The sequence below is a fragment of the Nomascus leucogenys genome, chromosome 25 (genome assembly GCF_006542625.1).
Source record: "Nomascus leucogenys isolate Asia chromosome 25, Asia_NLE_v1, whole genome shotgun sequence".
Lineage (NCBI taxonomy): Eukaryota > Metazoa > Chordata > Mammalia > Primates > Hylobatidae > Nomascus > Nomascus leucogenys.
In genome coordinates this window covers 24,120,011-24,264,189 of record NC_044405.1, presented here as the reverse complement: position 1 = coordinate 24,264,189, position 144,179 = coordinate 24,120,011, and the positions used below count along the sequence as shown (strand labels likewise).

General features: G+C 45.7%; 1 long non-coding RNA gene across 1 annotated transcript; it reads left to right on the top strand.

Moving 5' to 3' along the window:
* Positions 1-81,890: 81,890 nt before the first annotated feature.
* Positions 81,891-143,317, top strand: LOC115833167. The gene is made up of 4 exons (XR_004028616.1): positions 81,891-82,506; positions 96,505-96,560; positions 118,653-118,717; positions 140,246-143,317. It is a non-coding gene; the product is annotated as an uncharacterized LOC115833167 (long non-coding RNA).
* The last annotated feature ends 862 nt before the right edge of the window (positions 143,318-144,179 follow it).

Below are 144,179 nucleotides of genomic sequence, written 5' to 3'. Positions count from 1 at the left end.
TTCTCTTCTCAAGCAGTTCCAAATGAGCATTTAGGGCTTTATCTCCCATATGCATGATTGACTGGGAAGTAGGATGGTGGCCCTGGGTGGGATCTTGGCTCACCTGCTCACCAGCTGGGTGACTGGGTCTCACTGCCACCCAACACTCACCCAGCCCCCTCCTGGGGCATTGGGGGGATTAGGGGTGGAGGCATGGGTAAGAGAGTGAGCATGCAGGTGCCTGGAGAAGCAGTTTCTGAAGGCATGCGGTTTGTCCTTGCCATCTCTTTGATTTTACAGTTGGCAAGAATTTCCAAGGCATCTCATCAACAACTTCTGATAAATGAGGAAGTGGAAGCTGAATTGTAGTTCCACAGCATCGCGAGCCAGAAGCGGGGTGGGAATCCAAGTCTTCCGGATTCCCAGCTCCGTGATTCGTGCCTGTCACAAATTTGGGACCAAAAGCCACCTGTCTGTGGGATTAACAACAGTCGAGGCTATGATTGACATCGTGCCCTACCGAGTGCACAGGTCTGGCCAGCTGGGCGGCTGGACCTGGCTCTCTTGCCTTGGATCCGTTCAGCCCGTTTTGTGGATGGATCAGGTGAAGTGTGGCTCCTGGGGCTTCTGGCTGCTTTCCAGCGTGCGGTTGCCGAGCATGTGAATGAGGCTTTCCTGAACCGCAGCTTCCACAGCGCGTGCCGGAGAAACCCTCACATGGAACTTAAGGGCGCCAGAGGCAGAGCTGGAGGCCTGGTATTGGTGGATCCTGGGGATGCGTGTTGGGGGCTGGGTGGGTGCTGGGAGAGAGGAAAGAACTGGACCCACCTGGAAGACCAGCCAGGTGTGGGTCAGAAGCTATAAGCGTGAGAGGGCTCGAGGAATTCTCATAGTGCTTTCTGGAGCAGGGGAAAAGAGGGCTGGCCAGGAGGCCCCCACGTTTGTCTCCACCATCCTGCAGTCTTCATTTTCCCTCCAAATGGGAGGGTTCCCCGCAGCTGGCCAGCCCGTCGTGGCACAGACTGTGTTTCTCTTCTTTGAGCGCCACACGAAAGACACTCAGTAGATGCCGACAGGCAAGTTGGAAGGTACAAGGGAGTCCCGGGATTGTTTTTTTGGAGGCGTTTTAAAGGGTAGATGGCTTCCATTCTGCTCTGTGCCTGTCCCCAGCTCAGCCCTCCACAGGGGGACCCAGGCCCGTCCCCTTTCCTCCTCCCTTCCTCCCCGCAGCTTGTGTTCAGGGCTCCCTCCCAGAGCGCCTCACCCCCTCTCCCCCTTTGCACCCAGGCCCAGCTCCAACAGCGCTTCTCTCCTGGAGAGGTCTGTCAACGGGGTGGCCCACCACCTTGCTCCCCATGTCACCAGCCCTGCCCACCCACCCAGCCTTCCTCAGCCCCAGTCTGCCTGGATTTCCTTGCAGAGCCAAAAGCTAGAACAAGTCGAGGCTGCTGCTGTTGCCCAACACACGCTGTTGTCCCCAGCTCCACCCCAGAACAGCCCAAATTCCCCAGATTGCTGTGAAGAGAGTCAGCCTGTGCTCAGAGGCATTGAGCAATGTGGAGCCTCCCAGCGTCCCTGCCCCTGCACCCGGCAACAGCCAAGCGGCCTGAGCATCCGGGGTCAGATCGGAAGGTGTTTAAGGGAGGATGGCTCCTTCCTTTTGGGGTGTAGTGGGAAAATGTTGTTGGTGGGCAAAGGTCCCTCCACATTGCCCATCCTTGGGGGGAGTGGGTTTCAGTTTGGGCTCATGATATCTGGTTGCTGCTTTGTTTAGGGTGTGGGAGTCAAAGGCTGGAGGGTGGCGTTTTCAGGATGGTGCGAACCTTTCACCTCTGAGTTGAAGGGAAGAGGGAAGCAGCTGCCCTCGCAGCAGGAAACAGAGTCCGGCCTGGAGCTGACACCTCCAGCTGGCCAGGGAGGATGTCACCAGGCAGTTGCTATGTCTTTGATGTTGGGGCTGCCTTTTCTCCTCTCCCTGACCACCAGACAGCTGGGTGGGCTGAGAAGGAGGCGCCCGGCACACACGTCCGTTTCCTGGAAAGGCGTGGCCACAAAGGTCACTCCATGGACTCTGAGCAGGGGCCATGGGGCCTCCTGAGCCCTTCTGGATGGAGACCTGGGATTTGGCCCCACATTGCATCCTCAGGCTTTGCTGGATATTCCCAGCCCCTCTGAGTGAATTCCAGGGAGGTGTCCCCTGAAGCAGGAGTCCCGCCCCCATGACATGCTTGTCAATTCACCACAAACCCAAGTCCAGGTGATCCAGGAGAAGAGGGCTGCCGAGCGAATGTCCTGCATGCATTTAAAGAGTTAATAAGGGAGGGCCAAGGAGCCTGATTTAAAACAGAATAGGAAAGTCTTTTAAAATATCTTTTTTTAAAAAAATTAAAATACCTTTAAAAATCTTTAAAACATGTATCTTTTTTTCTTATTATAAAAGATTAAATGTTTATTGTAGAAAATCTGGAAATGACAAAAAAGTATAGAAAACATGAAAACTCATCTTGAATCACCCAAGAAACTGTGAACCCGTGTTAACCTTATGATCTACCCTTGATACACACAAACACACACCAGCATGCGTATTTTCACACTCGACCGAGACCGTCCTACAAATACAACACTTACCTTTCTTAATTTCTCTTAAAATTCCATAACAAGCATTTTCCCATGTCTTCAAAACATGAATTTTTACAACTACCTAGCATTCTTTGGAATGACTAAGCAATTTATTTAACAAACTCCTTATAGGTTATGTGTAGCACTGAAACCAATTAAAATGTACAAGTGTGCCTTATGGAATAGAAAAAGAAACCTGCCACCCTGAGCCTCCGTTTTCCGCATCTCGAAAGTGGGAGAACTCTGCCTTAGCTCAGGTGGCTGGTGTGCTCTTTAATTAAGGTTTAGGAAAGTCCTTGCAATTCGTGGGTGAAGGATTGCTACCTCACTCAAAGGTTTTGCGTACTCACCCTTAATTATTATGATGTGCTCATTATGGGCAATTAGCACACTGCAGGACAACAGAGAGGAATTTATTTTGGAGTTGATCTGTGTTGTTGTCCTGGGTGAGCCAGGGTGCTGGAGGTTCAGGAGGCCTGTGATTGGCTCCTGACTGGAGAGACAAAAATCAGCCAGCAGCATCCAGGCCTCAATGGGCTGAGATAATCGCTGATGCCAGGCTGATCCTGAGGGTGGGAAGGAGAAATGCCACCTGGCAGGGCAGGGAGCGTGGGTCTTTCATGGGTGCCAAGTGCCAGCTCTCCATTTTCCTTTGCCTTCCTGATTTTAATCTTCTGGAGTACATATACAATTCGTCAGGATTTCTATCTTCATATTGGTTCATTGAGCGTTTGCACAGATTGTCTTAATGGCCCATGAGCTATGGTGTTTGTCTTTGGACTCTCCAGAAGTTTTCACATGTGACTTTTTTTTTTCTTTGAGATGGGATTTCACTCTATGACCCAGGCAAGAGTGCAGTGGTGTGATCACAGCTCACTGCAGCCTCGACCTCCTGTGGTCAAGCAGTCCTCCTGTCTCAGCCTCCTGAGTAGCTGGAACCACAGGAGCACACCGCCATGCTTGGCTAATTGTTGTATTTTTCTGTAGAGACGGGGTCTTGCCGTGTTGCCCAGGCTGGTCTCAAACTCCTAAACTCAAGCGATCCACCCACCTGGGCTTCCCAAAGTGCTGGGATTACAGGTGTGAGTTGCCCCACCCAACAGTGATTAATTTGGGCTCTCAACACCCTAAAATGGGAGAAGGAGGTAGCATAGAGTGTGTATGACTGATTGTATTTACATTTGTTGCAATTTGAAGAAATGTAGTTAAAAGTCCATCTGCAGAGAGATTATGACCATCGCTTCTGTCTGATCAAGGTCTGTTTTCCTGATCGGCGAGTACAGTTATGTAAAAGGTAAAGGGGTAGACTGTTTGCAGTAGGCACTGTCCTGGAATGTGCAGGCCACGTGGTCACCTTGCATGTGAGAGCAAGGTCTGCAGCTACAGTCCTTGAGGGAAATTCTCAATGCTCTACCACACTTTCTGGAATGTTCAGTGTCTTGCAAATAGCCTAACAGCAATTTCAGAAGCACCCAGAGATGCTTAGGAGCAGTAATGATGATTTGACAGGCTTTATTCCTAACACTCTTTTTCATTTTCACTTTATTTCTTCATTTATTTGAGATGGAGTCTTGCTCTGTTGCCTCAGTTGGAGTGCAGTGGTACGATCTCGGCTCACTGCAACCTCCACCTCCCAGATTCAAGTGATTCTCCTGCCTCAACCTCCTGAGTAGCTGGAATTACAGGCACCCACCACCACGCCCAGCTGATTTTTTGTATTTTTAGTAGAGATGGGTTTCGCCATGTTGCCCAGACTGATCTCGAACTCCTGGGCTCAAGTGAGCCACCTATCTCCGTCTCCCAAAGTGCTGGGATTACAGGCATGAGCCACCGCGCCTGGCCCCTAACACTCTTGATTGTGGAGGTACAGGGTAGTGGGGGAAGAATTGTTTAGTGCATTCTTGAGTCAACCCCTAGTTCTCAGCTAGTCTGGGGAAAGATTTACATCCAGGAAGCTGAGGGTTCAGATTATTGACTGGTCCAGATGTAGGCTGCAGAAGATAGCTGGGGAGGCATCCCCCATAGACAATTTCCATGGGATCCAGGAATGGCTCGTTCCAAGGCTAGGATGACCCACTGAGTAATTGTCAGACTTTGGAAAAAAATGAATTGGGATGGTTTCAAACCCTCCAGGAAAAAAGGGAGGGGAGGATGGAGGGCATTCCACATCATCCCACATCCTCCTTCTCGATCGAGATAAAATATTTGAACTTTTGACCCCATTGCACAGTTTTAACTGGTCCAAGTGCTTCTGCAGATTTTGAGCTGAATGATACAAGCACAGCGCTACTCAGATTTGAAATACTGAGATCTTTTCTATTTCTCACCTCTAGGCTTTGTGAATACATGCAGGCATGCCTTCATTTTACTAAAACATCTCAGATTGAGATGTTGAATGCACCACAGTTATTATTATTTTTTATCTCTGGAGACGGTGGGCTAACAGAAAACTCAAATCTGACAGGAGTTTCTCGTCTTATTTTCTAGGTCAGATGCCTCAGCATGCATTCCCAGGACTTTATAAGATGATCCACTGAAGGATTTCAGCAAGAAAATTCTGGAGTGTCAACTGATAACGTTTTTTAGTCTCAGCTTGCTCACCGTTTGAGTAGTGTCACATGTACATGTGTATTATTAGAAGTGAACGTATGAAGTTTTTGTTACTGAGAGAGTGGCCCTAGAGCAGGTGCCAGCGAACTGCAGCCCACAGCCCAAATCTAGCCTGCCGCCTCTTCATGTGGCTCACGAGCTAGTCATAGTATTATATTTTAATAGTGTGGGAAAACATCAAAAGAAGAACAATATTTTGTGGAACATGAAAATTATATGTTTACATTTTAGCATCCATAAACGTGGTTTCATTAGAACACACTTCTATGGTTTGAATGTCCTCTCCAAAACTCATGTTGAAACTTAGTCCCCAACATCGCTATATTGAGAGATAGGGCCTTTAAGAAGTGATTGGGGCATGGGAACTCTGCCCTCATGAATGGATTAATCTATTCATGGATTAATGGATTAATGTGTTAACGGATTGGTGGGTTATCATGGCAAGGAAACTGGTGGCTTTGTAAGAAGAGGAAGGGAGACTTGAGTCCTCTCACCACAGGACACAGGACTCTGCAGAGAGTCCCGGCTGGCAAGAGGATCTTCACCAGATGTGGCCTCTTGACCTGAGACTTCTCAGCCTCCATAACTGTAAGAAATAAATTCCTTTTCTTTATAAATGACCTAGTTTTAGGCATTCTGTTTTAAGTGACAGAAAATGAACTAAGACAATGCTTATGCCCATTCACTACATATTATCCACGGCTGTTGCCTGCATTTTGATGGCAGAGTTGAGCAGTTGCAACAAAGACCAAATGGGCCAGTAAAAGCTGAAAATATTTACTATGTGGCTCTTACAGAAAATACTTGCCAACCCCTACCCTGATCACTGGCTTCATTTCCTGGGACAATGTTTTTGTACTTATCCAATTGTGGGTAGCATTTTTTTTTTTTTTTTTTTTTTTTTTTTTTGAGATGGAGTCTAGCTCAGTCACCCAGGCTGGAGTGCAGTGGCACGATCTTGGCTCACTGCAACCTCCGCCTCCCAGGTTGAAGCAATTCTCTGCTCAGCCTCCCAAGTAGCTGGAATTACAGGCACTCACCACCATGCCCTGCTAATTTTTGTATTTTTAGTAGAGACGGTGTTTCACCATCTTGGCCAGGCTGGTCTTGAACTCCTGACCTTGTGATCCACCCACCTTGACCTCCCAAAGTGCTGGGGTTACAGGCGTGAGCCACTGTGCCTTAATAAACTTTCTCAAATAACTTACATATATATTGAATGAGTAATCCCCCTCAATAATTTTACCTGGGATTAGGGAAGAGGCATTAGAAGAAGGCCAGGGAAAACATCTTGAAGCCAGCAGACTGTGAAAAGTCAAGAAGCTGAACAAAGAGTTGATTTGGTGGGCTATGAATGAGCTTGAGGGCAGGCCATGTGTGTCCTCCTTTAATCTGCTACTGTCTTTGTATGGATGTTGATACTGTAGTCAGCCAGTGGTTACAGAGTAACCTCAGCCTCATGTTAGTGTCATGCTGCCTTGTACTAACTGAGCACTTCCTTCCCCAGGAGCCCGCAGCTCTACGCTCAAATTTATTTCTCCCCTTAACATTCCCAGGAGAGGGGCTTTCATTGGATACAATCTCTTGTGATCAATTCACTTTTTAGGTACATGAAATTTTAAAAAGAGACAAACCCTCATCAGAAGTGGGAGAACTTTTCAGCAAAGCCCAGGTGGCTGTTCACAGGTATTTGCTTGTTTTTTTTTTTGTTGTTGTTTGTTTGTTTGTTTTTTTTTTTGAGACGGAGTCTCGCTCTGTTGCCCAGGCTGGAGTGCAATGGTGCGATCTTGGCTCACTGCAACCTCTGCCTCCCGGGTTCAAGTGATTCTCCTGCCTCAGCCTCCTGAGTAGCTGGGATTGTAGGAGCAGGCCACCACACCTGGCTAATTTTTGTATTTTTAGTAGAGACGGGGTTTCACCATGTTGGTCAGGCTAGTCTTGAACTTCTGACCTCGTGATCTGCCTGCCTCCGCCTCACAAAATGCTGGGATTACAGGCATGAGCCACCATACCCAGCCTATTTGCTGTTTGAATGTAGGTGAATGAGTGGGTCCAGCCCCATTTATTGATTCCAAAGTTGAACCTTATTTGTCTGACTCTTATTTGATCAGCTATTCTGCTATTTTACGTAGGAAGATTTAGATTCCAGGAACCCTGGTTATCTCAAAGTTTTGATGAGCACAACAGTCTTCTGCCATCAGGTAAGTGTTCATCTTACTTAACAAGATTTTTTTTTTTTTTTTTTTGGTGGATGTCCAAAATAGAAGTTCTTGAGAACCCAGGTGAGAGGGTGCGTGTGGGTTTAGGCAACTGGTCAGCCCCCCAAAATAAGATCCAGTAAAGGCATGACAGACAGAGGCTCTGGTGCAGGAAGTAGCTTATTCCAAATGTTAGGAGGAAACAAAATAAGTGGCTGGATTGTGAATCTGTGTAATTTATCAGTGGATACTACAGTTGGATGATAAGTAGAAAACCTCAGAGAGCTGAATGAGAAAAGAAATGGTTCTGATGAGGAAGGCCTAACTCAGAGAAGATGGAAGATTTTATTCTGGGAGGAAGAATAGACTTAGTAACATGCAATGGACTTTACCAGCTCAGAAACCCTCTGGAGTTCTGAGTCAACTGCTTATTAATACAGTGTTATGCAATGACTTAAGGATGCACAACGTAAACTTTCCAGAAAAGCAAAAACCACAAAAGTGGGCAGAACCTTAATTTCTCCTTTGTTTGCTGATTAGTGGAGGCTCATGTGATTTCTTTTAAGGCTGGTACAGCCCCTCCACTGGCGTCCAAGAAACGGAAATCTCCCAATGTTAGTAATCCCGTCAGAAGTTTCGGTTTTCTTGGAAAACATGCCTGGTGGCCTACTTGGGGCCTCCAGGCCACACACCTCCATTCTATGAAGCTGTCTCTCTCAGGATGCATGGGTGACAATGTATTCAGATGGATGCTTTGAATCCAGGGCCCCAACCCCCAGCTGCGGAGACACAACGCCAGTACTGTGATTGCCTGAAAAAGATAATTGGCTCATACTTCTCTCAATATTAAAAGTTTAAAAAATATGTGAAATGAAAATGCTAGAGAAATGAATTCAAAAAGTCCAAATCCAAAATAATCTAATCTGTTATTATTTTCATTTTTGAATATTAATTTAAAACACTGACAATCATGGTGCTCACGTGATTTTTGCACATAGACCGCCTCACAATGAATGAAATAAACGGCTCCTTCTTTCACCAGGGGCACAAAGTCACGACCTGGCTTGTCCCTGGGATTTCCCTGCTGTGTGTTCCCTCCTTGTCTTCATGAGAGAGGTTCAGGCAGAGAATCCTGCCTGGATTCCCACGTCTGTACAGCGCCAGGCACCTGACAGTGGAGGGCTGTGATATGATTTGGCTGTGTCCCCACCCAAATCTTGTCTTGAATTGTACTCCCATAATTCTCATGTGTTGTGAGAGGGACCCAGTGGGAGATAATTGAATCATGGGTGCAATTTCCCCCTTACTGTTCTAGTGGTAGTGAATAAGTCTCATGCCATCTGATGGCTTTATAAGGGGGAAACCAGGCCGGGCGCGGTGGCACACGCCTGTAATCCCAGTACTTTGGGAGGCCAAGGCGGGCAGGTCACGAGGTCAGGAGATGGAGACCATCCTGGCTAACATGGTGAAACCCTGTCTTTACTAAAAAAAGAAAATACACACACAAAAAAATTAGCCGGGTGTGGTGGCGAGCACCTGTAGTCCCAGCTACTCGGGTGGCTGAGGCAGGAGAATGGCGTGAACCCAGGAGGCAGAGTTTGCAGTGAACCGAGATTGCGCCAATGCACTCCAGCCTGGGCGATAGTGCGAGACTCCGTCTCAAAAAACAAAAAACAAAAAAAAAGGCGTAGTTCCCATTCTCTCTCTTGCCTGCCGCCAAGTAAGATGTGACTTTTGCCTTCTGCTATGATTGTGAGGCCTCCCCAGCCACGTGGAACATTAAACCTCTTTTCTTTATAAATTACCCAGTCTTGGGTATGTCTTTATCAGCAGCATGAAAATGGACTAATACAGGCTGCACCCTGGTCCTGCCTTCTGCTGTGTTTCCCTGAGGCACCAGAGCCTCCTATGAAACGTGTCTCCCTTTAGAGCCTCTCTTTAGTGTCTGCCTCACCTTCTCACTCCATTTATCCCACGTTTCACTGCCACTTCTATGATGAGCCGTGGCTTTGGAAGGGTCCCGTAAATGGTCTGCTGATGGCTTGGCCTTCTGAGCCTCCCTCACTCCCTGTGCACTGGGGGAGGCCCCTTCTCCTGCAGACAGGCTCTCAGGCCACAGGGAATGGGTGTGGAATGGCAGGTGTGGCCGGAAGCATGGGGATATATGAGGAGTGTGTGCATGTGGAGTGTGTGAATGTGTGTGAGCATGTAAGTGTACGTGTGTGTGTGTGCATGTGTGTGTCCATGTGTGTGTGAATGTGAGAGTTTGCGAGTGTGCATGTGGGGTGTGGAAATGTGTGTGAGCGTTTGAGATTGTGGATGTGTGTGTGCATGTGATGTGCGTGTGAATGTGAGAATTTGAGAGTGTGCATGTGTGTGTGTGCATGTGGTGTGTGTGAATGTGTGAGCGTTTGAGAGTGTGCATGTGGTGTGTGTGAATGTGTGAACATTTGAGTGTGCATGTGTGTGTGCATGTGGTACATGAATGAGAATGTGTATGTGTATATTGGGAAAGTGAGTGTGATTGTGTATGTGTGAGTGTATGTGAGCATATGTGAGTGAGAGTATATGTGCAGGTGTTCGTGTGTGTGTGTGTATGCATGTGAGTGCATATGTGTATGTTGGTGAGCATCAGCCTGAGAGTATGGACGCCAGAGTGAGAGTGTGTATGAGTGAGTGTGCAGGCGTGTGAGCATGAGTGTGAGAGTGTGTGTGAGCATGAGTGTGAGTGTGTGAGTGTGTGTGAGCGTGTGTGAGCATGAGTGTGAGTGTGAGCGTGAGTGTGTGAGCATGAGTGTGTGTGTGTGTGACGGGTGAGGTTGCAGCAGGTGTCTTACTCATCTAACTTTGTCAGTGGAACAGGCGCTCCCCTCCCATCTTGAAGTGCCCTGTGTGGGCGAGCTCAGGGCTTCTGAGGACAAGAGCGTGGCAGAGGGCACCACTTATGGCATGAGTGAAGTCTGCTGGTGGCTGCTGTAAGCTGTGTGTCACGTTGCCTTACAGGCACATTCTATAAAGGAAATTGGTTTGCTTTTCCTTAAATGAGACTAGGGAAGCTAGGGGTAGGGTGACAGGTAGCTGGAGAGGAGGATTTTCTCACTCGCTCCTCGAATTGTACTGTTGGGTGAATGGGCAGGTGCATGAGGGGTCAGTGGTAGGTGTGCTGGGTGTAGAGCCCCACTGCACAGGGTCCCTCTGACCCACCTGGGCCAGTCCCACCCCAGCCCCTTCCCAGGTGCTTTTACCTCTAGCACCTTCCGATCTGCTCAAACTTCCAGCAGTGGGGTCTTTGGGGGTCCTCAGGGCTCTGTCCTGGATGTGCCTTGAACTCCAGCCTGTTTCCTCTAGGGCCTCCATGGCCTCCTGGGGCCCCAGTAACCTCCGTATGCCTGTACTGCCCTGGCTGTACCCCTGCTCGTTCTTCTTGTCTGAGCTCCACACCTGTGTGTGTGTCTGCACATCCTGCACCCACCTCCCCACACTGCTTCTCAGAACCTCCATAACTCCCTGCTATGAATAATTCTATGTGGCAACTTGACTGGGCCATGGGGTGCCCAGATATTTGGCCTAACATGATTCTGGGCATTTCTGTGAGGCTGTTTTTGAACGAGTTTATCATTTAAGGTGATGAGTGCACAAAGTAGACTGTCCTCCCCAAGGTGGGGGGGCCTCATGAGATCAGCTGAGGGTCCCGAGCTGAGTAGAACGCAGCTGGCCCTCCTCCAGGTAAGAGAGAACTACTCCTGCCTGCCGGCCTTTGAGCTAGCTCATGGGCTTTTTCCTGCCTTTGCACTAGGACTGAAACACCAGCTCTTCCTGGGTCTTGAGCCTGCAGCTTTTGGACTGGAACCTACACTCTGGGCTCTCCTGGTTCTCAGGCCTTTGGACTCAGATGGGAACTGTACCCTCAGCTCTCCTGGGTGTCCAGCTTGCTGACCACAGATCTTGGAACTTCTCTGCCTCCTTAATCACGCAAGCCAATTCGTTGTAATACATCTCTATCTATCTGTGTCTCCTAGGTTAAGTTTCCTGGAGAATCTTGAAGGATACACCTCCTCCCTCTCCCACAGCACAGAGTTGTTCTGTGCACTTGGATCAGCCCCCACAACTTCCCCCTGGGACAGGGCATCCATCACCATCTCCTACCTGGACAGCAGCAAACACTGCCCCCGTGACTTCCTGGTGCCATCCTTGGCTCCTTTACGTCCATTCTCCAGCGGCTGCCAGAGTGAGCTTGAAGAACGTGTGACATGCCCTTCAGAATGTTCTACTTCCTGTTCCAGAAGGACAGCCCCTCATGCCTTCCCGCGGCCCACACGCCACCCCTTCCTCAGCGCCCCAGCCTGGCATCCTCTTCCTGCATTCAGCCTTCTTTTCCGAGGTAGCGCTGATACCAGTTGTCACTAAATAACAACATGTGTTAACTGTTCAGCTTCTCTCTAGTAAAATAGATCATAAGCCTCATGAGCTCCCAGAGCCTCTGTCTTCTTCAATACCCCGCAGCACCCACCCCAGGGCAGGGCCACAAAGAGTTGTGGAGTGACCAAGGGGTGGATGAACGTGGACTGCAAAGGCTGAGGGTGTGTTGACCAGGAGCACGGGGGGCAGGAACTTGTGCAACAGTAGCGGCACAGGCGAAGTGGCCGGGCTCCTGGGACACCGGCTAGGGAAGCCTGGCTAGGGGAGCTGCAGGGAGGCCTGGGGATGGCAGGAGAGAGGGTGTGTGTAGTCGTGGCCTGGGAGGCCAGCAGGCCAGAGCTAGGAGGGCTTTGCACATCTCTCCGGAGCTTGTGTCCATCCTGGAATCCATGGGGAGCAAGGATTGAGACTGGGAGCGGGGTCTGGCTGTTGGAGGTAAAGCTACTGGTGCCACTGAGCCTTAAGACCCAGGATAGTGGCCCTGGCTGTAAGGTCAGGGAGCCAGTGGAGACCAGTGCCTGGTCCAGGTTGGGTTTTCTCAATTGTCCCCCCAGGAAGAGGCTGCATTGGGAATGAGGGCACAGAAGCCGGCTAGGATGGCTTCTGATTCCGGTTGGGCCCCTCAGGAGCCCTGACAGCCAGCCTCTAGGTCTGGCTAGTTCAAAAGAATATTCTTATTTTATGGGCTTGGGGCAAGCTTTCCTTATCTTGGAGGTCAGCAGTGGGGATGCACTATTTTATTTATATAATCAAAATGTTTTCACAGCAACAAGAATGACTTTAATCCTGCCAGTATGTTGGCATTGTTTGTGCAAAGGTACATCTGTTTGTCGGCATTTTAGGTGATCCAACTTCCTCTCTAAATCCCTGCCTCACACCCCAAAACACATTGCAAGCTCCATGGAGCAAGTCTCTTTTCCTTACTGGAGGCGCTGGCCTGACAGGGCTGGGGTGGAACACACAGCGAGTGCCTTGGGCCAGCGTCAGCCTTGGCCCTGGGGGCTGTATTTCCAACTGACTGGTCTTGGCTGGCCAGGAGGGGAGTGAACCAGATCGTGGGTGCTGGAGGCTGTGAAGAGGAAGCCGTGTTCAGAGAGGTTCAGCTCGTTGCCCACTCAAGCAGCCCTGAACAAACACCCTTTTCTGACCTGCAGCTGCTAGTAAGAAAGTGCAGGGAGGACAGAACAAAAGCTGAGGTCAGACTGTTTCTTCCCCCACACCTCTGCAGTCTCTTCCCTTTTGGGGAATGTGAGCCCTGCCCACTCACCGCCCACTTACCTAAGTCCCACTGCCACCCCATTGCCCGCACAAAAGCAGGTGAGAAGCCCCTCCCGACAAAGAGCCTTTCCCCAGGCCCTGCTGAGGTGACCCCCACACCTTCACCTCCCAGGACACAGACTGCTTGGATCAGGGGTTCCCGGTATTGGAATAAGGGTCCTTTGTAGCGTCAACACTTCTTAAAGACTCATGGGATAGGTTGGTATTTGTTGGTTGAGAAAATAACTATTGTCAAATAGGTGTTATAAATAAATTATTGACCCTTTTAAGGCAATTGGGGTTTTGCTAGCCTTAATAGCACCTACATATTTATTGCAAAACAGTCAATCAGATTTGTTCAGATTTCAGACAATGCTTGTTGGACACCTGAGTTCCTAGACACCTCGTTGTCATTCTGTACTTTCTCACCCCGGTCTGTGGCTCCCCCAGGATGGGGATTACTGAAGTTACTGAATGATGCATTATATTCCTGAATTCAGCGTATGCCTTGTCTTCCCAGGGAATATACAAGGCCTCTTGGAGGGCTGGGATGATGGCTGGTGGCCCCACACCTTGTGTGGAAGTGGGCACGAGGCAGGCATGTTGCTACCAGTGACCCCACAGCAGGGCCAGAGGGGTTTTATCCCAGAGGCTGTTTTGGGAAAAACAAATCTCCAGTGAAAGCTACACTGTAATCACATGAGAAGAAACTGTCATTCAAGAGGCCAAGGTGGTGGCACAATAAGGCCATTTATTCAAAGGTATATTTTGTTAGGGAAACATAGTCAAGGCTGTGGAAATGGTTATGGCTCAAACACCGGTTCCAGACACAGGGAGAGGGGTGGACGCCAATCATGTTTGAGCATCGCAGAGGAAACAGTGGAAACTCACCCTTCGTAAAAGCAGAAGACACACAGACGGGACAGGGCCGGGGGCCAAGAGCACCTGAAAACAAGCAACAGGGTGGCGGAGGAAGAAAAAGAAAAAAAAGAGACAGGTTTCCACCGGCACAGTTTGGCTTCTCTGCCTCACAGAAACCAGAAACAGGCTCAAACAGCTTACAGCAGAAATCCTCTCTGAGGTGACAAGGCGGGAAAAGTCATGACTTCCTTAGAAAAAACTGATTTATTAGCGCTGGAGTTATTCCTGTTAAATATGCTCCTTCAAAGAAGATAATTATGTGGCTCATTATTAATTAGAATTCAAAAATTCTTTGTTCACATTAGGTCAGGGCTCTAGTTCTTGCATTTTGGGAACCGTGAAAGCTTTTGAAGCGGAGCCAAGTACTTGTGGACGCGGGACCTAAGCCCTGTCCTCTCCATCTGCCACCCAGGGCCTGTGGCTTTTCTAAGTGAAAAGTACAGTATGGTAGACTTCAGGGTTGTCCTGGTTCTGCTGCGGCCAGCTGGGGGATCCTGTACCATTGCCCTGTAAGACCCCTGGACCTTAGTATGTTCATCTGTGAAATGGAGGAGTGGACTTCATTGCCTCTGAAGTCCCTAGAGGTTTAGATGTCTATCCTGTTCTAGAAAGCATCCCAGATAATTTTTCTTTCCTACAGGGTCAACATCTTATGAGTATGGAGACCAGGCAACGTGAGCTCCAGCTGTAACTCTGTCCCAATCAGCTGTGTGACCTTGGGCAAGATGCTTAACTTCTCTGGGCCTCAGTTTTCTCATCTGTGACATGAAGTTAATGGAGTGTTTTTTGTTATTGGTTTTTTTTTTTTTTTAAGCTTGTTATTTTAAATCCCATCGGTTGTTGGGAGGATTAAATGAATTTGCGCAGTGGCTGGTGTCTGGTACCTGCTCAGCGAATGATGCAAACCTTGTGAATAGTAGTTACTCCATCATACAGCAACTCCAGGAGTTGTGTTGAAATCTCTCTTGGGATCCGAGGCATCATATAATAGGTCAAAGGGACGCATTCCAAAGGGAAATAGGTGGCAGGTGAAAATATGTGCAGAAACGCCCTAGGTTCAATTAAAAATATGTGGTAAGAGATGCTAGAATTCCAGGTTCTAGCATAACTATTTGAATATTCATTAGATTGCAACAGCGGTTCTCAGGTTTAGGTTGTGTTGGAATTCCCTGGAGGGCGTGTTAAAACGCGGATTTCAGAGTTCTGATTCAGAATATCTGGGTGAGGCCCAGGAGTCTGCATTTCTAACAAGCTCTCAGGTGATGCTGATGCTGCTGGCCCCAAGAGCACACCTTGAGGACCACTGGATTATCGATTCTATTCTAACGCCGCTTTTTTTCTCTCTTCCAAATTTGAGTAATACTTAGATCCCATTTAAAGGGGGAAAAACAATGGGTTTTTCTCTCATTTGTAAAACACTGTGTTAGTCTTATTCTACAAAACTGTCTTTCAATTGTGAATTTATGAAAGTAGACTAATTTTTAAATTTTATATTGTCAACTGAATGGAAATATAAAATGGAAACATTTTTCTAGAAAATTCACACCCGTGGAGTACAACCTGTCTAAGAAACATTATGCTAAAACAGAAACATTTCTGTTCTCTCTATACCTGCAAGGGTAATGAGGAAGTAAATGCAGGAAGGGAATTGTGAGTGGCCAGATTTGGATTTTGAGTCCTTTTCTGCCTGGGATCCCCCTCTGTGAGGGGCCATGGGCTGTGCACAGCTCTCTGGCCCCTTTTCCTTAGCTGGAAGGAGCTCTGCAGGGTGGGCTCCAGTGTGAGGCTCTGAATCTTCGCCATCAGCTGCTGGGAAATACAGGACCTTCTGCCGGCAGGGTCAGGCTGTCAGGGTTCTTGGCTGAGGGAAGAGGAAGCTGGAAGCTGGGTGGGACAGGGTGGGAGGTGCCAGGGCTTTGGCGTGAGTTTTCCTGTTATTCTATTCTGTTGGCTAGCTCCTAAATTTAGTTTAGGTTAAAAAAAGAAATGTTTCAAGTACAAAGCGAGTTGAGCAGTCTCCTGGGGCAGCTAGCTGTGCCATGGAGATGCACACAGCTTGAACTGACTCAATATTCTTTTTTTTTCATCAGGTGTCATCTCGCTGGAGGGCAGAAGGATTCCCTGGAACCTGGGGGCCAGCAGGACAGAGGAAACAGAAAGTACATGACTGATGATGTCTTTCGACCACAGAAAGGGCTGGAAGAAGCAGGGGACCCACTGTTTGAATAAACCCAGTGGAAAAACAGAAGCCCCATTTCATACTTGACTCAGCTCTTCAAGTTTAAGTCTTGAATCTCCTCAACTGCATGGAACAGTGTTTCTCCCAAGTCATCTGACACCCACTCTGTTCTCTGGATCATTCCTTCCTAGAGAACCTTGCTCTTGGAGGGCTGTGATCTGCTGTCACCCACTTGCCTTTATGACCCACTGAGTGCATCTCAACAGTCATTTGGGGCGTTCTGATCTGACCAGGAAGGGATGGGTGGCTTGTGGAACTTGCAAGCACTCTCACTGTGGTGGTCCCCATCAGTGGTCACGGGGTTGCCACAGTGAGCTACGTTTCTACCCTCATCTCTCTATATGTTACCATGGAATCTCTGACTGAGGACCCATGGGCTCACCCAATGTGATAAAGTCCTGAAGCCCAGCCGCGACGTCTGACCCCAGCTGCAGGACTTTCCAATAGACAGGTGCATAGGACTTGAGAAGAAATCGACTTAGAAACCCGAAGTTGGAAAACTGGTTGCCTGACATTCTGTGCAAGACTGAATCTCTGAGCAACGAGGGCTGTGTAACTTTGGGGACATATCTTTTCCAGCCTATGGAGACCCCAGGAAACTTTGCAGTTGTTCCCCAAGTGTGGACAGAGTCAAACTTGATGTCCTTTCAACCCCCCATCCCATTCCCTAATCCATATCCTTTGGAAATTTTAGAGTGCCAGGCCTCATATAAATACACCAAAAACAATGTAAGTCATTTATGTTCTACTAAGCCAAGAGTTCTTTAGCAGTGGAAGAAGATGGGATCTTGCACGAATGGAAGGGTCTTGGCTATTTGTGTCGGTGTCAACAGAAGGACTAGATGCTTGCGCTAAAAGAAAAAGCTGAGGGATGGGGGCAGGAAGCGGAAGGTAACAGGTAGACTCCTGCTTGTTTGCAGGAGAGGCCTGGCAGAGGAGGTGGGTACAGGACATTGCTAAGTGGATTGAATAATGTCCCCCCCAAATTCAGGTCTAACCAGAACCTCAGAATGTGACTTTCTTTAGAAGCACATTCTAAATTGGGAATAAAATCTGCAACACATGTTGCTGTTTGGGAAATTCCTACAGCCAACGGCCAAGCTCCTGGCATTTAATGCTGGTGTCTCCAAAGATTGGTTCTCATCTCTTGAGGGCTTGTTTTTCATAAGGGCACACTCGTGCCCCCAGAGCTTGCAGGTTGATGTCACACGCAGCCCTGAATCACACTGTGGCACCGAATCACACTGTGGTACCACATGTTTCCCTGACGTAAAGCTAGGAAAGGAATGACGTGACCATCCCAAATGTTCCAGTCACCCTGACCTTTAACCCTGGATTCTAAGAAGGCTCCAGATGTTTTTTGTGGTTAGAGCCCCCAGAAAATGACTCCTTCCTCTATGAGACATTATCTGATGACAAGAAGATTCTGAGCAATGTGGGGGAGTGAGAATATTTTCATAATATCTGCCATTAGAATGGCTTAGAAATGGAAGACCCAGGTTCAGAAATTAGGATCCCATGCACGCTGCACTCTTGTGAGGAGGTGCAGAAGTTACCTCTTCCCTTGGTAATCCTCTTTCTTAGAACTCGGGTATTTATCAACCACCTAACTGGCTGCTTGAAGGATGGACACCTTTTTCTGTATTGGTTTGCAAAGAAAGGAAGTTGCAAAAGGTCACAAAGCAACTCCATATCCTTTGGAAATTTTAGAGTGCCAGGCTTCATGTAGATAAACCGAAAATAATTTAAGTCTTTTATGTTGTACTAAGTCAAGAGTTCTTTAGCAGTGGAAGAAGATGGGGTCTTACGTGAGTGGAAGGGTCTTGGTTATTTGCATTGGTATCAAGGGAAGGACTAGATGCTTGCACTAAAAGAAAAAGCTGAGGGATGGGGACAGGAAGCGGGGAGCAAATCTGAGACTGAATAAATGTAAATAAAAGAGCTAAGATTATTGAGCAGGTGCTAGGAGCTTGGTCAGATTTTATTCCCAAGAAATCTTAGTTATTCTGCCTCCTACTAGACAGGGAATGTGTTGCTTACCTTTGCATCCACACCTGGCTCACACCAACCATGCAACCAATAATTGTTCAGCAGATGAAGGTTGTCAAAGGCTTGGACGACCCTTCAGTAGCTCTTTAAGGGAAACCACCCACCCATTTCATCTTACCTGCTCGGCTTTCAGTATTTATCATGTCAGTGACTATCCCAGACCCGAGGTTGATTTTGGTCACCTGGCGGGGTCACTAGAGCCTTGATGTCATCACACACCTGGCCCAGCTGGTTGGGACTGGGGCTTCGATGCTGTATCTGTGACCAGGCTTGTTAGGCTCAGCAGAGAGCTCGCATCCTGGCCACTGGCTGGGGTCAGGGTTTCCCAGCAGGGCATCTCCTTCCTGGGAACACCCTCTTCTCCCTGCCTTTGGTCTCCTCTCCTGTGTCTGGCACCCAGAACCTCCCTGGGCCTTCTCTATCCCTCCAACCACCTGCCTGGACTTAGCTGGCTTCCAGATTCAGCAAGGAGAGGGGTGAGGGGCTGGAGGGCAGGGCCCGGCCTGGGGTCTTCTGATGCCCCATGCTGTGACTTGGCCCTTATAGCTGCTGCTCTGCCTCCGGGCCGGATCAGTGGGAGGTGGAGGCCCTGGAAGGAGGCGCAGCGGCTCTAGGGTTCTACTGGCAGCAGCATGAGTCTAGCTCATCATTATCAAAGGAAATAATTACAGGCCTGACACGCAGTTCCTTGTGGCCTGATTTGGGCCATGACGTCTCCCAGAAAGCCTCTTCTGAGGTGAGAGATTTTGATAAGCCCCAGGGCAACAGGTTTCCTCTTTGCACCTCATTACCATTTTTCCTGGCTTAGAAATGAATGTCAGCCCCTGTTCAATGTACATTCTGTGTCATTTAAGAATTACTAATATATGCGTGGAATTACACTAATATGTTCACACTGTGATGGTTCCTTCTGGGTTCCATAAGGGATACAAAGGTGATTTGAGCCTGCGTCTTGTCTTCAAGAACTCTGGCATAGCAGGGATATAAGTGCACACACGTGTGTATGCAGACACACACACGCACACGCTGTATTAGTTCTGCTGCTGCTCTAACAACTTATCACAAACACAGTGGCTTAAAACAATGCAAACTTAATATCTCACATTCCTGGTGGCCAGCCGTCTGACCCAGGTCTCCTGGGTCTAACGTGAAGGTGGCGGCACTGCTCTCCTTTCTGGAGATGTGTTCTCCTGTGCTTCCCGGCTTCTTCCTGCCCCTGGGCTGGTGGCCCCTTCCTCTGTCTCTGACCCTTCCATGCCCACACCTCTCCGTGCCCACATCGGGGAAAGGATCCCCACTTTAAGGGCTCACGTGATTAGATTGGGCTCACCTGGATAGTCCAGAAGAATTTTCCCATCTCAACCTTGATCACATCTGCAAAGTCCCTTTTGCCATGGAAAGTAACATATTCATGGGTTCCAGGGATTAGGAGATGGCCCTATTTTGTCATATTTTGCTGGAGGCAGGGAGGATATTATTCTGCTTACCATAAGCATATGTGCACACAAATAGTAACAATACGTGTAAATTTATGTTTATATATGTGTAAACAATTACTAGAATACAACATAGATGAGTGATTTATTGGAGCTCCTGCCTGGGGATGTATTCCAGATCTGGGCTGGAGAGGTGGGGCAGTGTGTGTAGGGGGTGAGTTTGCAAAAGCATACACTCAATAACAATGAAGTATGGCATATATCTCTATATCATACTTTCATATCTATCAATCATCTACCTATTTTTATTTTATTTTATGTATTTTTTTTTTTTTTTTTTTTAGTGGCAGGGTTTCAATCTGCAGTGGTACCATCTCTGCAACCTTGAACTCCTGGGCTCAAGCGATCCCCCAGCTACAGCTTCCAGAGTAGCCAGGACTATAAGCACACACCACCACACCCAGCTAATTCTTAATTTTTAAAGGTTTTTGGTAGAGACAGGAATCTATCTGTGTTTTCAATGTTTTACTCATAAGAAGTCATAGTTGAGAAACAGTTATTGCTCTGTGGGCACTAGGGAAGAAAGAGGTATTTTTAATGCTTGGGAGTTGGAAAGTCTTAGAGAGGAGGGTCCTTGGAGGATGTGAAGCTGGGCATCCAAGGATGGGAGGGCTTTGCAGATGGGAGGTCAGGCTGGGTAGGAAAACACATCACAGGCAGGTACGAGGATCCCTGAGTCTGTCAGTCAGGTTGCAGGTGGGGGCTTTATAAGGAGCAGGTAACTGGCAAGTCACGGAGGTCAGGGCCCCTGCCAAAGGTGTAGGCCCTGGGCAGCTTTCAGAGATGCAGAGCAGAGCAGGACAGGGAAATACCCAGGACTGTCTGAGGAGCAGAGCGCAGCAGCAGCAGAGATGGGGTGGCTGGTGGGTGTGGGGAGGACTCAGCCCTGCTGTGGCCATGAAGGTGGGGATGGAGGAGGGTGGGCACCAAGGCTGGTCCTGAGGCAGTAGAGGGTGGGTGGGTCCCTTCCAGAAATGTCCAGCACGGGGCATCCTTATTCAATCCCAGATCAGTAGGCTCAGCGCTACCCTGGACTCATTGGAAATGCAGATTTTCAGGCCCTGCCCCGCCCTCCTGAATCAGAAATGCTGGGGAGGTGCCCCGACATCTGTGTTCTCACAGGCCCCAGGGGATTTTGTGGCGCTAAAGTTGTGGAGCCACCGTCCTATTGCGTTTTCCTCCCTCCCAGTCACTCCTCTCCTGAGCTTGTCCTCCCCAGTGATGGTCAAGGCTGGGTCTCCATGCGCCTCACACTCAGCTGTCTTCCCATTGTGACAGGCCATGGTGAGTCTCTACGGCTTCTGAGAAGTCACCCAGATGACTCAAAGTTAAATCACCTGCTTTGCAGCAGAGCCAGGGGGCGGTGGGGGCATCACTCCTTGACAACAGGAAGGGCTGTTAAACAAAGGCTGGTGGCCAGGAGGTCCCCTCCTTCCCAAGAGTTCGAGGAAATAACTTCCTTGCAGTGTGAGGGATTCAGGGAGAGGAAACAGGACTCCTTTCTAGCGTGTGATGTCAACACAGGAGTGACAATGGACTTCCCACCTCCAATGTCCCTAAAAGCAGGTGCTCATCCACTGCGACCCTGTCTCAGGGTGGGGAAATGGACAGGTGGCTTCATGCAGCCCTTCACCCTTCCACGCATCTTGTCAGCTCCATTCCTGTCTGGAATATTCCAGGAGGACCTTATAAGATCGAGAATGAGGGTCTTCTTGTAAATGTAAACCTCACTCAGGCTGCAGCAGAAACCTATGGGGAGGCCAAATAAACTGGGGGCTCTGTGGATTGCACGTCCCCCTGCTTGTCCAAGTGAGGAGCAGTTCACTCCTGGGCTGTGCAGCCCGGTGCGGAGGGTGAGCTGGGCCAGGAATGAACAATGATGGGGCTAGAGTAGGGAAACAAAGCTGAGTGTCTGTAGAAAGTGTATCACCTGTGAGGTCTTTCCCTTTATTTTCTAATTTGCAAAGATACTTCTGATTTTCCTGCTGTCAGCCATCGATATCTTTCTCAGATGTTCTTTTTCCAGCTTGACAGACCCAAGGGCATTTGAGGCAAAGATTGAACCTAGGAACAGAGACGAAGGTATGGTGCCTGATCTGCCTGGGCCTGAGCAGACGGACCTCAGCACAGTGGTGGAGACTGGCTTGTGGGCAGAGACAGCAGAAGGTGGATAAGGATGAGTGTCTCTGGGTTGGATGCTGGCTCCACCACTTAGCTGCGTGTCATCCCTGGTGAGAGATTGGACAGGAGGGAATGAGGCTGTCCCTGTCTCCAGGACCCATCCCCACCTGAAACCACTGTCCCCTGTGGCTCTAACACAGGCAGCCTCCCTGGCCTGTCCCTGCTCTGATGGGAAGACTTGGTGCAAAAAGGGGTGAACTTAAAAAAAATCATGGTAAAATACCTAACATAAAATTTGCCATTTAGCCCTTTTTGAGTGTACAATTCAGTGGCACTAAAGACATTCATACTATTGCATAACTACCACCATTATCCATCTCCAGAACTTTTTTTTGTCTTGCAGAACTGAAACTCTGTACCCACGACACACCAACCCCCTCCCTCCTCCTCTGATCTCCTGGTAACCACGGTTCCATCTTCCGTCTCTGTGATTTGATTATTCTCAGTAACTCATGTAAATGGAATTATACAGTATTTGTCCTTTTGTGTCTGGCTTATTTCATTTAGCATAATATCCTCAAGGTTCATCTATGTTGCAGCATGAGTCAGAAGTTCATTTCTTTTTAAGGCTGAATAATATTTCATTACATGTATGTATCACATTTTATTCATCTATCGATGGACATTTAGGCTGTTTCTACTTTTTGGCTATTGTGAATAATGAACATTGTTGTGCAAATATCTGTTCAAGTCTTTGCTTTCAATTTTCTAATGTAGATATCCAGAAGTGGAATTGCTGTATGATGTAGTAATTCCCTGTTTAATTTTTCAAGGAATTACCATGCCACAGACACTGTACCACTTTATATTCCTACCAGCAATGCACGAGTGTTCTGATGTTTCCAAATCCTTGACAACGCTTCTTCTTTTCTTTCTTTCTTTTAAAAAAATATTTGGTATCCTATCCTGTACATAGGAATGGGCAAATATTTCATGACAAAGACACCAAAAGCAATCGCAACAAAAGCAAAAGTTGACAGATGGGATCTAATTAAACCTAAGAGCCTCTGCACAGCAAAAGAAACTATCAACAGTGTAAGCAGACAACCTACAGAATGAGAGAAAATATTTGCAAACTATGCATCTGACAAAGGTCTAATATCCAGCACCTATAAGGAATTGAAACAAATTTACAGAAGAAAAACAACCCCATTAAAAATTGGGGAAAGGACATGAACGGACACTTCTCAAGAGAAGACATACATGCGGCCAACAAGCATATGAAAAAAAGCTGAACATCACTGATCACTAGAGAAATGCAGATCAAAACCACGATGAGATCCCATTTCACACCAGTCAGAATGGCTATGATTAAAAAGTAAAAAAATTTGATAACAGATGCCGGCACGGTTGCAGAGAAAAGGGAACTCCTATGCTCTGTTGGTGAGAGTGTAAATTAGTTCAACCATTGTAAAAAGCAATACGGCCATTCCTCAAAGAGCTAAAAACAGAACTACCATTCGACCCAGCAATCCCATTACTGGGTATATACCCAGAGGAATATAAATCATTCTACCATAAAGACACGTGCACATGAATGTTCACTGCAGCACTGTTCACAATAGCAAACACATGGAATCAACCTAAATGCCCATTAATGACAGATTGGATAAAGAAAATGTGGTACATATACACCATGCAATACTATGCAGCTATATAAAAGAATGAGATCATGTCTTTTGTGGGAACATGGATGGAGCTATAGGCTATTATTCTTAGCAAACTAACACAGGAACAGAAAACCAAATACCACATGTTCTCACTTATAAGTGGGAAGTAAATGATATGAACTCATGAACACAGAAGGAAACGACAGGCTCTGGGGTCTACTTGAGGGTGGCGGGTGGCAGGAAGGAGGAGCAGAAGACGGAGGAGCAGAAGAGGAAGGAGGAGCAAAAGAGATAACTATCGAGTACTGGGCTTCGTATCTGGGTGATGAAATAATCTGTACAACAAACCCCCATGACACATCGGTTTATTTATGTAACAAACCTCCACAGGTACCCCCGAACCTAAAATAAAAGTTTTTTTTTTTTTTTAAAGAAAGGAATGGGAAAAAAGAAACCCACTAGCTATCCTGATGGTTGAAAAGCGGTAGTAAATGGTGGTTTTGCTTTGCATTTCCCTAATGGTTAGTGATGTTGCAGGTCTTTTCAGGTCCTTACGGGCCATCTGTATGCCTTTTTTGGAGAGACATCTATTCAAGTCCTTTGTCCATTTTTGAGGCTGGCCTCTGATTTTAGTTCCAGATGCAAGACTGGCTAGTTGAGCCAAAAGATCCCAGTTTCCTTTAATTTTTTTTTTCTTTTTAACTTTCACTTTGAGATGAAGTCACTTGTTCCTGTAACTGGCTGGACAATGTTATGCTTAGACAAAGATGTTTCTGCAGTGTGAGTGAATGGCAGGCCACTATAGTTCTGTCTCTGTGGGGATGGGGGCATTCAGCTATTGCGTTTTGTTGCCTCCCAGGTGTACCCACAGAGACTATGATTTGCTTTAGCCAATGCCTCCCCCTTGCAACTGGAGCAAAAGGAAGATTTCATAGGCTTGGAAAGTAAGTGGTTGAAACTGCTGAAGTGTACAGCTGTGGTTATTAAGACAGAACGGCCAAGGCAGAGGGAGGTGGCTGGATGTTTGCTGTAGGCCTAAGTCTTGGCTTTGAGAACAATATGGAAGAAAGTCTTCAACCTCTTTGTTCTCGCTCCTGGCCAGTAGGCACGTATTCATGCTGTTTGTTGTCAGGAAGATTTTGGGAACATTCTGTGGTTGTTTAAATGGGTTGAAGCATATTTTAAAACTGGACATTATGGTGTGGGATACTGATCATGAGGGAGGCTTGTGTGGGGTGGCGGGGACAGAGAGTACATGGCAACTTTCTATGCTTTTTGCTCGGTGTTGCTGTGAACCTAAAACTGCTTTAAAAATAAAATCTATTAAAAAAGAAAGGGCTTTAATACCAAAATAACAAAAATATAAAGATTGTATCATAAATTAAGGAGTAATATAAAACATCTTTGGAGAGGTGTGGCTTTCATAAATAAGGCCTTATTGTCAAAGCTAGATTAATATTTATTGTTATTTAATATTTATTACTCAGCCTTGCATTCTGGGAGTTAGATATCTGTATACTATATACAGTAATGGAATAAAACCCCATGTCACAGGTCATTCATTTGTCTGTGTATGTGTCCATATAGGCATGCACACACAAACACACATGCACACACATTCATGGGTGTCCTGCACGCAGGACTGGGGAGTCATGAGGGCTTCAAGGCAACAGGTGCTTTTTGAATTGGACTGTGGCATGGATAAGGTTGTTGTGTGTTTTCTGACTATGAAATCTGCCCCTACTTCTCCTTAACTAAGTTTATTTTGCTTTGATGAGCATCCTGCCTTCCACTGCCCCAACCACTGGGGTCGCTTGGGCCCCACATCTTCCTGCATCCATGGCCTCTCTTCAAGTTCTTAACCTCTGCAACTCTTATCATAAGATCATGCCCCACTTCTTGAAATGATCTGGGCTTCTGGGACACCGTTTTTTCTTGATTTCCCATTTCTTTCTCTGATTCTTCCTGCCTGATCCCCCTCTATTGGTCGGATGGCCCACTAAGATGTGGCGATTTAAGAGTAGAATTTAGTAAAGGTACTATTACAAAGCTGGGGGCAGGGTTTAGGTTGTCGCAACACCCCAGGTCTAGAAACAGTGGGGAGACCTTACCAGTGCTCTGTCTGAAGGGCCAAGGGGAGGCAGCAGTTATCATCAGCAGCACCTGGGGAGAGAGCTGGATGGAGCAGGTGCATCTCCTAACAGGTGCTATTGCCTCAGGGTAGAGGGATGCCGCCTACCTGAAGCGAGCAAGCAGGGAGGGGCCAGGAACAAACACCCTCCTCCCTCCTCACCATGTCTTCATGTGCTCCCGCTTCATGGGGCCAGGAGGCAGGGAGTCATAAATGCATTTTGTAGGTCGGTGTCCTGGGGCAAAGGGCAGAGAGGAAAAGCAGGAAGGGTGGGTCTGTGGGTCCACACAGAGGGTGTCCGGCTTGCACCACATCTGTTATGGGCTGAATCGTGCCCCCCAAAATCCATAGGCTGAAGCCTCAAACCTCAGCACCTCCGAATGTGACTGAATTTGGAGATAGGGTCTTTCCAGATGTAATTAAGATAAAAGAAGGTCATGGGGTGGGCCCTAATCCAGTCCGACTGGTGTCCTCATAAGAAGAGATTAGGACACACACACAGGGAAGACCGTTTGAAGACCTGGCGAGGAAAAGAGGCCACCTACAAGCCAAGGAGAGGGGCCTCAGGAGAAAGCAACCTTGCCGGCACCTTGATCTCAGACTCGCAGCCTCCAGAAGTGTGAAAAACTAAATGTGTATTATTTAAGCCGCCCAGTCTGCAGACTTTGTGATGGCAGCCCTAGTGGATGAATTCGCTGCTTAAGTTTGCAGGCACCCCCTACGCTTTCTTCCCTCACCTTGCTTCATTCTTCTGCTGCATGTATTACTGCTGGCTGTGCCCAACGCTTCATTCCTGTCTTTCGTCTGTCTCCCGAGGCTGTTCCCTTCCAGTCAGCCTCCTGCGGGTGGGCTGTCTCATCCTTCCTGCCACAGGCCCGGTGACTAGAACAGCACCTCACACACAAAAGGTGCTTGGCCATGGCAAGCATTTGTTGAACGAAAGGAAGTTTTCCAAATCTCTTCTTTCTAATGTTTTTCTCTGGTTTCTTCTCCTCTGCACACCTCTTAACTCCAAGGCCTCATCTCAGCTACACGTGGGGATATTTTCCACTCCCTGCTTGGACCCAGAGTCCGGCTGAGGTCATGTGGTGAGGTCAGATATTCTGAAAGTTAATGCACCCCCACTTTTGAGTGCCCCTTCTGGGTAGGCCATTCCAGGAGGGGCTTATAGGAAGTGCAAGGGAGATGGGCTTGAGCTGAGTTGGACGCACAGTGAGGGATGTGTGTGTGAGAGACAGAGAGAGCGAGAGGGGAGACAGAGAGACACACAGACAGAGACAGAGAGAGACAGAGAGACAGAGACATAGGGGAACACAGGCAGAGAGAGACAGAGCTACAGAGAGAGACAGAGGCACACAAAGAGGGACAGAGACCAACAGAGCATTGAGACAGGACCGCAGAGACAGAGCTAGAGACAGAGAGAGCATGCATGGTGCACATGTATATAAAGCCTGTGGGGCGTCTTTGCTTTTCATGGTGTGATCCAGTCCTATCAATTACTAGGATATTGGCATTTGTGATCATTGCGTCGTCTGGAATTTTTTTCTGGAAAAAAGAGGAAACACAGCCATCTGCCCAGAGCCATCCAGAATGTGTCCCAGAGGCCTGTCTGTGTGGACGCACACTCAGAAGCCTGGGGGCCTTTCCCTGTCTAAATGTAGCTCCCCCGCCGCGTCCCACCCCTGCACAGGAGCGAGGCCTGTGTCAACTTCAGCAGAGCGAGCATGAGGACAGGCCAGGGGCGGGGAACTGGACGAAGGGAGTGGGAGGCCTTTTCTTGGGAACGGGTGGACCATTGCCCTGCATGGGGACAGGGACGGCACTGGTGGGGGAAGGAAATCTTGAGCTGGTTTCAGCCTTGACCCTCAGCAGCGGCCCCGGGAGCTCTCATTCTCCGGATGCCAGGACCCTGGGTTCCTTGGACGAGGTGAGCATGAGCATGTGGGGTAAGAGTTCACGTTCGTGCATGTGTGTGTCTGTATGAAAGAGAGAGAATACGAGAGCATGCCTGTCCTGACACACAGAGTTGGTGAAATAAAATCAAAGACCCAGTGAAGAAGCTCTTGAAAAGGTAAGAGATCTGCCCAGAGCCAAGGCTTGTCGCCGATCCCGGGATTAGCTGACTTCTGGGCATTTGGAGCCTGCAGCCGTCTGGACATGATCTGGGGACAAGTGGAGGCCAAGAACTGAATATCAGAGAGAGTCTCAGAGAGAAGGAATGTGGACTATGGCAGGTTGCCAGGGATCACTCGTGCACACGGATGTTTTGTTTCATTTTTTAGAAACTTTGGGAAGGGAAATAAGGGGAAGAAAATGTAGAATATATTGCATTTCAGAACTTAGGATGCCGATAACAAATTGCACAACTACTGAAGCTTATTATGGGGGTTCGTTAACATGTGAACTTAAATGCACCAATCCTATCCCTTGCCTCCATTCATTTATTCATTTAACTGTTTAATAAATATTTGTTGAATGTCTATGATTGATTAATTAATTCAGCCAATCACAGATATTATCACCCTCTTGCTGTATACATAACATGGTGCTAGAGTTGATATAATGTCTAACATGTTTGAGGAATAATTTCATTCTGGAAATTATTCTTTCCACCTCTTCGGCATCCTAGGAGAACTCCAAATAAACCTTAGCATCTTATTTCAATATTTTTACATCACTTGCTTAAAATTTCTTAAAACCAAACCAGGTTTATTTGTGTCAAAGTACACGCAAAATATATGTGCACGAGAGATGCCATCTGCAAATATAGAAGTCTGTAAACCAAGTCCCTGCCCATGACGGGGCGACACAGGGTGGAAAGTGTGTGCAGGCTTGCATTCTTATAAATACGGATGAAATGCACATTCAAGAATGGTTTGGAAATGATTATTTCCTCCATTTGTTGGCCAAATGTACCAAATCCTTATCTTGGCCTCTTCCTTCTTTTGTTTGGAAAGCCCCACATTGTCCTTGTCAACTTCCTCACTCATGCCGGTCTCTGGAATGAATTGTCCCACCTCTCCCTGGGCTATGCACTGCAACCAGGGACATCTTAGCAATGTGATGTGTTTTCTCCTCTCCAGAGTCAAATAGATGTTTTATATCCAGTGGGCCAGATTGTGCAGGAGCTTGTCTTCACCCCCACAGGCCACAGGCTGGAGCCTTCCTGGAGCAGAGGCTACACTGGCTGTCTTTTGACAAAGGTGCCTGGGTCCTGGCACTTCTTTTGTTTGGAGCTCAGGGGGCTGTGTGTCTGGCTGCTGACATAGCACAATGTTCCCATCTTGGCCCTCTCCTTTCAGGGGAGCAAGTTCCCCTGATGACGGAAGGAAAGAGGCCCCAGAGAGGAGAGGGCAGGGACGCATGATACAGCAGATCATATGAGGTTTCCAAGCCAGAAGGAGGCTTTCGGGTGCTACAGAAGTCTCTGCTGGGCTCAGTGCTGCAGAAGCCTCACTGAGGAGTTGATGGAGAATCTTGGAAGGCCAATCTTCTCATCCATGGACATCCTTAGGGACAGAATACCATGGGTGGGGGTTATGGGATTTGAAGACTCCTGGCCATTGGGGGCCAGAGGGCTTGCGACCTGCAGAGAACCCCTAGGGTCGTTCCCTTCTCAGTAGATCCCAAAGCCCTGAATTGCTCATAGGGTCCTTGGTGGCCTAGCCCTTACCAACCTCTCCAGCCCCCTCTGAAGCCCTCCCCACCTCCTCCTGCTTTTTTCCACAATCCTCCTGAACTCCAGCCACCGCAGCTGCTGCGGCTCACCTCTGGGCCAGCACACACACTGTGCACTCTGCCAAGACACCTTTCCTCCTCCGCTCAGGAGCATCCGGAGCCCCCGGCAGGCTTCAGTGCCCGTGCTCCTGCTCCTCCCAGCACCAGGTGTCATGACCAGTGGACAGCTGTTAAATATTAGAACCCTGCTCATCGAGGGCCAGGTGCTGAGTGAGGAGGAGAAAGATAGGGATAAGGAAAGGCAGAAACGTGCCCCAGAACAAGGGTCTCCTGGGGCTGGGCTCTGGGAGCCAGGAAGTCAGCACACGGTGTGGAAAGTGCTCCGATAACGTGGGACTCCAGGGTTCTTTGAGAGCCTGGAGGAGTAGTGCAGGGTACCTGGCTCAGAGGAGGGTGGCTGCAGCCAGAGAAGGCTGCCTGGAGGAGAGGATCCCAAAGCCCTGAACGGCTCATTACAGTGAGTGTTCTTCTTATTGCCTCAGGCTGCCCACTTGGCCTCTGGATGAATGGAGCTGTGGTTGTGAGGTGGTATCCAGGAGCCAGCGGTGGGTTTGGTGCATCCAGGACCCCAGGGATGGGGCATGTTGCCTAAGGCACCCAGGCCGGTGGGAGCCCCGTGGCCTCTGGCACTCTGATTGTCTTTGTATTGGTTTGTTGGGACTGTCACGGAAAAGGACCACAGACTGGAGGTTTAAACAGCAAGAGTTTATTTTTCACAGTTCTGGAAGCTCAACGTCACAAGTTCAAGGTCAAGGCACCTGTGGGTTTGCTTTCTCCTGAGTCCCCTCAGCTTGCAGAGGCCCCTCCTGTATGCATCCTGGGGTCTCTGTCTTTCTATAAGGACACCAGTCAGATTGGATTAAGGCCCACCAAACGGCCTCATCTTAACTTAATCACCTCTTTAAAGGCCCTGCTTCCAAATACAGTCACCCCTAACTGGGAGTTAGGCTTCAACATATTAATTTTGTGGGGGCACAATATTGCCCATGACCGTAGGTGAGCCACACGGTATTTGCATAATTTGTGTAAATTTTACCAACCTCTACAGAGTATGTAAACTACACCTGAAGCATTTTAAAATGTGAATATGCCTGATGTTGCTTTTCTTTGCTGGTTCTTGAGTTCTCCCTGGTCACCCACTGGGTTTCCTAATCCCAGCTTCCCCCAACAGGCGCATCCCAGCACAGAAGGGCAGCACAGAGGCAGCCTGAGAAGATTCTGTCGCTGCCAGGTCACCAGGACCTCTGGACCACAGCTGGGTCGCGCTGTTTTCCAGTTTGGGAAGCTAGAACTTTGGGGAACATCCTGTGAATTGGTGTAATTTTGATTTTCCTAGAGGATTTTTGAGGTCAGCGTGACAGCTGTCACTGTAAGTGTGGGTGTGCTTTCCCACAAGAAGCATCCTGAGTCTGTGGGAAGGTGGGGACTTCCCAGTTTGGGGGCCTGAGGGTCCCTTCCAGGGAGCTGCAGTGACCGAGCCACCTGGGTCTTGTCCTCATTAAGGAAAGCATGCTGCAGGTGATGGTGGACAAGCGGCACTTTGTTGCTGCCTTCCTCTCAAGGGACTCAGGGCTCTTCAAAGGCGGCTCCCTTTGATTGCCCCACCCCAACGTTAGGGGACTGTCCCTAGCTTTTCATTCTGTGGTTTTGCTTCCCAGGCAGTGACTGTTCTGAGGAACCTATTCGTCCACAGCTCCACTTTCGCCTCTAAAAGGAGCTGGAATGGCTCCTTACTGCCCTCCCGCCAGGCCCTCGACTGAATCCAATACAGAGACCTTTATAGGCACTAATTATAACCAAGGACTCCATGCTGTGTTTTATAGGCAAGTCTTCCCTGCTCTGTTTAACGTCCTAGCAGAAACCTCATAACAAATTAACATTTATATGGGCCCGTTAATCTTCAAAGCGTTTCACTGACTTGAGTCAATTCCAGTGACCCTCTTGGGCAGTAATAAGACTTTTAGGATGCCTATCCTTTTCCCTTCTCCTTCTACTTCTTTGTAGATAAAGAAAAAACAAACCCAGAGAAACGTGTCATGCTCTGTGCGAGCTCCTGCATCAGAGTTGCGGGTGGGTTTGGCAGGGCGGTGTTCCAGGCGTCTGGTTTCATGCTCTGACCAACACATGCCTCCCCTCAGAGCTGCTGTAGAAGGACTTAAAGCCACGTTTCATTCCCAAAGCCTTTGACTAACTCTGAACAAACTGCTTTTCATTAGGCACACACACATGCCTGCACACGCACGTGCATACATGCATGCACACACCTCTCTCAAACTGGATAAGAGGTTTTTGTGTGAGGGGTGGGGAATAGAGGGAGCTGGAATTCTCTGCAGAGCCCATGTCAGCTGAGCAGGGTGTGTACCGGCCGCTGGGTTCACCGTGTGTTGACCAGGGGCCAGCCCCCTTCCCGCTTTAGTCCAGCTCAGGTGTCAGTTGACGGCTTGTGTGTGCGGGGCCAGGCTGAGTTATAGAGCCTTATACTTCATTTCCAAACCTGCAATTCCACCCACGTTTTTGTCAGTTAATTACATAGAGAGCCCCTGTATTCGCAGGGAAATATGTGAGCTGAGTTCTTTCTTTGTGGGTGTGGATGAGGCAGCTCTTGCTCCTGCGAGGACGTGTCCAGCTCCTTGAGGAGTACGGTGGCAGGGAAGGGGACAGCACTGTCGTGGAGTCAGATCTGAATCATGTCCACGGAGTGGTTTACTTTGGGAACTACCTGCTACACATTTTAAATTCCACGTTGGTCCCCATTCGCTACTCTTTAGAACTAAAATAAAATCTGAAGTCCCCCAGTGACCTGAACAGACCCCCTCTTGGCCAAGGGGACCCCAGAGAAACCTGAAAGCTGAGCTCCCAGCCATGATGGGACGGGCTATCGGACACGCTTCATCACAGTCCCTCCCTTTTGTAGTTTAGACCACGATGATCGGTTGTCATGCTAAAATAGAGACCACGAGACCAACAGCACAGACTCTTCATGGCAATAAGACACCAAATTATAAGCAGCACCTCAGGCCACTCCAGGCAAGGGTTGAGCTGCACACTCTACACTTAGAGAACGGACTCTGCTCTCACACCACAGCGTCTTCTTTTTCTCCAGCAGCTAAACACGCACCGGCCCCGAGATGAGCAAGATTCAAACGACTGCAGCTCATCCACCTGCAGACACTGGCTGACTCCGTTCCACAGCTGTGACCATAGCCTTGATTGGACAAGAGGCTGATTTCAGGCTCCTGGTAAGAGACCACCAACCATAGACCTGGTTGAGGCTGATTGTAGAAGCTGCACACTTGTACGCCTTCGAGTCCCTGCCTCACCTTTTGACGTGTAGGGACTCATTGTAATGCCTTTAAATGTGAAGCCTCCACCCCAAAGTGAACATGGGACACATGTAATGTGCATGTTCAGTGGGCACGGCTCAGGACTCTCTGTGAATATTCATAGCTCCTCCCGGAACCTGAATATGTATGTTTGGCCAACTCAGTTCAGCATGAGGCTCCTGCCGCAACGCCCCCTCCTTCCAGGTGCCTGCCAGCTGTTTCTGCCAGAGGCTGCGTCTCCCAGCCTGTCAGAATGGCCACTCTGCAGGCTGTAATCCTTTAGAAGAAATAAAGATCCCCTTTCCAGATGTATAGATCTTGTGATTTTTTCTGTGCACATCCTTGTATCTTATAATGCCCTGTCTCCATGGGGGTTACATAGAAAGCCCTCAGCCTCTAGGGCAGATGGAGCCAGGACTGACGGGGGGGTGGAGAAGGATCAGGAGACTCACTTCAAGGACTTTCTGGTGCCGGCAGTGTAGCCTTGCCAGATGAAATACAGGACACCCAGCAACATGAACTTTCGTAATTTTTATAGTGTAAGTGTGTTCCAAATATTGCATGGGACATGCTTATCCTGAAGAATTATTCATTGTTTATCTGAAATTCAAATTTAACTAGGTGTCCTGTATTTTTATTTGCTAAATCTGGTGACCCTTCACTGGGGAGACGCTTTTAAACAGCCTCAACTTAGAAATTCTTCTCTTCCTGCCAAAAGCGCTAGGGTCTATATATGGGTGCATGGAAACACGAAATTATTGTCGCAGGACTGAAGAGTATGAAAGACTTCTAGTAACCACCAGCTGTGGCAGCGGCCTGTGCGTGGGGTACCCTGGCAGGGAGGGAGCTGCCTTAATTTTCAACCTCAGACAGAAATGCGCATCTGTTAGACACAGCAGAAAGCAGACCTACATGTATGGTTAATGAGGACTACATATTTGACTGACTGCTGTGGGTTCAATTGTGTCCCTGCGAGAGATACATTGAAGTCCTAACCCCTGCTGCTTCGGCATTTGGCTGTATTTGGAAATAGGGTCACTGCTGATGCAGTTAGCTGAGATGAAATCATGCTGGTGTCTGGTGGGCCCTTATTCCAATATGACTCGTGATGTCACAAGAAGAGGAGGACAGACACAGAGACACACTCCAGAGGGAGAAGGCCCTATGACAGCCACGGACTGCTGGAAGCAGCGGAATCTAAAGGCAAGGCAGACAACAGATTCTCCCTCCCAGTCCTTGGAGAGAACCAACTCTGCCGACAGCTTGATTTCAGAATTCTGGTTTCCAGAACGGTGAGAGAATAAATTCCTGTTGTTTTAAGCCTCCCGTTAGTGGTGCTTTGTTATGGCAGCCCCAGGGGCTAATGCAGTCACCGTCACTTGATTGCAGACAAAACGACTGAGGGTTCTCTGCAATGAATTTCAAGTACTGAATTGAAAGAGGCTTCAGAGCCTGAAGAAAGAGGCGATGCCAGCACTCTCTGGAGTGGGATCCACAGAAGCAGAGAAAGCCCAGGGGATGAGCAAACCCAGAATCCAACCCCCGTGGATCGGGCCAGACCCAGGACGGTGCTATCTTGCACACCCGTCACAGGCTTGGGGACATAGAACTGCACTGTCAGATACTCCTGACTTCACGTATGTGTGTTTGAGTGTGTGTAGATCAAGCCATATCATTTACTTGCCGCACTCTGAGTGATGCTGTGTAGATAAAGCTATATTATCTATTTGCTACACTCTGAATAATGCCTTCGTCAGTGATGATCATAATCAAGTGAGCTTTGGATTGTCATTATGAAGTCTCAAATTAAAACAATTGCTTGAGAGACTGTCAGCAAGGCAACTAGATTGGGGATTGCAGCTGCTGATGCCAGTCTAGTATTTAGGTAAGAGGATGCCTCCACTCTCTTAGAACATGTGGCTTGCACAACCGTTCTTTCAGTGCAGGAAGGGCTGGAGTTGTCCCCTCCCTAATCCCAACCCCATCAGTCGTTGTATGGTCCAAAATGCAAAGTAATTTTAATGTGATCCGAGACGCATATAAAAACATTTCAAAAACAGATATGTTATGCATTGCTTAGAATGATGCACCATCCAGTTCATGGACAAGCGAGAACGAACTCTATCATTGACTTCATCCACAAATAATAGAGGTGATGAGCTTGAGGTCAAAGTTCCCAAGTCAGACAGCATGGGTTTATTCATCACCTGCTATGTGCAAATCCTAGATGTCACCAGGCTCTGCTCACTTGGTGTCTTGGCCACTCTGGGTGATATTTACACAAGGCTTGGCTTTGAGGTGGGTTGCAAGCAAGAGATATCAGTTGTTGGACTTTTGCTTATAGCTTGGGGTTGGGCATCCTCTATCCCTCGATACCTCCTTGCACCCATCAGCCATTGTCTTTGAAGGAAACTTTTTCCTTGAGGCTGGTTCCTTGTCTTCACGTTCTAACCTCATGGTTTTCGATCCTTGTCTCTATGGTTGTGATCCTCCCTGTCCTTGGCTCTAGCGCTCTTTTCTTTTTTTCCTATTTCTTTCCTCTACCTGCGCACATCACCTCTTTGAAGAGCTCACCTCCCCCAGGAAGCCTCCCTGGAATCACCCTTTTGCCTTCCATTCTCCTTGTTTATACAGTCCATCTGAGTATATCCGAATTGGATTATCGTGGTGTGCTGCTTTGCAATGTGTATCCGATTTCACCAAAACCCTCTACTGTCTCTAGTCCTGGGTACTCAATTTCATGTGAAGTTCAGTGATGTGCTCCTCCCTCCTCCTGTTGCACGCATGAGCAGGTACTCAACACTTTCTGGCCCAGCTACACGTGACATGAGGCCACTCACGCTCTTTTTAATTAACCCTTATGACAATCACGTGCGTTATGGAGAAAATTAACGGAGGAAAAATTACAGTCACCCGAAACAGTTGCACTGCTTATCATCCGGTTTTTGAGCCTATTTCCCCCTGTAATTAGATTACATGTGACGCAGCACCAGCTAATTGTCTGTGCCACCCACCGGGGAACTCCAGCTCTATCTGTGAACACCCAGGCCTTCCAGCCGCAGGACAGATGTTGGGTGAGGCTTGCCTCCCACGCAAACATCTGCTCTGTTGTTCCGAGTCAGTCACGAGAGCCAGCTGGCTTAGACAAGCAGGGGATGAATTCCTGGGTGAGATGCTTGATCCTGCCAAGTTTCTGAGCACCAGGCTTGGGCCTCTCGAACAGTTCCATGCATCTTCCGTGATCGGCCAGTGCCTCTGCGTCTGCATTTAGAAACCAGAGTTCACTTCTGGTGGCCTCAAGCCAAAATGAGTCTACGAACCAGAAGTCTCTTGACATTGACACTGATAAACTTTGATATGGAAGCATTTTTATTTTTGGCAACCATTGATTTTTTTTGTCTCTCAGACACATGCGTGGATGATGTGAGAACTGGTAACTGGAAACTGAGAGACTGCCACGTGTGTTTCGGGCTCCCAGCTCTATCCATAACTGTCTTTGGGGGCTTCCTAGGCAACCTAGGTTTTGACCCTGCTGCCTCCTGGTCCAAGAACTCTGCCCTGTGGCCTGACAGGAGGCCTGGCCCAGCCAGGGACCGTGGGGGCAGTCTGCGGTGGCGGTTGATTTTTTTTAAGCACGTAATAATTTGCAGATGTTGGCAGTTACCAGCAAAGCCAGAGCAAAGCTGCAAATGCCAAACCACAAAAATATATCATTTTAACCGTCTGATTCCTGGAAATGAGACAGCGTCATAGTAAAACAATTCACAAATACGAATATGCCTGCTGCCTTTGGGCAGCCTACTGCTGCCAATTTGGTGGAGATTATCGGCCATTTATCAATTGTGTTGCTCTACAGAGAAGAAGAGAAATCTCTTTGCTTCTGTTTGTGCCACAGGAAGATCACCTGTCTTCCTCAAGTGACAGTGCATCTTTAAAAAAATTCCAATTGCACAGAGCTTGTCTGAAAAGTGATACAACAGCATTCGTGTAGGTTTCTAGTGTCCATGCCAGTGGCTCTTACCCTGTTCTGTGTCATGAACCCCTGTGGCAGCCTGGGGAAGCCTACGGACTCTTTCTCAGAATTCAGACTGCAAATGCATGAAATAAAGTACATGGGCTTCCCAAGGAAACCAGTATGTTGAAATACAGCTAACAAAATGTAACAAAATGTAACAATCCCCACCCCGCCCCCGCAACTGTGATATGATAGTGCACGTGCTTTTTTATTAATAGTTTAAGACAAGATTGAGTTGTCTGCCTTATAACTACCATAATTGCAAAGTAGAGGGAAGGATGAAAGTCATTGACGATACCGGCAACAGCTGCAATGCAGTATGAAAATATCCGTGATTTCGACAATCACAGGTGTGTCCCCCACAGTGTGCTTCATTGCCTGTGCTCCTAATGGAAGAAAAGGCCAACATGTAGTTAGAAGTCAGGGAAAATAAAAATGGAATTTCTTTCCTATCTAAGTTCACACATCTCCTGACTCCTCACCCAGGTTAAGACCCCGTGTTCTGTGCTACAGTGCCCTGGACAACCTCGTGTGCAGAGTCCAGCCTGGTCCTGGCAGCTTGGGTGGCGCTGTAGCTGTGGCCATTTCTAGGTCCTGTTTTACCTTCCCTCAACTCTGCTCACTGACCCAGGTCCTCATGATGAGGCTAAGGAATGTAACCCCTCTCAAACACTTTTACACTGTTGGTGGGAGTATAAATTAGTTCAGCCATTGTGGAAGACAGTGTGGAGATTCCTCAAAGACCTAAAGACAGAAATGCCATTCAACCGAGCAATCCCATTACTGGGTATATCCTCAAAGGAATAAAAATCATTCTATGATAAAGACGCATGTAAGTGAATGTTCATTGCAGCACCATTCACAATAGCAAAGACAGAATCAACCTAAGTGCCCATCAATGGTAGACTGGATAAAGAAGATGTGGTGCATACACACCATGGAATACTACGCAGCCATAAAAAAGAAGGAGATCATGTCTTTTGCAGGGACATGGATGGAGCTGGAGGCCATTATCCTTCGCACGCTAGCACAGAAACAAAACCAAATACCACATGTTCTCACTTATAAGTGGGAGCTAAATAATGAGAACGCATGGACACATGGAAGGGAACAACACACATGGGGCCTTTTGGAGGGTGGGAGGAAAAAGAGGATCAGGAAAAACAACTAATGGGTTTTAGGCTTAATACCTGGGTGATGAAATCATCTGTACAACAAAGCCCCACGACACAAGTTTGCCTATATAACAAAACTGCAGTTGTACTTTTGAACTTAAAATAAAAGCACCCAGTCATTGGGTGGAGGGCCCACCCTCAATCCAGGGTGATTTCAACTCAAGACCTTTAAACTGATCACATTCTGCAAAAACCCTATTTCAAAACAAGGTCACATTCACAGGTACTAGGGGTTAGGACTTAAACGTATCCTTTTTGAGGACACAAGCCAGCCTGCTACAACGCCTCAGTTAGGAAGAGCCTGAAGGAGTGTAGAAACCAGGGGGATGGAGAAGCTGAAGCTGGCCTAATCTAGACCCCAAAGCTTGGGTTCCATCAGAACAACACAGCCTTGCTTTCCTGAGAGTCTACACTGTGCCCGACGCTGAGCGTGGGGCTCCGGCTAAGTCATCTCAGTGAATTCCCACAACCACACGTGGACAGCACAGGGCTGTTGTGTTTGAATCCAGACAGCCTCCTGCCCAGTGCTCCCGTGAGCTGCCTATCAATGTCCTTCCCGCCCCCTCCAGGAAGCTAGCCACAAAGCACATGTGGCTATTTAGATTTAAAATTATTAAAGTTGCCGGGCAAGGTGGCTCACGCCTGCAATCCTAGCACTTTGGGAGGCCAAGGCAGGTGGATTGCCTGAGCTCAGGAGTTCGAGACCAGCCTGGGCAACATGGCGAAACCCGATCTCTATTAAAAATACAAAAAATTAGCCTGGCGTGGTGGCTTGCGCGGTGATACGCGCCTGTAGTCCCAGCTACTCGGGAGGCTGAGGCACCAGAATCGCTTGAACCCGGGAGGTGGAGGTTTCAGTAAGCCAAGATCGTGCCACTGTACTCCAGCCTGGGGGACAGAGCAAGACTCTGTCTCGAAAATACAATAAAATAAAATAAAGTTAAATAAAATTTAAAATCCAATTCCTCCATTGCCATTGTCGTGAGTGGCTACCATTCGCACAGCACGGACAGGGCGCATCACGAACATCAGCACAGGAAGCTCCACTGGATGGCGCTGCTCTAGACCAATGTTCACGTGTGTTGTATAATTACACCTGCATTAACTGCAGAACAGCTCACCAGAATCCTCAGTTAACTCAACATTTTTTTTTTTTTTGGACAAATAATTTTGTGGAGAAAGAAGCAAAGGAGAGGCAGACAAGTGGACCAAGGAATTTAGAAAATGCAGCCGCATTCCAATGAACGCCAGGGAGCAGCCGACTGTGGCACCATCTCGGGGTCTTGTGGGATTGCCATAGAAATGTGACCCCCAGGCACACACCTGTAATCCCAGCTACTCAGGAGGCTGAGGCAGGAGAATCGCTTGAACCCAGGAGGGGGGCTTGCAGTGAGCTGAGATCGCACCGCTGCACTCCAGCCTGGCAACAGAGCGAGACCCTGTCTCAAAAGAAAAAAAAAAAAAGAAATGTGATCCCCAGGTACAGACTCCCACATTCAAACAAGCAAGATAAAATTATATAGACTCGGCCGGGTGCGGTGGCTCACGCTTGTAATCCCAGTGCTTTGGGAGGCCGAGGCGGGCGGATCACGAGGTCAGGAGATCGAGACCACGGTGAAACCCCGTCTCTAATAAAAAAAAATACAAAAAATTAGCCGGGCGTGGTGGCCGGCGCCTGTAGTCCCAGCTACTCGGAGATGCTGAGGCAGGAGAATGGCGTGAACCCGGGAGGCGGAGCTTGCAGTGAGCAGAGACTGCGCCACTGCACTCCAGCCTGGGTGACAGAGCAAGACTCCCTCTCAAAAAAAAAAAAAAAAAATTATATAGACTCTACTGCCCTTGCTAAGGCAAGAAGATAGACCGTGATTTTCTCCACTAATGTGCAGAGACTGCAATGGCTTCCTTGAACCAGATGGGAAAATGAGCTTATACTCCTCATTTTTGAGCATTTCACTTGATTGGGTTTTAACTGTGTTCAGAGATTGGGGGAAGGGCAATTGCTGGCCACCGAACCACAATTCCTTCATTTCCTCATGGTTGGGGGATTTCTTGAACATTGATCTGTGTTTTATAATGATGCTAGTGAAAAAAAGTTCCAAAGGGAGGTGACTCTTTCATGTTCCAACCATGACAGCCTGAGCAGGGCTTGTTAGGGAGTGGGTGCTGGGGGAAATTGGCTGGGCACACTTGGTTCCTCAACAGGGAGCTGCTGGAAGAACGGGGCATGGAGAGGGGCTGCAGAAGACACCAGTGAGCTAAGGGATTCACTGTGGCTGGCATGCATTGAAAGGAGAGATGGAGTTGGCTCTGTCCCAGGGTTGCTTAGCACTTTTGACGGGGGCTGGGGCTTGGCGGGTACACAGGGTGACTTCCATAACCTGTGCCCTTTTAGGCGAGGCAGGTTCAAGCTGTAGGCAAGTCTTGGAGGCCATAGTAATCACCTTTGTGCATACCTTGGTCCAGACAAGAATCACCCACTCTGTGTTCTTGCTGACAGCTGGGGAAACTGAGGAAGCCTGTGATCAAGGTCCAGAACGCACCCACGGGAAAGCGTGGGAGTCACAGGACGACAGTGCGCTGAAGTCCATCCCTGGGCTGCTGTCCTCAGGGGCTCTGGAGCCACAAGGCAGCCGGGGGCCTGCGGGGCCATTCTAGGTACTTTCCCCCTGCCCTTTGTGCCTTGGGTCCCCGGTTGGCTTTCTCAGAGAGAAGTTGCTGTTTTAGACTTTATATTGTGGTATAAGCCAAACTGCAGTGGCAGGTGGACTTTTCTTAAGGGAGGGCTCGGTGGATGCTCCCATCTCTCCTGTGAAGGGCTTGGGACCCTGGGGTGTGGGGACATCCTTCTCCACCTGTCATCCTGACTCATTCATGAAAGAGTGGCTTCGATGCCTCTCTGTCGAGTTGTACGGTTTTCCTGAAAACATGGGGACATGCCCGGGTCACTCAGCATGCCTGGTTCCTCTAACCTGGCATGAAAGAGACCATTGCAGGCGAGTGCATGTGTGCGGGAGGTGGGAAGGTGCTCTCAGATTCCTTCTGAAAACACCCCCACACTCCAAGAAGTCCTGGAAAGTCTTTAGGAAGAAGAGGCAGCAGTGAACCAAGTTGAGATTTGCCAAAATGCCAATAAATCCCCCGCAGAGTGGCACCATAGGGAGGGGAGAGAGGCAAGAACCTTGAACTTATACAACCGCCCCTTGCACCCACCCAGATCAGCCGGCTCTCTGAGGTCACCTGGTCACATCCACAAACAGAGCCTGGGGTGGGGTGGGGAAATGCTTTCTTCAGCCTCCTGAGGGCTCAGTGCTGGCAGCCCTGTCTCCCGACCCAATGGGGCATCTTCCATCACCCAGGTGCCCAGACACATGGACAATGGGCAGAGGCACCCCTCCCAGCCCTTGGACAAGGCCTGAGTACCCTTTCCCATCCGCATCCTGTGCTCAATATGGTTCCCTGCACCAAGTTGCATCCATGTCCCATAGGCTGACCCTGGGATGTGCTTGTCTAATCCAGCAGGAAAAGCCCACAGGTCACCTTGCCTATGCATTTTCAGCCTACGTCTGCTGAAGCCCACCGGGAAACAGAGAAAAAAAATTGGTATTTGCTTCTAGATTCTCCTTTAATTGTTTTTCTATTCTTCCTGCATGGCTTCAGTAACTTAGGGATCTGCAAATGTTCATTGGGGATGCTGGGGTGATGAGGTGGGAGGAACCGGCGCTCTTGTAATCTAGGAAGTCTTCTTGCAGGAGGTGAAACGTTTTTCTTTATAATGGCTAATTGCCAAGGGTAAGGAGACATGCCACAATTAGCTGAAGGAATGTGGTGTGAGGGAACACAGGAGAGAATAATGAGCTGATTGCAAAGGTTGGCGAGCGGATTATCTGAAGCCCACTGGGGGCTGCTCCCAGGGGTGGGTAGATGGTGCCTCCGGAATGGCCCCAGTGGAGGCCAGTCTTCTGGTTATGAAATGCAGTTTTGAGAAGATAATTATACCATAGTGCTGCTTACATTTATTTCAAGAACTTGTAAACCTGCTCACTCACTGACTGTGTGGTCAGGGTCACTGCAGACATAAATAACAGGTCTTTTTTATTTTGCAAGAAACTTTGTTATTAGTCACATATATGGTCTTGCCTACTTCTCTTCCTGGTTTACTTTGGTTTTGCTGCCTCTGCACTTGTTGGTAGCTGGGATGGTTTCACCACTGAAAGAGGTCAAAGGGTGGTCCTGGGAGAGGTGGCTGTGTCCTGTGGGCACCACATCCCCCAGAGGGAGCTGTCACAGGTGATAGGTATGCTGCTTGAAGAAGTCGGTGCTAGCTCACAAGTGTTAGTATTCACTCGATTCATCTGAGGAACTTTCAGACATGCAGATTCCCTGTGAATCAAAGTCACAATGAGATACTATCTCACATCAGGCAGCATGGCTAAAATGACAGATGCTGGCGAGGCTGGGGAGAAAGGGGAAGGCTTATACACTGTTGGTGGCAGTGTAAATTAGTTCAGCCACTGAGGAAAGCAGCTTGGAGATTACTCAAAGAACTTGACATGAATACTAGGCTTAATACCTGGGTGATGAAATCATCTGTACAACAAACCCCCATGACACAAGTTTACCTGTGTAGCAAACCTGCTCATGTACCCCTGAACTTAAAAGTTAAATAAAAAACGAAACAAAAACCATGTTTTCCAATATATTTAAAATTTTTTAAAAAGAGAAGACAGTATAATTGGATTGCTTGTAACACCAAAGATAAATGCTTGAGGGGATGGATACCCCATTTTTCATGATGTGATTATTGTGCATTGTGTGCTGGTACCAAAATATCTCATGTACCCCATAAATATATACACCTACTGTATACCCACAAAAATTAAAAATTAAAAAAAAATTTAAAAAGAACGTAAGACAGAGTTACCATTTGACCTAGCAATCCCAGGACTGGGTATATACCCAAAATAAAATTATTCTACCAAAAAGACACACACCCACATATTCATCACAGCACTATTCACAATAGCAAAGGCAGGGACTAAACCTAGGTGCCTATCCATGGTGGACTGGATAAAGAAAATGTGGTACATGCACATCATGGAATACGACACAGCAATCAAAAAGAACAAAATCATGTCCTTTGCAGCAACATGGATGTAGCTGGAGGCCATTATCCTAAGGGAATGAAATGCAGGAACAGAAAACCAAATACCTCATGTTCTCACTTATAAGTGGGAGCAACTGGGGACTCCAAAGGGAGAGAGGGAGGGAGGGGGACAAGGGTTGAAAAACAAACTGTTGGATGCTATGCCCACGATCTGGGTGACAGGATAATTCCTATCCTAAATCTCAGTGTCATGCAATATATCTATGTAACAAACCTGAACATGTACCCGCTGAATCTAAAATAAAAGTTGAAATTATTTTTTTAAATGCAGATTTTTGGCCCTGTCCCAGGGAATCTGGTTTGGTAGGCCTAGGAACCTGCATTCTAATGAGCACCTCCAAGTGAACTCCAGGTTGGGGAACCCTGCTGAGGGTCAGGAAAGCAAGCTTCCTCCATATGAAACTGTCCCAGAGGGCATGGTAGCTCTCCTGTGCTTTTTTTTTTAAATTAATCTCATTAATATAGATGTAAATTATTCTAAATAAAATATAAAAATAAACTCAACCCAAATGTCCATCAATGATAAACTGGATTAAGAAAATGTGGCACATATACACCACGGAATACTATGCAGCCATAAAAAAGGATGAGTTCATGTCCTTTGTAGGGACATGGATGAAGCTGGAAACCATCATTCTGAGCAAACTATCACAAGGACAGAAAACCAAACACCGCATGTTCTCCTGTGCTTTTGATACAAAGTGCCAATATTTCAATTTTTCTCAAAATACGGCCTGTCCTGATAAATGTTCTACCTAGAGAATGTTCTTTTAAGGGCTAAGGGAAATGCAAAAGCCTAAATACAAAGCAAGTGCCCCTGCCACTCATAACTGCCACATCCCCACAGAAACATTCACTTTCATTAGCTGGAGAGGAGTTTCTCTTACTTCATTCCTTGAACCACTGTTCATGGAGCACTTCCAGTTACCAGACACAGGTGACAAAAAAAAGGTAAATGAGACTGGACCCCATGCCTGCCTCCTGGAGCCTACATTCCATGGAATGGGATTGTTATCTTCAAACGCTGATTGCTTTGCTTTCTTTTTCTGCACTTCTTACCTGTCTCTTCAACTGAGGCATCCATTTTCTTGCAGAAAAAGGAACACTCAACATTTAATTTGACTCACAGTTCATGGTCTTGCATGCAGGGCTTCGGATGGCAAGGCAATGCGTTCAGTGCCTAAGCAAAGCGCCTAGCTCTCAGGAACTGTGAAATATTAAACCCATATGGAATGAGTCTTAAAGTTATGAAGGCTATCTTTGTGGCCCTTGAAACCAACTCCACTTTTTTAAACCAATCCAGACCTGACTCTGGTGCTGTCCATCAGAAAGATCACATGACTAGGATGTCACCTTTAATTTACATCACGGTGGCTTCACCCCTCTTCATTGCCTCCATAGAACCTTCTAGCATACAGGCACCCTCCAGTCTAACTTGGATAACTCTCAGGATAAACACCTCTGTTGTTCGCAGAGTCAGAACTGTGGTGGTTTCTTAATTGTAGAGCCAAAGCCGTGGCCTTGGTTCAGGTCGGCCACATCCTGTGGAATGAAACACCCTGCACGGATGAGGAAGGGGCCCATCCCAGCTCCCTGGCAGCCCCAATCTGCTGGGGAGGCAGCATGGGGTGGGTAGGGCTGACGACATGCTTCCCCTCCCCCAAGTGTGGGAGCAGCACCAACCGGTCTGATGAAGTCTCATGGCCACCCTAACTCAGACCCACCACAACCCATCTCTGAGCTCTTCTTTGCGCTGGTTCCTTTACCCGGAGAGCCCTTCCAGCCATCTCTACCTGCACGAATCCCATGCATTCATCAAAGTCTAGCTGAGACACTTCCATAACACTTTCCCTATCATGCCCTTGAACCCCTACTGCACCATTGGCATGCGTATGTTGTTTTCAGGTTGGGGTTGCCATGGCAATTCTCCTACTTTACTCTTGGGAGGGGATTTCACTGGACTCTTTTGTTACCCAAGAGCATCCGTGTCTGACCCTGAGCTGGGGAAAATGCCCAATAAAAGGACTTATCTGTGCCCCTGCAGTTGCGTTAGACTCAGCCCCACAAGATGCTGTCTTAGACTGCAGGGCTGGGAGTAGAGTGTGGGGAGTCTATGGTCTACTGTGCTGGCTTAAACTGGGCTGCTGACACGGTGATACGGTGAGAGAAGCAAAAATTACCCTTCACATTGTGAACTGCCCACATTACCAAGGATAGAGACAACACGACAATGTTCCTAAAAGCTTCCATTTTCCAAATGCTCCCAGTGCACAAGGCAGTTGATAAAAACTATTTAATTTGAGTCTCACATTAGCCCTGCACTGCTCATTCAATCATTACCAGCATTTCACAGTTAAGAAAACCGAGGTTTGGGAAGGTCACATGTCTTGCCTGAGGTCTCACTGCTCATTAGGGTCAAGGCCAGAGTCTCAACCCATGTCCTGCTTCCCAAACCCGCGCCTGACCCTAAACTCCCTAAAACTACATTGTAAAAAAAAGCAATCATATAGTTTATGTAAAAAAAAATGTATCAAATGGGTTTCTTTCATTATCTCATGTGAAAGAAGAGGGAGATTTTAGAAATTACTTTACATAATTGTAATAGTAATGAAGCCTTGTTCAAATCCCTGCTTCCCATCTGCCTGCTCATTGGAATTGCCTGGAGAGCTGGTTCAAACCAGACTCTGATTCCGCAGATCTGGAATAACCCCTGCTTCCAAGTGATTTCCATGGGCTGCCAGATTTGGGGACCCCAGTTCAGGTTGTCATTTGGCCCAGAGAGCCAACCTAACCAAGCTGAGGCTTTATTCTTTTTAGGAGACCACTAGCTGCGGGCTGCATGACTGTCGGGACTTGAGACCCTTCTTATCTCCCCCAAGACTCAGTGGGGTGGGGCTGCTGTTCCAGAGCTGACTCCAACATGCCGGCCTTTTGGAAATTTGCCTGGAGGCTGAACTGAAGGTAGGTCCCTCTTCCCTCCCCCCATCATTTATTTCTTTAACTTAAAAACACTTTTTTTGGGCGATCTCATATGTTACAATCTATTAAATATTTCTTTCCTCTCTTCTTCCCTGGGTGGAGTAAATGTATGTGGGAAAGAGAATTCTAGAGCAGGAGTAAGGAACCCCAGATTTGCTAAGACATCTGGATCTACAGCAGGCCCGAGGTGCCCTCGCTGTACCCAGGACTAAAGATCCCTGGATGTGCATTTGAATTAAGGAAACTTATCTTTGCACGGTTCTCGTGGTTTACGTGGCCTCAGAAAAGCAGATTTTGAACACTCCATTTCTTCTTGTGTAAATGGCACAGCATACCCACCCTGCCCAACTCACTGGGTTACTTGGCACAAGAGAACCATAAAAATGCTTTGAAAAATATGAGGCCTAATGCAGTAGAGGATGGGATTGGGAGCCACAGGGCTGAATGGGACTGGCATGGGCTTGGGGCACAGGTGGGGTGACTTGGCCCTCTGGTTTCCCTGGGACAGTCATTACTCATACTAGTGACCATTCAACTCTCAAAACTGTAAAGGATGTGGCTAACTTACTTCTAAGCCCCAATCCTTGGAATCTTGGTCCAATCTCTCTACATCTTAGTTTCCTACTCTGAAATATGCAGGTCATATCCATGCATTTAGAGACAGATCGTGAATGTCAAAAGAAATTCTAATTGAGAGCTCTTTATAAACTGGAAATAAAAATCACACAGTGGGTGTCATTGTTATCATGAAGCCTAGGTGGTGTGGAACCAGGAAGCAGTATTTTGTGTGCCCTCTGGAATCCGGTTCTTTACCAAGGGCTGTCCCTTCCCTCTTTTGAACTCCTCCTTCCTCTGGCCCAAGAGACCACTTGCTCTCTTTCCCTGAGCCCCAGTTAGCTTTTCTGAAAAACAGAAGAATTGGAGTCTGAATTTCCAAGATGCCTCCCAGTGGTAACATTCTATGGTTTCATAATTCTAAAGAATGTTTGGCCTGCTGGTATTGGTTGGTTGTTTTCTTAAGAACAAAGAAAGCCAGACAACCTAAACATGAAATACAACCCCAGCAATGAATTACACGGGCTTTGAAAAAGGCATTAAGCAAGAATGATTATGTCTAATATTGGGCCTTCTGGCCTTGCCAGGACCTGGGACCTGGCATCAGATGTCTGAACTTGATATACACCTGCAGGTACAGTTACGGCTGTTAATCTGCCAAGCACTGTTGTTCAAGTTGTTTGAAAGCATTCAATAAATTTCTTTTAGAAGCCATGTGTTATATGATTCTTTGTTTTCCCAAACAATATTACCGATGTTTCATTTTAACTTACTTCAGCTCCTTGGCCTTGTGCAGAGGGTTTTTTGTTTGGATTTGCTTTGCTTTTGTAGAGTTTCCATGCAATCTCTGGTGATGTCTCCCAGCAGCTACATTGATGTTGTATTATGTATTTGGGGGAACATCTTGGGTTTCTTCCTCGCATTGAATAATGCGATTATTGAAGGGACGTCTAGCTAGAAGATTTACAGATGGGATATGAGGGTGCAGCCTTCTCAGAACTGTGGCTCTAGGAAAGAAATAATAGAAATGAGAAAGAGAGAGAGAGAGAGAGACAGAGAGAGAGAGGAAGATTGACTCTTTAGCTCTTTAATCCCAGGTTAATCAATTTTGGGCAGCAGAGCCAGTCCAGTCTTGCACCCAGGTGAGAGTGGGCTGATTATCCAGGCAGGTGGTCCCACTCCTGGCCATTCCTGAGCCCAGTCTCTGTCCTCCAGAGAGGACCAGTCACCCTGGGTTCCCGGAAGACCCACACAGGAGGCTGGCCAGGAATCCAGTGGTCAGATTGTCTTTGTTTTCCATCTGCATGGCTGCCTAGCTCATGGCTGACTGATTGTGGCTGCAAATCCCTACAAGTTCTCCCCATTTGGGGTAGATTAAGTCGTTATTGAGTCTCCTTAGCAAAATACAATGGAACAGACAGACCTGCCAGGGCCTCCTTTCTCCATACGGCTTCTGCCTCGATTGGTATTTCTTTGACGCTCTATCCCATGGCCAGTGTTGACTCCTATATCACAAATGGAGCCCACACATCGGGTCCTCTCTGAATGTTACATGAGTTCATTCATGCATCTGTTCGCAGATGTCAACTGTGGTAACTCGGCCTCTTAAGTTGTAGGCTGCATCAAACCCACTCTGCTGGTCATGAGAAGTCCAATTCCTCTGAATTCCTGCTTCAGCTGAGTTGATTCTGTTTAGGGACCATCTCATCACCCACACACATGCACAATCCCCATTTCTTTCTGTGTCTACTGAGATACGGAGTTCCAGGTCCCTCCATTATAAATACATTCACACAAAGCATTGTGTGTGTGTGCAGATTTGGCCAATGGCTTGGGGAGCTGGAGCATTTATGCTGCAGCAACACCAGCAACTTTGGGAAACGTATTTCTGTGCTTAAAAGCAACCTTCATCGGCCATTTGCTAGGTTCCAGCCTCCTATCTCCCTTCATGGTTTTCAGCTCTCTGCCCCCTTGTCTCTCCTGCCTCTCTACTTTGCTCTTCTCCTTTTCTCAAATTCTGTTTTTGTTTGTTTGGTTTCATTTTTTGAGAGGGGGTCTCACTCTGTTGCCCAGGCTGGAGTGCAGTGGTGTGATCATGGCTCACTGCAGCCCTGAACTCCTGGGGCTCACGTGATCCTCCCACCTCATCCTCCCAAGTAGCGGGGACCACAGGTGCATACCACTGAGCCCAGCTAATTTTTGTATTTTTTGTATAAATGGGGTTTTGTCATATTGCCCAGCCTGATCTTGAACTTCTGGGCTCAAGTGACCCTCCCATCTAGGCCTTTCAACATGCTGGGATGACAGGCATGAGCCACTGTGCTGGGCCCCTTTCTCAAATTCTTAAGATAATTCCTAATGCCACAATTCAGTGATTTCTTTTACACTGATCCATGTCCTCATATTCTTAATTTCCACCCCAAGCAGCTGTATTGAGATATTTTGCTAAACAGCAACAGGTGCGTCTCTAAAAGGTATTCTAATGTCAAGATAATACATTTTTAGAAATGCATACAAGATGGGTTGGCGGTACGATGGGAATTTAAAGTCATAGATATTTATCTTGCTAATACTTGTGAAGCATCCACTCTTAGGGGTGGGAAGATGACCAGGCCCATGCTCTGTGCTCAAGGTGCCTTCCGTCTCGTAAGAGAGACAGTACTCAATGACGAGACTGCTGTGTATCCTATGTGCCAAGATGGGGATGGAGCGGCGGCATCCAAAGTTTTAGTCCGGGTGTCAGGGAAAGCTCTGTTAGAGGAAAGAGCCTTTCACTAGACCTAACAGAGCTTGCAAACATAGAAACGGAGAGTAGGGAAGGGACAGGGCCCCCAGGTGGAGTTCACGGTCATCAGAGCCTCGGAGGCAATGCCATAGACAGATATGAGAAGGTAGCGGATTCTGGGAATGGAAAGAATAGAGACATTTGCGGTTTCTGGTCTGGCATGTGAAGAGCTTGGACGTCATCACTCCTATCCACACAGTAAGAAAAGAGCCTGACAAACCCCAAAGCAGCAATTCTTAGATCTGTCAGGGAGTTGAGGTCACAGGGCAAACCACTGACCCCACAATTGGAGAGGCAGACAGGCAAATGCAGAGTATCACAACTTACAGGAGCAAAAGCCTCTGTGGGAAGCAGTAGCGGGTCCATTTACCCAGCGCAACATACCTGGTTTTGAATAAAAAATTACAAGGGTTACTAAGAGACCAAAAAAAAAAAGGAGTTAGAAGAGACAGAGCAAGCATCAGAATCTGACTCAGATGTGGCAGAGAGGTTGGAGTGATCAGATGGGGAGTTTCAAATAACCATCATTACCTGGCTAAGGGTTCTGATGGACAAAGTAAAAGGGGTGGGAAGCCCTGCAGACAAGGCTGGGCATACAATGCAGGCTGGCGCCCTGCGGAGGGACGTGAGTGCAGGTGCGTGGAAACACACCTGTTCCTGCCTCACACCTCTCTAGGGAGGCCGTGCTCCCCATTCCCAGCAGGACAACCTCCTCTTCTCTGTCCTCACACACTGTTGGAGACTGGCTGGGTCTGGGCCCTTCTAAGCCACTGATCTTTCTCTGGGTTCCTCTCCCAGCAGCCCCAACACTCAGGTTAACAAGGACAACACCACCAACAACGTGGCAAGGGCCTACGGGGCTCACCTTTGTGTAAGGGCAGGATTTTGCTGGAGTCCAGCTTCCTAGAGTTGAGGGCAGGAAAGGGGGCTTGGTGATCACAGCATGACAAAAGCAATGACTTTTTATTGTTTTAGCAGACAGATGTGAGAACACATCATCCTTCCTTCTTCCTTCTTCCTTCCTTCCTTCAATCACTTAGCATTTACCGACAGGCTATGCTGATGTAAGCTGCTCACTCTCTTAGCAGCCGTAATGAGAACTGCCCATCAATAAAGGCAATATTAGGAAGATGGTGGCTGGGCCCATAAGGGGGTATAGATGGGTGCTGTGGAGAGATTAGAGGGCTCAGTGGGAAGAGAGGGCAGGTGGGCCTTGGGTAGGGCCATCGAGGGTAGGCCTTGCAGGAAGGCTGGTTCTCTCTTCTTGGAGGGGATGTTGGTTTTGCCTTCCCAAACCTCTTGCCCTCCTTTCTGATGTCAGACCTTGCCACCCCTGACCATGGGGGTAGGTGGCATAAGCCAGTTGGCCATTGTTAGTGATGTGGATTCAGGCACAGCGATACCACCAGACACAAGGCAAAGCAATCAGCTGCGACACTTGCGATTTCTCCTCTCAGATTCTCTCTGATTCAACCTTCTGCTCTGACATTACAACACAGGATTCAATAGACCCCTAATCTTTGAAGTGGGAGCTTTTCAAATCCAGCCCACAAACACTTCTGCATGCCACTACCCTGCATAAGGCAGTGGGCTAGGTCCCTATGCATGAGGTTTTGGTCATCCACAAAAAAGTGAAGGGGTGCTTGACATCGCTATCATCTCCGTTAGACATAAGAGTTCAGTTTCCAGTAGAAGAAAGTTAGAGTCACAACAAACATGCCCTTGCGAAGGTGTAAGCCCAGACCCTGACACACAGAATGTCCTCAAATGGTGAAGAATGTCAGCACTTCGACGTGGACCCACAGTGTGGGCATCACAGGGTGGGGCTGGGTGGGGGCCTCAGGTAGAGAGACTGCATGGTGAGCCCAGGAAGCAGCTTTGGGTTCGGTGCGCACACGAGCCCATGTAGCAGGTGCAGGAGGCTTCGCTCCATTTATAAGTAAGGACGCTCCTTTGGCAGGACAGAATCTTTGAGATTTAGCACGGTTTCATTTCTGTTTGCAAACAGGCCTGGGCTGATCTGGATTTTGCTTTACCTGATCCAGGAAAAGACGGTGGCAAAACTGTTGAGAGGAATGAATCAGAAATTAGCAGAATAGTTGACACAAAAATCCAAGATCAAAGCTCTGATGCTATCACCCTCTGGATGATCCTCCAAGAGAGAGGCATGGAGGACGTTACTATGCATGATTTAAGAGATACATGGCTCTGAAATTGACATGGCCTCTTTTGTTCAAACAGAGCGAACTTCTCAGAGTCCTCGTCCATCACCAGCCCTAAGTGGGAAATTCCAAGCCTGGACACAGGATCTGTTTGTTGAACGCTGTGTTCAGGCTTTGTCTTCCCATCCCTGTCTGCATGAATGGAGGTCAAGCCTGATCCCGTATGAAGCCCGCTCTGTGAAGACATCCAGGACAGCCTTACCTGGTCTCCCAGGAAGTGACAGGAGTTTAGAATGGAGGAGAAGTTGCTAGTGTGCTTCCTTTTTGGTTTTGAAAAAGGCGTGTGGCCTGTGTATTGGTCCAGAGCCTGGCCCAGGGCTGCCCAGGGTTGCCGCTGTGGCTGTCTGACCTATAGGCCGTGGGACTTTCCTAAACCTCAGTGCAATCATCAACCAAAGGGATAGTAACTGTGGCCCTGGCCTATGTCATTGGGTTTTTACTGGAATAAAATAATGCTGGGCTTACTATTTTGTTAGATGGTTGGGGATATTTTTGTCAATAGCTCATCTTGTTTTCTCACTAGAGTGACGTCACGCTTGCGAATGGCCTTGGAGGTGGTATTCTCTATAAACCACACAAGAGCTGTAGGACTGAGCCAGTTGTATTTGCACTGTGTTCGCTCCTGGCTGCCTCCGGGGGTGGCTGTGTCTGGCTTCTGCGAGGCCTGCCCTCCTCTCCACCCAGCCTGAGGTCTGAGGCTGTTAAACCACAACAATTAGAGGGCTAGTTTTATGGGGAGGCTCAGATTGTTCACTCACTTCGCCTGGGTAATTATAGCGAAGTGGAAGCTGGCGGTTGACTCTCGTAAGAGTTTGGATTTCCAGAATCAACTGTGGGACTTTCTCCCTGCAGATGTGGACCTTCCTGGAGCCCAGAGGTCCCCCAGACAACCTAGTGCCTCTCGAATGTTCTCTGCTCTGTACCTGACACCACCTCCATGTGGCTTCACAATAGTGGGCTTAAGGATGTCATGATCTGTCCAGGATTCGGAAGATATTTTGATAATCACAAAACACGAACTAGGGTGCCTACAGCTACAGTCCTCAAAGTGGCCACATCCAAGCTAAAATGCTTTCAGGGATAATGAGAACCACCTCTCCTGATTCTCAGTCTTGCTGTCTCAGGGCAGGGGAGACATTGCCATCACGATTCATATGAGAAGATGTCTCAGGTGCCTTCATCCCTTCTCCCAGGGCAATGGTTTTCTACAGAGGCCTTGATGAGGTAACAGGATATCCTGGTTATTTAATAAATTTCATGGAACTTCCCACCACACATTCAAAAGCAAACCAAAGCCACTAAAACACGAGAAATGATTGTATGCCGTAGGAAAGGTGGCTGTCATGAAGTCCCAGAGAGGCGATTTCTACCAAGAAAGTAGGAAGAGCATTGGGTTTCTTATTATCAGGGGGATGAACCCCACCTTACCCCTGCCCTGTCCCTGACACTTGGCCTGTGAATGAGGTGCGGTCATGGGTGGGCTGAGTTGTAGGAAGGCAGAGAGCTGGGCAGCAGTGTAGGTTCTGAAATTTCCCAGAAGGAGAGACTCGGGGATGCAATCTGGTTGGAAGAAATGATTAAGTTTACGTATCATGTTGGCAAATTCTTACTTAGCTTTGATAAAAGAAAATTTTCAGCTGAATTAAATTTAAAGCAGTTTAATTGAGCAATGAACGATTCGCAAATCGGGCAGCCCCCAGAGTCACAGCAGAGACGACCATGCAGCCACATGGTGGAAGAGGATTTATAGACAAAGAAAGGGAAATGATGTACAGAAATTGGAAGTGAGGTACAGGACGGCTGGATTGGTTGCAGTATGGCGTTTGCCTTATTTGAACACAGCTTAAAGACTCAGCAGCATATGAGTGGTTGAACTACGGCTGCTGGGCTTGGCCAAGACTCAGCTATTGTTACAGGGGCATACTCCTAAGTTAGGTTTTCAATCTTGTCTACCTATTAAGCTAGGTGGCAGTTCATCCACAAGGACTCAAATATAGAAGTATGGAGTCCTGGCTGGGCATAGTGGCTCACGCCTGTAATCCTAGCACTTTGGGAGGCCAAGGCGGGTAGATCACCTGAGGTCAGGAGTTCGAGACCAGCTTGGCCAACTTGTGAAACCCTGTCTCTACTACAAATACAAAAATTAGCTGGGCGTGGTGGTGTGTGCCTGTAATCCCAGCTACCCGGGAGGCTGAGGCAGTAGAATCACTGGAACCTGGGAGGTGGGGGCTGCAGTGAGCCGAGATTGTGCCATTGGATTCCAGTCTGGGCAACAGAGCAAGCCTCCATCTAAAAAAAAAAAAAGAAGTATGGAGTCCTTCTCAGACCACATTTAGTTCACTTTAACAGCTGTTTTGTTTCAGATTAAATAAATCAGTAAGATGCTTTAATCCACATTTTCATAAGATTCAGAATATCAACTCTTTATCAAACAATGTTATTTTCATCATCTCAAGGGGTGGCTTTGAGGTTGCTGATGGAAATGAAGGCAAGAACTAACATGTCCCCAAGCTTCCTTGGCTGGATAGGGCTGGATAGCTGGAGGTAGCCTGCCACTTCTCTTCTGAAGCTGGTGAATGGCACACTCAGACAGCTGCCGTTGTGTCTCTCAACCTGTCCCTTTGCAAGGACGCATTGTCAATCACAATCCCTTACTTCCTATGTTTTCTGACCTCCCTCCATACTCCATTAAAGGAGTCTGGATTTTTATCCAAGTTCTATCACTTGACAGCTGTGGGTGACCTTGAACAAGTCACTGATGCTCTCTAAGCCTCGGGTTCCTTATTTATAAAATGGGAATCAGAATACTCCCTACCTCATAGGGCAATGACCAGATTAAATAAGATAATATTTGGAGAGCAGTTGCCACAGTGCCTGGCATATTTAAAATATTCTCACTATTGCCGTCATCATTATCATCACAGCAGCAGTAGTAGTAGGTATTTGTATGCGTTTTTGCAGCAGAGGCTAGAGTCTTGGAGAATCTTTAATATGCTCAGAGGTATTAAAGCATTGCCATCTTTGCTGGAGAAAAGAATTGATCTTAGCTGTGTTTCGTTATCTAGTTAAGTTCAAAAATTCCCACCTGAGAGCTGGGTGGGGGCAGTGCACCCTTTTAAACTCTGAGAAATGCAAATTAATTATGACAGCAAAAAGACCACCATCCTAGGCTTACTGTGCTGTAACAAACAACCCTAAAATCTCAGTGCCATAATATGCAACAGCTGATTTCTTGCTCACTGCAAGCCTATCACAGGTAGACAGTGGCGGAGTCTGCGCTCTACCCCATGCAGGGGTCCTGCCTCTGCTCTCTGGAAGTTTGCTGGTTGCCATGGGGGAGAAGAGTGAGACTCGGGAAAGGCTCCGGGGCGTTTCACTGCCTCAGCCTGGAGGCGCAGGTCAGTTCCGCTTGCATTTCATTGTCCAGTACTGGTCACATGGGCTGAGAATTACAGGTTCCTATCGCTCCAGGAAGGAGCCTGAAACTGGCCGGCTCCGAGCTCAGTTCATCCCTGGCGTGTCAGTGTCCGCGTCCGCAAAGGGCACAGCAAAGACCTTAGGCAGCGCCAGAAGCCATGTGGCCAGGGGTTTGGTTTAGAGTAGGAGCTGACAAACATTTTCTTAAGGGGCCAGAGAGTAAATATTTTAGGCTCTGAAGGCCATGTGGTCCCTGACGCAACAACTCAGCTCTAGAAACGAGCCTAGGCAATATGTAAATAAATGGACCTGGCTGAGTGCCAATGAAACCTCATTTGCAGAAACAGGTGGGCCCTGCAGACCCTGGTCTGGAGCAGCCCAGAGCGTCTTTTAGAAAACCAAAATCGTATTTTTAATAAAAACGTAATATTCCAAGTGATCCTCCTCAATTTGCCGGATGAATAGGGCTGCTATGAGGAGATGAGGATAATGTGAGGGGTATTCAAATGACCACAGTTACCATCTCAGTGACAGATGTGAACCCAAAAGTATCGGGGACATGTCTCAAGCTATTTAGAAAGTTTTATTTTGCCAAGGTCAAGGATGCACCCGTGACACAGCCTCAGGAGGTCCTGAGGACATGTGCTCAAGGTGGTCGGGCACAGCCTGCTTCCATACATTGCAGGGAGACATGAGACATCAATCAATATTTGCGAGATGTACGCTGGTCCTGTCTGAAAGGGTGGGACAACCTGAAGTTGGTGGCGGGGGCAGGGTGACTTCCAGCTCATAAGCACATGTAAACATTTTCCAACTGGCAATTGGTTGAAAGAGTTACTATCAATTGAAAGGAATGTCTGAGTTAGGATGAAAGGTTGTGGAGAAGACCAAGGTTTCATCTTCAGAAACAAGAGACTGTACATGTTTCTTATCAGACTTAAGGTCTGTGTTGATGTTGGGGTGATGAGGCATGTCTGACCCCCACTTCCCATCCTGGCCTGAACTAGATTTTCATATTAACTATGGAATGCCCTTGGCCGAGAGGCGGGGTCCATTCAGATAGCTGAGGGGCATTAGAATTTTATTTTTGGTTTATACAGACAACGATGACTAGCTTCTATTCTTGCCCCATAGATTCTTAAAGTACTTCCGTTATTCCAATGACTTTTTTTTTTTTAGAAAAAGAAGTAAACGATCTCACTGTTTTGGAACTCTGAGTTTCTAATTTGAAACAGCAGAATGGGATATTTAAGAGCAGAGGAGAAAAGTTGGCAACTGCTGAGTCTTCTTTAGCATAATTCATTTAACATATAACCCAGGTAGCCCTTATTTTCACATATTTTAAGTGTTCTAGAAATGCCTTTGGAAGCTTCTTCAAGGAGAAACCAAACTTAGAAATTCCTTTTCTCTCTCTCTTCTTCCATAAATACCCCAAAGCGGCCACTGCACCAAGCACTGTTCTAGGCATGAGGATGTCGGAAGAGAGGCCCAGTGACAAGGTCGATGTTTCCATGGAGGCCACAGTTCAGGCAATAAGTACACAAACAAACAAGTAAACACGGCACATTTAAATACCAGTGAGTGCAATAGAAAACAGCTCAGTGAGAGTGAGGGTGGTATAAGAGTGGATGGCGTCCACGAGGAAAGCAGCATCTGTTTCTAAACGTGAGGTTGCCAGTGTCCACCTGCAGAAAAGGCCATCCTTCTGGCTAAGTTGAGCAGAATAGGATTTAATGCAGGGTATTAGGTGCTTTCAGAATCCCTCAGAAGGCTGGGCCTCCACAGCAGCTCCCAAAATCACACCCCAGTGGGCTGCCGGGAGCTGCACTCACTGCTGCTGTCAGGAAAATCAGGAACCAGTAGCTGGGGTAGTAGCCACTGGCTCAAGAATGTGTGACAGGGCTGGGCGCAGTGGTTCACACCTGTAATCCCAGCACTTTGGGAGGCCGAGGCGGGCAGATCACGAGGTCAAGAGATCGGGATCATCCTGGCCAACTTGGTGAAACCCTGTCTCTACTAAAAATACAAAAATTATCTGGGCGTGGTGGTGCACGCCTGTAGTCCCTGCTACTCAGGAGGCTGAGGTAGGAGAATCACCTGAACCCTGGAGGCAGAGGTTGCAGTGAGCTGAGATCATGCCACTGCACTCCAGCCTGGCGACAGAGCGAGACTCCATCTCAAAAAATAAAAAAAAAAAAGTGTGACAGGCTGGCACAGTGGCTCATGTCTGTAATCCCAGCACTTTGGGAGGCCTAGGTGGGAGGATAGGAGGATCACTTGAGCCCAGGAGTTTGAGACCAGCCTGATTAACATAGTGAGACCCCATCTCTACACACACACACACACACACACACACAGACACACACACGTTACAGACTGGATCCAGGGGTCTAGGAGCAGCCTGCCTGTAGCCATGGGAACTGCCTCATGACACTCACAAAACAAAGCCTCTTGATACTGTTGTAGGAACCCCCAGTGCTGCCACAGCTGGGCCAGCCAAGAGCACCAGCCAGGAAGCAGCAACACAGCTGCCTGCTTCCACTCACATCCGCCGTCCAAACCCCACGCAAGGGCATTGAGTTGAGTTGGGGGCCTACTCTTTTAGAGTCCTTGCAAGGGATCAGAAAATATGATGGTAGCTTTCCCAGCATATCAGCTCCCTAGAGCTGCCATAACAGACTGGGCGGCTTAAACAACAGACATTTGGCCTGGCGCAGTGACTCACACCTGTAATCCCAGCACTTTGGGAGGCCAAGGCGGGCGGATCACGAGGTCAAGAGATTGAGACCATCCTGGCCAATGTGGTGAAACCCCAGCTCTACTAAAAATACAAAAAAATTAGCTGCGTATGGTGGCACATGCCTGTAGTCCCAGCTACTCAGAGGCTGAGGCAGGAGAATCGCTTGAACCTGGGAGGCAGAGGTTGCAGTGAGTCGAGATTGTGCCACTGCACTCCAGCCTGGTGACAGAGTGAGACTCCATTAACAACAACAACAACAAAAAAAAAACAGACATTTTTTTGTCTCATCATTCTGGAGGCTGGAAGTACAAGACCAAAGTGTCAGCTGGGTTGGTTTTCCTGAGGCTGTGAAGGAGAATCTCCTCCAGGCCTTTTCCCAGCTTCTGCTGGGTTGCTGGCCATCTTTGGTGCTCCTTGGCTTATAGACACATTGCTCTGATTCCTGCCTTTGTCTTCACAGGGTATTCTCCCTGTGTACGTGTCCATGTCTAGGTTTCCCCTTTTTATAAGCACACCAGCATGTTGAATTAAAGCCCACCCTAATGATCTCATCTCAACTAATTATATTTGCAATGACCCCATGTCCAAATACAGTTTCATTCTAAGGTACTTGAGGTCAGGACTTCGGTATGTGAAACCTGGGGGGACATGACATCCAGCTTCCTCAGGGCAGTCATAAGTTGCCTTGGAGGAGGATAGAATGGCTGGTGATCAAAGTCAACACACTCCATCCCAGGCCAGAAAGGTGGAGCTCAGAGATGGAAGCTCTGTAATCACAGGGACTTTATGGGGGTGGGGGGGACTTGGGTGCGTCCAAGTCAGAAAAGGTGATGTGATGATGGAAGGAGGGAGAGAAGGTGGAGAAAACTTGGGTTTTTGCTGCTGCCTTTAAAGATGGATGAAGGGGCCATGAGCCAAGGAACGTGGGCAGCCTCTGGAAGCTGGAAAGGCAAAGGGACAATTCACCCTTAAAGCCTCCGGAAGGAACCAGAGCTGCCAACACCTTAATTTTAGCCCAGTGAGGCTGATTTTTGAGCTTCCAGCCTCCAGAGCCTCCAGAGCTGCAGGATAGTACATGTTTTTGTTGTTGTTGTTTTGAGATGGAGTCTTGCTCTGTCACCCAGGCTGGAGTGCAGTGGCATGATCTCGGCTCACTGCAACCTCTGCCTCCCAGGTTCAAGCGATTCTTCTGCCTCAACCTCCCGAGTAACTGGGACTACAGGAGCCCGCCACCACGCCTGGCTAATTTTTGTATTTTTAGTACAGACAGGGTTTCACCATATTGGCCAGGGTGGCCTCCAACTCCTGACCTCGTGATCTGCCTGCCTTGGCCTCCCAAAGTGCTGGGATCACAGGTGTGAGCCACCACACCCAGCCATGTGTGGTTTTAAGCTGCTAACTTGGAGTGGTTTGTAGGAAACTAATAAGGGTAGAGAAAAGGGAGATAATATAAGTCAAGTCACCAAGAAACAGTAAAATGAATCGAGAGATTTTGCAGGGGCCCATGTGTTTCTTGCATGTGCCAGTTATCTTGGTCAGTGACAGGTGTCGGGGAGAACGGTGGGCAGGTGGGGTTGCGACATCTCCCTGGAAGAACTTCATCGTGAGTTTCCCAGTGAGAGAGAGACAGAGAACTAAGCCAGTCATGTACCACTGGATGATTTATTTATTTGTTTATTTTTTCTCCCTAGACAAACAGAATATAATTATAGAAGCAGGCATGTGTTAGCCTAAGCTCTTGTTAATCACACCCAAGTTATACTTTCTTTGGCCTGCAAGCTCCGTTGCCACTCCTTATTAGAAAGATCATCTGAGCTGTAGTCCCAGGCGGGTAGGTGTGAGGCCTTTATATCTCAGGTATTGTGTTTCTAGTGAATTCTAATCTGCCTTCCCTGTGCGATGGAGAGCTGGAAATGGAGCGAGAAGGGGAAAGGTGCAAGACAATGGGGAAAGTTCTTATTGTCACAACAGGAGGAAACATCAGCTTAGACCTGGCTTGTTCTTTGGGATAGAATAACACTGGTAATAGTTGAGTTTAACCTTCAGTATAGTTGAGTTTAAGCCTAGCTCTGCGCGGTTGGAAAAATGTAATGAATTTGCAGTGTATAAACTGGTCCATTGAGTTTTATTTTAAAAATCTTCTTTAAACATATTTAGCATAAAAAAATATACTTGGAATATATCTGTGACCTGTCTGCGTACATTTCAGATTGACTGAAAAGGGTCGCCCTTCCTGTCAAAGTTTCAAGGTTCCTGTTAAACGCTGACATCCTCACTTTTTTCTCCCTCCAGTTGATTTTTTTCTTCGATAAGCCATTCTCTAGTTGAGAAGGAAGACTCTGTTTTGTCTTCATGTGCAGAATCCCTTGGCCTTTGTTTGTCATTGAGTTGGGCTCTCCTCTCTGAGTGATGAGGCTGCGTCCCTCAGAGGTCCTTGAACCAGGGCCTTGGGCAAATCTGAGCCCACTTAGGCATCAGACAAGTGCTGTGGGTTAGGTGTGAATATCAGCATGTAAAGCGCATACAACACTTATTGGTCATCACCCAAGGTATTTTGAGAGCTGCCAATTTGTTTAATATCACTGGAGACTGTTTTAGAGCGAGCATTTCAACAGACTTGAATTTCCTCTGGAAAGAAAGTGGAGTAATATGGTTTTCTGGAGGGATTTATTGTTCTTTTTGAGATATTTGAAGGCCCACATCAGGCCTTATACTCTCCAGGAAATTCTCCAGGAAGGTAGGACCCCACAGTAAAGAGCTGTTGGTCCACAGTGAACCCTGAGCTGGTTGCTTGGTTTGTGGGTGTGTCACTCCATTCTCCGCCTTCACATGGCCTTCCCCTCTGTGTCTGTGTCTTCTCTGCTGTCTCTTATAAGGATGCTTGTCATTGACTTTAGGGCCCATTGTGTAATCCAGGGTGACCTCATTTTGAGATCTCAAACTTAGTTACATCTGTAAACTCTCTTTTTCCAAATAAGGTCACAGTCAGAGTCCACGGGTTAGGACAGGGATGATCTTTTGGGGAGCAACCATTCAACCTACTCCAGCTGCCTTGCTTGGGGTAGCTACTGTTAAAAACTCTCTACTCAAAGCCTCCCAGTGGTTTTACCAAGAAATCTTATCACACTCATTTTAACATGAGTCATGCCTGAAATAACTGCAGTGTAGAAAAGTAGCATCTTGAGAAACACAATAAAGAATTATGTTCTGTTCTGTGGAAAATGGCTCAGGGCAGTGGTGCAAAACCCAGGTTAATCATCTCCGAGGTTAACTTAAGTAGCACCTCCTAGGATGTTTGCTTTGGAAGGGTTTGCACTTGAGGGTTGAGCTTAAATTGCTTCTTCATCTCCGATGATCACTCCATTGTTTGTTTAAAAGGCATCAATACTCAATCAAGTTAGCTGGAATGGGTTGAATTGTGGCCCCCCAAAAAGATATGCCTACATCCTAACCCTCGGACTCTGTTTGAAGTTTGAGAGTGAGGAAGGAAACCTTTTTTCCATGTTGGGCTGTTGTAATTTCTATTTTTACTCTGACAAGCCCTGTATAGATGCCCCTGAAAACTTTGAGACTTACCGTTTACTCATTCCTAATCATGATCTGAAAAACAGACTGTCTTTAGAGAACACAAGAATCAGTTTATAATTTGTGCTTCTACACATTGTTCTCCCACCTGGGAGCAAGGGGGCTTGGCCAGCAGACAGGACTGGTGTGTGTACTCATGACGGGCATAGGAGAAGAGGCAGGTGGCAATCCACGGCTCCTGTATCAGCTTGAATCCTCCACCGAGTGTCCCTTCCTGTTGGGAAACAGAGATAACAGCCTAATCCTGGGGCTGCTGGGAATGACACTGCCACAGCTCCGGTCACTTGTCAGCCAAGGACAGATGGCAACCACTGCCACCCACAGGCTATCCCAGAATTTATGGCGAGACTCCTGGGGTCCAGGAACATCCATCCATGGGCTGATGTTGAGGGTATGCACCACCTGGAGGAATAGTAGAGTCTTTCTATCAGTAACATCCCCATTGACACCTAGCTAGACCCTGGCCTCTGCTCCCATTCCACCATGTCCATCCCTTACTCCATCATCCTACACCCAATGATGTCAACATTCCTCTCCCTGCTCCCCCTTGGCCTCAAAGTGTGTCTGGCAAAAAGCAAGTCCAGTCATGACTTTCGTCTGCACAGAGCAGCGAGTGCCATCCCACTCAGAGGCAAAGTCAAGGTGCTCCTGGTGGCCACCTGGCCCCAGTGTACCTGCCTCACCTCTCACCTGCTCGTCCCCTTTTACTCCATGCCCACAGCCACACGGCTCCCAGGCTGGAGCTGGCCCAACTTCCCCCTAGGCCCTTCCCACTCCTTCTGCCTGGGAGGACCATTTTCCCCCCAGGTAACCACAGAGCTCCCTCTGCACCTTCTCTCCCTGTTTGCTCTAAGATCACCTTTCCACCAAGGCAACCCCTCCACCTGCCCCCCACCCAGCTGTCTTTACCCCATAACTCTTAGAGTTTCCTTATCGGTTTCCTCTCTGTCTCCACCTGTAGAGTGGAAGCTCCAGGGAAGAAGGGATTTTTTGGGTTTTATTTTGTATTTGGCAGCTACTTCCCCAGTCCTAAAAGTGGTGCCCCGTGCTCCGTAAGCCCGGGGGAATATTTGTTGAATGAATGAATGAGTGCAAGAAAGAATTAAAAGCAGCATTTGCTAAGTGTCCTGTCAACCCATCTGTTCAGAAATGGCTTTGTCATTTCTGTCTGAAATGAGTCACCTGCTTAGGGGCCTCACGATTCTTCTTTTCCCCTCGCCCACAGAATTTATTTTTTAATGATGAAAGGCTGGATCGTTTGAAATCACTGTGGGATGTGTGCTTTTCTAGCCCCGAGTGTGGCACTGACCATGTAATTTTCCATGCACCAGTTTAAGAAGGCAGTAGATTTCCACCAAGAAAGAGGAAGGAGCTGGCGGCCAAGCAGGGAGTGGTATTTTACTGGGGAAAAACAGGGGCGGCTGATATACAAAGCAATCTGCAGGCTTGGTGCTGACACCAGAGCCTTCCAGCAACCAGGTGCAGAAGCTCAATATAGAAAGCTCCAAAACGGAATGTTTATTACTGATTACCTGAGAAGTACGCACTTTCAATCTGCCCTGCCCCAAAATGTATTTCTGGGAAAGCAGCCTTATCTCTAGTGTGGCTTGGTAGCAACAGCTCTGCTTAGTGTCATTATCTGAAGAGCAGCTGTCTACACTCACCTTTTAAAAAGGTGCTTCTAACAAACAAGCAATCTAATTTATTAAGCAAGCTGGCTTGGGCTGAGGGAGGAAGGCAGGTGCTTTCATTCAGCTTGCTCACAGGATATTGTTCTTACAGGGCTTCCCACTTCTTTGTTCTTTATTCCCTTCATTTCCCTGCCTAAGGGAGCTGTTTGCCCAGCACGCTGATTTACAGAATGGGGAGTGATCTGGATTTATCTGTGGGTTCACTGGCCTCCCACAGGGCTTATGGATGGTCTCAGTTTGAGCTGCATCACACGATGCCTGATGAAATTGACAATATTTGGCCAAACACCAACTGCGTGTGGTTCAGCCTAAGGGTATTTTACATTAAAGGGCAAAGTTACAGATTTCAAAGCAAAAGACCCAAGTTCACATCTGATCACCTGCTGACTGGCTACGTAACCTTGGGAAAGTTCCTTGGTTTCTCGATCATTCCTGGTCCTCATCTGTAAAACAGTTCAATTAATAGCCAGCTAGGAAGCCATGATGGGAAGCACTTGCAGCTGCTTATATAAAGCACTCAGCACAGTGCCTGGCACGAAGGAAGCGTTCAGTAAGTGGTGGGTGGTGCTTATTTGCGGCCATGGCTTATTGAGACTGGAAGCTGCAGGGACTCCAGTGCACGACGGTAGATATTCCATGAATGCTGGCAAGAAGAGTGAGCATGGGGTGAGTTGAGAACTCAGAACTCAGCTTCTTAGATGCCTGCTTTGTGTATAGTTTTGCCCTGTCCTAAAGCCCAACATGCACCGATGTTTTGCATCATTGTTCCTGTTGTATGTGTTACCTATCACTCGTCATGAGCTTGTTTATATCCATCCACAGTCAGGGGTTCTCCTCCTCCCTCCTCTGCAGGCAAATCCATGTCTGGCTCTCCGGGCGAAGAGGGTGGGGTGAGTGGTGGACCAGGACGTCCTGATGGCGGTTGGCCTCGCCTTGCCCCGGGCATTCTGCAGCCTATGGCCTCCCCATAGCCACTTTACCTTTTGTCTCTGGCTTCTCCAGGCCTAGAACAGGATCTGGTTTTGTGGGCAGAATCAAATACACAATTTGCAGGGCCCACAGTACAACAGGAAAACGCAGGACTCCTTGTTCAAAAATTGTTAAGAATTTCAAGATGGCAGCCACTGAGCATTAAACCACGAGCAGGGCCTTCTGAGGGCGCCCGCTGTGGCACTACCTGCAGGTGCCTGTGATGCCAGCCCTGTTGGTAGGCAAGAAATGTTTCTCAAGTTGAACTAAATAAAAGTTAATTCAATGCACACAGATGCCTGGGTGCTCCCAATGTATCCTGCTGTTTTGCAGCAACATGAGTAAGTGTCAGGCTGAGGGACATGAGTCACTAATGTGACCTGAGCACTCGGCTCGTTGGGTGATGCCCAGCTCTGGCGTGGGTGTGATAGAGCTTCTAGAACATGCCTGTGCTTGGGCACCATCCCAGGAGATTCTAATTTGAGGTGATTGGGTCCACAGTACAAGGCATTTTTTTTCTGTCCTCAGCAGCAGTGACAGAATCACGGCAAACATGTTAGTTTTTTTAGCGTTATTAATTTCCGTTGTGGTAAAGTACACATAACATAAAATGTTCCAACTTAACCATTTTTACGGTGAATTCGGATACTAGGTACATTCATACTGCTGTGCAACGATCCCCACTGTCCATCTCCAGGCCTGTTTCTGTCTTGCAAAAGTGAAATTTTCTATGCATGAAACCCTAACTCCCCATTCCCTACAGCCCCTGGTAAACACCATTCTACTTTGTCTCTATGGATTTCCTTCCTCCAGGTGCCTCATATAAGTTGAAATCATACAGTACTTGTCTTTTTGTGACTAGCTCATTTCACTTGGCAATATGCCGTCAAGGACTATCCATGGTGTCGCCTGTGTCAGAAGCTCTTTCCTTTTTAAGGCTGGATAATATTGCATTGTATGTAGAGATCACATTTTGTTTATCTATTCGCCTGTTTGCTTCCACCTTTTGGCTATTTTGGGCAAACGTTTCCTTTTTATAGTAGTGAGGTTTGATTGCCAGCCCCATTCACAGATAGGGAAGTTGAGGCTAAGAGAGTGTGAGTAGCTTGTCCACACAAGCAGAGAAGGCTCCTGATCTGAACTGTCTGCTTCCTGCCCCTCGCTCTCTTCACCTTTCCACACTTCCTTTTGCTCCTGCAGAAGGGTGCTTGTTTTTTTTGCATTGAGATAAGCAGTGACTATTTACCTAATGACTGGCTGAGTAGTTTTCCTCCCTTTCATGCCCAGTGGATAAGCTGCTGCTGGTAGAAAATTGGATACACACAGGTGTCCCCTTATTGGAGTCTTGTGTTCACAACACTTGTGAGCACCTGGTTGCTTTAATGACAGGGCTTGCTCAGCAGGTGAAGAGGTCGCGGCACCTTGTGCTTCTCCAGGGCCTGACACAAGACACATGGACAGGACAGACGCAGGGGAGGTCCCACAGCAAAATGCAGCCCCACAGCAGAACTGGTGGCTGTGAGGTCTGTAAAGCCGTTAATTTCTACTAATTCCTTTCAAGTGTGGTGGGAAAAGCTGAGCTTTGAGATTTCTACCCTGATCCCACCATTCCTAACACGGGAAGTTGGTGTTCATGACTCATTCTCCCCAAGCCTTAGTTTCTTGATCTTCTCACCGTTAGACAGAGATTATAGTACCCGCCTTGCTGGGCTTTTGTGAATATTAAATCTGCAATGAGGGTTAAGCTCCCAGGATACACCAGCACCCACCATCAAGACACACATATGTCTCCTGCTCTTATCTTTCTCTTCTCCCTTGGAAGCATAAGTGTTTAATTTATTGTTTTAGTGTGTACATTTTGAAGAAAATGACCTGTTTTGTAACCAAAAGATTGGAAACTTCTCTTTATTCATCATGTGAAGAGGAGATGGGCTCTGTACGATCAACACACTTGTCTTTTTTGATATGAAAGACAGTGGGACATTATTTTTTCCAAAAGTTTTGAGACTGAAAGACAAACTTATTTCTAAACCTATAAATGTGAGAAAGTAGACAAAGAAAGGCAGGGGGTGGGGTCAGGTTTTCTAATGCATCATTAAAAAAAATCTGACTCTTGGACTTTCTTGGATGTGCTACTCCTTTGATGACTCTGATGAGGACCTCATTGGAGAATGGAAATCTCTGGGATGAATTAAAAAAAAAATGTGTGTGTTTTACTGGCATATTTCTAAAGTCCTTAAAGTACTTCTGTAATAACAATCTCTATGAAAGATCAAGTCCTACAACAGGGTAAACTGAGTTTTAGATAATCAAGCATGATCCTGTAATTGACGAGGTCATTGATCTCTTTGGTGTTGTCTTCACTGGTCATTTTCTTTTCTTCTGAGACGGAGTCTCACTCTGTTGCCCTGGCTGGAGTGCAATGGCACAATCTTGGCTGACTGCAACCTCTGCCTCCCAGGTTGAAGCGATTTTCCTGCCTCAGCTGCCTGAGTAGCTGGGATTGCAGGCACCCGCCACCATGCCTGGCTAAGTTTTGTCTTTTTTAGTAGAAACAGGGTTTCACCATGTTGGTCGGGCTGGTCTCAAACTCCTGACCTCAGGTGAACCATCCACTGTGGCCTCCCAAAGTTCTGGGATTACAAGCGTGAGCCATCGTGCCAGGCTCACTGGTCATTTTCTACTCAAAGGTGGGGAGAGGGATGCCCATTCCTCTCCTGGGCTATACTCTTGGGCCAGGACTCTGTCCACATATTTAGTGGCTCCAGCTGGGGCAAGGTGGTGTTGACAAGGCTTGTTGTTGCATATTCATGGTGACTTCGCTGCTGTGAACATCACCAGCCAGGGGATCTAATGCCCTGTTTAGACCTTTTGGTGTTGTTGAATGACACCGTCATCATGTCAACTGTGTAGCAACTGTGACATCGCCAGTCATGTCAGCCAAAGTGGATGCCAGCAGACCAGATGAAGTCACCCATCTGGCTCTGCAGGCCTCTGCCCACGTATTTAATATGTCATAAAGATTTGCTAAGCTCCTGTCCTCAAAGATCTTACTATCAACACAAGTCAGCAAGATACCTGTGAAACACACTGTGTACCATGTGGATTTATAATTAGATTCTCATAAGACTGGAAATTAGAGGAAGAAGTGGAAGGGCTGTGGGTGTTCAGGGAACACCTAGTGGGGAAGGAGGATAGAGTGCTGGAGATCTGAGGTGGGAAGATTTGGAAGGGAAAGAAAACCAGAGAGGGCTTTCCCAGCCAGGGAACTGGCATTGCCATAAGTGGAGAGGTGGGGCCAAGTCCAAGCTCTCATGGAATGTTGGGATTCAGTAGAAGCTGGAGCAGGTACTCGGTGACCTGGGGTCCAGCATAGCCATGAGCTTGCTGAGTATGCCTAGCCAAGTCACTAGATCTTTTGTGGCCTTGCTCTTCATCTATAGCATTGGAGCATGGAGGTACATACCCAAAAGAACTGTAGACAAAAAACTCAAGTGCTTACACACTAATGCTCAGAGACACAGTAATTCGCAGTAGCCAAAAGATGGTGGAAACAACCCCAATGTCCTTCAATGGGGAGACGAATATCTCCCTACAATAGATTATTATTCAGCCATAAAAGGGAATACCTCCTGATGTGTGCTACAGTGTGGATGAACCTTGAAAACATTATGCTAAGTGAAAGAAGACAGATCTAAAAAGGCACATATTGTCCGATTCCATTGATATGAAATACTAGAATAGGTAAACCTGTACCCACAGGAAGCAAATTGGTGGTGCCATGGGGTAAAGGGAGGGGGGACTGGAGATTGATTGCTTAATGGGTTTGGGGCTTATTGGGGTTGATGAAAATGTTTTGCAACTAGATAGAGGTGGTGGTCACACAACGTTGTGAATGTACTGCATCTTTCTTTTTAAAATGCTTAATTTTATGTTCACCTCAGTTAAAGAAAATGGGGCATTGTATTAAATCCAAGCATTTCAGCTTTCCTCTGTGGGTCCTGAGGAATTCTGGGGAGAGGCCCCTACAGGGCAGGAGAAAGGTTTTACCTACCGCTGTCCTCTCTCTCCTTCAATGAGCACAGCTCTACTTTAAATATGTGATACCCTGGGAAGGCGGTAAGATTTCATGGGAAGAAAACCTTCCCAAGGACGTTTTCCTTTTTTAAAAATGATGAAAGGTGAGTTCAGCTTTCTGGTGTCTTTGCTAGATGGGAAATTCTATCATTTCGTTGGGAATTGGCCACATGTCATTTTTCAGCATCACCTAGACCTCTTTGGGCTGTGGCCCTTCTAAAACAGAGCCTTCTATAACCTCATTTGGCAGATGAAAATGGCAAGCGCCCCTGGCTCTTGCCATTTTATTTATCTTCGGAGAAATTTTGGCCAAGGGAGTTTCTAGGCATGTGGGACTTAGGTTTCAATGGGAAGGCTGTGGACAGATGGGATGAATTCCCCTTTGCCTCCTCCCACCCTCAGCCTGCTGAATCAGAGTCTGCATTGTCATGAGATTCCCCAGGTGATGGTCACAGTGTTGAAGTTTGAAAAATGCTGGTAGCTAGGCAAGTTCAAAGGCCTGAAGGTCAGCACCTGACTCCACTTCCTCATGGTAAAAGGAAGAAAAACAAAAACAAAACATCTTGTAGAATCTAGCAGAATTTAGGAATAGATGCTGCCTTCAGCCCAGTCCTGAGCACAGGGGAATCAATCACTCCATCAAAAATCGGATGAATCTGACTCTAACATCTGTGGTTCTTAGGGCTTCATAGGATCTCTAGGAGTTGCCCTGGATGTAAGTTTCAACCCTGGGGAAAGTTCGCATTTCACTTTAGATTCAGAGTTGAAATCCAACTTTTGGGTCTAAAGATACTCAACTGGGTTTCTCTTAAACAAACATAATTAGGAAATTGAAAAATATACACACACGAACTTATACATAGAGATATTTAACCAGTTGATGTTTCTGGATGGTCTTTAAAGGGCTCTTTACAGCTGTGTGTAGATAACAGTCATGGGCAATGTACTCTAACTGTCCCATAAACCAGGAAGGCAGGGCATGTTGCACAATACATCACCCCATCACTTGACTGTAATAAAATGACTACTTCCTTGATGAATGTGTACCAGTCCTTTCATATGTTATTTGAGTAAATGATAAAAGTGGCAATTACATTTTAATAGGATATGTTTCCAAATCTTATTTTTTTTTAAACCATTGCCAACATATACAATGAACAGTCTGTATATTTACATGCTTCAAGGTGGAGTCTAGGTTACTTTTATGGTAAACATCTGGAAACTTGCTGTACTTAGGAAGTTTTTTCTCCTGCTAATGAAGTTTTTCATTAACCAAAGCTTTTGGTTGCTCCATTCCTGTTCTATGAATCAGAAATAATATGCATGTTATGATAAAATATCCACTCTTTAATGCAAACAGAAAGGCTGAAACACTGGGATGATATCTCTGAGACTGTGTTTGAGTGTTATATTAGTCTGTTCTTACACCGCTAATAAAGACGTACCCAAGACTGCGTAATTTATAAAGGAAAGAGGTTTAATTGACTCACAGTTCTGCAGGGCTGGAGAGGCCTCGGGAAACTTACAATCATGGCGGAAGGGGAAGCAAACATGTTCTTCTTCACATGGCAGCAGCAAGGAGAAGTGCTGAGAAAAGGGAGAAGAAGCCCCTTATAAAACCATCAGATCTTATGAGAATAGCAGCATGGGGGTAACCACCCCCATGATTCAATTACATCCTACTGGGTCCCTCCCATGAGGGGATTATGGGAAATACAAGTCAAGATGAGATTTGGGTGGGGACACAGGCAAACCATATTAAGTGTTTAAAAAGAAAGCCAAAGGTAAAAAGAAATGTTTCTGAGATCCTAAGCACTTCACCTTTCTGAATCATCCTGCATTTCTGGAATACAAATGGCTGATTAAAAATTGCTGGTATTATTTTTAGATTACAATGAGAAGTTTTCCCTTCCATTATCTCTAAGCTTTTGATCATTTGCACTTTTTGAGTTTTCTTTGCTGTAACTTGAGTTGTTTCATATACAGCAAATTTTCATAATAAATACAAAACGATTATTCTCCAGCTTAAAACGTGAAACTAAGAATTGCTTATAATCAGAAGCTTTTCAGTGGATACTCATGGTTAATAATACATGGTTCAAACTCAAAGAACCATCTCATGTATCTGACACCTGTCACCTATGCTCTTTCAATCAATCAATACTACTTCTTGAGCATGTATGCCATCAGCCTTGAGTTAGATCTTACAAAGGTGTTGAAAACGCAAAGGTCATTGAGAGTTTCACCAATCTTACCATCTAAATGCTTTCTCTGAAGCAAAGGAAATGAGCCATACATTCTGTGTTGAATCAGTGGTGTGGATGAGGCCCTGTTCTGTCGTTCAGAACGAGCACGGAGCACTGATGCTTGGGGGTGAAGATGCCACGAAGCCCATCCTTCATGCTAAAGTCAATAAGGCATTTTTTTTTCCCCAGAAGCCAAACATATCTTGAGATTCCATTTTGAAATAAGGTCTGCCCTTGTTTCTGTTCTTCATGTTCATGCTGAGGAGATGCAAATGCTGGATTAAAGAGCATCTCACTCAATTAATAGAAATTAATTTTGGTCCATAGATACTAGGACTTCATAGAGTCAACGAATACTATCTAGATATTTGTTTGGGTCAGGACTTATCCAGGTGCAGGTGACAAAAACTGAGCTCAGACTGGCTTAAGAAAAAAGGGAAGGCAGAAGGGACGGAGGGGCTTTGGGTCCAGCTGGATCCAGAGTCTCAGATGACATCGAGACGACTGTCTCAGCTGTAGCTGCCTCTGCTTAACTTCAGTTTCACAGATTTTCTTCATATGGCTTCAAGGTGGTCCCTAGTAGTTTCTGTGACTACATAGCAGGACCTCCAGACCAAGTGTGACCTCTTACCTTAAGCTCCATTTCAGTTCTCCCAAATAATTCTGACTGGGCCAGCTCTGGGCCAATCACAGTGTGTGTGGGTGGGACAATTTCATAGGCCTGAGTGACTGCCCACTTGTAGGGTGGGTGAAGTGGATCACATGGCCATGACATCCACTGGAGAGACCTGTGTAGAAAGGAGGGAGGCAGGACAGGCAACACATGTCAGCATTGTATTATTGTTTGACGAAAAGGCAGTATTGCAGAGTAAATATCGAAAAATCAGCGTAACCTGGGAGTAAAATGGTTGATATGGGCTTCTATCCTGGCTCTATCACTTACTAGCGATATGACCTTGAGCAAGTTACTTAACTTTTGTGTCTCACTCTTCTTCCTGGAGGTGGAGGTAACAATAGTACTCCACCTCATTGGGTTGCTTTGAGAATGAAATAAGCTACTTTATACAAAGCTCTTAGATTAGTGCCTGGCATATGGAAATGTTACATAGTTGAGTGCCTTCTGCCTGGTGTTGTTTAAACCACATGTTTTTGATATGAAACAGTCCCTTTAGTGGGGAAATAAGTATCCACCCATTGATTCATTCATTGATTCATCAAATATTTATTAAGCACCAGTGAAGGGTCAAGTACTTGCCTAGCGCTGGGGATGCAGCAGTGACCTAGACCCAGACCTGCCCTTGAGGAGCTCATAATTGTAGAGGCAGAAGGTATTGAAGAAACGAGATTATAATAAAACGTGGGAAGTGCTGCGAGGGGTGTGTCGCCTGTGCCACCTGCATCTCACGGCAGCCATGGCTCTACTCCGAGGTCTCCAAACGAGCATGTCTCTAGTGGCACTCCCTCTGTTATCTGCCTCTCTCTCTCCGCAGTTTCCCACCTTTTCTTTTGAGATCCTGTGCCCCTTCATCAACAAACACCATCCCTACTGCAGATAGAGGAGTTTCCAGCCCTGCCTCCTTTCTTTGTGTCTTATGGAAATCGGTGCATCACCTGGAGATGGAGGCATAGCTGGTCCTGGGTTTGTGGCAGTGAGTCTCATTGGGGGAGGGTGTGTGTGTAATTTTACCCCCCAGGGGACATTTGGCACCTTCTGGAGACAGTTTTGGTTGTCACACTGAGGGATGCTCCTGGCATCTTGTAGGTAGAGGACAGTGATGCTGCTCAGCCTCCTACGGTGCCCAAGGCAGCTCCCTCAACAAAGACCTGTGCAGCCCTAAATGCCGTGGACACTCTTCAGGGTAAAGGGCTTGCAGAGGGAGCTTGTTGAGGGGGAGGGACTGGAGATGAAGCCCCGCAAGGCTTGCATTGTGGGAAATGGAGAAGACAGACTCTTTTGCTCGAGCCTGGCTATAGGCATTCAATGCGTCCATGTAGAGGGGACATGGCTGCCCATCTGCCTGTCTTGGCCTCTCCAGAGGTGTGGGGAGATGCACTGGCTACCAGAAAGGAGAGATGGAGGGAGGTGACACCAGCACCAACCTCCCTTGGCCAGGCTCTCCTGCTGCTCTTCCCTTCCTACTGAGTTGCCAGCACTTATGAAACCATCATTACGGGTATTTTTGTTTTCTGGAAACAGAAGTACCACTTCCCTGCACCCTAATGTGAGAGGCAGAATTTGCTATATTTCCCCCAAATCTTCTTCCGTAGAGTGGAATTTTTGGCTGCGCACATGACTGCCTAGAAGAGATCACTATGTTTCCCTGCTTCCCCTGAAACCAGGTGAAGACATGTGGCTGGTTCCGGCCAATGAGGTGACAACAACAAATCCCACCATAGATGCGGATGCAGATGTGGTGGCTGGGTGCCATCTCGGACCATGAGACAAGGACCTCACCTTAGAGGTGGCCAAGTGGAAGAATGAAGAAGCCAGGTCCTGCAGGCTCGGTGAAGAGGAGCTGGGTCATTTCTGCCACACTTTGCAGGGAAAAGGAAACCAAACCCAGTCCTGCATTGTTTAAGCCACTGTGATTTGGTGTCTATGATACTTGCAGTCAACCCGATCCTAACTGGTAAAATAGGTAAATTCATTCTTGGACTTTCAGACTTTTACCTTTTAAAAGTTTTGGGGGAGGGCCGAGCACGGTGGCTCACGCCTGTAATCCCAGCACTTTGGGAGGCCGAGGCAGGCGGATCATGAGGTCAGGAGATCGAGACCATCCTGGCTAACACGATGAAACCCTGTCTCTACTAAAAATACAAAAAAATTAGCTGGGCGTGGTGGCGGGCGCCTGTAGTCCCAGCTACTCGGGAGGCTGAGGCAGGAGAATGGTGTGAACCCAGGAGGCAGAGCTTGCAGTGAGCCAAGATTGTGCCACTGCACTCCAGCCTGGGCGACAGAGCAAGACTCCGTCTCAAAAATAAAAAATAAAAATAAAAAAAAGTTTTGGGGGCTAAAGTAGAGGGCTGCCTGAATAGTGACTGGAGACTGGTGGCCCTTCTGGCAAGCTGCCTCCGAGAGCATGTCCCATGGTGCAGACACCCAGGAAGGAGAGGGTCATTTGTCGTATATGCGCTTCCACATATTCCCCAAGATATATGTGCTTCCACATATGTCCCTGGGGCTCCTGCCCTACGGGAGTGCTTGGTACACCCTACTAGACCCCTGCCTTATCACAGCGCCCCTTCCTTCTCGTTTCCTTCTGAGGTCATTCTTCCCTACCCTTGGGGACAGAGCTGTCTTGATACCTTGTGGTCCCAGCAGATCCTCCCCACAGAGAAGAAGAAATGGTCTCAGAGGGTGAGGACTGGTCTGCAGACATAGTCGGCAGATGGAAGAGCTGGGACTTAAACCCAAGTTCCAGGGTGCATGCTCTCTTCTCCCTCCTTCTCCATCTCTCCCCCTCTCTCTCTTTATGCACCACAGTTCTCTTGTCCATAAACATTTGAGTAATATAGAAACATAGAAAGTTTAGGCCAATATAGGATGGTCAAACTTTAAGATGGTTTAATTATTTTTAATGGAGAATAGAGGTTTTTGTAACGACAATATCATCAAATGCTATGATTAAGTGCTGAATCATAGTTGTTTAAAATACATTTCTTTATCGAGCCAATTAGCAATGCTAAAATTACCCCAGTGTTCTCACTTGAATGACCAAGAGGTTCCAAACACGAGGTTCCGGAGCAGGAGAATTAGACTGACTTACACAATAAATTATTCTTTAAGAGGAAAATCCATTTTCAAAAAATGTATACCCAAGAAGTGAGAAATGAAAATCAGGCTGAAGGACGAAATGTTTTTTCACATTGTTGGAAAAATGCAAGTCTCAGGAGCTGGCTTCAACGCTGGAGCCAGCGTTTCTGCAGGGCTGAGGACTGGGCTGGTGGACGGGGCTGCCCACAGGCCTCAGTGGTGACAGTTCCAGAGCTGTGCACACTCTGCCTGGCTGAGCGGATGCATTACCTTGCTCTCTAGAAATAATGGGAATTACCCACTTAATCCTTGGCACAAAGTGCTGATAATATACCAATTAATGAGTAATTAGGAAGATTTTTCCAGAACATTAGGTTCTGGGAGGAAGTCTCATTTGAGAAAGAGGTTTGCATGTCTTCTCTCCTCTTCCTGCGGTTTTCAGCTCAGCGGGCGTCTAGCGAATCTGGGTTTGTTTACAATGACTCCGGGGCTGTTCCATTCACTGACGTGGTTCAAGCAGCGTGTGTAAATCATGCTATGCTGACCCTGGTCATCCCAGAGCCCGCGTGAATAAAATGGGGGCCTTGCTCTCCCACTGTGAGACAGGCTTGCATGGGATTCCTTCAGTGCAGAATTCTCGAATGTTGATGAACATCAGGTAAGCCAGGGAAGGAAACAGAGCGAATTGCAGGAAGGGACAGAAATGGCCCTGCCTCGATTTCTTTTTCTTTTTTTTTTTTTTTTGAGACAGAGTCTCACTTTGTCGCCCAGACTGGAGTGCAGTGGTGCGATTTTGGTTCACTGCAACCTCCGCCTCCCAGATTCAAGTGATTCTCCTGCCTCAGCCTCCCAGGTAGCTGGGATTACAGGCGCGTGCCACCACCCTGGCTAATTTTTGTATTTTTAGTAGAGATGGGGTTTCACCATGTTGGCCAGGCTGGTCTTGAACTTCTAACCTCAGGTGATCCGCCCACCTCGGCCTCCCGAAGTGCTGGGATTACAGGCATGAGCCACTGAACCTGGCCCCCTACCTCGGTTTCTTTGCTCCACTTCCTGCAGCAGGGACAATGAGATCCCACCATGTTCCGCAGAAGATTCCTCGCTGGGAGGACAGAGTTGGGCAGAGGAGGATGGAGGATCTCGGAGGCCCCTGCCCAGCAGCGAGGCCCCCCTGTGGAACCTAGAGGGGAAGCAGAAGAGGAAAAGTTGAAAGTGGTTCCAAGTTTCCGACTCTGGGAAAGAAAGCGATGGAGATGGATAATCGCTGAGTGGCCAGTTCTGAGTGGGCCGGCACTGACTGTGGCCTAGAGTACACTCTGGTCCAGGTCTGCTCCTTCAAACCCATCCACGGAGCACCGTGATGTGCAGGCTCTGGTCCGGGCACCAGGACGCAGTCGTGACAAACGAATCCCCGCTCTCACAGAGTTGATGGTATACGAGGTGACATTTCCACCAAGGCACTGCTGGCGTTTTGGGCTGGATCGTGCCTTCCTGTGCACTGAAGGATGTTAAGCAGCATCCCTGGCCTCCACTCACCAGATGCCAGGGGCCTCCTCCAATTGTGACAATCAAAAATGACCCCAGGCACTGCCCACTGTCCCCCGGGAGAAGTGAGGAGCGATGTCACCGCCAGTTGAGAATCATTTTCCTAGTAGAAAAGCCAGGCGATAAATAATATATCGGTGAATAGATGCATGCTGGATGATAAGGAGAAGTAAAGCAGGGGAGGGTGGAGAGGGCGCTGATGGGGTGACAGTGGGTCTCACTGAGAGGTGGTACTGGAATAAAAATAAATAAAAATAAAGTCCCGAGGAGGGGAAAAGAGGAGTAGTGCAAAGCCAGGGGCCCATCTGCTGGAGGAGCGGGCGGGAGGGGAGACCTTGGGGAGGAGGCGGAGACGTGGGCAGGCTGCGAGAGCCTTTGCAGAGGGTGTGCAAGTGGGACCCCGAGTGGCTGGAGTCACAGAGAGCAGTGGGCAGAGGTGGATGGCTCCCTCCCACCACTGTCCTGTCACACAGGCCTGTAGGCCCAAAGGCCTGCTCAGCTCAGCTGGTTTCTCCCGTGGTTCTCACAGACCACCGCCCTGGGGTTGACCAGCTGGGCTTTCATCAGGGGCCTCCGGGAAATCTACTTCTAAACCATTCCAGGCCATTGCCAGCCTCCAGTTCCCTGTGGCTACATGGCTGAGACCCTGTTTCCTTCCTTGCTGTCAGAGCTGGGAGCCATCCCGAGCTCCTGGGGCCTCTCTGGTGAATCCCAGACGATCGCCCTTTCAAAAGGGAGATGAAGAAATTGCCTTCATCACTTTGGCAGAGTCTTTTTTGCTGTGTAACAAAGCGTATTCATGGGTTCCGGGATTAGGATGTGGACGTCTTTGGGGACTATTCTGCCTGCCAAAGTCTGAAACAAAAAACATGGTGTTATTTTTCTGAGCATGATGCTTTAATTTAATTTATTTTTATTTTTAATTTTTATTAGAGACAGAGTCTTGCTCTATTGCCCAGGCTGGAGTGCAAGTGCGTAATCACAGCTCACTGCAGCCTCCATCTACCAGGTTCAAGTGATCCTTCCACCTCAGCCCTTCAAGTGGCTGGGTCCACAGGTGTGCACCCCCACACCCGGCTTTTTTTTTTTTTTTTTTTTTTTTCCTGTAGAGAAAGGGTGTCATTTTGTTTCCCAGGCTGGTCTCAAGCTTTTGGGCTCTAGTAATCCTCCCACCTCGGCCTCCCAGAGTACTGGGATGAGAGGCCTGAGCCACCACACGAGACCAGCATGATGCTTTTATAAAGGGAACCCTGAGCTGAGCTTGACAAGGGCAGATCCTTTGCATTGACCTTCATTGATAGCACACGTGGGCATGGTGAGGTGGGCGTTGACAGCAGTAAATCCTGACTGGGCACCCATGCTCCATGCAAGGCATGCGAGTGACGATCCCCTCACAGTTCTTGGAGATGGGGACCACTTTTAGCCTGGGTTTTTTAATGGGGGAAGCCAGGCTCAGAAAGACAAGCCTCTCTCATCCGAGAGTGGGCGACCCAGGGCTCAGTGCATGCCTGCCTGTGCTCTAAACCAAGATGTTCTGTGAGATTCTTCTCTCCCACAGCAGCCCCCGCGTGTTTCATTCATGCTCACCTAAAAGGAAACAAGAGGAACCACCAGCTTTTGCTCCTCTAGTGGGAATGTGCTTTACGGGGAGCCCTGGGAGAGATGTGGGCTGAGTAGGGAGAAATGAAACGGAAGTGACAAGAGCCCACTCTGGGGGCTTAGGGAAATACGGCATGTTATGTGTAAAGATGAAATAGAGTGAATGTTTCCTAGCAACCAGACTGCTAAGGGACAAGTGTATGTAGGTGGGGGAAGCTGTGTGTGGAAGGCTGTGCTGGGTTCTCAGTGCATGGAGGACTAAAAGCACGTTATCTTGTCATTCCTGTGTCAACGAGACTCTCACAGGTAGCTCATGAGACGTGCACCTAGTTAGGGTGGAGAAGCGCCTTCAAACGGCATTGATGTAAATATCCTCCCAACCTCCCTGGAGCACAGCAGACAGTCAGTGCGCAGACAGCGTTGTCTCTAGCTTCCATGTCTACGAAGTTTTATCTGATTCTATTTATACAAAGTTCTAGAAAAGGCAAGTCAAATCTCCCATGTTGCTTTGGGCCAGGAGTGAGAATGATTGCAAAGGCATGTAGAAAACTTTTTGGGGTAACGGGACAATTCTATATTGTTGTGATGGTCACGTGTGTTTACTTTTGTCAAAGCTCATTGGGTTATGCAAATAAAAATGGATGCATTTTATTGTATGTCAGTTCATAGCAGGAATGATTTTTTAGAAAGGAGTACCATAGGCTTTTCTTGGGAGAAGGAAGCATTGAGGATTGAGTTGAATTCAGATCTTGCTGAGCCAGGGCTAAGTCACTCAGACTCCACATTCCTGCTTTTCCATCATCAGAATTAAGTGATGGCTTAGACCCAATTCCAAGGGGCTGTGCAGATGGGCTCACTGGTCAACATGTGGCTCTCAGAACTAACCACCGAGTGGGCGAGAATGCTGAGCAGCAGCCTTGCTTGCAAATGAAGGACTGGTTGGGGCAGGTGGCTGTTAAGTAGCCACCTGAGTCAAGATGGCTGATTAGATGCTGTTCCTGTACTTTCATCTGATGTTGATTTGGGATCCGCACAAGAGCTGTCCTTTGAAGGATGAAAAATAAGCAAAGTTAGGAAAGTGAGTTTCCTCTTTGCCTCGCATTAATGGATGGGTGGTGAGGCACACAGAGGGTTTCCGAGGAGCCCAGGGCAGGATCTCACTGATCTCCTTGAACTCTGGGATAGGGTTCATGCCTGTATTAGTCCGTTTTCATGCTGCTGATAAAGACTTACCGAAGACTAGGCAATTTACGTAAGAAAGAGGTTTAATGGACTTACAGTTCCATGAGGCTGGGGAGGCCTCACAATCATAGTGAAAGGCAAGGAGGAGAAAGTAATGTCTTACATGGAGGGCAGCAGGCAAAGAAAGAGAGAGAAGCAAAAGTGGAAACCCCTTATAGAACCATCAGATCTTGTGAGGCTTATTCACTACCATCAGAACAGTATGGGGGAAACTGCCCCCATCATTCAATTATCTCCCACTGTGTGGGAATTATGGGAGCTACAAGATGAGATTTGGGTGGGGACACAGAGCTAAACCATATCAGTGCCCTCATTCAGATCACCTAGGTTTGAATCCTACCATTAGCTGTTGAATTTTAGGGGGAGCCAGAAGCAGGAAGGCCAGTGTGACAAGCCTCCCAAAATACCCATGGTGGGTGGGCTTAGGGGCTGAATGCTGGCTCCACCAATTACTTGCTGTAGGAACTTCTTGCAAGTTTCTATACCCTCTGTGCTTCAGTTCTTCATCTGAAAATCTGCAACAATAGTAGTACCTACCTCTTGGTATTGTTATAAGGTTGTATTAGTCCATTCTCACACTGCTGTAAAGAAATACCTGAGACTGGGTAATTTATCAAGGAAAAAGGTTTAATTGACACAGTTTTGCATGGCTGGGAAGGCCTCAGGAAACCTACAATCATGGCGGAAGGCAAAGAGGCATGTCTTACATGGCGGTGGGAAAGAGAATGTGTGCAGAGGAGGAACTGTCAAACACTTATAAAGCCATCAGATCTTGTGAGAACTCACTCACTATCATGAGAACAGCACTGGGAAAAGCCACCCCCATGATCCAATCACCTCCCACCAGGTCCCACCCTGAACACGTGGGGATTATGGGGATGACAATTCGAGATGAGCTTTGGGTGGGGACACAGACCCAAACCATATCAAAGCGTTATATAAGATAATGCTTTTGAAGCACTTAGACTAGTGCCTGGCACATGGTAAGTACTATCTGCACATTTGTCAAATAAAATAAAACAAATGATGGAATGAATTAATGGGTGCAAAACTTTTGGCACTGGTTCTGGGCCTTTGTGTGTGTCCGTTTATGTTAAAGAGTGGTATTCCTGCTTCAGTGTCTACTTAGGTAGAATGAATTGAAACAGGCCTAGATTTTAAGTAACAGGCATAATGGCTTCTGTGGTCTGTAATGAGCCTTGTATTATCTCTCTCATGCCTTGGGTCTTATTATTATTATTTTTTATTTTTATTTTTATTTTTGAGACAGAGTCTAACTCTTGTTGCCCAGGCTGGAGTGCAATGTTGCAATCTCAGCTCACTGCAACCTCTGCCTCCCGGGTTCAAGTGATTCTCCTGCCTCAACCTCCTGAGTAGCTGGGATTACAGGCATGCACCACTGTGCCCGGCTAATTTTGTATTTTTAGTAGAGACAGGGTTTCTCCATGTTGGCCAGGCTGGTCTCGAGCTCCCAACCTCTGGTGAATCTGTCCCCCGGCCTCCCAAAGTGCTGGGATTACAGGCATGAGCCACCACGCCCGGCCCTTAGTTTTTAAAATTTACTGTTTCCCACTAGAAATCCCAGGCCAGCTTCCTAAGTTCTCACTTCCGCATGTCATATTGGCATCACTTTTGAGGACTTCAATGGAAAAAAAATAGAGATAAATAAATGTTGAAATCCTCAATTTTCTTGGCAAACAAATTATCCATATCTACAGGTAGATATAGATACCTGTATATCTATATCTTCTATAAATATCTTCAGAATTTTGTATCTATCTGATTGATTGATTGATATAGATACATATCCTTTTTATTGAGGGGCCAGTGACTAACACCAATGAATGGCAAAAACACCAATAATAATGGACCATATTAATAATACTAGATTTTTTTTTCTGGAGCCATTTATGCCCCTGGACCTCTTTGGCAGTCTGTGAAACCGGTGGGCCACTTTTCAGAATCAGATTTTTGAATGCACAAAATAAAACACACAGGTTATAAAGGAAACCACTTATATTAAGATTAAGATACCATTATAAAACAATGAATGAGGTAGCAACATATGTGCTATTAATATACCATAACCAGATCTGTAACAAGCCTCGGAGGTGATACTAATGACCTGGGAATTTTGAAGCAGCGATGGGCATAAGTGGTGGACAGGCACAACGTGGAATGAGATGATCCAGTGATTTTTACTGGTGTCAAAGTCACAAGGATGCTAACACGCCACTGTGGTTGTTGCCTAGGTACCTTTTGAAAGGAAATGATACATTTCAGTTAAAGGCTAGTGAAAATAAAAATGTAATTTTTACCCTTTAAGTTCCTGGATCCAGGTTTAGAGGCCCCCGCCTGCGTCATTCCCTCCCCCTTCCCTTCTTTCCTTCTCCATCCTGCCTGCTTCTAGAGTGAAAACCAGGAAGGCAGGCCTGTCACCCCAGCACCAGAGCCCCTTTAGCTAAAAGATCCACAATCGATTCTCCCTGGCCATGCCTAATAATGCGTTGATTTTTGCAATGATCTGAACATCTATGTCCCCATAAAACTCATATGCTGAAATCCACACCCCCAGGATGATGGTATTAGGAGGTGGAGCCTTTCGGAGATGACTAGGTGGTGAGGGGAGAACTCTCACGACCGGGATTAGTGATCCCATGAAAGAGACCCCAAAGAGACCCCTCACCCCTTCCCATGTGAAGTTAGGGTGAGCAGAGGCCATCGGAGAGGAAGCCTCCCTCACCAGAGCTGACTCCGCCAGCGCCTTAATCTCAGACTTCCAGCTTCTAGAACTGCAGAAAATACATTTCTGTTGTTCATAAGTCACCTACTTGATGGTATTTTGTGATAGCAGCCTGAACAGACTAAGACACTTTCATCTCAAAGACGTTATAATTTACATGAAGTTAATGTGTCTCTGCAGATGAAGGAAGCTCACGCCTTGCGAAGGAGGTGGCTTGTGGCTGTTACCTTAGAATCTCATCAAGTGCTACTTGGATATAAATTTCCTATGGCCCAAATTGTGAGAAATGGCCAGTGTGGGCTCACAAACTGCCTCGGAGAGGGGCACATGTAGCCCCAAGGGTTTACAAACGCTTGCTCCCAGCAGCAATGATGAAGACCCCCACACCAAAGCCGAGTTAATTAAAGTGCTTTATTTAATCATCTGTGGTGTTGCTGAGAGAGATGAAGGTGATGCTGAATGCAGGAGCCCGGGTGAGGCAGGAAGTGGAGAGTCATGTTACCATGGCAACAGTGTCCCTGGCCTGCAGTGTGAATGAAGCTCTGGCTCTGAAGACCTCCGTGGTTTTAAAATGCCATCTATGTGAATGTGACATCGATTTGTCACAACAAATCTAAATAGAACCCACTGGGGAGGGACAGAGACCCAGAGACCCAGAGGGAGACACTGACACAGCGAGTGATAGAGAGAGAGAGACAAAGACACAGAGGCAGAGACAGAAAGAGGAGGGGAGAGGGATGGAGAGAGACAAAGTCACAGAGATAGATGGAGGGGGAAGAAGGGAGGAGGGAGAGAGAGAGAGAACAGAGACGGTTGACAGACAGATTAGGAGAGGTGCTTCTGGTGCTGCTGGTTGTGCTAGGAAAAGGCATGTTTCTCTTTGGACAGATGTGCTGCCACTGCTGGAAGTAGGCTGACTGTGTCTCTCCCTGCTCTGAGCCTGGCACCAGATTTGGCAAAACCAGACAGAGCAAAAGCTGCTTCCAGCCCACAGCACCCAAGGCTGGTCTCCTCTTTCATCGCAGGGCTGCTATGCACAGTTGCACAGGCTGTGCCCTGCACCAAGCACCCAGAAGAGGATACAAGAGCCTGCCTGTGCTCCTTGAAGTATCCCTGAGCCCTGATGAACACCTGTGTCTACCTGGAGAGAGGGGAGCCTCTGCTCACATGAGCAAAGGCAACAGGGAGACTGCAGAGGCCCGTTCCCTCCCACAGTCTCTATTTTGCAATAAGGTGGATGGGAGGCTCTTCCAAATGTATTTACACGCAACAGTGACCTCTTACCCTTACCTCCTTACCTTTGATGAAGGCAGTAAAGACCAACTCCCTGACAAATAGACAGAAATGCATGGCGATTGGAAGAGAGTCTTGGGACCTGTGTAGGCTTGAGGTGTGTCCTTGATGTTCCTGTCTTGGGGTTGGTGTGAGAAGCCTGTGGTTTCTTCACGGGAGAGGAATGTCAGCTCTGCCGTCACGAGCTGATTGTTCAGATAGGAGACTTTAGCCCACAGAGCCTCAGTGCACTCATCTGTACAATGGGGTGGTTTGGAATCACCAATTCATAGCAAAGGTTGTTGTGAGGATTCAAAGAGATACATCATGTTAAGTGAGTGTGTGTGTGTGTGCACGTGTGCAGAGCCCTGACATCCCAGGACAGGCCACATTGACCACACACAGCTATGCATATTTCGTGCCTGAGATTGCCATGGGTGCAGAGCCCTGGCCACACTCATGGGACTGGCTTCGGCCTGAGCCTTGGCACCATCAGAGTGGGTGCTACAAGGTGCTGTCCAGACATGAGAAAATCTGGGTTTGCTAAAATTCCTGCTGCCTCAGGCTGACCTGACCTCTGCTCCCAGGAAGAGGGGTTTGCCCTTTCCTTCCTCCCGCGACACCAGCTTGATGGGGGAAGCACAGATCCGACGCTCTGACTGGCAGGACCTCTGATGCCACACGTGCCTTGGGAACTCGTGTCCAGGTGGGAGAGTCAGGCTGACGTGGGCTCCTGCAGCAGGTCAGACAAGCCCAAGTTCAGGGCCTGCTCTGCCAGCCGTATGACCAGAGTTAAATTCACCTGCCTTGAGTCCCTGCTTCCTCATCTGTGAAATATAGAACAAAACAACCTTGATACCTGAGGTTGAGACAAGACAGAGAAATGATGTGGGGGGTGGAAGTTCCTCCCACAGCTTCTAAGAAATGATCGTTCAATGCTAATATGTTGGTTGCTATGTGATGGGTTATGGCTGTGCTGTGGGGAGGAGCTTGCCCTTCTCTGAGGCTCGGTTTCCTCTGTGGTCCAAGGACTAGAGGGGTCTTGGACACTGCGAGCCCTAATGTAGAGTTGAAAACATGAATCCCAGAAAATGGCATGCACCATGGTAACCTTTTATAAAAATATGAAAAAACTAATACTAAAGAGTGTGTTTTTAGGAATACCTACCCAGGATAAAACTACAGTGTTCAAATAAAAAAGGCCAAACACAGGTTCAGCCCAAGTGGTGCCTCTAGAGGAAGAGGGAGCTGTAAGTGGGTGTGAATTGGTGCTAAAGCTCGGGACACATGGTGTTGGTGACCTCACTGGGCTGAGAGTATGCAGACGCCTGTGAATGTCCACATACTTAGATGTGCTTCCAATAGGAAGAGGGTGGTCATCTATTTCTGTGAACCTGACATTGGAGAGAGAGAGACAGAGACAAACACAGGGACAGAGACAGAGACAAAGAGAGACAGAGGGAGGAGAGAGAGAGAGTGTTTGGAGCTGTTTTTTTCCAAACAGTCTTTCAGGAGCGGTCTGCGTCTCACCTTTGGTTCCGTGGAAAGAAGCGCTGTTGCCAAACACAGCTGTTGAGATGCATGTAAAGAAAGGTCCGTGTGTGCCAAGCAGAGTTTGGAGGACGGGACCTGGAGACCATGCATTTTAATTGGGTAGTAAGAGAATGTAAGTAGTGGCTCAAATATTTCAGCAAGGTTTCAAAAGAAATATGATTTACAAAAATGTCATTTGGTGGCTGTGTGGTCCAAAGCTGCTTATTTTTCAGAGGAATGAACTCCATTTATTTAGTAAAAGGAATAGAAAGGAATATTCCGGCGCATGAAGCAGGTGCGTGCCTGGAGCTTTGCTTTTTGGAGGTTGCCTCATTTCAACCTTGCAGCAAACTCCGTGAAAGCTTAGACCTCATTGTGTACAGTGGTCAAGAGTGCAGGGGCCCGACAGTGAGTGCTATGGAGGACATGAAGCTAGGGGAGACCCCTCGCTGTGGGGGCACCGTCAAATGGTAGGCACTTAGGAAGACCACCATGGCAGTTTCATGTAAAATGAAACACACACCACTCCCATGACCCAGAAATTCCACTCCTAGGAAGGGTTTGCCCAAGAGAAATGAAAACATATGTGCACCGAAAGACCTGCCCAAGAGTGTTTGCAGCAGGTTGATGCGTCGTAACCAAAAACTGGAACCCAAGAGTTAGCCCACAGGCAAATGATAGCAATCTGTGGAATATTCAAACCATGGGTAGGAGAAGAGGAGAAAAGGAGCAATGTACTATTTTATTTATATGATATTCAAGAGCAGGTAGGACTGATGGGTGGTGATGGGAATCAGGACAGTGGCTGTCTTGGGACAGGGACTGGATCCACTAGAAAGGGGCAGTGGGGAATTTTCTTGGGGAAATGATCTGTTCTGTATCTTGATTCAGGTGGCGCTACACAGGGCTTAAATTTGTCAAATCATATTGTGAATTTCACTTCATGAAGCTTTGCCTCATTAAGAATGTTTTAAATGGTAAAATCTTTATTAATAAGTACAGGTTCTGAAGACAGACGGCCTGGGTTTGAGTCTTTTCTCTTCTGTCTGTAGGAGTTTGCTGTGGCTGTCATAGCAAACGACCACAAATCCAATACCTTCAAACAACACAACTTCATTCTGTTATGGGGCTGGAGGGCGGAAATCCGAAGTTAGTGTCGCTGGGTTAAAGTCAAGGCATTGGCAGGGCTGTGCCGCTCTGGAGGGTCTAGGGGAGAATCTGTTCTTGTCTTTTCTGGCCCCTGGTGGCTGCCAGCATTCCCTGGCCCATGGCCCCTCCCTCCGTCTTTAAAGCAACCATGTAGCATCTTGCTCCTTGGTAACAGCCCTTCTGCTGCTGTAGCATATCTTCGTCTGTGTTCTTCTTTAAGGCCTCTTGTCATTGCATTTAGGACATACCAGGACAATCTCTTCATCTGAGAAATCCTTAAACCGAGCCTGGTGAGGTGGCTCACGCCTATAATCCCAGCACTTTGGGAAGCCGAGGGGTGGTTCACCTGAGGTCAGGAGTTCAAGACCAGCCTGGCCAACATGGTGAAACCCCATCTCTACTAAAAATATAAAAGTTAGCTGGGCATGATGGTGGGCACCTGTAATCCCAGCTACTCAGGAGGCTGAGATGGGAGAATCGCTTGAACCCAGGAGGCAGAGGCTGCAGTGAGCTGAGATCACGCCACTGCACTCTGGCCTGGGTGAGAGTGCAAGACTCTGTCTCAAAAAAAAAAAAAAAAAAAAAAAAAATCCTTAAGCCCATCATTTCTGAAAAGCCTCTAGCCATATAAGAGACTTCTGGCCCTGGGACAGTCACATTTAACCTTAATCACATCTTTAAAGGCCTCATCTCCAAATACAGTCACAGTCTGAGCTACTGGGGGATAGGGCTTCAAGACAGGAGTTTTTGTTTTTGTTTTTTTGAGACAGAGTCTCACTCTGTCACCCAGACTGGAGTGCAGTGGCGCAATCTCGGTTCACCACAATCTCTGCCGCCTGGGTTCAAGTGATTCTCCTGCCTTAGCCTCCCGAGTAGCTGGGATTACAGGCATGTGCCACTACCACTCGACTAATTTTTGTATTTTTAGTAGGGATGGGGTTTCACTATGTCGGCCAGGCTGGTCTTGAACTTCTAACCTCAGGTGATTCACCCGCCTCGGCCTCCCAAAGTGCTGGGATTATGGGCGTGAGCCACCGTGCTAGGCCAAGAGATGAGTTTTGAGGGGAACACAGTCCAGCTCATAACACAACGTGTAGCAAAACAAATCCAAAAGGGAAGGACAAGGTTAACAGGGAAAGGTGGGAAAAGAAATGGCGACCCCTGTGGGTGTGTCTGCTCATGTGAACACAAGCTCAGGGATGTTCCCTCCACATGAATTAACCGTGAACAGAGGGAAGTGGAGAAATGGACTCTGGGCACAGGAAGGATGGAGGGTGTGGGTGACAGCAGCACTCCGGCCACCGCCTGGCAGAGGCAGCTAGCAAAGGGGAGGTCATGAAAGCCGTGTGTGTGTGGGTGGAGGGGGGCTGAGGAAGGAGGGCCCCTCCATCTCCTGGTCTTTTCCATCCATCATTTGAGGGCATAGACACCAGGAGTTGGCTCATATCTGATACCATCCCATGTTTACACGAAGTGATGGGTCTCAAACTGTGGAGCCTGGACTGACCTTTCACCATTGCCTGGAAACGTGTTAGCAATGCAGAATCCCAGGCCCTACCCAGACCCACGGAATCAGAAACTGCGGGGCGAGGAGCAACGGGTGTTGCACCAAGCCCTTCAGGTGATTCTGATGCCCCCGAAAGTTTGAGAACTGCCGCTGTAATTATGTTGAACTGAACTTAAACTGAGTGGCTCTGCACAGACCGTGGATGTAGAAGAAGGCTGCTGTAACACCAGGGCTTGGGGTGAATCTTCATGTGATCTTCAGAACAAGGATACTTGGCTTGGATCCCAGCCCAGACACCCTGAACCTATAGGATGGGGACCTTGGCCCTGACCTTAGGGTGGTGAGAATGAGACATTCTATGGGACACTCACAGCAGAGAGTCAGGACTAGAGACCTAACAGCATCTTCTTTCCTTCCTCCCTGGGCCCTGCCCCTTGTAGGCAATGGGTGTGGCATTATTTTGCTTTTATTTTGCATCCTTCGACGTGGGCCATCCTGCTTTAAGAGAACTTGGAGGGAGGGAAGTTTGGGGAGGACACAGCTCATTTCCCCGGACCCCTTTTGGAACTAGTCAAATTCCCAGAGGGCCTTAGTGGTTCTTACCTGGATTTGCAGCCCAAATCGGGCTTAGGTTGAAACCTCAGAAGCAGACAGAAGCAGCAGAAGAGATGTATTAAGAATAGAGATAAAGCCGGGCACGGTGGCTCAAATCCCAGCACTTTGGGAGGGTGAGGTGGGTGGATCACTTGAGGTCAGGAGTTTGAGACCAGCCTGGCCAACATGGTGAAACCCATGTCTTCTAAAAAAAAAAATACAAAAAATTAGCTGGGCATGGTGGCATGTGCCTGTAGTTCCAGCTACTTGAGAGGCTGAGGCAGGAGAATTGCTTGAACCTGGGAGGCAGAAGTTGCAGTGAGCTGAGATCATGCCTCTGCACTCCGGCCTGGGTGACAGAGTGAGACTCCGTCTCAGAAAAATAATAATAATAAAAATAAATAAAAAAATAAATAAAAATAGAGATAGGCAGCAGCTTTGAGTTAAAGTGACCTAAAGGGGCATTTTAGGGTGGAACTCAGTGTGTAAGTTTCCCGGAGCTGCTGTAACAAAGAGCCACAAACTCGGTGGCTTCAAACAACAGAGATGGGGCTGAGCACAGTGGCTCACGCCTGTAATCCCAGCACTTTGGGAGGCCAAGGCAGGTGGATCGCTTGAGCTCAGGAGTTTGAGACCAGCCTGGCCAACATAGAGAAACCCCATCTCAACAGAAAATACAAAAGTTAGTTGGGCGTGGTGGTGGTGCATGCCTGTAATCCCAGTTTCTCAGGAGACTGAGGTGGGAGGATTGCTTGAGCCTAGCAGGTCCAGGCTGCAGTGAGCTGTGATCACACCACTGCATTTCAGCTTGGGTGACAGAGTGAGACCCTGTCTCAAAAAGAAAAGAAAAAAACAAACCAAAAGAAAACAGAAATGTATTCTCTCACAGTCCTGGAGGCCAGAAGTCTGTAATCAGTTAGTTCCTTCTTGGGGGCTTGGAGGAAGAACCCTTCTTGCCTCTTCCTGGGTTCTGATGGTTGCCAAGGATCCTTGGGGTTCCGGGGCTTGCAGCAAATGCCTCCCATCCCAGGGCCTCCTCCCTGCATGTCTTTACATCATCTTACCTCTGTGCCTGTGTCCACATTTCCCTCTTAGGAGGACACAGCCTTTGGATTTAAGGCACACCCTACTCCAGCGTGACCCCATCTTCTTATATTTACAAAGACCCTCTTTCCAAATAAAGTCACATTCCCAGGTACCAGGGATTGGGACGGTAACATATCTTTTCAGGGGACACAATTCAAGCCACCACACTCAGCATTTATGTAACAGTGCCAGGAATGATGGCGGCTCTTTGAGCAGGCTCTGCTCTGCAGCGGCAGGCAGGTGGGCGGCAGGATCTGCACAGTGGCGACTTTTTCAGAAAGCGTTTGTTCCTCTGAAAGCATTTGTTCCTCTGAAAGCATTTGTTCCTCCAAGGAGGGGGACTTCACTCTGGAGAAACTGGCTGGACTCTCAAACCCTTGAGAGGTAATGGCAGCTTCTCAGGACCTGCAAAATAGAGAAAATGAGGAAATATCATAGGTTGTTTGAACCAACTATTGCCTATTTAACTTCACAGAATGGAATAAAGAAAAAGGAGAAGCAGAAGTTAGATCTTAATGCCTTTTTTTTTTTTTTTTTTTTTTTTTTTTTTTTTTGCTTGAAGGCAATTTAATGAGAGATGGGTGGAAGCAATAATGAGGGTGGTCTGAAAATAAATGTAGTAACTCTCTCCTGCATCTGGACGGAATGTACTGAAAGGAAGTCATATATGTTTAATGATGTGTTTGTTAGTATTCGAGTTCCTTGTGACTAGCTGGGGGCCATTCCTTTAAGAGCATGCTCTTAGGGGGAAAAATCTGCTCTTGGAGAAAGAAAATGAGCGAATCCAAACCTCCACAAACACTTTGTATATTGCACACTGCTGCACTTTGGCTAAAGTGATGGTGAAGCGGGTGACCTCACTTCCCCCAAGCAATATCTTGCACAACTTCAGAAGGAGGAATGGAGTCAGTCTGGGGGATATTACTCCATCTGGAGTTTTCTGAGTTTCTGGCTGCTTGAACATTGCTTATCTGTTTCCTTTAATAGAGTGGGTGACTGCTGTCTCAAGGCAAAGGCTTTATCCCCAATACCCCCCACTCCTTGCCATTTGACTTTTAACTGTTTAATCCAAAGCTATCTTCAAAAATATAAATAGTCTTAGGAAAATATCAGGGCAGGCCTTGCAGGCATGGCCCAGCAGAGCATCTACAACAACCCAGTTTCTTGGGGTGCTCCCCGATCCACACGTTGCCAAGTTGAGTTGCATTCTGTGATTTAACTGCTCTATCCACCACTGATAAGGCCTGCCCTCCAGGCAGGCTGTCAGTCAGCAAAGTGTCCTGGCAGAAGAACTCTGTCTTAAGGCACGAGGTAGCCTGAACAATGCCCCTCTCTTCCCCCAAAAAAGCCTGCGTCCAAATCCCTTTGAATATGTTACTCTACACAGCTGATGTGATTAAATAAGATATCTTGTGACGGGAAATTATACTGGATTATCTAAGTGGGCCCTGAAGCACAGCAGAATAATATACCTCCCCAATATATGCCATGTTGGTAACAGGATTATTTTAAGCTGAAGGCAATTGAGAAGAAGTAGATATAAGAAAAGCTCTCTGCCTTCCCCCTGTTTGTCTAAAAGTGGAACATAAATTTGTAAAGGTATCCCCCTCCTTTCTCTACCAGGAAGGGCAAATGTTAATCATCAGAGACAGCTCTAGACCCTTATCAGCCTGTGATGGCACCAGGGGAATCAACAAACCTTATTAACTAGCCCTTATCTACCATTAGTTTTTCCATATATTTGTCTTCCCACAATGTGTCCTCCCCTTTGAAACTCAAAGTCCTTTTCTCTTGTCTTGTCACTTCTCTACAAAATTGACTGTTCTTTTGTTAAAATTCTATGTAAACCCAAGTTCTATCCACCCCTCTGAGTTACTCATCCCTGAGTTCTCCTCATGCATAGTTAAGATGCACACATTAGTAAACTTCTGTCTGCTTTTCTCTTGCTAATCTGTCCTTCATCAGTGCCTTAGTCCATCTTCTGCTGCTATAACAGAATGCCACAGACAATATAATTTATTTCAAAAAAGAGAGATTGATTTAGCTCACAGTTCTGGAGGCTGGGAAGTCCAAGTGCTTGGCACTTGCATCTGGCCAAGGTGGGCCCATGGCAGAAGGCAGAAGTGAGCATGTGAGACAGGCAGAGAAAATTAGGCTGAACTCATTCTTTTCATCAGGATCCCACTTCTGCAATAACTAATCCAATCCCACAATAATGTTGTTAATCTATTAATCACCTCTTCAAGGCCCCACCTCCTGATACATTACATTACATCACATTGGCAATTAAGTTTCAACATGAGTTTTGGAAGAGAGACATTCAAACTATTAGCAATTAGTCTCATTTACAGGGCTATAGCTGGGGAATCTAGGAGGGTGAGAGTAGACGTTTTTTCCTCCTTTATGGCCCCCAAATTTTGTGTTTTTAAAGCCACTAAGTCTATGGTAATTTATTACAGCAGCTCCAAGGAAACTAACACAAAGGATATTGGAAACTAGATAATGACTGATCAACCCACCCTGTCACCCTCTTGGGAAGCATGAGGAAAAGACTAACCAAGAATTTGCAAGGGCAAAGCAGCATGCTGCAAGAGGAAGCCAGACGTGGGAGCTATGTGGCCACAGGCCTGTGACTAGCAGAAGCCATATGTCACAGCAACAGAGAAAAGAGCCACCATCTTCGAGGAGCAATGAAGATGGTACCCCTGGCCCACTGCATTGGTTCCTCCCTACATGCTCACACCTCTGTGCAGCACGGCTGGCAGCTGGTGGGAAAGGTTCCATCCATCAGACATCTCAGTCAAACACTTAGGCCCAAGTGTGAGTGAGCTTCAGACTCTCCTTGGTGGACAGGGCTGCTGGTGCCAGGGTGGGTTGGGGCCGTGTTGTACAACCTTTCCATCCTTATCACCCCCCATAAAGAAAAACTAATCAATTTAAACTTAATTTAATTTCCTCACAACAAAGGAAATTCAATACAAAAGAGTAAGAATGTGCTGTAGAGGATGAAAATTTAAAGGGCCACAAACCATTATGATGTCTAAGATTTGTTGAGCCCGTAAGAACCAATTTTCTGCCCTTTGGAAACAGCATCACCCCCATTAAGGATGTGGGGTGCAGGGAAGGTGAGGCCGCCAGTGAAGAGCTAAGTACACACAGCAGGTGCTGGCTGCAGACAGCCGTCTGGGCTGGCCCATGGCCTGCTGCAGTAGAATCTTTCCTGTTCACATGAAAACATGACCGTGTCGGGAGGTCCAGTTTTTTCTCCACCTCGAATGTATACAAGTGTAGCTGCTACAATTAAATCAAACTCGTTCTTCTATAACAGCTGATAATATTCTTTGGACTCTGCCATTTTTGACGTGGGAAATTTTTTAATTTCCTTTCGGACTTTGCATTGTCCGATAAATGTTCCCATCTCTCTCTTTCTCTCTCTCTCCCCTACCCCCTGACTGAAGGGAGAGGAAGAGGGGTCTTTGTCACTTTTTTCACCCTCCCAATCTGCAAAGTACTTACTTGAATTAACCATGAACTAGTGACTTAGAATCTTAAAGTGTCGAAGCTTCTCTGGCTGGGCTCTCTCTGTTTATTGAAAAGCCTTTTTTTGTTTTTCTGGAAACATTGTTTATATGAGACAAAAAATGTTATATTCATGGCAAAGTTGAAATCCTGGAAGATTAAAGATAAATTTCTACTCATGGACTTGGCAAGTAGAATTAATACTACATTTGTTTCATGAACAGGTATTTTTTGAGCCCCAGTTAGGAGTAGGCCAGTGTCCTAGGAACTGGAACTCTGTGGTAGGCAAGGTGGAAGATTTCTGCTCTTGTGGTTTTTCAGTGATGGGGCCTCAGTGCCTTGCAGGTGAAATGCAGATACTGAAGCTGAAGCAAGCCCTGTGGCCCGTGGCCCATAGCCTATGGCACTAAAGGGCAGGCACCTGCTGTTCTCTGGGCTGTGGAGTCACCTTGCAGCATCTCAGCCATTCTTGTTGCCACATTTCTCGAGAGATATTGACCAACTCAAGTCTGTTGGAGAGGAAACAGGCTGCAGAGGCCTTGGAAGGCCAAAGCCCATGAGGAAGGAGGGAAATCATGGGGCAGCCAGTCTGAAAATGGGCACTCTTGAAGGTGCACCTGAGCTGTTCTCAGAAGGCTGGAGGAAGATCTCAAGCAGGAAGAGTTAGACGTGGGTTACCTGCTGCAGAGTTCATGACAAGGAGTGATGGGTTGGAAGCTCTGGAGAGGTGACTTTCAGCTCTGGAGAGGAGGCCAATGTGTGTGAGGCTGAAGAATCACCCCTCCCTGCAAAGATGTCCACATTCTAATCTCTGGAACCCGTGAATACATCACTTTATAGGGCAGAGACTTTGCAAATGTGATTAAATTAAGGATCTGGGATGGGAGTTTGTCCTGGATCATCCAGGAGGGCCCTAAATGCACTCTCTAGTGTTCTTAGAAGAGGTGGGCAGAAGCAGATTTTACATAGACAGAAGAGGGCCATTTGATCAAGGAAGCAAGATACTACACTACGGGCTTTGAAGATGGTGGAAGGAAGGGACCAGGAGCCAAGAAATGCAAGGAATGTAGCTCCAGATACTGGGAAAGGCAAGGAAACAGATTCTCCCCCACAGCCCTTGGAGGGAGCTGGCCCAGGGAAACTGGTTTTGGACTTCTGGCTTCCAGAACCATGAGAGGATAAATTGCTATTTCCTTGAACACCCAAGATTAAAATAGTTTGTTACAGCAGCAAGAGAAAGCTAATATACCATGCTAAACAATTTCTTTGAGACGTAGTGAGGTCTCCATCCCCAACAGTGACTGATGGCTTCTCAGAGTGTGTCCATAAAAGAGATGGTGACCCTGGGGGGGCAGGTTGCACAGGAGAATATCTGAACCCCTTGTAGCTCTAAGGATGTGGGATTAGTTTGCCAAGGCTGCCATAACAAAGAACCACAGACTGGGTGTCTTAAACAGCAGAAATTTATTGTCTCCCAGTTCTGGAGACTGGAGTCCAAGACCAAAGTGTGGCAGGGTTGGTTTCTCCTGACTGGTAGATTTCTCCTGAGGTCTCTCTCCTCGACTCATAGATGCCGTCCTCTCCCTGTGTCCTCACAGGGTCATCCCTCTGTGTATGTTTCTGTCTCCTCTTCTTATGAGGACACTAGTCAGACTGGATTAGGGCCTCACCCAAATAGTGTTACTTTACCTTAATTACCCCTTTGAAGACCCCATGTCCAAACAGAGTCACATTCTGAGCTACCATGGGTTAAGTCTTCAACATATCAATTTTGGGAGACACACTTCCACCCTGACAGCTATGTTGTACAATGACATCACTGTCATATCTATTTAAGGGTATTTCTACACACACCTCTGCTTTTGATTTGAGAGCTTAATTAATTTATTTTACAAAGATGGGGTCTTGCTATATTGCACAGGCTGGTCTCCAACTCCTGGCCTCAAGCAATCCACCTGCCTTGGCCTCCCAAAGTGCTGGGATTATAGGCATGAGCCACTGTGCCTGGCCCTGAATTTGGGAGCTTCAGAGGGCAGGTAAAAAGAGGGGGGAACAAGTTCAGAAGTAAAAACCCGTGATGCCAGTAAGTCCTTACAGCTTTAAGCTTCACATTTAATCACTTTCCACAAGGAGGAGCAGGCTGGGTGTGCTCCAGCCTCCGGAAGCTCCAGCAGCCCCAGAGATGAGGATGGTCTGCCCCCCACACTCCCTGCCCCAGCCCATCCTGGACCTTCTCCTGACACACAGCAAACCACACTTAGCTGTCATTGATGAATCGGAGCCTCTGCCAGACAGCCGGCCAAGCCAACGCTAACCCACCCCACAGCCTGAAATAGAAACTCGCTCGTTTTCCAGTGTGTGACAAAGAAGGAAGGTATTTAATTTTGAAAGGAGCTGAGCCAGCTTTATTGTGGGTCATTTTTTTCTGGAGCAAAATCCTCTCTAGTTTTCTCCCCAGGCTCATCTTCCTTCTGATTTATGGGTTGGCATTTTGGATGGGATGGTTTTCTGGTGTGGGGGGCTGTCCCCGGTGCTGCAGGATGTTAGCAGCATCCCTGTCCCTACCTGCCAGATGCCAGCAGCACCTCTGCCCTGTTCGTGCCAACCAAAAATGCCTCCAGAAATTGCCAGTGTCCCCTGGGGGAAACAGCACCCCGCTGTTGAGAAGAACTGGTCTAATTAACAGCAGAGGAAACAGATTAGTTAGGAAGAGTGGGCTGGTGTCCTGGCTCTGCCTCCTCTGCTGGGAATACAGCAGGCTGAGATGTGTGCCTGACATCTTATGATGCTGGATGTGAATGGAGAGACCGCCAAAGAAGGCAGAAGCCTCTTCAGAGATGTGCAAGGAGGACAGCGATGCATGGTTGATTTTATTTATTTAATTTTTCTCTTTTGTGACAGACAGGGACTCTTCTTTGCCCAGGCTGGCCTTGAACTCCTGGGCTTGAGCCATCCTCCCATCTTAGCCTCCTAAGTAGCCGGCACTACAGGCACATGCCAGCACCCTTGGTTTCTTCACTGGGTTTTGAATCAGACAAGTTTTTCCATCGGTCCCCTGAGTGCTTTAGAAGCCCACGCTTGGGGCTCCAGATGAGCCCAAAGAGTGTCCTCAGAAGACAGTTGGGACCATCTTCGTGCCTCCCCCATGATACCCTGTGTGAAGGGCTACACTGAGATCTCTGCACATCCCTCCTTCCTTCCCCTCCAGCTGCAAAACACCGGCTGCTCCTTGAATACTCCAGACCACCTACCCCAGGGCCTTTGCACGTTTTCCCCACACAAAGCTTTCCCCCTGTATTTTCACTTACCTGGCTCCTTTTCCTCATTGAGGCCTTAGCTTGGCATTCCCTGAATGGGGGGGTTCAGGGGGGTTCAGTTGCTCTGCAGCCCATGACCTTCCTGATGTTCTTTATAGCACCCTGTGCTGTGATGGGAAAGCTGGGTTTCTTGGCTTGGGGCTGTAGGTCTCAAGGTCCTCAGCACCATAAGAGCAGAGTCTGTTTGTCTTGTTTGCTGCCAATTCCCAACCTTGAGAACACAGAGCAGAAACTCAATGAACAGTTATTGAATGAATGAAGGAATGAATGATGCAGCCTTTAGTTCCCCTGAAGGATGTGAGTCCAAAGATTAGAGGGGTCCCTTTCAGCCCATTGTTTCTCCCACAACCGTTTGGGCCCGGACTGGCTCCCATTAAAAGGCAGACATTCTTGGGACTCATCGCCCCTTTCTTGGGATTGGTGGAGCGCCATCTGAGAGGGGAGTGGGCCTCGGCTGCAGGCAAGGGGCTGGGCGACACCATCAGCAGCGGATCTGCAGGAAGGCTGGGGAGGGGATATGGAGGCCCCAGCTGGCAGCTTCACTGGGGCCGCCCCTGCCCGTGTGCTCTCATCTTGCTCTTTTTTTTTTGAGACGGAGTCTCGCTCTGTCGCCCAGGCTGGAGTGCAGTGGCGCAATCTCGGCTCACTGCAAGCTCCGCCTCCTGGGTTCACGCCATTCTCCTGCCTCAGCCTCCTGAGTAGCTGGGACTACAGGCGCCTGCCACTGCGCCCGGCCTCATCTTGCTCTTTACAGCCAAGGGAGTTTCCAAAGGTGAGGGAAGTGCTAGCACCAGCCCCCGCCCTCCATTCCAGAGCAAGAGACACTCATCCAAGGGCACCAACCTTCGCTTGCCTTCCATGGCCACAAATGGGGGCTTTGTGGAGAGAAGCTCTTCTGTGGCTTATCTTAGGACCTCCAGAAGAAATCTCTTCCTTCTTTCTGCTCAGACTATAGAGGGAGGGCAGAAAAGGAGTGGAGGTGGGGAAGGTCAATAGTGGAGTTGAAGATAGCCATGCCTAAGTGACTTTTCCACCCCATTAGAGGTGTCATCACTGGTGTAATATGGTGTCCGGCCTCGTATCTCAAGTGGGGGCGGCTCAGCCCTGCTAAACTTCACTGCCTTTCCTCTGCTGTGCATTGTGTCATATGGTGTCTCCCCCAGGTCTGGCCAAAAAGAGAGCTTCCTAATAAGGCATCCTGGAAACTGATGGGAACTGTCTTCTTATCCATCTCCCCCACCTCTTGTGCCCCAGGACATCAACTGCGAGTGGCCCAGAAGCCCAAAGCTGAGAGGACAAAGCTCCCTGGGGTAAATTAACATCAGTCCAGATCAGCCCTGGTGAAGACAGCGAGAATTGCCTACACCTGAAAAAATGTGGCAAACTTATTTGTAAACCTTATCTGACAATTTTGTCCATATTTGATACATTCAGTCCTCCACAATCTCTGCTTTACTAAAATCCATGTGGGTGCATCATAAAGAGAGATGCTTGATGACCAAGTTGTTCTGGACAAATCAAGGTAAACAGATTATAATTACTTCACAGGGATTATTTTTGGAATGTAATGGCTGGTCACTCCCTCGACTGTGTATATCTCTTGACATGTAATTCAGAAACATGGCCTGTGCCTTAGGGACAGCGTGAAGATACACATGAGATGGGCATTCCTGACCTCTTTAGTCATGCCAGAGACTCTCAAAAATGACATTCTTGAAGATCTTTATTCTTGATGCTTTTTCATTTGAAACTCAAACAGTAGAATACTTCTTTTGAGGTCTGAGTTTAGGCAATTCCTTTTCAAAAGAATACATATACATGGCCAACAAGCATATGAAAAAAAAGCTACACATCACTAATTATTAGAGAAATGCACATCAAAACCACAATGAGATACCATCTCACATCAGTCAGAATGGCTATTACTAAAAAGTCAAAATATAACAGATGCTGGTGAGTTTATGGAGAGAAAGGAATGCTTCCACACTGCTGGTGGGAGTGTAAATTGGGCCAGCCACTGCAGAAAGCAGTGTGGTGATTCCTCATAAAGACATATGCACACGTATGTTCACTGCAGCACTATTCACAATAGCAAAGATATGGAATCAACCTAAATGCCCATCGGTAATTGACTGGATAAAAAATGTGATACACATACACCATGGAATACTATGCAGCCATTAAAAAAGTGAGATCGTATTATTTGCAGGCACGTAGATGAAGCTGGAGGCCATTATCCTTAGCAAATTAATACAAGAACAGAAAACCAAATAACTCCATGTTCTCACTTATAACTGGGAGTTAAATAATGAGAACACTTGGACACATAGGAACAACACACACTGGGGCCTACTTGAGGGTAGAGGGTAGGAGGAAGGAGAGGATCAGAAAAAATAACTAATGGGTACTAGGCTTAATACCTGGGTGATGAAACAATCTGTACAATAAACATTCGTAACACAAGTTTACCTATATAACAAACCTGCACATGTACCGCTGAACTTAAACTTAAAAAAGAGTTCAGTGCAGTTCATTGTTCTTGAAGAGGCACACACGAAGTCTTTTCTCATGACCAGCACTGCTTCACAGGTGTTATCAAAAGTACCGAACAACAAAACGCTCCTTAAAAACTTGGGCTTGCCACGCAATTAAAATTGAAAGAGTGGTTTTTAGATTAGGATTAATTTTATGACCAAATAGAGGGTTGAGCTACTTTGAACATGCTGCAGTTGACAGTTTATTACACAACAACAAAGGCATTGGTGCGTAAAACTTAGGTAACAACTACAATAACTTAAATCTCAGGGGCCATCACATTTCTACAGTTGAGACTTTTTTCCCAAGAAGGAAGGCTGCACCTGTCCCCTGCCAAGACAGTCCGTTGCATGGCCCCAAGAAAACCACCTAACTCAGTTGGAACGGTACCAGTTTTGTGATTAAAGTAGGGCTTGGGTCCAGCCAAGCATTAGTTTTGAAGAATGAGTAACTAGGCTCTTTCAGGAGCAGCAGTGTTGGTAAGATCAAAACCAGGCGGGGGAAGAAGCCCCAGGCCACTGGTGTTTCTAAAAGTGTGCTCCCAGAGTCCTCAAGATATATTCTTACTTGGAACAAGTATCAGAATTTTATTCCTTTTTAAGGCTGAATACTATTCCATGTTTTTGTTATTCATTCATCAGTCATTGGACATTTGGGTGAAAACAGAACTTTTTATCTTACTAGCTCATACATGAACAAGACATGAGTTTGTTCATATGAGCTAGTAATATTTTAAAAAGTCAGTTTCTTCTTTAGAATAAGAGCATTTTAAGCAACTTCACTGAAGAAAATTGCCCAACCTCTTTAATAGTGTGGGGAAAAATAGATGATAAAATACAAAAATAAGTAGGCAACAACATGTATTTAAATCATAGCAAACATGTAAATAGGGATCTCATTCCTCCCCTACTCCTCCACCTCAGGTTTTTTTTTGTTGCTGTTCTGGAAAAATATTCGGGATACAAAGACTGCATTTCAAAAATAGAATTTATGAGCCTAATCATCTTAACAGGGAACATAAATGCCAAAACAGCTTCTATGAGTCATTTCTTGGATTCTACAAGGAATTCATTTCAAACAGGAGTTTTCTCATCTTTGAAGTTTGTTTTAAGAAGTTCCAAAAGCAAATAGCAAAATAACAAAATGCCTGGAGCTGCAGATCTCGAAGCACCCTTCAAAATAGCAGCCCTGGTGTCAGACATCTGGGGCTGGCTCTGGGCTGGAGGGGTCTCCATTCCTCTCCTAGGTCTGTGGACCATGAGAAGATCATTCCATTTAAGAAACCACGATGCTAAGGAAGGGGTAGGGGTTCTGGGGAACAGGAGCATGATAAAGAAAACCAAAGGATCTTTGAGATTTTTAAAAGCCATGACTATATTTTGGAAAGGAATCCCACACAGGAGCACCAACGTAATTCTGCTGATTTTTCTTTTTAAACGTTCTGTGTTTACTCAACTATCCATGCCTGAATTGTCTCCCTAGCTCATCTTTTTGCAGGCCCTGTTCCCCGGGAACAAAACCTCCTGGTCAAGAGTCATCACGCCCATGGCTACACTACCACAAACACTCCAGTAAATCAGGTGAACGCCCACCCAGGGCTCCAGAGCCTACACACATGGAACATTTGTACTTTGGTGACTTCCATCTTGAAGATGTACATGGGCCAAGAGTGATGCTGACATTAGCTGCTGCTTTTTCCACGATCAAGTGGGTTTGGTGATCAAATAAGTTAGGAGCCTGGGCAACACAGTGAGACCCTGTTACTACAAATAATACAAAAATTAGCCAGGTGTGGTGGCGTGTGCCTGTAGTCGCAGTTACTCTGGAGGCTGAGGCAGGAGGATCACTTGAACCCAAGAAGCAGAGGTTGCAGTGAGCTGAGATTGTGCCACTGCACTCCAGCCTGGCTGCTAGAGTAAGACCCTGTCTCAAAAAAAAAAAGGAAGAAAGAAAGAAAAAAACAGGGAAATACTGGGCTAACCAATGACAAGTATATCTATTGCAGAAATTACCAAAAATGTAATGTGTATTGGGAGTCTCCAGGGGATGAATAAGAGATGGCACATTTTCCAAATGTGTTTAACCATCAAATGCTCTTAGTAAGAAGCATCTCCCTGGAACAGTGTCCTCAGAATGCACTTAGAAAAGCCCAATTTAGACACCTGTTAAATTCAGCAATTTAATATGGTGGCCAACACACTGTAGGCCATCAATACAATATTAATAGCGTTCCGGGGACTACATATTTTGTGCACCAATAACCCCAGTCTCTGTTTCCTACTCCACTCTCAGGGTCCCCCCTTTCTGTAATCCCAGCTTGGTCTTGATCTTTTGGTATAGGGAAAGGAAAGGAGAGAGGGTCCCAGGAAGGAAGAAACTGGTGGGATTTTCCATGGGAAGGTTTGAGAACTGCTGCTGCATCAAGAGGGAGAGAGAAAAGCAAGAGAGTGTCCCGGGAGAACGTGGCAGAATTTTTTTGGAGAGAAGATTGTGAGAACTGAAATGTGAGATGCAGAGAGAAAGATGAAGAAGAAAGGTGGGAAGAAGTTGAGCTGGGTGTGGGATGGAATCTTCCTCTGGCCTGTCCGAGCACCTTCAGTGGTGGCTTAATTTGCCCTTTGCTTTCCTCTTTGGCTGCTGTGTGTTTGGATTTTGAATCAGATACTGTGACATGGCTGGCTTCAGGGTGCCAGCGAACCAACCTGACTTAATGCAGCTTCGTGGGTAATAATGTCAACCATTTACCGTATTCTTGTCATTATTCACCCATAGATCTTCTTGTTTGCTATCCCTAGGAGGGAATATTGAAATTGGAACCACAGCACTTGGGTATATCAGGTTGGAGGAGACAGTTCAACAGATGGCTGGTCACCTTGATTGAGTAGAATGCCACTGGAAGACCACAAATCTCTAAACCATAGTGAAGAATTGGACAAGGGGGGCAAAACCCAACCAATTCAAGGGGTTCCCCTTTCCAGGGTCTTGGACAGCGACGTGAGCGTGTGTTTCTAGCAGGTAAAGCTGACACGTGGCATCCAGGAGGTCTCTGCTCAACTTGAAGAAATTGAATGAGTGCATTTTGTTTCCTGCTTATAATTTCCACTTAAAGCGCCTCTGTAGTTGACCTCAAGGCCTGCTTTGATATCAATCTCCAAAGCACAGAAGGAATCGTTTTGCACTTTTTTTCTTCAAGGGACTTACAAATGAAGGATCTGATAAGCACGGTTGATGATTAAACCTAATAAGCTGGCTGCCGAGTGCTTTGATTTACTTTGACAAAGGCTCCTTGAGCTTGGTGGGAAACCAGAATCAGTTTGTTTGTTTTTGTTTGTCTCTGGCTTTTCTGTTGAAGACCTTGATTTAAGTCTTAAAAGCAGTGTTTTTTTTTTTTTTTTTCAACCAGAAAGTCCTGCAGGTTGAGAGGACTGTCCTTGGCGTACCCTGCTGAGTGGTCTAAATGGAGTCTTCTGTGATCACCAGCCACCCCGGGGAGCTCCTGGGTAGATGGCGCCAGCCAAGGACATTTGGGGAAATGGTTTATGTATGATGTAACTTTCAATACTTATATTATTTCCTAATTGTGAAATTAGAATAGATTAAAAAAATAAAGGGGTGCAGGAGAGGAAGAGGCACTTTGAGGTGACGCCACATTCAGTTTTGCCTTTCAATTTAGGTTGGATTTGGGTTCCTGGGCAAGACTGGCATATCCATGTGCATATCAAACAGGCAGCATTGACTTCTCTGATTCTTCTTTCATTATTTATTCATTGGTTCATTCACTTCACAAAGGTACCTGGTGCCAGGTTCAGCAGCAGCTCAGAGACTCATTTGGGAGCTTTTGGAGTCACCTTCATGGGCCACCACCCCCAACCCCAGAGACTGATTCAACCAGCCCAAATGCTTTTCAAATACAAAGTCTAACTTTCTTTTGTGATTTAGACATGGCTGGGAAAAAAAATCAACCCGTATAGAAATATTTTATTGTGGAAAACAAGAGTTCTCTGCCCTGGCCACCCCACCCCAGGCTAGCTTCACAGAAATCACCATTTTAAATGAAATCTTGTAACTATTTCTGCTTTTAGTTCTGATGGCAATCCACCCCAGGTTGCTAAGTAATGTACGTATACCGCTTCAAAAATACCCATTTTTGGCATTATCGGTAGATTTCTCCCATGAGAAACGAAGATTTGTTCCCTCTTCCCTCCTGTTAATATAGTGCTTTAGGCTATTGCTATTTTGGTCTCTTAGGGGGCTGTTTTATAAGTTTAAATAACAAGCCTTTATTTGAAGCTTCTTAAACAGTGTGTCTTAGACCCTCAGGTTGAAAGAGAATAATGTTAGGCTGGGCGCAGTGGTTCACGCCTGTAATCTCAGCACTTTGGGAGGCCGAGATAGGTGGATGACCTGAGGTCAGGAGTTCGAGACCAGCCTGACCAACATGGGGAAACCCTGTCTCTACTAAAAATACAAAATTAGCTGGGCGTGGTGGCGCATGCCTATAATCCCAGCTACTCAGGAGGCTGAGGCAGGAGAATTGCTTGAACCCGGGAGGCAGAGGTTGTGGTGAGCTGAGATCTCACCATTGCACTCCAGCCTGGGCAACAACAGCGAAACTCCATCTCAAAAAAAAAAGAGAATAATGTTAGTGCCCCTGCCCCCCAACTCTCCTCCACCCCTGGGGTGCAGGCTGGCTGGGGCTCTGGGTCAACTCTCCCTTCTCCCCTCTGTAGAAGCCAGACACTTTCCCTCTCTCCCCTCACCTAAAGAAGCCAGTTTAGGGCCAGTCACTTACTGGACTACGGATCTTCAGAATCCCTGGTCTTTGGCATTTGGAAAGGCCTGGAATATGCCTTTTTAGCAGATGACTGTGATGCAGGTGGTCTGAGAATGGGCTCTAAATCTTGTGAAACAGGTGACATGAAATGGCCGTTCTAGTCTATGCAATGGCAGCATGAACACAGAAAGCTGAAACGGGGGATCGGTTCTGCAGCCAAGAGACATTAAAGCTCAAAGGTATAATCAGAAGCTAGAATTCATTCATTCAACAGATATTGACTGAGCAAGCTCTTACTGTGTGTAATGCCTTTTTCCTTACAGTTTTTGCACCGCCCCCCCCCCAACCCCTTTTCAGTTGCTTTGCCGGATTTCTAACTCCAGGGGTATTTATTCAGTGTATTGTTTCAAGAAAAGGAAGGTCTTCACAAATAGGTGCAACAGGCCACAGCCTGCCCAGGCGGAGGCTTGCAAGCACCTCTGATAAAGAAGCAAAAAAACACGGGAGGACATTTGTTTCTTTCAGATTTTCATATACAGATGTGGAAGAGATAAGGTTAGCTCCATTCTAAGTTCTTTGTGTTTGGTTAAAATAGGCTCAGTTCCTTCCCTCCCTCCCTTCCCTCCTTCCCTCCCTCCCTTCCTTTTTCCCTTCCTTCTCCCTCTCTCCTTCCATCCCTCTCTTCCCCCTTTTTTCTTTCATCAATCCTTATTTCTAACTAAAAGACCAATAAAACAAACAAAAAACCCGCATAAATTTCAATAACCTTATAGGCATCTCTTCAATTAGCTCAATGAGTAACCAGATCATCATTTGATTTTTCTAAGGTACATAGAATTGTATTGTGGAAAAACAAATCCAAGGGCAAAGAGAATGCCTACTGTGGTTCAGTGTTTTGCGGCAACATCTCATTTAATCTTTACAGCAAACCTACCAGGGAGGTGCCATTACTATTATTTGTTTAGAGGTGGGGACATTAGTCTAGAAGGGGTTAATCAGCCTGAGGTCCTTTGGTGGGTAGATGACAGCAGCAGATTTGAACTCCTGGGCTCTTGATACTACAGTCAGCTGCCACTGATTAAAAATACCAATTCACACCTTCTAACAAGAATGCAAGACTGACTTGGCTGCACAAAACATGCATTTACATTGTGCCAATAAAGAGTTCACCTAAGTCGTCCAACGTAGCATTTTAAGTCACTTGACCTAAATACAATGCACCCAGTTAAACTGTCCTTGAAAATGACACGTCTACCCTGAGTTTGTGCCTGGTACTACAATGTCCATAGTAGCATTTAGGAAATGGTTTTAGTTACAAACCCCAGTTTTAGGAAAAATGAAGATGGATAAGCTTTCCAATGAAGGGCTCAGGACAAAGTTGAGGGTCCTGCTCGTTCTCTCTTCTGAAGTTGTTCCCTTCTGAGGGTGTGTTTCGTACAGCTGCTTCTGTTGCTCTGTGTCTTTTTGGCTTCAGATTTTTAAAATCTTCTCTTTAATCCCTGAAAACAAAAGGGGAGTGTACGTCTCTGTGCTTCGTAGCGTGTGTCCAAATAACCACTGAGACAAGCAGCTTGCTCAGGCCATGAGTGAAGAAGCCAGGCTGGTTTGTGTTGCCCTTGGTTTGGGGTTGGACAGTTTTCTCTTCTAAACCTCTTCCTAGGTGTTGGGATCCCGGGCGGCGATGGGGTCAGAGAAAGCTGCCTCTGAGAGTCAGGTTCTTCTCCACATCCAGACAATGAGTGAAACAAATCTTTCTAGCTCCAAAGGCCAAGCTTTCAGAAACCAAGTTGTGCTGTGCGTGAGCCCTTTTCACGATGGGAGGAATGCCTGCTTCCAAACAGGGGTTTGTGGAGGAAAGAGATTCAGCTCCAGACCAGCCATTTTTTTTTGGAGGAAATATATATATATATATATATATATATATATATATAAATATATATTCGTGTGTATATATGTGTGTACACACATACATACACATATAGAAATAAAGGACATCAAAGCTCTTTCATTTGGGAAGAACTTTGCCTTTGCCATTCCATTAGGATAAAAACAAGCTCCCTGTTGGCTGTTAAGTTCATACTGTGTGTGAACTTTGAGATATAGAAGGATTCATCCGTGTGATGCATTACAGAGATCTTGTCTGGGAGTGAGGACTGTTGATATTGTAAAAATGCACCACTCCTAGAAGGGAGGAACGAAGGAACTCGGTCCAAGAGCCTCTCTGAGACCTCTTCTCCCTTCTCTGTCAGCACAGGAAAAGAGGGCGGAGGGGCTGCTTCCCCAGGAAGGCTGGGCCCACCCCTCCTCACAGGCACCCTGCTGCCTGTTCAGCTTGGCTCTCTGGGTGACAGGCAGAAGGTAATATGATGCCACCAGCCACTGGCCACACTCTCTTCCTCCTTCCTCCTTCCTTAACCCTTCAGCACCCAGAGAGCTGGTCCTTGACTTCCGACCTCACTTCACTCCTTCCTGACACAGAAGCAGGTTCCTTGGCTGGGTCATCTGGGACACACTGGCCCTCGCCCTCTCTTGAATTTACCCTGTGCCCTGAGGTGAGCGTTGACCTCTCTCCTCTCTGACAGGGAGAACCAAGCCGCCCCAGCTGCCTCAGAGGTGTGGGTGGCTTAATGAGTCAATGTTGGTGAAGTTCTTTGAAGACACAAAGTGCTCCGTAAAAGCTGGTTTCCATCTTGCTGACAGTGGCGCTCCCTGAGCTCTGGCCCTTCTGGTAGAGAGTGGGCTTCCGTGGTCCCTCCCCCCTTCTTCTTTATGGATGACGTAAATAGCTCCTCTCACTTACATTCTCCATGGGCAAGACCGCGTGAGGAGAGACAGAGACAGGGAGGGAGAGAGAGAGAGACAGAGAGACACAGGGAAGGAGAGAGAGAGGGGGGTGTGTGTGAAGTGTGGTGTGTGTGGTGTGTATGTGGGTGTATATTGGTGCATGTGTTGTGTGTGCTGTGTGTGATGTGTTTTGTGTAGTGTGTGATTTGTGTAATGTGTTTGTGTGGCATGTGCAGTGTGTGGTTTGTGTTGTGTGTTGTGTATGTGGTGTGTGCTGTCTCTGTGGTTTGTGTGTGTGGTATGTGGTGTGCATTTGTATGTGTTGTGTGTGGTATGTGGTGTGCGTTGTGTATATTGTGTGTTGAATGTGGTGTATATTGTGTAGTTGTGATGTGTGTTGTATGTTGTGTGGTTTGTTGTGTATGTTGTATATTGCGTGTTGTGTGGTATGTTGTGTTGTCTGTAGTGTGTTGTGTATATTGTGTGTTGTATAGTGTGTGTTGTATGTGTTGTGTGTTATGTGTTGTATATTGTGTGTTGTCTATAGTGTGTCGTGTGTATGTGTCGTGTGTTATGTGTTGTATATGGTGTGTGTTGTGTGCTGTCTGTGGTATGGTGTGTGTTTGTGTGTTGTGTGGCTTGTGTGGTGTATATTTTATGTGGTCTGTTGTATGAGTTGCGGTTTATCTATGTGTGTTGTTGTATGTATGTGTTGTGTTATGTGTTATACATGGTGTGTGTGGTATGTTTGTGTGGTATACTCTGTGTGTTGTGTGGTATGTGTAATGTGTTGTCTGTTGTGTGTATTTGTTGTGTGCTGTGTGTGCTGTGTGTGTTATGGTTGTATATGGTGTATGCTGTGTGTGTGTTGTGTGGCTTGTGTGTGGTCTGTGTTGTCTGTTGTCTGTAGTGTGTGTAGTCTGTTGTATGTGTTGTGTGGCTTGTGTGGTGTATATTGCATTGTGTGTTGTGTGTGAGCTGTTGGGTGTGTTGTCTGTTGTGTGTGGCTTGTGTGTTGTATGTTGTGTGTGGTCTGTTGTGTGTGTTGTATGTGTTGTTTGGATGTATACTGTATGTGGTCTATTGTGTTTGTTGTATGTTGTGTGTGAGGTGTGTTGTGTATGGCTTGTGTGTTGTATATTGTGTGTGGTCTGTTGTGTGTGTTTGTGGTGTGTGTTGTGTATGTGGTGTGTGGTTTGTGTGGTATATGTTTGTGTGTGTGTGGAATGTGGCATGTGTTTGTGTGTTGTATGTTGTGTGTGTTGTATGGTTCCTGTGTTGTGTGTGGTGTATGTTGTGTGTTGTATGTGGTGTATGTTGTGTAGTGTATGGTTTGTGTGTTGTATGTTGTTTTGTGTGCGTGGTTTGTTGTGTGTGTTGTGTTGTATGTTGTATGTTATGTGGTGTGTGTATGTTGTGTTGTCTGTAGTGTGCGTTGTGTGTATTGTGTGTTGTATATGTGTTGTGTATTGTGTGTAGTATATTGTGTGTTGTTTGTAGTGTGTGTTGTATATTGTGTGTGGTCTGTTGTGTGTGTTGTGTGTATGTGTTGTATGTTGTTTGTGTTGTCTGTTGTGTTTGTGTTGTATGTGTTGTGTGTGTTGTCTGTTGTCTGTTGTGTGCAAGTGTTGTGTGTTGTGCGCAGTGCATGTTCGCCCTCCCTCCCTGGCAGCAGGGCTACCTGGCTGCGGTGCTCACTGCCCTGGGCGGTGGGCGGAGCCGTCCCTGGTGGGAGGGGACAGAGCTCTCCCGCAGGTGACTCCTGTGCAGCCTGAACTTTTGTTCTGGGAACGCCACCCACGCTCCCCGGCAGGCCGCCAGAGCCAGAGCCGCTCGCCCACGCGGGAATCAGCCAGGCCGACATGAAAGCAATGCGCTTCCAAACTGGCAGAGGATTTAATTTTGTGTGTGTGTGTGTGTCTTAAACAGCCCCAGTTGCTTCTCTTCTCCACGGCGATTTCTGCGTACTTTATCCGAACCCCCTCCCCACCGCTGTCCAGTTTCTGGCTCCTCTTCCTGCCAGTGCTCTGAGGCCAGCTGGGGTCCCCCCAGGTGACTCCTGCTGCTGCTGTCACTGGACCCTGACGCTGTGCCGCCCCCGAATTCCTCCGAATGGAGCCTTGGCCAGAGCAAGGCCTGCCGTGTAGAGGAGCGGATCTGAGCCTGGCAGGAGATCGCTAAAACCTTTGCCCTTCACACAAACGCCGGAAACACGGGGCGGGTGCTGAAGAGCGAAGCAAGTGTCCCCCATTTCCTTCCAAGGCAGAGCAGCAGCCCAGGGAGGCCCAGTTTCCATCGCGGCTCCAGGTGAAGGGCAGAAGAGTGGGGGAGGTCCCAGGACCGCAGCCCAGGGGACACTCAGGATGCGCCAGGAAGGACATGGCAGACAGGCCCTTTAGATGGAAAAGCAACTCTCAGCTGCCCAGAGAGCGGCCCCTCCAGGCCCTCCCCACCGTTTACAAAGCTCTTCAGCTGGGAGAGGAGGAAAGGGTTTGTTCTTGACCCCCTTCCGTTCCTTTCTTCTCCACTGTCCACGAGTGAGCAGGAAGACAGGCTGATGCCCTTGTTAAAAATGAAGGTATAATTCACATGCCATAAAATTCACCATTTTAACCATTTTAAGGTGCACAGTTCAGTGGTTTTGAGTGCATTACATTGTTGGGCAACCATCAGCACGGTCTAATTCCAGAACATTTCTGTCACTCCAAAAAGAAATCTTGTACCCATTAGCAATCACTCCCCATTTCCCCCTACCCCCCAGCCCCCTGGCACCCACGAAGATGCTTTCTCTGTTTCAAGGGATCTTCCTATTGTGGCAAAACCTCTAAATGGAATCATACAATATGTGGTCTTCTGCCACTGGCTTCTTTAACTGACCGTAATTTTTCAAGGTTCACCCACGTTGTAGCCTGCGTCAGTGCTTCATTGCTTTTCATGGTTGGACCGTATTTCACTGTATGTCTGGACCACATTCTGTTTCTCTAGTCATCATTGCTTTTCAGGGCCCACTTAGCCTTTCTTCCCAAGGGCAGGGGCTCTGTTGTCCACTGTTTTGGAATCTTCCAGCAGACTTGGTGGAGTGTACCAGTGGTTTCCTTGCTGGGCAAATAACCAAAGGGTCCCTGGGTACGGGAATCTCTGAGTCCTGATCTTTGGCTCTGCTGCAGACCAGGTCACTGTGTGATCTTTTAGCAGCCCCTTTACCTCACCTGGCCTCAGTTTCTTCATCTGAAAAATGAAGGGCTTGAAGCAGATGGTCTCTAACACTTCTCCTGGCCCAACACTTTAAGATGTTTCAGCAAAGCAGTGAACAAGCAGCCTTCTGTGACCTTTCTGAACAAGGCAGAGGAAAGCAAGCTGTAGGCTGACATGGTTAAGTGATTCCATAACGAAATTGCTCTGTAAACAATCATCTGGATCAATCGACAGAAGACACTTGCAACAGGTTCCCAGATGACAGAAAACTATAGGAATGACAGGGAATGATGGGGCAGATTAAAATGGAGAAATTTAACAGGGACAAATGTAAAAGTTGGACATTTTGCTCCAAAGTTCAACAAAACAGCTAGCTGCTGGGGGCAGGGGTGGATGTGTCCAGGCAGTGTCCTTTATAAGAGTTTTGGTTGACTCTAAATGAATTTCATTATGAGTCACCATTGGGACAGGCTGCCAAAAGGCAATTGTGACTTTAGATTAAATCAATAGAGGTCTACTGGCTGAAACAAGGGAGGTGACATTATTGAGTCCATCCCTGGCGTATGTAGCTGCTACACTCTGAGAAGGAGGCCCCCAATAGGAAAAGCCAGAGGGAGGATGGATAAGACAGGAAGAGCTCCAGAGCCATGGTTTGGTAGTAGGAGGGGTTCAGGGTTTGGGTCTTTAAAAGACAAGACAGAGAGTGCTGTTCACATCTGTGAAGGAACATGGCATTAGAAGGGGAATTGACTTCCATCATGGGGACCTGCAGGGTGACTGGGGCTGGAAGGTGATCAATTGTGACCCAGGACCAGGAAGAACTTTGCAGCAACGGAAGTCACAGGGAATGGAAAAAACTCCTGGTGAAGAACACAGACAGACACGGGGCTCCACTCATTAGGGGTGTGACCGGGTCACAACTTCGAGGGTCCTTTTCATCTTTGAAATAAAATGAATTGTGCTTAGATGGGGTGGGGCAGGGAGGTAGGGAAGGACCAATCACAGAAGAGTTGTAGATACCTGGGGTCAGCCTTCACGGGGTCCTGCCAGCAAAAGAATGGCTGCCCCTGCCCCAGTTTAGAGTTTAAATGCAAATTCTAAATGTTTAGTACCTGAAACTCCCAGAGGTAAATTACTTTCTGAGGCAATTGTGCATTAATCTGAGGCAATCAGCTATCTCTAAATCCACCTAAGTCCTCATTTGAATCAGATCAGGTGATTCACAGCAATTTGATGTCACTTTGAAAGCTGGTTTGTTGCCAAAACACCAGCCTGGTGCCCATGATGACAGCCAGGCACAGGGCTGGGTTCTGCCTGGAATTGAAGAGGCTGGTGGGTGGGGGTGTCTTTGGCACCTTAAGAATTTTGAGAGGAGAGAAGGGAGCCCTGTGGCTGCTTTTTGGTCTTAGGTCTGTAAACCGCCTAATTTAGCACAAATGCCTCTTTCTTCAACCAGGTAGCCTTGGGCTTTCTTCCGCAGGCCAGGCGAAGTGTGTGGCCAGTGAGTTAGATGACCTGCCCCTTCTGGAGATGGCTGGTGCCATTCTCAATGTCAGTGGTCGCTTCTTACAGATCCCGATGGATGCAGGCCTCAGGTGGCCAAACAGGTCATCCCATGGCCCCGGCCAGGTTCTGTAGAGGCAAATGTTCAAAAGGGAGTGGCTCTGACACCATTGTCCTTGCTCCTCTGTGCCTTGCTTGAGCGACAAGTGTGGCTGCTTTTAGGAAGTGGGGCTTGCTTTGGGAGAACTGCCTCTCGAAGGACTCACGCCTATAATTCCCTGCTGTTGTCTCTGGAAGTCTGCGGCTGCCTGGTCCTTAGGGTGAAAAGCAGCTGGGAAAGCTGGAGCCACACATTCCAAAGGGCTTCATGGACAAAAGCACCCTGAATTTAGGAAACAAAAGACAGGCGGAGGAGGAAGCATCCAGCAACCACCTTGTAATCTCAAAAACTGACTCACGCCTGTGCCGGCCATAGGGCTGCCACGGTACATGGCTCAAGGAAGCCCAGGCTCTCCTGGGAGGTTCTAGCCATTGTTGAGCCCTTGAAGGAAATATGTCAGGCCAGCCCTTCCTCACTTTCTTGATTTAGCAGGCCGGGGCTAGCTGTAAATGCTGATCAATTCCAGTTGCCAGACACGGGCCTCACTGGAGTTGTAGCAGCGGCCTGGGTGATCTCAGAGCCCCATCCCCTGATCTGTCATTGGAGAACTTGGCCCTGGAGCACACTCCAGATATCTCGCTCAGAACGCGGTTCTCATGGGCATCAAGCACACAGTTCATGTTCCTGACTCTGTTGGCTTTGGGAAACTTCCAGGAGGTTCTTGCAAGCTACTCACTGTGGGCCTCAGAGTCTGACCTGTCAGAACTGCTGGTCTGCAGGGGGGCCTGTTTTTGGGGGTTCCTGGGGACTCCCACCCCAGGGACCACCCAGTGGTCGAGGGAGGGAGAATTGCTTATGAACTCTGGATGATGCCAGCACAATGTCAGATGTCATCACCACCCATGACCTAGGTACTCGCCTAAACAGACATCAGCACAGAATTCTGGGTGGGGGGGGGTCTTCCTGACCACCCTTTCGCTCCTCAGAAACCTCTACTGCCTGGTGCTCCTTCCTCAACTTGTCCCAGAAACGGTGGCATCAACTAAAGGGAAAGCGGGAAGGCAGGTGCCTTCTGCAGGGATCTGCCGTTGCAACCTCTACCTGGAACGTTGAAGCGCTGCTGTCACAATCACCTCATACTGTCCCAGGACTTCCTCCTCAGCCTTCCCCCGGTCCATTTCTGAGCTTTGTACCCTATTCCCACCTCCCATAGCCTTTTCCCTCCTGCTGAGATAGGAGAACCACCAAGAATGTAAACTCAATCTTCTCCTCCTCTGGGGACTCTATGCTGCCTGCTACCAACAGCGGGCATCCCAGGACGTGGGATTTTCAGTGCTGAAACCAGGACAGTGATTCTTAAACTTTTTTTGATCCCAGGTTTCTCTGAAAATCTGAAGGCCAGGGACCCTCTCTCCAGCACAGCCTCCATAAGCACAGACACACGCCATTGTGCATGCAATTCCAGGGGTGCTGGGATCCCCTTCCCAATCAAAGAGAGGACTTAGGGACCCATAGACCTGTCCAGAGACCTAGGCTGAAGATGGTAGCATGTAGGGAGGGGAGGTTGATGCCATGGTTAATTGCATAAGCTCTGGCAGCAGACTGGCCATGCTGCCTAGCCAAGTGCTCCCACTATACAGCTGAGAAGACTTGGACAAGTTTCCTAACCTCCCCAAGCCTCCCTTTCTGCATCTATAAAATGGGAATCACATCTGTTTCATGGGGCGTAAAAGACTTAATAATGACACATAGTGTGAAATACAGTGTCTGGCAGAACGACATCATGCATGCACTCACCTGTTCGAAACATGCATTGAGCTGCCACGTGCCAAGGCCTGTCTTGGGCTAGAGATCCCTTTGGGAACAAGACAGAGTCCTTGCCTTCTGAGTGCTTACACTTTAGTGGGTTAAGGCTGTGGGGGTCACAGCCTCTTGACCCCTGAAGTTTTGCTGAGAGGCATAAGGCAGATTGATTCATGGCAGAAAAGGCATAAAACTTATTTAATGTGTATGCACAGGAGCTTTCAGAATGAAGCCCCAACTTCCCAATGAGTTACAGAAATTTATGTGCCGTTTTGGGGTTACAGAATGTATGGGGGCTTGGATTCTGGTAAAACAGGTTATGGGAACGGGAAGAAGAGGAATTCGATTGAGGGGCAATAACTGATTGCTAGGGAGAATGATTGGATGGGAGAACAGAAGGAACCTTGTAAGTAGCTTTCTTTGGAATTCAGATGATCCTTGGAGTCTTCTGGGGTCAGGTCACACCTTGGTCTTCTTTTCTGCCATAGATAAGAAGATAAGCGGGAAGGGGAAGAAAGAATAATTGCTCTCCTTGGAAGGTCTGGATCTTAGGCAGATAAACTTCAGCTTCTTTGGGAAAGACGGTGTGTATAGGGGAAGGTCAGAGAGACCTTGAGGCTTCCTCAATTCGACCTGTTAAAACCCTCTATTTTGGGGTATTGGTTTCTGAGTCTCAACAAGGCTAAACAGTAATTGTTACGATTACTTGTGATTTATTGTTGGTGGTTTGATTTGAACTTAGGACGACATTCACTTTCAGGTCCTACTTAGTGGCCCATTTCCCATCAGCATGATCCTCTGCAGGGCCGACAGATGGGGAACTTTTTGATAAAAGGGAGAAGGCTCCTTTCGCCCTTTATCAAAACATTGTAGTAGCCTCAGTGCTTAAGTGGCATCCTTTTCGTTCTCGCTGATATTTTAAAGAAGCCAATTTGAGCGCCCATTCTCACATTTCCAATGAAGAGTTTTGACTTCTTTCTTTCAATAAATTATTTAGCCCTCCTGTGGACTGTTGCTGAACTGTGATTTTACAAGCAAACCATTCTTATTTGTCATGAGTTGGCAAGGAGACCTTAAATGGGACCAGCGTGGACAGGAGACCTGTGTTACTGAGGCACGAAATAAACGTTCCGGCCGCCATTCATGCAATTTCAGTTTAGAGTCTCAATTTTCTGCATCTTTATCCACATTCTGGTTCAGTTTTTCTGCACAACCCCTGAAGGGAATGTGGTCGCCTGGGAGAACAACTCCCAGATCCCAGTTTTGAGTGTGGGAGCTCCAGAAGCCAGCAGGCAGGCGGGGCTGGCCCAGTGACAGGAGGGGTGCTGGAAAGGGCCTTGGCTTCCAGGCCTGGGCCCCGCCTTTGCTGACGTTGGAGCCCCGGAGCAGGGCTGCTGACGTGTGCACCGCCTGGGCTGGCTGTTTACTAGACTGTTTGTTAAGGGCTGCACTTCCAGTAAAACCTGGGAACACACCGTGACATCCTCATTTACAGCACTGAGTGTGTCACTCGGGCAGCACGTGGGCCAAGAAAGGGAGAGTCTAGGAAAGGTGAGATTAGCTGGCTGTGGGGTAAATCACCTGACACGAAGACCCCAGGGTTAACCAATCACTGTGGGAGGGCTGCCCTGGAGCACACAGCAGGCTGCACTTGGGAAAAGCCCATTTGAACAAGAATTTCTTCTTGAGAAGGTCCGAATAGCCAAGGGACCTTGATCTAGGAGTAGGAACTGGTCTCAGGTCACTGACTGCCAGGGTGGTCTGGGCAAATCGTTTCTCCTCTTGGAGGCTCCGGGTTCCCACCCGTGCAGTGAGGGCATGCATGCTCTGATGCCTTCATGAGTGGCAGCACGGCACCATGTTAGGCACAGGGGCTTCTGGGCCTAGTCCTTTGTCTTGCTGGCCGTGGGGAAGTGGAAAAGGCCTTACCCCGCCAAGATGCGTCTTCCCAAGTAAGCGGGGCATTTACGTACCCAGGACCGCTCAGGGCTATGGTGGGGTTTTGTGTGATGAGGCACATACATAGCAGAATGGCAGGCGCGGCCGGGCGCGGTGGCTTACCCCTGTAATCCCAGCACTTTGGGAGGCCGAGGCAGGCGGATCACGAGGTCAGGAGATTGAGACCATCCTGGCTAACATGGTGAAACCCTGTCTCTACTAAAAATACAAAAATTAGCCGGGCGTGGTAGCGGGCGCGTGTATTCCCAGCTACTCAGAGAGGCTGAGGCAGAAGAATGGCGTGAACCCGGGAGGCGGAGCTTGCAGTGAGCCAAGATCGCGCCACTGCACTCCAGCCTGGGCGACAGAGCAAGACTCGGTCTCAAAAAAAAAAAAAAAAAAAAGAATGGCAGACAGCTAGGGAGGGCCAGCACAGAAGCTCTTAGCGGTCCAGGCCACCAGTGAGCATTTGTGGGGGGCTTTGTGGATAACCAGAGCTGTGTGCGGGGTAGGGGGCTTCTGTGGCGCCTTCCTTCAAACATTTGGTTACCTGTGGTCTCATAACAAAAGGCCACTGGCTCTCTTCCTCCCTGCTGATGGAAGTTACCCAAATCCATTTTGCTAAGCCTCCAAAACATAATCACTTTATTTGAAAGCGTTTCCCTAAGGGAAAGATCAAGCTGTCCGTTTGGGGTGAAAGAGAACAACAGTAATAACAATACATTTCCCTCCACCCAGTACTGTGGACTTGCAGCATTTTCCAGTGTGTTATCGCCTGGAGTTGCCTCTGACATCCCCATAGCGGGGGAAGACGAGAAAACTGAGGCTCAGGGAGGTTGCCAAAGGCCACGTGGATAATAAGGGGCAGAGAGGTTGTTAAAGGACTACAGCTGGTTCTAAATCCAGCGTCTTTCCAAAGCAAAACAATATAGCTTACAGCTGGCTCTTCAAAACCTGAAAAAAACACAAAGAGGTTTGTGAATTGTCTTCCCACTCTCCCGTGTGGTTGATTGAGAAGCGGTAAACCCAAACAGGATAGGTGTGCTTTCTCGGGGTTGGGGGGGGTGGGGGGATGGTGGGGAGGGGTGCTTATTATCAACATGGCCGCCCCCACATATCCCCACGTGTGTAGAACATCATGGTGCCCTGCATTTGCATAGTAAAAGGCTAGGGTAGGAGGGCCAGTTTGTTCTGCAGGCTACGTGAGTGACATGCCTGGTCGAACCAATCCCCTGAGCCCTATGCAAATCAGACATCACCTCCTCCAGCCTATTCATATAAGCAGCCACTTTTCCATGGCACACGGGGTCTCCTCTCTTGGCTTTGGAGCTCCCCATTCCTCTGTGTCTGTACAGGGTAGCTTCTTCCTTCTTTCTTCTCCCTTCTTTCTTGCCTATTAAACTCTCTGCTTCTTAAAACCACTCCATGTATGTCCAGGTCATTTTATCTAATTTGGAGACGAAGAACCCTGGTGTTCCTCTGCTCATCAGAGCCCTATCACCTGCAAGGGCCAGGACCCAGCACTAGGGTTGCCCTTTATGTTCATGCAGACTCCTCTAGGAAGACCCTCCCCAGCTGCCACCTGCTGTAAAGGGATCTATCTATCTATCTATCGAGAGAGAGAGAGAGAGAGAGAGGTTTATTATAAGAATTGACTCACGTGATTATGGAGGCTGAGAAGTTCCACAGTCTGCTGTCTGCAAGCTGGAGACCCAGGAAGGCTGCTGGTGCCGTTCCAGTTTGATTCTGAAGGCCTGAGAACCAGAACTGATGGTATGAGTTCTAGTCCAAGTCCATAGGACTGAAACCGGAGAACCAAAGGTGTAAGTCGCAGTCTGAGGGCAGGAGAACCCAATAACCTAGCTCAAGCACTTAGGCAGAGAGAAAGAATTTTCTCTCCCTCCACTTTTTGTTGTTGTTGTTGTTCTACTGAGGCTTCCAATGGCTTGAAGGAGCTCCACTCATTAAGTCAATTAACATCTGAAGTCTATTATTGTCATTGCCTCCCCAGGTAGGGAAAATGAGAAGCCTGGGGATGTGGCTTACAGTGAAGTATGGCTGGTCCTTTTTTATTCTCTTGGCCAGGCTCCTTCCCTCTGCCAAGGTGCGGGTGGTCCAGGTGTCTGCTTCCAGATGTTTAGGTGGTAGAAGGCAAAGAAGGAAAGATTGCTTAGGGGGCTCTTGCTCCCGTTCCTACCTGCACCTTCTGGAGAGGTCTTCCCCCTTTACATTCACCTCAGCTCAACATTGGAATCCCTGCTCTTTCACTGCACACACACTGACCACCCACTGCAGGCTGGGGGTCCTGGAGGATTTCACGCGCTAGGCTGTCCCAAGTAGAGGAGATCCTGCTACAGCGCCTGCACCATTAGTCCTTTCCGGGCTGTGCTCTGTGAGCCCTTGAGAGGACAAGAAATCAATGTCAAAGCCATGGAATGATCCCATTCAATTCTCATCAAGGAATAGAGAAGACATAAAATTCAGCCAATGGAGGAGGTAAATTTGCTTATTAAAGGTATTTGTGATGAGTGGAGTAGACATAAACACACACACACACACACACACCCACCCACACAAAAAAGCTGAGCTTTAACTGGAAATTACCAAGCAAAAAAGGGCAGGACAGCACCACGTGAGAGGGAGGCCAGTGGCACAGAGGGCTTTGTTCTGACGCGCACACAGGTAACAGGACCTCGGGAGGGAAGAGGTCGCTGGGACAAGTCCCGTCAGGCTGCGGGGAGCCCTTCCCGGACGCTGCTGGCTCCTGGAACTGACTTGCCTCCTCATGCACACGTAGGCAGCTTATCTCGGGTTTTGTTTTGGCTTCAAAATCTTTTAATCTCCCAGGATCGTTTGAGTAGATCAGCCCCTATTTTTATTCTTGGATAGAGAAGTGAATCAGAAACGCAGCCAACTTCATTGGACTTGTGGAGGCCTGTCCCCGAGCACTAAATTCCTTGCAGCTTCAAGCAGGTTGACAGAGCTGAGACTGAAATAAAAACACCAACAGGATTAGGCCTGTTCCTGACCGTGGAGTTTGGTGCATAGTAGGCATTCAGCAAGTATTTGTTGAAAACAAATATCAAGGAATCCTATTAATTCCAGGTGGCTTTCTCTATGCAGTGAGGACTGCACAGAGTGTGGAACACAAGGCAATGGCAGCCAATAGATTGTTTTCTGAATTGGCAGGGCCCTCTGTCTGTAATTTTACCAAAGCAAAAATATTTGTGGGTGTGGCTACACACAGACACACAGTGGCACTTTCTAGGCTTCATGCAGGCTTGAAAACTTTCATTTTCCTTTCCTTATACACAGCCACTGCATTTACCCTCCACCTTCTTTCTGAGGGAAGCCCCAGGAAATGTAGGTGCCCTGTGGAGCCTACAGGCCCTTTCAGTGTTCCTGATGCTTATGAAAATCCATTCTGGATTTTGTGGAAATGGGAGTTTGGATTGTCCTGAATGCCTTAGTCTGGGAGCTGGGGAGTTTCTGGAAACGAGCAGGTTGTTTTGTGGCGAGATTGTTTCGTATTAAGCTGTCAACACTTCCCCATGATGAAGGCTAGAGGGTTAGAATGCTGATAAGAAAAGATCAGGGGTAATGTGTTCTGAGTGGGGACAAAGACACAGTGACTGGCATTCTGGGTACCTGGGTCAATGTATTGAGCTTGACACGATCCCAGAGGTCCTGCGGGGAATAGTCTCAAAGAGGGGTTGGCTATGATTATGGTGAAACACAAGCCTACTGGGTTCCTCTTGATTAATGGTCCCACCCAAACCAAAGGCAGCCACTTTGTGGGTTGACTGATGACCTACAAGGGGCCATGGGGTAAGAGCCCTAAGCACGGACCATGGTAATTAGCAAGTATGGTCACATTCTTTCTCCTGGAGACATGGATGGAATCAGTCAGATGGTACAAGAGGAGAAAAAAAAAGATGCCTAGAGAGAAGCAGAAATCAATAGACAGTAGGGGATCCATGCCAATGGGAGTGCCATAGTGAAGATCCAAGAATTCCTGATGTTAATGGGCAACAAGCCAACAAGGAGCCCAGAGCCAGCTTCAGTCCTGAACAACCTCCCAAGTCTATCCTCTATGGAGCCTGTAATACATTAGGTTCTGTCCTACCCCTGTATACCTTATTACTAGATGGCTCCTTAAATAAATCATAAAACCCCAGTTCTTAAGATGACACGAATGTGCCTATTCCTTTCAAATGAGATGAGCCCATGTATTTACCATACATGAGAAACTAATGCGAATGGCATAATCCCATGTGACTTTTCTGATTGATTGGAGTTCAGGTTCACTAAAAGAGTCACTCAAAAGCTTTCTAATCTATTTCCTTACTTGTTGACTGGGTAAGTGTTACGTTTGGGAAATAGAAGAAGAAGGTGATTAGTGGATAGAGCTGGGGCCATTGGCCTTGTGTAGATACAATTATTCACAGATTTCACAGGATAGGAAAATGTAGGGTTAAGGTCTGCTTTCCAAATTGTTTTCCCCTATTTGCCATTGCAGCTTTTCCAGACCACTTAGTTTGATTTTCGGTGTTCAAAATCTTACTTATAAATCTCCCCTGAGTGGAGAGTTGGGCAGGTGGAAGGAAGAGACGAAGAGAGAATGTTCACCATGCTAATACCATGGTTATACGGTTGACCCTTGAACAACACAGGTTTGAACTCTGTGGGTCCACTTCTAGGCAGATTTTTTTCACCTCTGCCACTCTTGAGACAGCAAGACCAACTCCTTCTCCTCCTCCTCTTCCTCAGCCCACTCAACATGCAGATGATAAGGATGAAGACCTTTATGATGATCCACTCCCACTTACTGAATAGTAAATATGTTTTCTCTTCCTTATGATTTTCTTAATAATATTTTCTGTCCTCTAGCTTACTTTATTGTAAGAATACAGTGTATAATATAGATGACATACAAAATACATATCAATTGATTGTTCATGTTATTGGTAAGATTACTTGTAGGCTATTAGTAGTTAAGTTTGAAAGAGTCAAAAGTCATATGTGGATTTTCGACCATGTGTGGGGTCAGCACCCCTAACCTCGGCATTGTTCAAGGGTCAGCTGTATTTATTTAAAGAAGCATAGAAAAGAATACATTTATTCACTTGATAAACATTCGTTGAACACCTGCTATGGGACAGATTGAGTCGTAGGTTCTTAAGAGAAGTTAATAAAATGAGCAAAGACACCTGCCATGGAGCGCTCATGTTGTAGCAGGAGGAGCAGGCAATAGACAAAAAATAAAAGATAATAATATAATAGATAATACATATAACACAATAAGGCAATAAACACAATAAGATAAAAAAAGTCACAGTATGTCAAAGGTGATGAGTGCACTGGAAAGAAAGGAGTGCAGAGAGAGGAAGGAGGGCATAGGCCTTGCCTGTGAGAGGACAGATTGCAATTTTAATATAGGAATGGTCAAGGTTGGCCTTTCTAAGAGAATGACCTTTATGAGAAAGCCTGCAAGAGGTAAAGGAGTTAGTTGTTGGGGTGTCCGGGAAAGGGGGTTCAGGCAGGTGGAACAGCCACTACAGAGGTGTTAAGGCAGGATCATCTGACATGTTCAAGAAATAGCAAGGAGGCCAGTGCAGCTGGAGTCTTAAGAGAGGGAGGAAAGTAGGAGCGTGGGGCAAAGGAGGAATGTGGGGGCCAGATCATGTAAGGTCTTGGGAAGAATGAGAAAAATCAAAGATGCCCTCGAACCTGAGCACAAAACCAAAAGCAAAAACAAAAGCCATAATAAGCATATTGGCATTTGATTCATTTAATTCCTTATTGAATTAGTAATTCTCATGGTGGGGGAGGGAAACTATATATCATACCCCCTACCCCTGCCACCAACCAGGGAACATCTTTACACTATTCCCCTCCTTTTAACACCACTGCCTTATGGAGGCATCTGTGCGAATGGGCAGATACTTACTGTACTCCTTGCAGATATTAGGGCAGGGAAAATGTTGAAGACATTTGGTGTAAACACACCAAATTTAACTGACATAATTATTGCCTAATATGTGTGTCTTCATCCATTTGGGCTGCTATAGCATAACACCTTAGATTAGGTAATTTATAAACAACAGAAACTTATTGCTCACAGTCCTGGAGGTTGGGAAGTCCAAGATCAAGGCAGATTTGTGTCTGGCAAGGGCTTGTTCTCTGACTTGTTGCTGTGTTCTCACATGGCAAAAAGGGCAAGGAGGCCCCTCAGGCCTCTTTTATAAGGGCACTAATCCCATTCATGAGGGCAGAGCCTTCAAGAGCAAATCACCTCCAAAAGGCCCCACTTCTTTATACTATCACACTGGGCATTGCATTAGTTCATTTCCACCTGCTGATAAAGATACAATGGAGACTGGGTAATTTATAAGGAAAAAGAGGTTTAATGGACTCACAGTTCCACGTGGCTGGGGAGGCCTCACATTCATGGTGGAAGGTGAAAGGCACGTCTTACATGGCAGCAGGCAAGACAGAATGAGAGCCAAGCAAAAGGGGTTTCCCCTTATAAAACCATCATATCTTGTGAGACTTATTCACTACCATGAGAACAGTCTGAGGGAAACCGCCCTTATGATTCAGTGATCTCCCAACAGGTCCCTCCCACAACATGTGGGAATTATGGGAACTATAATTCAAGATGAGATTTGGGTGGGGACACAGCCAGACCATATCAGGCAATAAGTTCCAACATAGGAATTTTGGGAAGACACCAACATTTGGATCATAGCAATGTGCAAACTCTTTTCTAAGGCAATTTTAAGTTTTTGTCATTTATATTCCCACAAGGTATCCTGAGCAGAGCTACACCAGATAACATGGTAGAGTTTTTTTTAAAGGTTCTTAAGGGGTGTATCTTAATGTAGCTAATAAATATCCCAGTAGGGCTTTCCATGTGTTTGTTTCAAATCATAGAACCAATTTAAACTCCATCCCTTTTGGATGGGGCCAGACTCATACAAGGAGTGGTGACTATATGAGTTAATGTGGTTTTACTACCCAGGAGGTGAGATTTAGCTGTCATTTTAGACCTCATTTAAAACATTATAACTTCCTTCTAGTGTTTCTAATATTCTATCTTGTACAGTAGTTACATTTTTGGATTTAAAATCCTCCCTTTTGAGCCTTTGTAAGCTAGTGTAGAGGTTCATGATGTGTGATCAGTTACAATTTTTCTGAGGCCCAACTTTGAGTCTCAGGCACTACAGGAATGGGTCCCAGAAGTGGGTTCCTGTTTTCACCCAGCACCTGGCCTCACTGTGGCTTCATCATCCCATGCTCACCCCGACCTCCTCCCTTTCATGCCAAAATGAACATTTTATTGTGAAGTCCTGTTCTATGGTGATATTAACAAATGTGAGGGTTTTTGCAGTCCTTGCAATGCAAACTCACAACTGTCAAATGTCTACTATTTCTATTTTTACCTTTTCTGAGTATTAAAAAACGAAGTATAATTTAAGTACAACAAAATGCACAGATCTTACATGCTTAGTTTGATAAGTTTGGAAAATTGTACACCTGTATAACCATCATCCCAATCAAGATTCAGAACACATCCACCACCCCAGAACTTCCTCTTCTCTCCCTTTCCAGTGAATTGTTGATCCACCCCCACAATCTTGGAGGCAGCCACTTTTTGACTTCTGTCACCATAGCTTTAACCTCATAGAACAGTTTTGCCTGTTCTAGAGTTTCAAACAATGAATTCTTCCAACATGTATTCTTTGTGTGTGTGATTTCTGTCTCTCAAAGTGGAGTTTTTGAGATGCGCCCATGTTGTTGCACCTATTGATAACTTGTTCTACTTAATTGCTCAATAGTATTCTACTGTATGACTATGCCACAGTTTGTTTACCCATGCTCCTGTTGATGGACATTTGTCTTTTTGGGGAAGGAGGCTATTGTAAATAAAGCAGCTATAAGCATTCTTGCATACGCTTTCTGTAGACATAGGTTTTCCTTTCTTTGGGGTAAGTATTCATGCCTAGAAATGGAATTGCTGGGCAATAGGGTAGCTTTAAGAGAATTGCCAAAGAGTTTTTCAACATGGTTGTACCATTACTCTCCCCTAGTAATATAAGATAGTTCCGGTTTCTCTACATCTTGGCCAACATTTGGCATTGTCAATCATTTTTATTTGAGCTACTCTAGTGGGTGTGAAATGGCATCTTGATGTAGTTTTAATTTCCATTTCTCTGATGACTAATGGTGCTGAGCAACCTGTCATGTGCTTCCTGACCATTCCTACATGTTCTTCTGTTAAATGTCTGTTCAAGTCTTTTGCCCATGTTTAAAATCAGGTTATTTGGTTGCTCACATTAATTGGTAAGAGTTCCATTATTTATTTTTGTACTTGTCCTTTTCCCTGGTTACCTTCTAAATTCCTTGAGATATTTTATCAATTCTCTCTACAGTGTCCACCACAGTGCTTCGTAAATAGCAGGTGCTTAATAAACACTTATTGGATTATCAGCATAAAGTAGTAACCCTGCCTGTGCAGTGGAACAACCTGTTGATTTTATTAACAGAATTCAGTAAAGTTTGGGCATTCAATTTTTGGATTGGCAGCATCTCTTACTTTTCACTTTTTGAATTGGACATTACTCTTTTCCAGTATGTGACCTTTTGCAAACATTCAGGCTGCTCATTTCTAAATGCTTTAAGCCAATCTGGCATATAGTACTTGATTGTGGAAACTGTCATAAACTTTACAGTTAATTTTTACAAGACTTACTTAGGAAGATCTGAAGTTTTCATGATAGGTGGTCTCTTCGAGAAGTTGAAATATTTATAGTCTTGAAAATAGAATGTTCTGTACAATCACCTTCTGTTTTCCTCCTCTTCTGAAATTTATGAGACATTTCTTAACCAAGAACCAGAGCCCAAGGGGCAGACAGAAGAAATATAAATACTTTTATTTGAAGATAAAGATGGTGAGCATCGACAAAAAGAATATCTGAGGCTTTTTAAACCTTGTCTCCTTTCCAATTTTGTCAGCCAGAAGCATTATAAATGTATGCTCCACTTTGAAAGAACACCTGCAATGATGTCATCTTTATGTTCTTAAATTAGTTCTAGCCAGACTGGCCAGCTTGGGTAAGCCAGAGCAACGTTTCCATTCTCATGCATTTGAACTTTGCCTCAGACCTATGGCTCCTGTGTGCTAACCCCATGTTTTAGAAAAGCTGTCATCCCCAGGGTGATTCAGAAATCTTGAAAATCATATGTAGCCAGCGAGTTTATTGGTTAATTTTTTATCTCAAGTCAACTCAACAAATTAAAATTCTTTTCTGATCTGATCTCAAAAGTAATACTTGCTTGTTGTAGATAATATAGCATGAATGCATACAGAAAATAAGGTTGATCTAAAAACTGATCTCACAAAATAATTACTATTAAAATCTCCTAGGTTTACTTGCTATTATTTTTGTTTTTATTTTCTAACATTGTATCTAACCTGTAGTCTATAAAAAAAGAATCATAGTGAATATATTCATGGATACTGGGCTTTGTTTATTTTTTTATTTTATTTTATCTTTTTCTCTAGAGTGATTTTCACTTACTGTTACAGATTTTTACCAGCTGTGTAGCATTTCATTTTGTTCTGTTTGTTGATTATGTTTGTATTGTATCTCAATAGTTTTTTTTCTTCATGTTCCGAATAAGAATGAAATCTTTTTCACCAATGAGAGTATATTTTTGTTTGCTTCATGTTGGTGTATGGAAAAGCAATGGACTGTTGTACATTTATTATTTTTTAATCTGGTCCCTTTACTGTGGTTTTTTTTTTTTAATTCAAAGTGCTTAGAGTTGATTCCCTTGGGTGTTTAGGTTATCCGGCTATGTTGTTAGTTTATAATGAACTTTTAATCACCTCCGTTCTCTTAGTTATGGTTCATATTTCTACTTCCAGTCTTATTACGTGACTGATCTTCTTGAGCAATGTGAAACAGTAGACACACCTGCCTTGTTTCTGGTTTTAACAGGAATACTTTTAATGTTTCATATGCTGGCCACTTGTTTACGTTTACATAATTACGATGTGAAAGAAGTATCCTTGAGTTCTCATTTTCCCTAAGGATTTTTAACAACGTGAGAATGTGTTTTAGGTGTTATTTAATGTCCTTTAAATCCTAATAAAGGCGGGGACCGCTGACATAAAGTATTATAACGTTGAATTTTCTAATATTGAACACTTTTGCATTCCCAAGATAAAATATGCTTTCCTCGGTCATGCTAGAAAATTCCTTTAGGATACTATTTATTTTGCAGCTACTTTATTTAGGATTTTAAAATTATTCCTAAGTGAGACTGGCTCATGATTTTCCTTTCTTTATTGCATTATCTTTGTTAGGTACAGAAATCAAGATTAATTTAGCTTCATGAAATCGATTGTGTAGCTTTCCATCTTTTTCTGTGTTCTAGAAGAGTTCATATAACCTAATTCCTCAACTTTGTGAAAGAAACTTTTGACATATGTTAATTGTATTTTAAATTTCTTTTGTGGCTAGTAATATATTCACATTTAAATTTTTCTGTTATGTCAATTTTGGTAACATGCCCAGAAAAGTGTGCTTAATTTTAAGATTTTAAATTATATTTTGCAAGGTAGAATATCATAATCTCCCATCACTTTTGTTCTCAGCTCAGTTTAATTTGAAAAACTTTTTATTATAGAAAATTAGAGAAGATAGTACAATTAATTATTGTCCCATCTTCTAGCTTCAACATTAGTCAGTTCATGAAAACTTCATTCCTACTTATATCCCCATTCATTTTGTCATTCACTGCCACCCCTCTCCCATTATTTTGAACAAATTCCGCCATCATAATTTCATCTTTAAATATTTCATCATGTAGCTCTAAAATATATGGACCTAAAAATAGTGAAAATATCACTACCTACCTAAAACGTTAACAATAATTTATTGATGTCATCAAATATTCATTCAATGTTCATGTTTCTCCAATGATCTTTTGCTTTTATACAATTTGAGTCCATACATTATAATCAGTTGATATGTTGCCTCCATTTCTGTTACTATACCTTTCTCCCTCCAAGTCTTTTTTCCCTTGACATTTCTTATTTCTGATTTCTTATTTGCCCATTTTTCCTGCTTATGTTTACCTGAAGCTTATAATTTTGCCTTTCTCTTTTGTTATTTGTTCATTTTTTCTGTTTTCTTAATTATATTTGTTAGAGTTTATTATATTTTTTAAAAAGCCAAATATTGCACTACATCAAATTTGACACTATACTCCCAGCCTCCTCTAAAACATATTTATCTTATTGCAGTTGTTTTCTTAGAATCCTTTCTTATTTCACCAACCATGTTTATCTTCTCATCTGGTTGTCTTGGCCCGTCTTACTTTTTAAAAAACTGATGTTAATTTTCCATTCACCTTTTTTCTGTTTTCTGTGTAAGAGCCTGTGGAAAAACAGTTAAGACCCCTCAGTGGCTGGGCAGTGGGAGCTGCAAATCGGCCCTCAGTGGGAGACTGAGCCCCTTAGACTTAAGTAGGGATCAGCTGAATGGGCCCAGAAGCCACCTACACCTATAGCCCAGTCTGTGGCCTCAGCTTGGAGAGCAGTCAACTCAGGAACTGGAGCAGTCCATTCTCCCTGAAATTCCTCCCTGGCCACAATCTTTTCAGCAGCGGCTGCTCTTCCCTTTCAGTCTCTTCAGGATCTCTGTGGAATTGAAGATCAGACATGGCCTTCCATGGGTGTCAAAGGGGTGCCACCATGCACAGAACTTCCTGGGCCAGCATGCCACACATCAGACCTGTGGAGTGAGCTCGTCTCCATTTTTCATATGTTTTAATCCCTCCTCAAAGCTCTCAGACATTTAAACTACTATCAATCCCCATTCATTGAGCCAGACTCTTGTGGTGTTAGTGCAAAACGTGCTCCTTGTGGAGCACGTGACCTGCCATCTTTCTGTCTTTGATGCTCATCTTCTTTCCCCTTCCTTTGCAGCCTGTTCTTTGGTTTTGGTTTCTGATCTTGTTTCATGGAGTTGCTGTCTTTGTGTATTCCATTAGTGATGGCACACTGTTTCCAAAATAATTTACTTCTGGTGTCTCTAGTAAATAATTTTGAGTTTCCAAAATTATTTATTTCTGGTTTGTGCAGCAAATCATCTTCAAAAGTCTCTCCACCCCCTTCTGAGTTGTTGGGGTTGTTTTTCTTTCAGTTTTTAAAAAATATTTTATTCCCATCGGCACATATTGATATTTTCCTTTTAGATTTACTCTTAGAAGAAACATTTATCTAGCCTTGATGATGGCCTGCGTAAGAATGTGTTAACTTCCCTATCTTTGTTAAGGAGGTCACTGGTTATGGCTCATAGTGGCAGACAACAGAATGCACTCTAGTTACTCTGAGAAGAAAATGATTTATCAGATGATATGATGAATCTTACAGAACTTCACCAGGACCCAGGGAATAAGATTTGATTGCTACACACTTAGAAACAATGGCAATCAAGGGAAATGCCCCATCTTACATGGAGCTCTTCTAGTGGAAACACCATGGTTGCCACCACCACACCATAGCAACCACGTACTGCTCCATACCTAAGTTTCTAGGAACCAGACTCTGGAAACTCTTCTAGAACTGCCCCAGGAGAACCAACGTGTCTATTGCTTGCAAAGACCTCCAGTGTCCCTGAGCCTGGCCACTGCCTCCCATTGCTCAAACCCTCCTAGTCTCATATGTGGACATCTGCTTGGAAGAATCTCATCCACATACAAAATCCTGGCTCTGGTAAGTGGGCTTTTTAGTTTTCTAGCATTGTTATATCAGAAGCCTCACTAGAATCAAGCAGGAATGGCAGTGGAGTCAGTGAAAAATCTGCTGCTCTAAAGTTTAGTGATGGATAGAACTCCTACAATCCCAGGTCTAGAAGGCCTTCATCCATGGTAGCTTTGCTATACAGGAGTGGGTCTCCTATCACACCACTGATTTCCTAGAACTCTGTGCCAAAGAATGATATAAAAAAAAATCACCAATCCCTTCTTGCTTACTCTAGGGCTCCTCTTGCCTTCATCTTCCCTAAAAGAAATTTATTTTCTCAAATGAAATGTTACTAACAATTTCTCCCTAAACCCTTCACACCACATCACTCCCCTGATCCCTGCACATCTACTAGTTTTCTGAGAGTTTTAGTATCAAGTTGGAAATAAAAATGTGTGGAGAGAAAAAGGAGAAGGGAATTCTGATCATCAACACAGTAGAGGACCAGCTGCACAGTTTCTAGGTTGGTATAGATCCTGGGGGCATGAGCTGGGGGCAGAATCGATGCTCTCGGTAAATTAGCTGACCTGTTTGAGGACATTTGAAATAAATTACTTCTAAGTAGAATTCTAGAGGGAATGTCCTATGATTTCATAAAATTATAGCCATTTATATGTTAGAGACTTTTTTCTTTGACAAAAATGCTGCATGGCTTTTCAACAAATGGTGCTGGAACAATTACATATCTATATACAAAAGAATGAAGTTGGGGCCTTACCTCATAGCATACATAAAACTTAAAATGGATCATAAAAAAAATGGATCATAGGCCTCTTACAGAAGTCTACATGTAAGAATTGAAAATGTAAGATTAAGTGTAAGATATACAAATAGTCAATAGCACATTGGAAAGATGCCCACCATTAGTCTTTTGAGAAATGCAAATCAAAACCTGAATGTGATACACGTCACACCACTAGGATGGTTAAACTAAAAAAAAAAAAAGTGTTGACAAAGCTGTAGAGAAACTGGACTCCTCATTCATTGTTGGTGGGAATTTAAATTATGCAGTTGTTTTGGAAACAAGTTTGGCAATTCCTCAAAAAGTTAAAGTTACCATGTGACCCAGCAGTTCGGCCCCATGAGTACTGAAAACATATGTTGATGCAAAAACATCTACACAAATGTTCAAAGCAGCATTATTCATAATAACCAAAGAGTCAGAAAGCCCAAATATACATCAACTGATAAAAGATAAACAAATATGGTACATCATTCACCATAAAAAGGAAGGCAGTACTGATACATACTAAACATGGATGACTCTTGAAAACAGTACATTACATAAAAGGAACCAGTCACAAAATGTCACAAATTGTATAATCCCATTCCTATTGCATGTCCATAAAAGGCAAGTCCATTGGGACATAAAACAGATCAGTAGTTGCCAGGAACTGAGGGTAAGATGGGGAAAGACTGCTGATGGGTGCAGTTTTTCTTTTTAGGGTGACAAAAATGTTCTAAAATGAGAGAGTGGTGAGGTTGTATAACTCTGTGAGTACATTAAAAACCACTGAATTGTAAACCTTAAAAAGGTGAATTTTGTGATAGGTGAGTTAAACTTCAATAAAGCTGTTATTTAAAAAAGTAATGCATGAGATTCCTATTTGAATGTCACCAAGAGGATTGTTCACTTGACACATATTTATTCATGGTACACTCAGTATATGAAGTATAGTCCTAGCCTCAGTAAAAATTAAAAAAAATTTAAAAACAGAATATATAAGAGTTTCAAACTCAACAGATTTTAGGAAGCAAACTCAAAAAAAAATCAGAAGAAAGGAGATAATAGATGAAAGCAACAATTAATGAGTTAGAAACTTAAAAAACAGTAGATATATTCAAATTTAGTTCATTAAAAAAAACAACAAAGCAGACAAACCTATTTAGGAAAAAAGGGAGAAAACACAAATATAAACAAATGATAAGGGAGAAATAATTATGCAAACAAAGGAAGTGAACAAAACAAGGAAGACTTCACCTCAGGCCATGAGGAAACAGCAATACCTGAACTTCTTTTACTATAAAAAGCTTCAAAACAGGACAAAATAGATTAGACAACTGTGTTCAGATCTTGGACAATAGATAGCACAGTACTGTGATCCCTAACAACAGATAAACACCTTTCTACCTGGAGGCGTTTTTCAGACCATGGTCACAGAAGCAGCAACCCAAATGGGGCCCAGTGGCCTTGGAGTTGAAAGGATAGAGATTAGAGTTCAAGGAGGGTGAAGCTATAAGACATTGTAAAGATGATTTCCAAAGTGGAGAGAACTACCCAGAGAAACCACTGCAGAAATTTGCAGAGGGTCTTCATGAGTGTTTGCTGAGTTTTAGGCTGTTCCTGTGTAGAGTGAATGTCAACAAAGATAGGCAAAGCATGACCAGTGAGCTGTGAGCTGACTGAAAGGCCATCACACAAGGAAGGCAGGTGTTTATGGTCTGGCTTGTCAGAGTGGAGAGTCCTCAGCAATACCCTGGAGTGGTCACTGAGTGCCCCGGGGCAGTCACGCAGTACTGATAGGACCAAATTATTGGTGGAGCAACGTTATTCTAGATCTATCCTAGAAAAGCTTTAAAAAAAAACAAAAACAGGTCTCCAAGGGATCAGTCTAATCTTCAAATGACTTGGATGTTTTTCAAAACAAAGCCCACCACTCTATAAAGGGAAATGGCAAAATGCAAACCCCAAAACATACCATTTATAGTATCCTGCTAAAAACTACAAGAAACAAAAGGAAAATGTGAGTAATAACTAGGAGAAATATTAACCATTAGAAGCAAATCAGAAAGGACAGAGTGATATGGTTTGGCTGTGTCCCCACCCAAATCTCATATTGTAGTTCCCATAATCCCCATGTGTTGTGGGAGGGACCAGGTGGAGATAATTGAATCATGGGGGTGGTTTTCCCATCCTGTTTTCATGATAGTGAGTAAATTCTCACGAGATCTGATGGTTTTAGAAGGGGCTACCCCCTTTACTTGGCTCTCATTCTTCTTCTCCCTGTCGTCATGTGAAGAAGGATGTTTGCTTCCCCTTCTGCTATGGTTGTAAGTTTCCTGAGGCTACCCAAGCCATGCTGAACTGTGAGTCAATTAAACCTCTTTCCTTTATAAATTACCCAGTCTTGGGTATGTCCTTATAGCAGTGTGAGAATGGACTAATACAGAGAGATTATGGAATTAGCAGACAAGGACCCTACAACAGGTATTATAAATACATTTAGGTACTTAAAAGAAAATAAAAACATAGTGAGGACAGAATTGAATAAATTTGAAAGAACCAAATGCAACTTCAAGTGATGAAAAATACAATAGATGAAATTAAAAAATTAGTGGAAGTAATATGAGTAAATTCAATATCGCAGAAGAAAAAAGTATAGGTTCACTGAAAGTTCACTGAAAATCAACTGACAAAAGGCAGATTAGTAGGAGAAAAAGGCATACAAACTTCATTTTAATGTGCATAGCACAGGGGAATTGCAGGAGAATGATTGCCCAATAACTCAGTGGGGTACAGATACTTATAGCCCCTTCTTCACAGGGGAAGGGAATATGGGGGAAATGTGGCAATCTGAGGGATAATAAATGATTTTTAGGTGGAAATAAATGGGCCTAATGCTCCGACAATGGTTAGTAAGTAATTTTCTTTGGAAATTGAATGGGGCAGAAAGAAGAAATGGTTTGGGATTCTTCCTCTGTGATATGAATTTTAATCTTCTCTAGTTAATAAAATTTCAAGGCAGGCAATTGTGTTCCTCTTTGGTAGGTCCGGTTTCTAGATAGATAAGGGAATTTTAGAGAACAGCTTCATCCTATGCTTTGGGGAGGACAGAGGACTGAGAGATGGGGGAAGGAGTTAGATCTTGAGCTGCTTCTTTAGATCAGCAATATTTTGGGGGTGAAATACTGATTTTTTAGTCTCCTGTTTGAAACTTTATTTTCAAAAGGTTTCACATATTAAAGTAGGATTGGCAGCTATGGAGAGAGAAATCGGGTTAGTAATCCAGCGGCAAGGGATCTGTAAAGGGAGAAAAGAACATAGATTATGATGAGAATAAATACATAAAAAAAGAACAAATCTAAGCACTTTAAAAAATCCAATTAAACTAGTCCTTATTTCTGGAAATTGGCCAGTCCAATTAAACAAGTGCGTTTCATTTTAAAAGGTGGCATTGTAGATAGATTCTCAAAGCTAGGTCTCTATAGATGATGTAGGCAAATAGAGCTTTAATAAGAGGGCTTTTATGGTAGCAGAAACAAAAAACAAATGTTAATGGGTGAAACAATTTCTAAACTAGTTTCTTTAGAGTCTGGAGGGCAGTCAGTTGAGAAGATTAGTGGCAATCTGACAGATTTTCGTAGTCTGCATTTTGCGTGTAGAAAGTTTGTCCAAATATAAGCTGTTGCAATAATATTTCTTCAAAGCCAAGTTGACTAGTTTCAGCCTCAGGAAAAAGGCAGTTTTAGTTTCTAATAATTCCAAGTCAGAAGGGTGGAAGAAAAATTGGAAACATTAGTCTGAGTGTCTCAGCCAGATATAGGAGGAAAATAAAAATGTGTGATTCAGTCCAGATACAAAGCTCAGAAACAAATGGACAAGGCTAGAATCTAATAACAGGCATACGTGAGGTTTTTTTCTATGACATAATTTTTTTCTCTCTAATCCTCCCATTGCAACCAAAGATAATCATAATTAGACTGTTTTGTTTAAGTTTAGTTTTTGACCTGATTATTTACAAAAGTTTAGTAAGAATGATGAATGACCCTATAGGCTTGTTCTAAGTTGGCTTTGCTGGGATATTTTCATAAAGAATCCCAGATTAGACTTTTTAAAAAGCCCCTTGGCTTCCTAGCTATGTTAAGAAGTCAAGCCAAAAATCTGACTCACTCTCAGACTGTGTCTGTAATACCTGTATAAATGGGTGAATACCTCTTTTCTCAAGGTCCCTCAAATAACTTGAGGTTCATGGGCCTGTCATAAGGTGACATTCATTACTCACCACAAAATCAGGAAGCTTGTAAGGGAACAATGTAGACAAGGTACAAGGCCAGTCTCTCCAAGGGACATTTTATTGGCTCCACAAAAGTCAACTTCAGTCCCTCAAAGCAATCTGATCATATCTAAAAATATTGCATTTCAGTCAGAGCCTTGGTAAAATAACCAGTGTTTCCAGTTGTGTCTTGTTATAAAAGAGAATGAGTTCTTACTGAACTTATGAAATAATTGTATTGCCATAAAGTAAGAATACTCATGAAGAATTTCTGAATTCTGAAGGGATCAGGTAGAGAAAAAGGTAAATGTTTCAACTTTTTTCACAGAAATATACTTTGTCTATAGCTTTTACTGTAAAGCTGTAGATAGCTTAAGAGAAAACAGTTTTCTTAACTCTGGAAAATAAAACTTGAAAAGGATAAGCAATGTTTCAAACAAAAGAATCATAAAAATTATTTCAGTCCTTCATCATTTCAGCTCTATGTAATTAATTCTTGTTCTGCTTGATGTTAGGTTAGCAATTTTATGAGTCTATTTTTTTTTTCATTAGAGTTCTGGAATTTTAACCAGTCCAATGAATGGTATGGTCTCAAAGTTTTCTAAAAACCTTTTAACTTACTAAAAAGGTTTTTGAAATGATGACAACTTTTATTCTTGTTTATTGCATTTACATTTACCTGATTTACTCATTCTTAACAATTATATTTGAATTGCTCATAAAAAATAAAGCTAGTCATTTAAGTGATTTTTAATTTTAATTTATTATTTATTTTATTTCATTTTTTTTTTTTAGACAGGGTCTCACTCTGTCACCCAGACTGGAGTGCAGTGGCATGATCATGGCTCACTGCAGCCTTGATTCCAAGGGTGAAGTGATCTTTCCACCTCAGCATCCCAAGTAGCTGGAACTACAGGTGCACACCATCACATTCAGCTAATATTTTTCTTTTTACTCACTCAGCTAATTTTTGAATTTTCTGTAGAGATGGTGTCTCACCATGTTGTCTAGGAATGATCTTGAACTCCTGGGCTCAAAAGATCCTCCTGCCTTGGCCTCTCAAAGTCTTGGGATTACAGGTGTGAGCCATTATGTCTGGTCTATTTTTTAAAAGGCAACACGAGGCTAATCCTGTGTCAGCAAGGAGTTTATCCTACCAAGGCCTTTGAGGTACTGGAAGCAGATGCCCCCTGCAATGTCCCTCCCACAGCCATCCTGGATATCCAGGAAAGCTCTGAAGGGCAGGGCCCATCTGGGTCCTAGAGTTACATATCAGATGCAGAGCCCAGGACAGAGGATAGACTTTTGAAGACAATGTCTAGAGGATCCAACCCCACTGAGCATGGCCAGAAGGTATAGCTGGGCCAGGGAAGATGGGGCCATATTGGGCTTGGCTCTGCCCTGCAGCTGGTGGCTTAGGCACTGTAGACCCACATGTCCCCAGGCCTCACCATAGCCACCTGTCCAGAGCCCAGAATCCAGAAGCTCAAAACGAAAGATATAAGCTCACAGTAAGATGTATGTAAGGTTAGGGGGAACCCAGCAGCCAGCCCACAGCAGAGTTTTACCTCACAGACAAATCAAGCAAGTATTAAAATATCACAGAAGCAACAATTTTGTAACCTTAAAATGTCTATAAGAGACAGCATAAATCTGTCTGACCAGTAGACCCAGGCAAAAACGTCTGCATTAATAATGACAATTCTGAAGGCATTTCCATTTTATTTTACCAACAATTTAAAAATTAGCTTTATTTACCAAAGATTTATTACAGTCATGTAAACTTGAAAAGCATTTGAGCTTATCTACTTAATTTAGGAGTGTTTATTTTAAAATCAATTTGGTATTATGTAGACAATATAGAAACACAGGTATAATAATCTACATACATGTAGACATAACATACAGCACCACATGCATACATGATATGTATCTAAAAACCAAAGAGACACAGGAATTCAGTGCAAAAGAGAGCAGACCTTTAGATCTGAGAAGAAGCTGATTATGACTTTTGAGGCTCATGAGGAAGACAGAGGACCCCAAAAGAGAGGGTCAATAGTGCCTTTTCTGTGTTCCGCTCAGGTTCTCAGCATTGCTAAAAGTTTCCTTTAGATCTTTGTGGTGGCCAGAGTGCTGTTGCTTCCTTTTAGCAATTTTTATCAACTGATTACCAAATGAAGAAGGGAGGGGATTAACTGGATGAAAGATTGAAGGTGCCAAAAGGAAAGAGGAGAAGAAGTAAATGGACCAAGTCTTAGAGGAGTCAGTTTGGGAGAATCTTAAGTTGCCCAAAAGGTCAATGAACTTCTAGTTAGCAGGGGTTCAAAAAAAAGGGGTCTTGTTGACTAAGAAGTTTCCATAGGAGAAATAGAATTTAAAAGAGAAGAGAGAAGAAGATTAGCTTTTAATTAAACTGACTTTCAACCATAGAGCTCTGTAAATTTTTTTTTTTTTAAAAACATACAAGCAGCAAACTTTCCGTTATGTGAGCAGCCAGCCTTTTGTGAGAGCTGAGAGACTGAGGAGGGGAGCATTGGCAGTGGTGGTGGGAGCAGCACCTCTCTTTTGCAACCTAAGAAGGGCTTTGGTTCCCAGTGGTGGTGGGAGATACATCTCTCTGATCCAGTAGAGGATGCAAGATAAACAGAAAAAAAAGTTGCTATCACACTCTTAAAATAGAGTTTTAAACCAGAAGTATTCCTAAGTAAATTACTCAAAACCAAAACAAATAGGCATACATGAGAATAAAACCAAGAAGCCCTTTATGGGTTAAAACCAAGAAGCCCTTTATGGGTTTAACCCAAGTCTCCAAAAGAGAAGCAAAAGTTGCAACACTTCCAAGATCTAGACCCCTCCCAGGATCTAGACCCCTCCCAGTGACAGCTTAAAGCAAGGAAAGCGTCACCAGTCACAAATGAAGTACAGCGCACATCTCTGTCTGGTCATATTTTCTAGAGACCTAACTTCTCAGCTGGCCATCTACACACAATGGCCCAGCAATCTGTGTGCCCCATAGATGGAAAATTAAAAGCGACAGTCAGTTAGACAACAGAAAATGAAAAGTTGTCTATGTGAGAAGAAAGAATACAAACAAATGGGTACCTCAAATATTGAGTCATACAAATATAAATTCAAAACGAATAATTCAAACTAATTTTTATAAATGTTTCCCCCAAGTTAAAGGATTTATATTTTCAAGGGGCTGATTCCCTGACCAGAGAACTAAATCAAACCCAGACCACAGTGGTAAATGCACAGAATCTTAAACACCAGACCATAGGCTGGAGGGACTTTTTTACAAATCCCCCTGGAAATTCAAAGTTGGCAGTTTGAGTGTTCAAAGAATTTTAACTTTCGTTTTAGGTGAAATTTTTGCTTTTAAATTTTGTCAGAATAATTTTTAAGACTAGCCTTCCCAATATTATGTGTCTTTCTTTTAATTTGGTTCTCTCATCAATACAAATAAGGCAACTGCTTAGGGCAAGAGATCTTCAAATTTTGTGTTCAAACGTAGAAGTCTTTCTAATTCAAAAAACTATTATCTGGCTACTGATGATTAGAATTTCCAATGGTGTACTTATTTTAATAGCGACTCAATCTAATAAGCCTCTTTACGGGAAGATCAGGCGGCATAGAAGATGCAGCCTCCATGATCCTCAAAAATTTACTCCCAGAAATAGGCTAAGATAGCAAAAGATCTTTGTTGCTGCAGGTGATTAAGGATGGTATTTGTGTGAATGATGTCTCTGTTCTCCACACAAGCACATGGACACATGGACACTCGGCCGTACCACCAGTTATAGATCCACCAACTTCAGGGATTGGATTTGCCCAGCACTAACCAGGCAACAAAGATTGAGACAACAAAGCCCCTTGTGGATGAGGCTCCTTATTAAGACAAACCATCCTGAGAGCATAGCATCTTAGCAACAGAGTACACTGCTTAAAATTTTATGCATCTTGTGTGTCCCAGTCCTTTCAGACTGGCCACCAGACATGATCTGAAAATCACACACCCTAGATAGCAGAGACCAAAAAGAGAAATGCTCCCACTTGGTCACAAGGCAAGCTTTCAAGGACATAAAACAAGAAGAGAGGGCAACCTCATTCCGTTTTTATTTTAGAGACCCGCAGCACAATTTGTCTAAATAGATGCTGGAGGTGTGCTGAGAACTGTAAAACTCACCGCTCTGTTGAAGCTGGCTTGAACAACAGGCTTATGTTTTAGGCCTGTGTTCTACCCTATGGTACCCCTCTTTATGACAAAATGACACAGGAAGACAAAGATAAAGAAAAAGCAAAGACTATTTCTGGGCATAAATGGATCAGACAATATGAATATTCATACCAAAAATACACCAGAGTCACTGCACCTAACAATAGTCATACAAATGCTTTTCTCCCATTAATCTTAAATGTAAAAAGGAAAAATAGACAAACAGTAATTTTTACCATCTGCTCAACCAGATTCCACAGAGAGAGACTAGGAGTCTGGTAACAATTTCTTACTCTTATATTAGCCTCTCAGGTCCTGAGTTTCTTTGGTTGTGGCTTCCAGAAAAGCAGAGCAGTTTTGGATATGCTGCTCACAGCACCAAATATGTAAGAGTAAAGGGGGAACATTTCCCTCTTCATCCTCTGACTGTTTGCTGAAAATCGACAGAGAAAAGCAGACTAATAAGACAAAAAAGGCATACAAACTTTATTTTAATGTGCATAGCATAGGGGAATTGCAGGAAAATGACTACCCAATGGGGTATGGATGCATATATACTCTTCTTCATAACAGAAGGGAAGATGGGGCAAATGTGGATGGTTTGAGGGATAGTAAGTGATTTTCAGGGGAAAATGAATGGGCCTCATACTCAGACAATGGCTAGTAAATAATAGTCTTTGGATATTGGAGAGGACAGACAGCAGACAACGGTTTGGGATGAGTTCATCTGGTGTTTAATTTTCAGTCTCTTCCTTTTGATATGAGTTTTAATCTTCTCTGATTAATGAAATTTTAGGGAAGAAAAGTGTGTTCCTCTTTGGTAGGTCCAGTTTCTAGGTAGATAAGGGAAATTTGGAGAGCAGCTTCATCTTTTTGGGAGAGACAGAGGATTGAGAGATAGGAGAAGGGGTCAAAGAGAACTTGAGACTGCTTCTTTAGCTCAGCCACATTTTGGGGTGAAATATTCTGGTTTCCTTTAAGATCAATGAACTTGTAGATATAGCAATGGGATTTATCCAAAATGAAGCATAGAGAGAAAAATGACTAAAAAAATTGAATGGAGCTACAGAGATCTGTGGAAAAATATAAAGTCGTCTAACGTAATGGTAATTGAAATTCCTAAAAGAGAAAAGACAAAAACATTTGAAGAAATAATGTCTGAAATGTCTCCAAATCGGATGAAAATTATAGCCCTGGAGATCCAAGAAGCACAACAAACCCAAAATAGAATAAACACACACATACACCCCCCCCACACACCCCATAATAAAGCATTATAATAAATAGCTAAAAACAAGTGGTAGAAATATTCTTAAAAGCAGAGAGGGAAAATAGATATATGTACAGAGGAACAGTAAGAATGACTGCAGACTTCTTGTCAGAAGCTATGCAGACCAGAATACTTTAAAGAGCAATAGATAGATAGACAATAAATCCTGTCAACCTGTAATTATATATTCATGAAAAATAATTCTTTGAAAATGGAAGTCAAATAAAATATTTTTCAGACAAATACAAGCTACAAGAATTCACTTCCAGCAGACCTACACTACAATAAATTTAAATCAAGTCCTTTAAATCACAGGAATATAAAACCTACGTCACATAGAAACTTGGATGTATACACAAGAATGGAAAGGGCTGATATTGATAAATACATGAGTAAATATAAAGGGTTTTTTGCCTCATTTAAACATTTTCTTAAAAGATAATTGAATTTTTTTCTTTTTTTTTTTTTGAGACAGAGTCTTGCTCTGTCACCCAGGCTGGAGTGCAGTGATGTGATCTTGGCTCACTGCAGCCTCTGCCTCCTGGGTTCAAGCGGTTCTCCTGCCTCAGCCTCTGGAGATCTGGGACCACAGGCATGTGCCACCATGCCAGGCTAAGTTTTGTATTTTTAGGAGAGTTGGGGTTTCACTGTGTTGGCCAGGCTGATCTCAAACTCCTGATCTCAAGAGATGTGCCCACTTGGACTCCCAAAGTGCTGGGGTTACAGGCGTGAGCCACCATGCCTGGCCCATTATTTGCCTTAAATAATGTAATATTGAAGGCAAAAAGAGTAGAAATGTATTTTGCAGTTAAAATAAGGTGAGAAATAAAATGTATGACAATAATAGCACAAAAGATAGCAGGCAAAAATAGAAATATAATGTCCTAAGGATTGTACGTTATACATGAAGTAGCATAATATTATATCTATATGGACTGTGAAAAGTTAAATTTGAATATTGTAAATCTTAGAAGAACTACTTAAAATAATAAAAGAGTATAGCTTACCAGCCAATAGTGTCTATAAATAAAGTAGAAAAAATATATTCCAAAAGAAAGTGGAAATTTAGGGGAAAAGAAATAAAAAAGGGATGAGACAAATAGAAAAAAAAGGAAGATGGTAGATTTAAATTCAACCATGTTGATAATTACATAACATGTCACCCCAATCAAAAGACAGAGCTTGTTAAAAATGAAAGACAAAGCTGTGTGTGATCTGCAAGAAACTTACTTTATTATTATTATTATTTAAATTTTTAAATTTAAATTTTAGATTCCAGGGGTATGTGTTTGTTACAAGGTTTGTCGCAGGTTTATTGCAAGGTTAGTTATATCATGTGATGCTGAGGCTTAGGCTTCTATTGATCCCATCATCCAAACAGTGAACATAGTACCAATAAAAAGTTTTTCAGCCCTTGCCACCCTCCTGTCTTCCCTCCTTTTGGAGTTCCCAGTATCTCTTGTTCCCGTCTTTATGTTCATATGTATCTGAGGTTTAGCTCCCACTTATAAGTGAGAATATACAATATTTATTTTCTGTTTCTGAATTAATTTGCTTATAATAATGGCCTCCAGCTGCATCCATGTTGCTGCAAAGATCATTATTTCATTCTTTTTTTATGGGTGTGTGGTATTCCATGGTGTGTATGTACCACATTTTCTTTATCCAAGAAATTCACTTCACATGTGATGGCAAAAATAGGTAAAAGATAGAAATAGATATTTCATGCAAATAATCAAAATAAAGTAAGACTAGCTGTATTAACATCAGAGAAAACAGAAATCAGAAAAATGATTATTAGCAGGGATGAAGAAGGACATTTTATACTGACAAAGGGTCAATGCATCACAAAGATATAACAATCTTAAATGTGTATGCACACAATAAAAGAAGCAAAAACTGATGAACTGCGAAGAATGGGTAAATCAACAATTATAGGTGGAAATTTCTGCATTCTTTTCCTAATAACTTATAGAAGAAGTAAACAGAAACTCAGCAACACTATTTACTGAATAGTGAATAATACTATTTACCAACTTGACTAATTGATGTAAATATGTCCATATAATAGCAACAGAATGTTCACTCTTTTCCAGTGCACATGGAACATTTGCCAAAATAGACCATGTGCTGAGCCAAAGACCAAGCCTCAACAAATTTAAAAGGATTGAAATCATAAAAAGTTTATGTTCTGCCTATAATAGAATTTAATAAGAAGTCAACAACAGAAGAATCTGGAAAGTCCCCAAATATGTGGAAATTAAACAACGTATTTCTAAATATCCCATGGGTCAAAGCAGAAATAACAAGGAGGATTAAAAATATTTTGAACTAACTAAGAACAAAAGTGCAGCATATTAAAATAGGTAAGATATGGCTAAAAACAGATAGAAACTTCCACTTCAAGATGATAGAAAGAAGCAAATTAAATCCAAAAATAGGAAAAAGGAAATAATAAACGTAAAAGCAGACATGAATTAAATTTACCAAAACTAAAAAAATGAATGAAACCCACAGCAGGTTCTTTGGGGAAAAATTAATAAAATTAATAAACCTCTAATTAGACTTATGCAGAAAAAAAGAGCGAAGACGCAAATTCCCACATCAGGAATGAAAGTGACACATCACTATAGGTCCTATAGACTTTAAGAGGATAATAAGAAAGTATTATGAACAACTTCATTTTGACTACTTTGATAACTTAAATGAAATAATTCTTTGTTACAGTGTTACTTTGTATCGGAGAGAATGTTTTTATTCTCAGGCGATAGATGCAAAAATATTTAAAGTGCAGCTCACTTTCAAATGGTTCAGCCAAATGTCGATGATTGTTGAATCTAAGTGGTGAGTATACAAATGTTCCTCATATTCATCTTTTATCATTTTTGTATATTTGAAAATTTTTGGAATACAAAGTTGGAAAAAATAAATTATGCACAAAAGATTGCCAGTAGAGCGGCTGCCATTCAAGTTGAGTCATTTGAAACAGGGCTTATGATGGGAAGGATAGTGTCATGATCTTTTGACCATGAGATCAGGGTTGTGACCTTCCTTTTGTTTCAGGATGAAGTTTCTTGGTGATGTAACAGTCTGTGGAAACTCCCACAGGACAAATGCAGAAAGGAAGGACCTAGATCACTGGATGGTCAACGTTGCCCCTTGCACTAGCAGCAAAGGCCTATACAAATTTTTTGAGTAGCTTTATCTAGTTGTCCAGCTACTGGGAATAACTTGTAAAATCCCCTGGATAGTCAACAGCATTGGGGCTTGCTTTGTAAACAGAGACCTGACCTACTTAAGTCTTCCCAGAGGTTGGAAAAAGAGGTTTGACTCACACAGACATGAAACCTTGGCTTAATTGGACACTAATTACTCATAAGAGATCTGTTTACCCAAACTTCCCATAGACCAAGCTCAGTACAAAATGAGAGGATGCATGAAGAAGCAAGATATTTAGAGGAAAATGTCACAAATACATTTATCAGTCCCAAAAGTCCTTTTTTTTTTTCCCAGAAGTGATGTTGCTAATTGCACAAAAATAAACAATACGGGGTTGATAAATTCCACATTTAAGGGCTGAGAATAGTGTCCCTACATTTCTAAGAAGCTGTATATTTGGAAATGAATACAATTGAAAGTAAGGATAATTGGCATTCTAAAGCCAATTGGATAACTTGGATGAACAAACAGAATTTACCATATTTTGATATGTTTCTTTGTGATTAAAGTATCTGTAAAGGAAACAAATTATTGTATTGCTACAGATTTTATTACTGAACAAGAAAAAAAGGACTGATGTCGTGCATTTCCTTTTGGCCTTTGGTCTTGGCTGATGTTGGGCATCCAATGAGCTTCTTTGTCTTGAATGAAGACTTAAGAGGGAGTGAAAAGTAGGAAGAGCATCAAAACTTCTTTGCAGGATGTAATCAAACCACCTACTACTTATTGTCTTATGACCCATTTATTCAACAAATGGAATATCTCAATTGCTCAATGCTATTACAGACACTAGGTATAGTCTTAGACAAAACAAGTTGCTGTTTTTATATAGCTTGTATTATGGTTGATGTAGTAAAGTCAAAATTATTTAAATAAAGGAAGATGTGAGGAAGACTTTAAACTTAGAAATCTGGGTTCTCATCCAAGCTTTGCTGCTAGCTTGTTGGGGGAACCTTGGGTGATGAGTTGGTTGACTCCTTCTGGATCTCAATGTTCATCCATCAAATGAGGGAACTTGACCAGATATTCAATAATGGCCCTTCCAGCCCCATCTTTATATGAAAGGGAAACCACAGTATGGGCCCATGGGGAAGATCATGGACTTTGGAGTAAAACATTTCTGGCTTGGTCAATTGTTTAATCTCTTGATCTCGATCAACTCATGTAACTACTCTGACCCTCAGTTTCCTTGCTGCAAAATGAGATACTAATATTTGCTCAAATAAGATAACAGGCAAAACAATCATGAGGGCTCCTGGCACACCACTGTGCATGGCTTTTGCCCCCTTGGGGAGCTTATAAATGAAAAAAAGATTTTACAATGCAAAGACAGTAAGCATTTTGTTAGTGAAGCAACAAAATAATTGGGCAATTTCCTCTCAATTGCACCATCAACTGATGCCCAACCTAGAAAGCATTTGGCTAAGAATGGAAAAGGAATCTTTGCCCAGATCCCTCAATTTTGACCATCATGGCATATACATGAATTGGCAGACTAAATTTATGCTCCTTTTGAAAACTGTGTCCATTCCAAGAAGTCAGGATATTTTCACCCAGCCTGGCCTAGGCAGTGGGACTCCCCAAGGCTACAAGCAGAGCCACAGTGCTCTGGGCTGGGCTGCCACACTGTCATGCTGGGGCAAAGATGGCAGCAGACAGCTCTGTTGGGTAACAGCAGGAAGCTGATCTCATCTCTTAGGGGACTATGGTAGCAACACAGGGCAAAAGCTATAGGAATTGTCCAACATAATAACTATGTTTTTTTTTTTTAATTTTCAAAACGTGATAAATGATTAAGAATATAAAACTGGAATTTAGAACTTACAAAGAACTTGTATGAATAAATTAAAAAGACAACCTAATTTAAAAATGGGCAGAAGTCTTGGGCAGGCACATTACAATATAGCAGGGGTCACCAAATTAAAGCCTCACCGGCAAAATCCACCTCCCACCCCAGCCTGTTTTTATAAGTAAGCTGTGTTGGAACACAGCCAATCCCATTCATTCACACATTGCCCGTGGTTGCTTTTGCTTGACAACAGCATAGTTGAGTAGTGGGGACAAGACCATATGACCTCCAAAGCCAGAGATATTAACTATCAGGCCCTTTATAGAGTGATTCACAGAGACCCCCATAATAGAGGAAAATACAAGTGGCCAATAGCACATAAGAAGACGCCCAGTATTATAGCTAAGAGGAAAATGCAAATTACACCCACAGTAAGATACCATTATGCACCCATTAGAAAGGCTAAAATTAAAAGGACTGACAACAACAAGTGTTGACAATGGTGGGCAACAGCGAGAGCTCTCACACACTGATGGTTGAAGTGTAAATTGGTTCAATTTTGGAAAACAGTTTGGCAGTGTCTACTACAGTTAGACATACATATTTCCATGCCCCAGAAACTCCTGGGCATATTCTCAAAAGAAACTAGGGCTGTGGCCACCAAGAGACATGTGTGAGAAAGGTCCTAGCACCTTTATATATCATAGTCCCAAACAGAAAACAACACATACCCATCCACTTTAGGATGAACTAAATAAATTGGGGCATATGCATTCGATGGAATAGTACATAGCAATGAAAAAAATAAACTGTTGCCCCATGCAAAGATGTTTCACAGACATAACGTTAAGCAGAAGGAAGCAAATCTCAAGGAGCCCACACTGTACAATTCCAATCTATATGAAGCTCAATAACACATGGTACTAGAAGTTGTAATAGCAGTTACCTGTGGGACCGGAGGTTTGTACTGAAAGAGGAGGAACATCAGGAAGTCTGTTGGGGCCTGGAAATGTGAGATGTTGCTCTGGGAGGCAGTTGCATGGCTGCAGACATACGTAAGACATTATTGAATGGTATACCTGAGATTGGAGCACCTACAAAAGAAGGTACAGTGTTACATCTAAGTGAAAAAGAGAAAATATTAAAGAAGAAAGAGACTGTGGATCATTTTGGGCTTAAACCTTATGTACTACATAAGTGGGTACTACAGAGTCATGTCTCAACTACAATTCAAACTGCAATACCTTTTAAGCTTTGTGTTGAAAAGAATGAATATTTGGGAATGTAATTCTGTGTTTGTGATAAAGTCCTCCATAACAACCGATTCAAAGCAAAGGAGACTACAGTTTCCCCTGGTGCCCTGCCCCTGTCTCTGATTGGTGCATGTTTGTTGGGACATCTACCAGAGGAGATTAATGTCCCAGGCTAATGCCACTCCCTGTGCCCAACTCATGTCAGGTGGCTAGCGGGGGCAGGCAATCCAGAGCCTTCTTGCTTCCCCAGTGAGGGATGGACAGGAGGAAGCGCCCTCCAAAGGGCCGGCCTGTCCCATGGATTGTCCAGGAGGAGGACAACACAAAGGCGAGGTCGTTTCTCGGTGAGCCCATGCCTGGCCTTGCAGAGCAAATACTGGGGATCACGCATCACGCAACAGGCAAGTGGCCCCACGCCCATAAACCACAGGATGCCAGGGATGTGGGATTGGAGCTGCCCTGTGGGTTTTCTCAATGAAGTAAATACTTCCTCTGAGGAAATTTGGGTCCTCTACTGCTCTCAGTCAGTTGCTTCCTGACTGGTCCACACGTGCTGGGATTTTGGGTTCAACTGGATCTTACCATCGTGGAGGGCTGGAGCCCCATCAGAAATGTCCCTGTAGCTCCTGCCTCCACCACTACAGGCCTGTAACGCTGCTCGCCTTAAGTGGTCAGTTAACACAGTGCATGGATGGTCTGGTCCACGAATGCCTTTTCCAGGTGTGTTTGACTTACA